This window comes from Chamaea fasciata, unplaced genomic scaffold (assembly GCF_029207755.1).
Source record: "Chamaea fasciata isolate MVZ Bird 193981 ecotype frontalis unplaced genomic scaffold, bChaFas1.0.hap1 SCAF_3, whole genome shotgun sequence".
Taxonomy (NCBI): Eukaryota; Metazoa; Chordata; class Aves; order Passeriformes; family Sylviidae; genus Chamaea; species Chamaea fasciata.
This window is the reverse complement of record NW_027094088.1, coordinates 108264974-108382772: the sequence shown is the minus strand read 5'-3', so window position 1 is coordinate 108382772 and position 117799 is coordinate 108264974. Positions and strand designations below refer to the sequence as shown.

General features: G+C 47.2%; 1 protein-coding gene and 1 long non-coding RNA gene across 5 annotated transcripts; one reads left to right on the top strand and one right to left on the bottom strand.

Annotated features, from left to right (window-relative positions):
* Positions 1-31797: 31797 nt before the first annotated feature.
* Positions 31798-67067, bottom strand: TNFRSF21 (TNF receptor superfamily member 21). The gene is made up of 7 exons (XM_066180025.1): positions 66953-67067; positions 60545-61199; positions 58346-58843; positions 43421-43686; positions 36875-36928; positions 34140-34359; positions 31798-33249 (listed from the first exon to the last, which is right to left on the bottom strand). The coding sequence occupies exons 1-7, from the start codon at positions 67004-67006 to the stop codon at positions 33020-33022; spliced, it is 1977 nt and encodes a 658-aa protein (XP_066036122.1). The 5' UTR covers positions 67007-67067; the 3' UTR covers positions 31798-33019.
* Positions 65937-115629, top strand: LOC136287364 (uncharacterized). 4 transcript variants are annotated; one of them, XR_010720143.1, is made up of 7 exons: positions 65937-66371; positions 102439-102536; positions 104274-104406; positions 109462-109700; positions 109826-109985; positions 112634-114634; positions 115320-115629. It is a non-coding gene; the product is annotated as an uncharacterized lncRNA (long non-coding RNA). The 4 variants fall into 4 exon arrangements; XR_010720145.1 differs by lacking the exon at positions 112634-114634; XR_010720142.1 differs by having other exon boundaries at positions 112634-115629.
* The last annotated feature ends 2170 nt before the right edge of the window (positions 115630-117799 follow it).

Genomic DNA, 117799 nt, shown 5'->3' with positions numbered 1-117799 from the left:
TGAATACTCTGGAGCCTACAGGTGCTCCTCAGATTTTCAACTATGGTGCCTCTCATTCCAAGAAGTGCTGAGATACTCTGCAAAGTGAAAATGGAGAGCCATTCCACGGAGCTTGTGTTCAGCAACACCCCAGCAATGCAGCTGTGGCACAAGGGATCTTTGTCAAGGTGCAGAAGAAATCTGGGCAGGCTTATGCAGAAGGAAGAATATTTTCCTGGAATAGCCCATAAACTGTGCTGTGCGGGTCATTTTGCCTCCAGTTGGGGCTCTCAGAGTGGGATTTTCAAGCATTAGCCAAATGACTGCACCCCTGAAAGGTAGGGAAGGTGCCCCACACTCAGTCCTGGTTATGCTGATAAATGAAGGACACTGTAATGGCTTCCTTAGAATCACAGAATCATAGAAGGGTTTTGGTTGGGCAAGACCTTTAAGATCATGGAGTACAACCATAAATGCTGCACTGCCAAGCCCAGTGCTAAACTGTGTCCCTAAGCACCCCCCACCACTTCCCTGAACAAAGCGTTCCTTGCTGCTATCTCTCCTGGCTTTGCACCATCTCTGATGTTCTTGCAAGGTAACTGCAGTCCCATGGCCCAACATCAACCCATCAGATGGCCTATGGCATCTCTCATCTCTGATGAGAGGTATCAGCTTCTACCTCTTGACTGTTCAAGTAGCTGAGAGCAGTTTGTCCCTCTGTGTTCCGGGGTCTGACTGGGGTGTGTCTCGACCATATTTCTGAGGATGCCTTAAGATGGAAAATTGCATCCAGGACTCTAGATTATACATATAATAGCACCCTTCTTTCTGCACACAGCACAAATTTATTTTAGCAACCTGATATCTCCTCTCTGAATCACTTCTAAGTTACTCTACCTGATCCAAGTCATACTGCTAAAGCAAGAATGGACATTTGGACAATTCACTGCTGCATACACCTCACCCACTTGCTCACTGACATTTGCTTATTCTAGCAACAGCGAAGGAGAGAAAGAGACAGAGAGGGAGCCTGGGGAACACACCCCATCTTTATGTGCTTTTGATTAATGAGTGTGATCCATATTTCCTTCTATTTAACAGCAACCTCTGGATCTGGGGCATGGCACTACCTATATCCAATATAAATCATTAATGCCATGGGTCACTAGAAAGAAGATATAGCAGCTATTTTGCTTTATCATGAGCTTGTTCTGTCATCAAGGAACGTCATGGCTAGCAACGCTCTAATGTGCACGTGGACAATAAAGGGATATTTCAATTGTCTTCCTGATCCTGGCAGATGGCAAAGAATTAACCTTTGCTTATACTGGGGAGAGCAAATCCTGACTCATTTTGCTGTAATGTGCCGAGAAGGAAGGAAGTAATGAAATGTCTCATTATACATCTAACTTGAGGAATATATTTGGAACTGAGTCTAGTGCTGAGGGCTGCATGGTCTCACACCAAAAGGAGCAACATGCCCTGCACTGTCTCCCTGCAGCCAGTGGTCAACAGAAACTATTTATGTTCATGAACAAAGTCTCTGAAGATGACTTTTTTTTTCCTGAAGCACCAGGAATTCATTGCAGTGACAGAACAACCAATCTGGATATTCAGAGTGCTTGAGTTGTACACTGTCATTGCTCAGCCTTCTGGGTTTTTTTTAGGTTGAAGTGATTTGGGTTTATAATGAGGATTTTTTTTAGGGTAGTTACTACACTTGTATGAATTTTATCATAGCAGGGTGATCACTACAATAATGTGTAAATGTACTATCTAGTTGTGAATGGTCAAAAAGATAAATGGATATTTAATCTTCTAAGGGGGAAAAAATCACAAAGAAAATGTGGGGACTGAAGCTGAGAAATTTATTTTAAAAGTGAAGGTCCATATTTTTCATGATCTGAGCAATCAATCAGACATGTAAACCTCTGTGTGATTCACTAATACTTGACATATTTGTATAACAGTTGGCTGCTCTCCTTCATTTTTCTTCATTATTTGGCATAGATAGAGATAAAGCTACCTGCTAACCTTAATAAAGAACCTACTCTCTCAGCCTTTAGAATTACTGAGCTCTTTTATTATTAAATTAGGGCTCTGGCTACCCCAGTGGACTGTGGTTTTAACAACATGTTTTGTCTGAGATTATGTAAAGCTTCATCTGCTAAAAGCAATTATTGACAATAGGCAACCAAGAGCCTTCGTAGTTGATAGGAAATCCCAGTGCAGAGACCCAGGCCAAAGCAGAGACTTCTGGAGAATGATGGAGAACTCGTTGGGCTTCTGTGAAAGCCAGTCAAGGAAGTGGAAAACGCCTGTTACTGGTAGCTTTTGTGCTCATGCGATTGTTGGATTTCCCTAGCAGAATACATGCGGTAATTCCTCCAGGGATTTCTGAGTCCCTTCCCACAAAGCACAACCCACCCATCCCTTTCTGAAACTTCAAGCAGCTTCCTCTGGGTTAGCTGGGCCCTGTTTAAAATGGATGGGTGCAGGCAACGGCCTATTTTCCCATCATTTCATCTGACAATGGACAATGAAGAAAATGTTTTTTTAATGGTGCACTACCAAGCAGAAGTGATCATCACCCTAGAGGCTTGGGAGTGGAAAGCTCTGCAAAGCTGTATCCTACATAACATGGGGCTTCAAGACTCCATACAATGCAATGTGCTGTGGAATTCCCACTTATTATTATAACTATCTACTCATAAATGGAATTAATGGAATTAATAGTAACAACACAGAGAAACCCAGGAGGATACCTTTGTCTTGAAAGTGTACAGACCCAGACCTCCAAGGGAATGGGACAAGTAGTAGCTGAAGACACACAGATGGGTCAGGATGTGTTCACAGGGAATGGTCCTGACATGTCAAAGAGATAATGCTCAGGCTAGACATGATGTGTGCAAGAGCTGACACCAGCAGAAGGAGATGGAACAATGTTATCATCATCCAGAAGGTGCCACCAGTGAGATGGACAGAACCCATGGAGATGGAGAGAAGAGGATATTCCCTGGTGCTGGAGTCGAGCAGAACCTGCAGGACTTAGGCAGGGCAGCCAGGGAATCTCTTGAAGTGTTAAGCTCCAGTAGTGCACAGACTTTGGCATGGGACCACCTCACACACATGAAAAACTCAGCTGGGATTGCTTTCAGGGCCAGGACCTTTCTTTTGAAGTCTGATATATGTGGCACATAGTCCATATGGTGGGGAAGTTCATGTGTTTGACTGTGATTCAAAAAAATGTTGTTCCTCTACTGGGGCAAAGGGTGGGAGGGTGTAAGGATAAAGTTCCAGGAACTCTTCTTCTTCTCATCTTGTCCCCATGACAGGCACCAAAGTGGGGAGATAGATTATGTGTATGCTGCCTTTCCTTATGTTCTCATGTTCTTTCACTCAGTACTCAATTTACCCAGTATTGATTTATTTACAGGAGAGAGGAAGCCTTGCATAGGTAAGTGTTGGGAAAATAAACTTGTCTAAGAAGACGTGCCTTTAAAATCCTTGTTCTGACAGCAAATGTAAGCTATGAGATTAAGGTACAATACCTTGGGCAGGTCCCAAAGTGTTTTCCAAGCTTAGAAGGTGAAGAAGAAGGGATTTGTTGTCTGTGAGAGACTCCAAGGTGAAAGAACATGGGCTGTGCAACCACGTCTGATTCCTATCACATTAACTGAAGTACACATCAGGATGTTGTGTATATATTTAGATTTGCATATCCTTTCCAGCGAAAAGAGACCTTTTGACCCAGTCAGAACATCTTTGTGGACCATGCTGGTAAGGAGCATTCTGGTCATACAGCTGCTTTCCAGTCACTCCTCTGCCCCAAATGTCTGTCACACCAAATGTCCATGGAGGTCAGATCCCTCCATGGGAGCTTTGGAGTCACATGGATGACTAGAGGTAATCAAGCACAAAGAAAGGCAAATTCAGAAAAGATTTAAGGCAAATTCAGAAGATTTATGAATTCCAGCTTGCAGACAGTCCGTATGTATAAATAAATAAATACATATATATATATATATTCCATTGATTCATCAAGTAAATTAGTCTTTTGCATAGAAAATGTGTAGGCAAAGCACACATCTGGCTATACAGATACCTTTGCATTTGGTACAACTCCATATGAAAGGCACTTCTTTTGTATGATTCTAATCTTTTTTCTTCTTTGCAGACATGAATGAGACAATGAGACCATCATATGTTCCTTCTGACCCATAGGTTCAGCTCCCAGACCTATTTTTTTATTAAATCAAATTCTTCTTTGCTGTCTTTCCTTGTGCTGGGACAAGATGTACTCTTTCTGCTCTCAAAAGAAGACAGCAATGCCACAAAGGTCCCTTGGCCACACATCTTTGGCACTCATAAGAGAAAACCCCATGTGTATTGGGAGAAGAAAACTGTTTGCTTTGTATATTGTGACATTTCTTAATTTCTTCTATAACACCTTTTAGACTGATCTCACAGTTTCTCTGAAGGACAGAGTGTGGTGAACGAGTGTTTTAAGGCTGCTTAAAGAATCACCCCCAAAGGTATTGGCAAAAGAAGATTTAATAAAAAAGTGAAAGTGCAACATTCATGTGTTTGCATATTCACACTCACAAATACACAGACCTAAAGGAGGGTGAACAAGGTACATACCTGTGAAAATTTCATGAATTCAGGGAAGAACTGATGCCAGATGCCTTTGCACTTTCTCAACAGATGAAGGGTAGAGTCTCAGAGATTGGGGATCTCAGCTCAGGATCTGTCACTGTTATTCAGCTGTGGCCCCCCAGGTATCTCCAGTCTGGGAGTTGTGTGGCTCAGAGAGACCCCACTCAGAGGGCAGTGCTGGTCTCAGCCTGCTGCAGTCCTGGAGAGCTCAAAGAGGCTCACTTTGTACTGTTTAGAGAGTCACAAAAGAGCTGGTTTTGGTCACAGGAGTTTTCCATCTTGGCCGCAATTCAGGTCCGTAACTTTCAAAGAAAGTTCAAAACCGAAAAAGTTCCACCTGAGTGGTTATTCAGGTATGAAAAATAAGTTCCCAAGGCTGTTAAAACCCAGGGGCTCCTTAGGCAGCACAAGTTCCTGGGAGCAGGCAGTGTTTTGGATAAGCTCAGAGGAGTTCAGCCCAGGGGCTGTTCATCAAGGCCAACTTTTAATGAGCATTTCTGAGACCATGGTGAATCCCAAAGGGAGTGGAGGATGCACCACCACACAGACATTTTGTCATTTCTTGTAATCTCAAAGTTAATAGATATGTACATGTTTCTTCTCAGGGCGGGGCTAAAGAACAAACACCTAAAGGGTAAATATGTTTCATGTGGCTGCTTAGCAGCTGGAAAAGCTGTACAGATAGTCAAACACAGTGAAGACAGTTGTCGGGCCAGCAACCAGACAGAGCCAGGCAGGAGTCATAGGAGTTGAGTGATGGTGTTAGGAAGGGATGGAAAGTACAGAAATGAATTGGGGGCACCATTGGAAGGTAAGGGATAGGTCTGTTGGAAATGCAGGAGAGAACTGGGAACAGAGCCTTAGAGAGGACATAGAAGGACTAGAGCAGAGTCTAGGGAAGGTGAGGGGGCTTGACTGTTCCTACGGTGAGTATTATAGGGAATTTGCTGGGACTCCAAGACCTTGCAGTAGAAAGTGTTGGATAGAAAGCTGGGGAAAAGTTTCTTACTTCTGTGGTTCATAAAACTACTTTTTACAGGTGGGAGATTGCTGAAGAGTCCCAAATATTCCTGCACCCTAAGGACTCTGGGGAGACACACCCAGGCCAGTAACCAGAATATGGGGCACAGCAGGGAGGCTGGAGCCAGAGCAGCAGATAAAGGCACCCTGGCTCCACTGGAGGAGCATTTAAGCAGATTTTTATCTGCATACTGGACGTGAAGAGGCAGTTCACCTGAATTCCCATCTTCTAACAGATTTCCTTGTTTGCTTATAGCTCTGTGAAATGAGGAAACTGCCCTCTAAGAACAATAAGGAAGGGTAAAGTTTATTTTCTTCATAGAGTGGAAGGAATCTGGTATAATTTAGCTGCTTATCAAGAGAATGCTGACAAAAGACACTACCACTCCTCCCAAGAGGGGACCACCTGGTAGAAATTTTGCACTGGCATGTTTGTGTTGCATAAACTTCCACCAAGAGTCTTTGCTTTACACCTGATCTGTGATGTTCATGAGTCCATTTGCTGATTTTTACTCAAGATAGATGAGCCACAAGAAACTGAATTCTATTGTAGATCAGAACCACCAAGAGACATCCCAAATGCTAGACAACATGTTACCCTGCACCTTCAAGTGCTTTTCATTGGCATGGAATCTCCAGCACATCTCCTGGCTGACTTGCAGCACCATGTTCCCAAGGAAGTTTCAACTGACAAATTCCCAGACAAACCAATGAAAAGGCATCTTTTGAGAGACCTAGAACTTGGATTACAGCAGCCTGTGTAGATGCTTAACACACCGGAGAAGGAGAGACCCAGTGCTGGGGAGCAGAAGAAGCCAGCTGCTCTGCATGGCAGGAGCAGTACCCTCACTGATGGGCACAGCCCTGTGGCACCCAGACAAGGAAAGCAGAGCAGCTCTGCTGACCAGGTTAGGCCTCAGTCCCACCAAATGTGCCCATAGCAAAGCTGCAGGTCCAAGGTGAAGCTGGGAGGTCACTTCAGCAAGTCCCTGTCGGGATTAGCAGGGTATAAGGCTGGGCACAAGCAGACATACAACGTGGCTTGGTCAAGGACCGAGGGAAAACATAAACGTGGCTCCAACCGAAGGCAGGGCTCCCAGTGAGGTGTCTCCCAGCTCTTCCCCACACCTTGGCTGTTTTCTCAGCAGTGTGATCCCTGGTTACACAGCTGTACCCTTGCAGAGCTGACCTTGGGCAGAGGGAAGACTCAGAGGAACAGAGAGCTTCCAAAACTAGTGTTATCAGAGTCACGACAATTGTCCTTAGACATCTGAATCTACAGGAACTGACTACTGAGGGTATTTCAGTGCATAGAGATGCAGCTACACGACAAAACTCGAAGTTACCTAAACTAAACATCTCAAGAGGCAGCACCTCATTTCTGAGCATCTGCTCCAACCATAACGCTTTACCCTCAGTTCTGTGTCCCACCTTGCCATCACACAGGACAGGGACTGGCTGCCTTGGGGCTCAGATCCAACTGAAGGAAGAGCAAGGTGCTGTAGACCAGGTATCTGAATACCAAATCACCTACACCCTGCTAGATACAGGATCCTTCTCTCAGCAGCACCACTTAGAGGTTTTTCCCCTGTGGGGGCCTCGATTGCACTAATGACTTTAGTATGCCATGTTTTCTGTGATGAAAAAGAGAAAAAAAGGAAAGTGACTGAAAGGGAAAGACAGATCAGAACAGATAAAAAATTTTGTTTATTAGCAAGGAAAACACTCATCTCAGTGTGAGAGAATGAAGGAGTAAATGCCAAAGGGGCCAAATGCCACACCCAACCCTGATTTGCAACTCAGTTCTCCAGATCTGAGACCAAAGTTTGGCTTTTGTTTGGCCCTTCTCTCATTTGCCAGCACCAAAACCACCTCTGTGGTATGGAGTCACACCAGTCTGATCCCTTAGGCTAAGCTTGGCATCTCTGCCACCCTTGCAGAGGTGATGTAGGGGTTGAAACAGAACCTGAAAGGGTTCGGGCCACATAAGGATGGTGGTATAGACTCATTCACATCTCTTGGGTCTGCTGGGACTGCACTGTGTTGGCGTTTCTGAGGTAAAACAGGTATGGGGGTGAGGTGCTGTGTCCAACAATAGCTTTGGCTGGAATGGGCTTGTGCTTTTCATAAGAAACAATTCCCTGGTCAAAACTAAGTGCCTGTAGGGATGTCAGTACTTAATTGTCACTTCAGGTGCCAAGTTCTGTCTCCCTTATCGATGATGCTGCTCTTGATTACTCTGAAAGTCCTAATCAGCCATTGTCCAAGCCCATAGACACCTCTGCCTCCTCAGTACTTATTTGGATAAATCTGTGTTCAGATTTACAGGTTTTTGAGAGTCCCTTCCTGAGGAGCTCCAACACATCCAGATGTCATCCATGCAGGGAGGCATTTATGTGAATTACAGACTGATCCTGGCCAAGCCAAATGTCCTGGGTTGCATCTTCCAGACTTCTTTTCCCTCAATAGCCTTTCAGAATTCACTTCTAGAAATGACTGGAAAGCCTGTGGGATTGTGGCTCAGAACAGAACAATCTGGACAGAAAACTCTCACTGCATATCCCAAAAAAACCCTCCAAGAGAGAAGGAGGAACACAGGACGGGGCAATGCCAAACAATCAGGTTAATGCAACCCAAAAATGCCATTTATGGATTTAAAATGTCTCTGTGTTTATTAACCAACACACCTGGTCCTTTTCTTAGTATAACACAAAGGTGGTTCTTTCTGAATGGTTAGCACACAAATGGATGAAAAATATCAACAGTGGACTGTGTATATGAAAATAAACCCCAATCTTAGCTTACACAGGGCGTTCAGCAGACTCACCTGACATTGGGAATGGGTTTGACCTTCTTACTAGTCCCAGTTGAACAGAAAGGACAGAAATATTTAGCTTGAATTTTCTCTCACTTCACTTTTGCACCAACATAACTTCATTGGCACGAGAAGAAATCCTTCATTGACAAGGGTGGATGGAGAGGACTATTACACCGGTGGACTGGCAGGTGGAGCTCCTCCTCTGGGCCTCTTCCTCCTCAATCCCACATCCCTGAACATCCTCACAGAACCTCGCAGAAGGGCTGATACCTCACAGGCTCTCTCTCAGCCCAATTTTTGGAGTGTCCAATATTACCAAAGGACTGGGGAATGGAGACAGAAGATAGTTGAGACTAGAGATGGCTGAAAGCTGGATTTTGCCTCCAGCTGAAATTCATTACATACTGTAAAACATATATCCTGCTCTGGGACCTTAAATGAGAATCTCTAACAGGGTCTCTAAGAAAAGGAAATAAAATGAAAATATGTTGAAATAAACCCCCCCTTTAATTATCTGATAAATGATACTGGGATTAAAGCAGAGCCTTATCCAGGGGTGTGGATGATTTATCTCATCTTTTCCAGCTGGTTTCTAGCACGTGTAATGCTGTCAGTGTTCCATCCATAGATTTGTGCAGTCAGGCACATTTCCACAACACTTCATTTGTGACAAATTAACACTTCTCAGCTAAAAAAAACATCCACGAAGAAGACTCACAAGCTCCCAGCACTGGCTTTTCTCCTTGTTCCCATCTGTACACAAGGCTGATCCAGAGCAACTCTTCTACCTTTGTCTGGGTCAGTTGCACATTTCCTGCATTTATTGTTTGCCCACTATCCTTCCTGTTACGAAAGGGAAGCTGGCAAGATAAATTTATTGGGACTGGTCTGCACTTGAAAGCACTGTCCCTGTCCTAACCTCAGCCAGGAATGCAGAGGATACGTTCTGTCCCCTGACACCCCTCGGAAGGGTCTCACAGGGGCGAGGCTGTGCCGGTGGCAGCAGGTGAAGGGGATGTTGATTAGAGGGACATGGTTGGGTGGATGTGGTGCATTCCCTGCTCTCTCTCCCCAGATCCTTTCCACAGCATCCAGCTCAGCACACTCATGCTCAGAGCAGAGTCCCTCGCTGCTGCTGGGCTTTAGTCCTGCCAAGGACCACTCAGCACTACCAGCCAATGATTATTCATCTGGACAGCACCAATCTGTGCACACATGGCCACAATGTCCATTCCCATGGCCAAAAATCAACGTCAGGTGGGACAGACACCGGTCCCCCCTGACCTTGATGGGAAGAGCAGCTTTTGCTTCCTCCTTCTGCTCTGAAGCTTTACAGTTGGTCAGCTGCTCCAGGTGGAGCACAGCCCAGCTTTCACTTCAATTCTCCTTAGAAATCCACATCAATGCAGCTCAAAACATGGCAAATCTGACCAGCCTGAGCTGCATGCTCCTGTTGGTTACAGGTTGCCCGGTTTCAGCTACAAAGGATGCTTGTAGGATATCTCTGAGAGGCTTCAGATGAGCAAAGTCTGTTTGTCTCATCTTGAGTAAACAGGTGACACTCTCTGATAAGCAGACAGGATAGCAGCAGGAAGGAAAACCTGAGGTATGGATGTCCAGCAGCATTGCTGGCTGAGCAAGAAAATAAATCTTGCCCTTTTTTTTATGTGGTGGGGAGAGTCAGGGAAGCCTTTCATCCAGCCTGCTTGTTTTAAAGGGAAATGTTTCCAAGAATGGAATATTTACTTAATACTAAAGTGCAGTCTTTGTCTAGAAAGAGCCTGTCTGACTATTTTTATGTTAGAACTGCTGCTGAAATCCTGAGATTTTTGTAACAGGCTCAAAATTTGCCAGACAACTCCAGCCATCCTTTTTAACTGGGGAATTAAGATATTGGGAGCAGTAAGTTACAAAAAATATTCAAAGTCCTTGGGTGCCACAGCTCTTCCCAACAGCACAATCATTGCTCAGTCCTTCCTGGATCCCAGTCTTAAGCTGATCTTTTAGCTGGCATAAACCCCATCAGGACTGCATGGCATGCTCCAGTCAAGCTGCCCTAGCAGGTCATCACTGCTCCAAGTGAGCTGGGCTGCTCTTGTTCCCTTTGGCCTCCCCCTCCCTCGCACCCAGAGGATGTCCTGCTAAACCCCATGGAGCTGGCAGGCAACCTCGTAGATGTTTTCTGAGCTAGTTTTTGTAGCCACTGTGGCAGGATGAAGCAAAGTGGCAGATGGAGGAACTGGTCAAGATGTCCTGGTCAAAGACAAGAAAGGGACAGGGTTAAGAGTGTGAGGAGATGATCAGCTCCATTCAACTCCCATGCGTCACACAGAAGAGAGGAAATAAAGGCTAGTGAACTCACCCACACGAATTTTCCTGTTTGAGTGGTTTCAGCAGAAAATTTGTATCCTCCCATTTAAATATTATATTTAGAGGGGAATTTTGCCCAGTGCTACCAAGAAGTCCTTGTTTTATTCAGACAAGCAAGATGTTTGCATAGATACTTCTCATGGGACCTCAGGCACAGCTCCAATGACTTTCTTTAGATGTGAAGGGCAAATCCTTTAAATCAGTTCATTCCTCCCTTTGGGAGCTGTGCAATTCCATTTTGTTCCCTGAGCAAATGAGAAAGCGCTCCATGCTGTCAACCCAGGGGACTGCTTTGCGCTGCAAATGAGTTTTCCTTCAAGAAGTACCCTCTAACTCTCCGTGCATATGGGAAGTTTTGAGAGAATTAATGAACATCTCATTTGTGCCAGTCTCTGAGTGATGCTTGCTCCGTGCTTCCCAGGGCTGCCCTATGTGCCCTGTGCTACCTGCAATGAGCAAGCAGCAGCTCTGGATGTGCCTTCAGGTCTCATCCTGCTCCTGGGAAGCTGAATGAAGCTCTTCTATTCCCAATGTGAGCAGGAACTGGAGTTTTCCTGGTGCTGCAAGTCCACGAGCACCTTCGGGCACAGAGGGACCGTGGGGACAGACAAGGTGCCCGTGGGAGTCGCGTGAGCTGATTTGTGTTTATGCAGCACACAGCTGTGCAGGAGCTCTTGTTTTCAGAGAGCAAAGTTCTCATTAATTTTATGAGCACAGCAGTTCTTGGCATGCAAGAGCTAAAATTCCCTATGCACTCACAGGGAGGGCGAGTTGCCCAGGCTTTAGGGCAGACAGTGGTTAATAGGATTTAATAGGTACCCACCAGAGGTGGGCTCAGATGGGGTGGATCACTAGGAAACCACCCATCTTGACTCATCCCAGCCAGAATCTGGGAAAAAGAAACCAAACTGGGCACTGGTGCTCTGGCAAAGGATGAATCGCTTGATTTAACAAACAGTGGGTTTTCATAGGAAGAAAAGGAAAATGTTAGCAGGAAGATAATGAGTTACACAGGATACCTAATCACTTCTGCAGAGCTTGATCTTAACTGGTGACTGTCCTTATCTCAGTGTCCCCAGGGAGGCAACCATGAGATCAAAAGCTCTGGAAGAGGGAAGGTGGGTTTCCAGTGTGATGGGCTGAGCAGGTCTCTGAGGACTCACATGGTGTGCAGGGGCTGGAGGGCACAAGCTGCAGTGGAGGGAAGGACAGACCCAGCACAGCCAAAATCTCCAGAGCCTTCTCCCACAGAGGGGTGTGTGGGGAAGGCAACTCCTGCAAGCAGTCACACATCAGTTCTCTGTCAGCGAGGGGCAGTTCTGCCTCTGCTGCCCACCCTGACTCTGCAGCTGGCAGCCGGGGATAGGCTTGGTCCAGTATGTTTGTTCCAGCCTGCTTAAAGCAATTCTTGGTATTTATGGCTGATGCAGAGCCAAAAATATGTCCAACACCCAGTCAGCTGGCTTTTCTCTGGGCTACACAAATCAAATCAGCCCTTAATTGAATTCCCCTTTGTTGAGGCAAACTGGAGCTCGAGCAGTGGGATTTCCTTGGATTGCTCCCTCCGGTGAAGCTTTCATGATGTTTCACTCCTGTGCCTGGCACCTCCTAACGACCTCACACAGAGCTGTATGCAAATCGGCTTAATGACCTGGGGATGCTCTCAGCAGGCAAGAGGGAGGAGGAGCCTCAAGCCATGAGTGCTCTGTCCAGGTGCCAACACCAGTGTCAAAGGCAGCACTCTGGTCTCCTACTGCCAGCAGCTACGGTGGATGTGAGACTTGGTGGATTAGACTGCTCATTCTATAGTCCCACTGTGCTTGCACTCCTTGCAATTTAATCTAAATTGCCCTGTGAATAAACTGCAGGACAAGGAGCCCCATGAGCCATGGGAAGCTTCTGCTCCTCTGTGAGCTCTGTGTGTTCCATGTGGGTACTGCACTCCTGCACCAGTGCCTGGTGGGGAGCACCCTGGCCCTCATTTCTCCCCTGCCAAAATGGCTGGTGCAGGTTTGGTGCAGGTTTGAAGATAGTGGCCAGGTTCAGTCAAGAGTCCAAGTCCTCAGGCAAGTTGAAGAGATGAGGCAGGTCCAAGGTCAAGCTGCAAAGTCAGTTTGCGGGGAAGAGTCAGGATCAGGGTCAAGGTAATCAGACTTAGAAACTGCCCAGTGGTCACCAGACAAATCCATGGAATCATTGACGTTGAAAAAGACTGCTAAGGTCACTAAGTCCTACCAAGACCACCACTAAACCCTGTCCCTAAGCACCACCTCCTCATGCCTTTTGAACATCTCCAGAGACGCTGATTCCACCACTTCCCTGTGCAGCCTGCTCCAATGCTTGACCACCGTTTCGCTGCAGAACTTTTTCCTGATATCTGATCTGAATCTCCCTTGGCATAACTTGAGGCTGTTTCCTCTTGTGCTAATGGACACCCCTATGGGCGAGGCAGGTCCCAATAATGGGATTAGCTCTTGGCTGTGCCATCTCCAGTCTGACCCCGAGCCCTGGGAGCCAAACCACTGTAGTGGGCAAGCTGAGGGTGCTGCCAATACCTAATTTCGAGGCAGCATCCCACCATCCCCACGACCACACAGTAGGCACCCTTCCCTCAGTCATCTTCCTCCCAAGTTGGAGGTGGTTTTAGGCAAGACCTTTTCACAGTATGTTGTTATTAACCTCATACTCCCCCCCTCCACCCCCCCCCCCCCCCCCCAAGTCACTCCAAGACCCACAGGAACCTTGTGCCCTTTCTCTTTTCTCTGAGAGGTGACAAGAAGGAGCTGAGCTTCTGCGTCACCACCTTTCTGTGGTGACAAAGGACCATTCCTGGCCATTTCAGCTGCCGTGGCTGCTCCCATCTTGGGGCCAGCCTGCCACCTCGTGTTCAAAGGGGGCATTTCCTGAGCGGTTTTGCGCAGGGCATTGAAAATGCCTCAGGCATTACTGACTTGATTTGTATTTAGGACTCCTAAAGCCCGGAAGAGATGAAGAAAACCTTGAGGAACTTCGCTCTGTGGGGGAGCCAGGGTCCAACAGCAACCATCCCAGTGTCCCCAAAGTGTTGGCTTTGGTGGCACAGCTTATTTCATGTAGGTTCTTGCTTGGTGTTTCACTACTCATACAAGACTGAGCACTCCTGGATCACCAGCAGCTGTTTTAGACTGCCCCTGCTACAGTGCTGGATTTGGGTCCATTCTTGTAGTGGCATTCCCTGCAACTGGATGTGATCTTTCTTGCCTTGAGCCTGGCTCATGATTTGCAGTGCCCATAAAAAAAGCTCATGGAAGTTCTGTTGCTTTGTTTTACTGAAGCTCTCAAGGATTATTGAGGTGCTCATGGGCATCAGAGACAGAGATTTGAGCTCCAGGTTCCACTTGTGGAGGCATCAGTAGCCAAGTGGTGGCCAGGGCCCAGGAAGATGCTCAGGATATCTTGCACAACCCTAAATACCTGTGTGAGCCAAGGACTCCAGGTCCTCATACACCTCAGGGGCTTCATGTCAAACTGGAGCCTGCTTGCCTCCCACTTGGCTCTTTTTATTCCCATCACCCTTAACAAGCATTAAGTGTTCATTAGAAAGGATAGATGTTTATAGAGTGTAAGATTATTTCCAGATTATTTTTTCTTTTCCTAAATACCCCTGAGAGTGTGACAAATCCTTCTCATAAATCCTATTAGTGGTTAATGAACCCAGAGGGACGTGTGCCATCATCTTGTTGAGCTCTGCTGTAGCTTTTTGCAGAGATTCTCTTTTATTGCTCCTGTCTTTCATAGCTTCTTTCTTATTTCTCTTTCCTTCACCACCACCCTTTCTACCCTTGGAATGCCATTTTCCTCCTGTCCCTGCTCTTTCTCAAGTAGTGGGATGTGCCATGTGTGCCCCACTCATGGGACAGGGCAAACAGCACATGTGTGATGTACAGAGACTCTGAAGGATGGCAAGTACGGGTAAAATATTCACAAAAAATCGTATTTACCCAATTGTATTGACTTTTGCAGCTCCCAGCCAAGGGGTGATGGCAGCTGGGGTAGCTGTTCCCTGCCCTTGGCGGGGGGGTTGGAACTAGATGATCTTTAAGGTCCCTTCCAACTCAAACCATTCTATAATTCCATGATCCTGGGAAGGCAGGAGTCTTCACTCAGCTTTCACAGTGGACATGTAGGGACAGCTGTAAAATGGTGATAGGTCAGAGACAGCTTAGGAATGGGGAAAAAATTTTTTTTTGTCCTCCTGGTTTGGATTTAATTTCTCACATAGGCCTGATTCCTCTTCTTCCACCACAGGCAAAGAACTTTGCAGCTGAGAACTTTCCACCTGTTTGATTACAGTTATCATTCACCGATACACACATGACTACGCAGTGGTGATGACTTGACCTGGCACTACACAGTGCTCAGCATGACCGTGCCAAAAGTCACTTTCTGGGGCTAAGTGGAGGCACCAGCTGCTTCCTGAAATGTGCTGGACATCACGTGGCATGTCTGTGTCTGGTGTAACCCGCGGATGTCACGCTGAGATGGTGCAATTCTGCCTCGTGAGTCACCATGGGCTGAGCAAGGCAGGGTTGTGCTGCTGTGTCTGAAGTGAGCTTCCCTTTCATTCTCCTGTGACTGGGCCAGCTGTGAATTAGCCTGCAGGATCAGCTGTCTGTGTGTGCTGAGATGAACCAAAGGAGAGCTCGACGGCGATGATTTTTCCCCATTAGCGGCGGGTTGCAGCGTCTGGCAGAGTGGCACCCATTGAATTCTGCCTGGGTACTGAAGAGCCTCTTGGCAGCCTGGCTGGAGGATGACTTATGGGTTTGTTTACTTGCTGGGCCTCCAACTCATGTTCAGTGCAGATCAGGCTGAGGCAAATGTGCACATTTTGCTAATATGGCATGTGCACATCAGGCATGAGGAAACATGCTAGGGCTCCAGAGACCCAGCCATGTGTGTGCACTCCTTAGATTCCTTGCTCCTGCATACCAGTGCTGCTCGAGGCAGGAGGTAAGGCCACAGCAGACCCTGTTGCTGGCTTGAGCCTTGGCTGCTGACCTGCTTATCCAAGTGCAAAGTGCTGTGTAAGATGATTAAATCATCTTCCAAAGCAGGCCTGGAATCCCAGCTTTTCCAGTAAACAACCAGGTAACTGTTTACTGGAACACTGTGAACTCCGGCCAAGAAATTGTGCAGAGCACTGAAAACACTGGAAATGACCCTGTATGTCCTTATAGCAACAAGTCCTTTAATAAGATGAAGAACAAGCACAAGGCAAATTTCCAATTACTTTAACATGCATAAAAAATCAGGTTGTGCCTGGTCATGGCTCTGTGATTTTACAGTGGAATTTCTATTTGGTACTGACTTGCTCTTGCATCTTTATTGCTTATTTAAAATGTGCCACTGCTTGGACTGGAGTTTTGTAATAGCGGCAGTTTAGGCTTCCACGTCTCTTGCCTCAGAAAACATCACATTAAAACTTGCTCAGCTGTACAAATCCCAGCCCTGCAGACAGAATACAAAACATCGCTGGCGCCTTCCTGGGCTCCCTGCAAAGCACTGGCAATGCTGACCCCGAATCTGCAACAGTGATCACACCCCTGTGTCTGTCCCCTCTCACCACACGCTGTGACAGTGCTCTGCTGGCTTCTGCTTCAATGTGGCAACCTCAGCACACACCAGATGTACCCCCGCACTGGAATGCACCTCCACTCCTCCACTAAAGTGTGTTTACCTCTGTTCTAGAGCGCAGTTTTAAATTATTAAGCAATTTCCTGCCTCCAGGGGCTGGGCATGGTGTTTCTGGCATGAGGAGGTGCTGGGCTGCACAGGTAGTGCAACAAACTGATGTTGTCCTGCTCTTGTTGCTGTCTGTGGTACCCAGAACTGCAGGGGGTTTGTGACAAGTGTCTCCTGTCCCAGCTTTGTCCCACTGCTGTGGGGTGACATGTCCTTCTCTTTTGCTAAAATCTAACTTGGTCCATGGACACAATATAACAGCCTTGAAGATAGGGGAAAATCTTCTCTCAGCTCGCTCCCACAACCAGTGCCACACCCAGAGAGCCAACCTGCCAAAATTGCCCTCAAATCCCCTAAGATGGGAATCAGGACAGAACAACCCCAGTAATGCACAGTAGGAAATGGTCTTGCTTTTTTTTTTTTTTTTTTTTTTTTTTTTTTTTCATTGAGACAGAGGGAGCTGCAAGTGATTTTTTTCTTTTGGTTAGCCTTGTAGAATGCTTTATCCCAAGTTCACACCTATCCAAGCATGGTAAGACTCTCTCTTGGACATTGAAGGACATGTCCTCAAGTCCTGTAGGAAGACCCAGAGTGCTGAACTTTTGGCTGTGTGGGTTCAGGTGTTGAGGGACTGAGAAAAATCAAAGCCTTATGAGCCAAGCCCTGCACAGGCTTGCTGGTGTTGGCCTCGGGGGGCCATGGTGGCTGGTGTGGTCCTGGACAGTGATGAGCTCTTGGCTCAGAGCAGCCTGTGGGTGACTGAGTGACCTGTGGACCTTGTACTGGCAGCAGTGCAGAACCTCAAACAGCTCAGAAATGGGAAGTCAAATTAGTCCCATGGAGAAGTTAATTGCCAACCCAAGCCTAGTCTGTAGGACTGGAATGCTGGCACTGGATAAACCTTTGTGACTTCTCTGGATTAAGGATCAATGTGGAAAATCCCATCCAGGTTTTCCTTATGATCGCACTCCCATCTGGACCTTGTTTTCCCACAATCTTTGGTTTTCCCTTTGGAGATGATATCTGCCTTTCCCTTCAGCAACCTTGTGGGATGGAGCTGATCCCATGCAGAAGTGTTGAATGTTGCTGAGGTGGAGGTGGGCACCTTGTCGAGATTGGAAATTAAGATAAGTAGGTTAAAAGGGTCCTGCTCCATGGTGTTGCACCCCTTCTCTCCCAGCCAAGGGTGGTGGTGTAGAACTGTGACATATTGGTGGAATTTGGGAACTTTCTGAGCTCTTGATGTGTACAGATCATGGGTGGGCATTTCCTTCTAACAGGTGAACGGAGAGAGGATGTCAGGAGCAAAGGGCAAAGGCTTCTGAGGCTGTGGAAATCTGATAATCCTTGGTACCCCTCACATCTGTTATGTGCTTTATGTTATAGAACTATAGAATGGTTTAGGTTGGAAGGTTGGAAGGGAGATTTAAAGGTCATTTTGTCCAAATTCTCCAAAAGGAGCAGGGACATCTTCAACTAAATCAGCTTTCCCAGAGCCCTATCTAACCTGGCCTTGAACACCTCCAGAGATGGGGCATCCAGAACTTCTTTGGGCAATCTGTGCCAGTGTTCCATCATTATAATTGTAAAGCCCTTCGATCTGATTTAAATCAATTCTCCTTCAGTTTAAAACCATCACCCTGTGTACTATTCAAACACACACAGCAAAATGTTTGTCCTCCAATAATGCTCTAGACAAAAAGATCCTGCCCAAAAATATGTTTAGCAGCATCTTTCCTATATAGGCTCTTAACATGTGCCAGCCCCATGGGAATTCCTGTCTCTGGTAGGAGCTAGGTGCTAGCTATTGTTCACACATCTGGCTTCCAGCTGTTTTTTGGCAGATGTGCAGGGACCTGGGCTGACTGGAAGAGAGCAAACACAAAATACAGGGTGTCCTGCATGGGAACAAGATTGGGAGGGGATGTTTTGTGTCTCTGTCTCTAGCTCACTGAGTCACATCACCCATGCCTGGACAGCAGCCTCCATCGGGCCTGTTCCTGGCATTGTGCCTCCTGCACAGTCCTCTCTCTGTTCTCCTGGGACTCGTGAGGCTGAGCTGTGTGCAGCTTGACAGAGGATAGAAAGAAGCTGACAAGAAAGCTCCATAGGAACACGAGGAGGCTGTCACAGTCTTCAGGGAACTGGGATGAAGTCATGGCAGAAATACATAGGGAAATAAAGTGAGACAGATAAGTAAATATGGCTCAACCAAGCCTAGTGCAAAACAAGCCTGAGCTTATGTTTTCAGTGTCACCTTTTTTGTCCCTTCCAGTGCCTAAAGAGGGCTTATGGAAAAAAGAGAGAGTGACTTTTTACAAAGGTAGATAGTGATAGGGCAAGGAGAGATGGTTTTAAAATAAAAGAGGAGAAATTTAGATTGATTATTAGAAAGAAATTCTTCCCTGTGAGGGTGGTGAGGCCGTGGCACAGGGTGCCCGGAGAAACTGTGGCTGCCCCATCCCTGGAAGTGTCCAAGGCCAGACTGGATGGGCTTTGGAGCACCCTGGGATAGTGGAAGGTGTGCCTGCTGTAGTGGAAGGTTGGAATGAGCTGACCTTTAAGGTCCCTTCCAACCAAACCATTCTGTGATTCTGTTATTGCCATGAGTCTGTGCCCAGCTTTTCAAATAGAAGCACTTTGGAGCTCACCAGGTCTTTGCACGTTTATTCTCATGGGGGCTGCATTTCTGCAAATCTAAGGTTTGAGCCTTTTTTCTCTTTAAATTTGGCATTTGATTTGCAATCGTCAGCCTCCAGAGGGCGAAAACCCTTCAGAGAGACGCTGGGAATCGCTCCAGCCAAAGGGGAGATGGTCTGCTTGCGAAACCGCAGCAGAAAGACCCGTCATAAAGAATTCCCCCCGCAAAAAAAAAATCGTTCATTTCCCGACTCATTTCCGTGACGACATCCCCGGCTCCCAAGCCTGACCGCTGCTGGGACAGGGCGGTGGATCAGGTGAGGGAAGGGGAACATGAATTTCTGAGTCGGGGTTTCCTGGAAAGCTTTAGGGATGATGAAACCGGCTGGTGCCTTCCGTCATGTGGGGAGTTTTTTGGTGGCTTGTCCCAAAAGGTGCTTCACAAGCCAGAAACCCCGGGCGACGCAGGAAAAGTTCCAATGCTGGTGATGCAGAAGTTATTTACTTCCAAATATCCTTGCACAGTGCTGCGGGGGAAAAGGGGCTCTTGCCACTTGCTGGCTTCGGAGGGGTACAAAATCCTGCCAGATCAGCACATCCTGGTGCTCTAACCTTAACCCAGAGCCCAAAGCCATGGAGAATTATGTCCCAGAACTGGGTGTTCTGGGACATATTAAAAGTTAGCTAAAGCAAGGGCGGGATGCTTTTAAAACAACACACACATCGCTGCTTGTTGAAGACACCCAGTTCCTGGAAGTGCTGAGTACTTGCTCTGAAAAAAACCCAAAAACAACCCAGATCTTTTGTGTATGTCTGCAGAGAAAATTAGGAGCTGGTGGGAATATCATAGTCTTGGGCAGTGATGTTATTGTTGAAAAAAAGTGTTCTAGGAGAGTATGGAGATAAGATGGAATGAGACAGGAGCAGTTTGGGAGTGAGGAGAAGGGAAATGGTGCTGAGGAAGAAGACTGAAGAAATGGCATTGCTGGGGCCCTCAGTGTGAGGAATAATTCAGTGTATATATATGCACACATCAGCTATACCACTAATAAACCCACTCTAAATAGTGTAATTCAATTCTGGAGTATATTTCTGGTGAGATGGGAGGTCACAAGCCACAGGCTTGCCCCAGGCATGCTGCTGGGCTACGGGAGGACGTTGCTGTCAGCAGCAAGGACCCAGCACCACTGCATCCATCCTGGCACCATCACTGAAACAGGCTGAGTAATTAAATCATGTACTGCTACATTTCTGTCAGATCTCATTACACAACACCTGAGTTACTTTTCCAGTTGAGTGATTGCCTGGATCCTACCGTGGTGATGCTAAATATCCCATCCCTGATGAACACCCTGGAAATACCCTCAAAGGGGATATTTGGTCAGGGCTGGCATTTTCTTCTGCATCAATAATGCTGTCAGGATATAATCCTGATGTGGAAATGGCCCTGCTCATCCATCATCACAGCTCACCCTGGGCAGAAGGGGAGAAGTTCAAAGAAGGGATGCAGGAAAGATCAAACATGAGTAGCTCAGGACTTCTTGTCCTCAAAAAGAGGTGGGTGGAAACATGGTGAGGTTTATGGAACTGGGAGAGGACAGGCTGTTCAGTGCTTCAGCCAATGACAAATAAAAATAAATAAATAGATGGATAAGGGCATCAGCTGGGGTTCCAGGCTCAAAACAGACAAATCAGCCTGTATTTGATACAAGGTCTGAGACAGAAGCTTTGGATGGCAAAGGCTTGTTCTGCGTTCTGCAGAGAACCCTGGGTGGTCACTGGAGGGAAGTCCACAGAGGGTCAACCAGCACCCAGAGAACCCAGGAGCTTCAGGCTCTCCCCACGTCACAAACAGTCTGAGACAGAAGGGTTTGCAGAGGAAATGACATCACCTGGGATTATGCATTTCCCAGAAATCTGCTTCTGGAGCCAGGGACAGGACCGCATGGGACTGGGACGTGGTGCAGCCTAGTACATCAGCCCTGTCCCATTCTTATAACCCTCAGGCTGATGTAAAGCAACTGCAGCAGAGACAGCCCTGGCAGAGCCTTTGCAGCTCACCTCAGCTGCACTGTTTCTCACCTTGCTTTTGTGGCATAGGTGTGGGGGGCTTGTGTCAGCACAGATGCTGTCCTGATGCCAGTGCAGTTAGAGAAACACCTGGAAACAGATTCCCCATGTTCATCCATGTGTGATATGCCAAGCTAAGGCGTCATCCCTCTGCCTCAGCTGTCTCGTTTATCCAACAAAACCTGAACCGTTTTTTGCACAGTCCAGTTTTAACAGCACAGATGGAGCAACTATACTGACATATGCATGGCTTTTAGTCAAAAGGAATAAATTAAATTGGACACAGAGGCCTTTTCTATGGCTAGGAGTGGCATAAATATCTCTTACAAAAAAAACCCCAAACAACCCTCCTTCTCCCCTTGTCTGCTTTCCCATGTGAAATAATCATCCTGGTCAAAAGCTTGTGCAGATCTGGCTTGAGGTCACAACAGAGTTTTTAAAACCTTCATCTTTCAGTTTTAAATATGCATTTATCTGACACTGGAGGGGCTAAACATGAGCACAGCAAAGCTCGTGTTTTTTTTTCATTGCCACTTTTCAGAGCATTACTGTGTTTTGAAGTGGTTTCTACTAAAGAAGTGTCAAATACAGGGAGCGAAACAAGGCTGTTGTCAGTGCAAACCCACCTTCACAGCATTTCCCAAACAGTTTGCCTATGTTCTGCATTTTGTGTCAGTGTTCAACATGCTCCTTTCATTTCCTTTTTCTTCTTTATTTTTTCTCAGAAAAAAAAATAAACCAGGCAACGTTTGAAGGCAGGGAACATGCCGAATGCTTTGGACAGCCTTTCTAGCAAAGCTTGTCATGTCCTTCTTCTGGAGCTGCTCGGCTTGACAGCCTGTGAACTCTCACTTCTTTAATCAAAGCCCTGAAAACACGATATTCTGTTTAAACTACCCTAACCCTTTAAACTACTCTAACCCTTTATAGCTGTTTAAGCTGCTTAAGAGTCAGCTATGGTTGGGATCAATTCAGATGTTGCAGTGTGGTGGAGTAGCCGAATGCTATGAACTCTCCTGGCTTTGAAATGATCTCAACATTGAAAATTGTTAAACTGGTAGTATTTAAATATTCATTGCTCTAAATCTAAGAAAATTTGCTTTTAAATAGGATTGAATTATGAGCCTCAAAGAGATTTGCAACACAAAGCCCTGTTTGCAGAGAGCCTGAGTAGCAGTTTTAAAGTTATTAACTTGTGCAGTTAGGAAATTCCCTCCTTAAGTGGCATCTTTAACAAATGCTTCACGAAATTGCCTTCAACGATCAAAAAATGCAGATGCAATTAATTTGTCTTGAGTTTTAAAGCTCACTGGCATCAACAAAATGAGCTGTATTTTATCTCCCTGGCTCCCAAGCTGAGTGCATAACCTGCCAGTGACATAAAATCAGTACAGCTCGATGGTTTTGTGCTCGTTTCCTCAGATTCATTAAACTGGTTGTGGTGGGGATGTGCAATAGCACACATGGACAGGCACAAACCCAAACCTGTCACTGGGGTGAGATGGAGTGAGCCCAATCCCAGGCACGGGGTGAGTTGTTTTGAAGTTCTGAGCACCACGAGGGCCACCCATTGAAACTGCAGCAGCCCGGGCAGTTGTGTGCATCAATAACAGAGCCCATGGTTTGGTGACAGGTTTTGCCCTTTTGTCGTAGGGGTCAGGGGAGGTGACACCAGCCTGGGTGAGGAGCAGATGCCTCCATGTATAACATGATGTATTTGTGGCCAAGTGTTTTTCCAGCTAAAAGAACAGGATGTGATTTTCCTGGCTGAACCGGGGTGAGACCTTGTTGAGTCACCTCTCCAGCCTCTGCCTGACTGCAGAAGGGAGTTAAATATCAAACTCTCCAGTAGAACCCATTAACCAGCTCCATCACTGCCAAGTGCAGTTATGTGGTGATGTGGTGATGTGGTGATGTGGTGATGTGGTGATGTGGTGATGTGGTGATGTGCTGGGCACTGAGCTCTTTTGAAATGTCCAGCAAAACCCTGTGGGGACCCAGGTCTCAAGCTAGAGGATGCTGGGGAGCCTGCTCACTGCAGCAAGAGGGATGGATGTCCTCCGAATGCCACGTGTCCCACATGGGGCCTGATGGGACTCCCCCTGCACCATCACCCCAGCTGACAGTGGGTGCAAGTCCTTGGCATGGAACTTGAGCACCTACATCCCACAAGGAGATCCTGCAAGCCCCACTCAGTCCCTTTAGAGATCATAAAATCAGAGAATGGTTTGAATTGGAAGGGACCTTTAAAGGACATGTAGTCCAACCCCCTGAGCAGGATCTTCAACAAGACCAGGTTGCTCAAAGTCCCACCCAATAAGGCCTTGAATGTTTTCCAGGGATGGGGCATCCACCACCTCTCTGGTCAACATATTCCGGGGTTTAACCACCCTCATCGTAAAAAGAGGGTGATCTAAATCCACCCTCTTTTAGTTTTAAAACATTACCCTTTGTTCTATGACAGCAGGATCTTCTAAAAAGGATCATTTAACCCTCACAGACTCCAGCTGGGAACTGATGCCCAGGCTGGTAGTGTTGGAAGTGTGTTGGGCACGTGGCAGTGTTGGGCATGTGTTGGGACACAGGGACTGTCCCCAGCCTTGAATGAGGAATTTCAGGTGCTTTAGTGTCCCTGGCCATGCAGGTTTTCTAGAGTCTGAGGATGGAGAGTCTGTAGAGCAACTTTAATGTGGTAACATCAGCTTGCCAGATCCTCCAAAAACCAGGAAGTACAGGAAAATAACTGCTTACTCTGGTCAAAATACATATTTCTATTTCCAGGAAAAAAAAAATCTCCTCTGGAAGGAAATGGCTACACATTTGGAGATGGGAGGTGTAGGATGCCAGCATTTCAGTGCTGAAAATAACACCTTCTACTGTTTATCTGTGCCTCAGGAAAAAAAAAGTGAATTAATGACACAGAGGATCGGTGCTGCAAACCTTAATGTCACACTGTCACCCCTTCCCTCCCTCCTGCTGTAGCTGCCACTGGGAAGCATCTGGCCTTCCTCTGAAAACCACCTGCAATTTATTGCTCCAGCATCAAAGGCTGCACTGTGAGCCCAAACATCACCCTTGGAGCAGCAGGGTGTAAATCCATGCACTGACCACGGGACCACCACCGTGGTGGGCAGCTCTTGATGGCATGCTGCTGCCACCTCCAGCCTGGAGGAAGTCTGGGAGAGCCCAGCAGCTCTCATGCTTCACCTAAGAGATGTTAATTGTGCTGTGCTTGCTTGAGCCCCAGCTCTATAATTAAGAGTGCTGCATCAGCAGGTGCTGACGCCGCAGTGATGATCGTGCAGCTCATTTTCCAGGAGCTGCTGGGACTCCAGACGAATGAGGGGTTATTTCAGGTGACTTGCCTGTCATGGAGTGTCCCTGGGTCTGTCCATCCCCTCTGTGTGCAGGTTTGCCATGTAGCAGCAGTGGTGGATTTTTTACGGCAACTAACCAATCAGTCTGATAGGGAAATGCTCCAAGGGTTTGAAACACAGTCCTGTGGGTTTTTTACGGAGATCCCAGGGGGTGACACTTGAGAAGGGAGATGGGACCTGGCCTGGGGACACAACCCCAGGGCAGCACTGAATACAGAATCACAGAATTGTTGGGGTTGGGAGTGACCTCTGGGGGTTGCCCAGTCCAACCCCCCTGCCAAGGCAGGGTCCCCTGAAGCAGGTGACACAGGGATGCATCCAGGTGGATTTGGAATGTCTCCCGAAAGAGAGATGCCACGATCTCCCTGGGCAGCTCCAGGGTAGTGTTAGAGGTGCTTACCCCAAAGGAAGGGTTTGCTGCCTTAGGGAAGATGTTTTTACATCTTCAAAACCCAAAATGCAAACTGGAGGTTTGAGTCCCCTGTGGTTTTGTATGTTGGGGCAAGTGTGCCAGAAGTGGAGAGCTCTTTTAGGATGCACACCAGGTGCTGTATCACTGCCTCTTCCACTGATACACATCTATTCATTTAAAATCTGGCATGCCATTCTAGTTTGGTTCTTTCAGAAGGGTTTGGAATGGGACAGAACACCCATGGGTTGGGGTGTCAGGCTCAGTCCAAGACCCACATGACCATCCATGGCAGCAAAGCACTGCTGGCAACATTCACCCATGGGGATCATGTACAGGAGTGCATCACCTTGGGGGTGGATGCAGGAAAACAGCCCCCTCCAGCCCTTCCCACCCCTCATCCTTCCACTCTGAGGTCTTCAGGGATGCAGCTGTAGGACACAGAGCAGGGGAAAGCAGAGGAAGACAAAGAGAGTGGGAAACATAAATAATGACTTGAGGCTCTTTCAGTATGAGGTACACAAAACTCAGATTACTTTTAATTTTGCCATCAAAACAGCATTTTTAATGCCAGCATGGAATTGTTCAGGTGTCCTAGGGACACTCTAAGCTTCTACCACAGCACATGCCCATGCTCTTGAGTTCAAAGGTTGCATCTGCCAGGGACCTGCAGAATTTGGTTCTTGCCAGACCAGCTTTTATTTCCCTGCCAGATCCAGAAAATCTCACTTATTTGACTCTTTGGCTCTTCTTCTCTCAGGCTCATGGCATGACCGAGTAGTTGCATTTGCTGAGCAAGTGTCACCCCCAATTTGTGTCACCGCAGGAGGGAGAAGAACCAGGGCTATTACGTGTTTATTATATTAATGTCCCTATTCTGGGCTAACAGCAAGACCAAGGGGTATTTTGCAGAAGCCTATGCACTTTATACCAGGCAACAAATCCTGATTCAGCCTGTTACATAAATTATTTATCACAATCACAGAAAGTTAGAGGAGGGGAAGGCTGGATTAGTCCAGACGAGGCAGTTGATGGAGCAGGCAGAGCAAACCCACAGTGAGGAAGGCTCTTGATTTCAAAAGGGCAAAGCTCACAAACTCAGCATCACCAGAGCCTGGCTGCAAATGCCACCAGTGTGAGGACAATCAGGGCCTTCTCAGCCTGGAGAAGGCTCCAGGGAAACCTCGCTGTGACCTTTTGTGTTTGAAGAGGGTTTATAATAAAGAGAGAGAATGACTTTTTACAGGGGCAGATAATGATCGGACAAAGGGGGATGGTTTTAAACTAGAAGAGGAGAAATTTTGATTAGTTATTAAGAAGAAGTTCTTCACTGTGAGGGTGGTGGGGCCCTGGCACAGGTTGTCCAGAGAAGCTGTGGCTGCCCCGTGCCTGGAATTGTTCAAGGCCCGGCTGCATGGGGCTTGGAGCAACCTGGTTTAGGGGAAGGTGTCTCTGCCCATGGCAGGGGCCTTGGGACAAGATGAGCTTTAATGGAGCTCGGGTCCCTTCCAACCCAACCCATTCTGTGATTCTGATTCTTCAAGATCCAAGGTTAGTGCAGAGGTGGATGTTATTTCAGCTTTTATCAGTGACATGTGCTGATGGCATGTGGCTGTCTCCATGCATTGGATGGACCAAGGAGGACCAAGATCCACAGCAGCAAAAATGGGAACTTCTTAAATGCTCAGGCATGACACAAAACCCTGAGAAAACCTGACCTGAGCCCAGAAAAATTAAAAATGAAAGCTAAGGAATGGGATCACATTCTTCAAATACCTCCAGGAAGGAGTCAAGAGGCAGCCAGGGGAGGATAAATATCAGGCAGGGAAAATATTGTTTAGCTAAAGGACCATATTGACACTTGAGCAAAACAGGATTATGAGTCTACAGATACATTTAATTTTAAGAAACTTCTTGTATTCAAGCAGAAGAAAGGAGAGGTAAGAGGAAAAAAAAAAAGGAAAAAGAAGCCATTTTCAAGTTTAAATGGCATTTTTAAAAAGGAAATTTTATAAGATGGCAAAAGCAGGGGTAGGGGAAAGGGTTGATGTCCCATTCTTGCATCTCCTTAGGGGGTGTGACTAATGTGGGCAGGTTAATTCATCTTTACTGTCCAGACTGTTGAATTCTTGGGTGGTTCCCAAGCCTAATTTCAGCTCAGGACAACTCACAGGCTGCCAGCTTTCTTGCAGGACTCATCCAGGAAGCAGAGGGCAGGTAGGTGCCCCCTGCCCACAGAGCAATTTGGAGGTGTCACCTGTTCTGGAAGTCGGCAGAGCATCAGTGCATCCTCTTCCCATCAGTGCCAATCCCTGCTCCACCATCCTCCTGCCACAGAAATGTTGCCAGGTGCAGGAAAAGGTCATTGGGAAAGGAAGAAAAGGAGAAGAAACACAAAAGAAGGAAAAAATTGTTTTTTCACCACTTACGGACAGCTGTGATTTTCAGGTGGGTTCCCTGGCCCCATGCTGTTTTGCTTTACAAAGCCAAATTGCTCCATGCCCAAATTTTGTCTTTCTTTCATCAGTGTTATGGGCATCACTGCCATATTCCTTGCACAGGGCAGAGAGAAGGAGCATCCCTACTCTGGGGAGACAGGACAGGCTGGGGGAAAAAGAAGGAGTGAGTAGTTTTCTCTGGGAGGGATGGGGACTAAGATAGAGGACAGGCCTGTTGTCTCAGCTCTGGAGCTGGACCTTCCTCCCAGCTGCAGTTGCTGAGATGGGGCAAGAGGAAGGCAGATCTAACCAGGAAGCCAGCATGGCCACAGATTTATTCCCAGCTCAAAAATCTCATTTAAAGGGCAAATTAATTAATGGAAAGTATGGTTTGGGAACATTGCCTCCATCCTTCCTCTTTTCTGGGGCTCATTACGCCCCAAATCTCACCCATTCATTCCTCGAGTCAGGCTGGTACGGGACCTGTTGGGGCAAGACTCTTCTCTGAATTTAACCCTGATTTTTTTTCTGATTAGTTTGCTTATGGGGAGTTTGATCTCTGTCCTTCAAATTTCCCCACTTGCAAAATGACAGTAACACTGCGAGCCTCAGTAGAAAGGCACCTGGCACTCTGCTCACCAGAGAGAGGTAAGACAGCTTGTTATTCTAAAAATAAATTATCAGTAAGAGAAGAAGCCACAAAAAGCATTCATCAGCTATTGAAGGACCCTGGAAGATCAATGGTTTGGTTAATATCATTCTTGCCAAGTATTAGCCTGGAAAGATCAGAGCTGCCAGAAACAAAGTCAGGCAGATTAACGTCCTGCCCCAGTCCCAGTTTCCCACTGAGCCGGACAGGTCCTGGCAAAAGCTCCTGTGCCCAGAAATGTATTTTGAGAGCAGCATGCTTATAGATTATTCAAATTAAATCCAGCCAAAGTTAATCTCATCCACAGAAGGCAGAGAGCAGACAGGTGAAGCTGGTGCAGCAGCCAAGGGGTTCCCCTGAAGGGATTGGAGCAGAAAATGGGGAGCAGGAGTTGAGACTCAAATGTGCGTTGGCTGCAAGGGCTTGGGGCATGGTGCAACAACTGTGAGCTGCCAGTAACACCCACAGCTCCCACAACAGGCAGGTTCTCCATTATCCACCCAGCTTCCTCCACTCCAGAAAGTAAGGAAAATTAATTCAGAGTATCCCAAAAGAAACTATAAAGCTCATGGATTCTCACACAGAGAAGCAGCAGCCACATCCTAAATGGTGTGATAAACACCTCAGGGGTTGCCATCAGATGGGTACTTAATGAGTACACAAATTATAGTTCTTATTTCTCCTCCATCGTCCCATTTCCTATCAGTTGCCCTGGAAACTTCTCTCTCGAGGCACTCACAGGGATAAAGTCCAAAAGGAGAAAAAACAGCTGCAAACCCTTAGTGGTGTAAAGCTTGTGGCCAAGCAATGCCAGGGGAGGATTTTGGGGTGAGCTGTGCCTGTACCAACCTGCCTCCCTCCCACGCACTGCACAGCTCGGCCCTGTGGCCCCAGTGATGGGCACAGACCCCCAAATACCCCCCACATCCCACAGTACCCCCACATCCCACTCTGAGCCCACAGGACGGCCCCAGCATCTCCGATCTCCCCACAGGTTGTTCACACAAAGGCTGCACAGACCATCCCTCCTACACAGACACTGCTGCCATCCACAGAGGACTGGCAGCGATACAAGGAGTCAGAGGGCTGAATGACATCCCAGAAGACCCCGGGGTGCTTTTCCAACCGGGATGTAAGCAGCCACACCCAGAGGGTTGCAATTAATCCCCCATTAGGAAAAACTCCAATCTGGCGAAGGTAGGAGGAAAGTGCACAAGATGTCTTGTTCTTCTGCAGAGAGCACCTGCAATTCATGGGGCGGTGGGGGGAAAGAAAAAAAGGAGAATTAAAAAATACAACCCCAATGCTCATTTGCACTGGAGGAATTAGGATCAGCCAGGCCAGCCCATCCAGAGGATGCCAGGCCATGCTGGAGGCATCTCTGGAGGGCTTTGTCCCAGCAAACGCTGTCACCCTAAGGGTAAATGCAATGTCCACACCTCATATCCCAGCCCCAGCAAGCAGGGCTGGGGCAGCAAATGTTTTGTGCCACCCACACCAGAAATTTCGGTCGCTGCTCTGAAGCAAGATGCCCACAGGAGGCAGAGGAGGCTGTGCCCTCACCATGCTTCCTTGTGCCCTTTGATTTCACAGGCTCTACCACTCAGGACTGCCACCCCACTACCCAAATCCCACCCCTCAAAAACCATGATTGAGCAAGGCCAGGCAAGGGGCAAACCCCCCCTCTCATCTACAATGCACTCTTGAGTACATTTTCAATGCATATTTTGTATAAAAAGCACTTTTATGCATATTACATATATTTATAAAGATCTTTATATTTACAACTTTACTTTTTTAGCCGAAGACTTCACCCATTTGAGCTGCACGTCACAGTTTGTGCATTGCCCATGATCCAGGATGCCTCGAGTAAGACGAAGGTGAGAGCAAGGAGTTATGCCTCCAGGTCATGAACCCATTGATCCCACCTGCCTGATTTATTTTCTTAAGGCTTTAGAGAGCTGGCTCAGAGGAAGGGTGGGGGCACAGGGCTTGTGGCTCCTCACACCACCCACGCCTGCCAGGAAATACCCTGCCTGTACATGGGGCTCAGCTGCTCTCAGATATTTTTCCCTACACACCCCCAGAGACAGAAAATATTTATATACTATACACCTCTAAAAATACAGAGTAATAATATAGGAAAATATGTAAATATAGAAATAACACAATATGTCAAAATATTTATGTAGTGTATCTAAATATATAAAGCATAAATAAATATATTGTACACATGTATACATATGCATACAACAAAAAATTGGAAATCTGAAATGACAGAGCCAGGGAAAAGGTCAGTGTCCAGGTGCAGTCAAAGAAAGGAACCATGATGGAAGTGTGCACAGCACAGACAGAGCCAAGGATTGCCCAAGTCTTGGCTGTTCCATGACCTGCCATCAAGATGAATTAAATGCATCCCAACAACTCAGGGACCAAACAGCTTCCTTGTGCCTCCTCAGCAGCTCCAGGCCAAGGCACCTCCACAACATGCCTGCTTTGTGGCGTCTCTTCAGCTGACTAAATCATGTTCCCAGGACTGTTTTTCTTTTGGCTTTACCTTCAAAGCCCATCAGAAAGTGTGAGTGGCTGCCAGGACAGGAAGTGCAGCTGCAGGGTGGGGTTGGTGGTTCCCTGGGAGGGTGGCATGATGGCTGTTGTGCTTACAACCCATGCCTTTCCCTGGGAGAACATGGACCATCAGAAAAGGACAATTTTTAACTTCCCAGATGGACTTGCTCCAAGAACCTGCTAAGGATAATTTAAAGCCAACTATTGATTGAGCCCAGAATTGCATACCTTCCCTCCTTACCAATTCTTGGCCAGGTGGATCAACCACCACTGGTACCCACCACCTCTTGCCAACAGGCTGATACTGGGTTCGACCTCAGAACTGCAGCAAGAGCTGTATGTTTTATTGCTACCGAGGGAAAACTCCACCCCAGAGCTCCCAATAAAGGCTCTTGCTATTTGACGCTGTATTTCATCTGTGCATTGTTGAAAAGTTTTAATTGTGTACCTATGTATAGTCCTGCACCAGCAATTTCTGGTGTCAGCCAGAAGGAAAACACAGCACCCTTGGTAACAGAAATCACTCTGGAACCAAGTAAATAAAATGTCAGTCCTATAAACCAAAAGCATTTGTCCCATTAAGGATTCAATTCGTAGACAGAATAACAAGGGATGAGTTATTTGGAAGTGCAGACTTTAAGGACACGGGTAATGTAACAGCGACAGAAACGCTGTGACTGCAAGACCTTCCCTCAGGAGTGACTCAGCACAGCAGCTGCTTCCTGGAAAATTAATACTTCAGCCTCCCCAAAATGCCACAAAGCCTTTGAGAGCTTGCAAAACCCAACCCTGGAAGCCCCATTAGCCATCTGATCTGTCACTGCTATGGGGATTAGCACAGGTCCCCCACCCCAGCACAGGGTGGGGACCTGCAGGGAGCTCTAGCAGTGACCACAGGGACTCAAGGCAGTGCTGAAAACAGAAAGAAACCACATTTTGTCCTCAAAGCTACCTCCTCATGACCCCAAAACTCCAAAATCCCCCCTCATCACCATCGGCACCCCAAGCAAGCCCCTGCCCCAACCCAGGTGTCCCCGAGCAGAGGCAGCTGTTAAGGAGGTTAACACAGAATCGTGTCAAGTAACAAACACCTAGTATTTATTAATAAATTAGTACACCGGAAGGCAATTTTTCAATTCATTCCCCTCTTCCCCCACTCCCACCCCTTCCCACGGGGCAGCTCATGCCACCCTCATGCCATTATTTCTTCAAATTGAGCGTAGTACAGACTGTTCGTTACGGGAGCATAATAATTGCAAATATATTCAGACAGACTTCTTACGATGCAGCTTTTTGTCCCCCACACCCCCCACCCCCGACCTCGTTTAATAAAAAGTGATGTGTGATTTGAAGAGACTATTGAGACCACATAAGGTCTTCGTAGAACTTATCGGCCACGTCTGTATAAAAAACAAGAGACACGAGTGTAAAAGCATAGCTTGGTTTAAGTCTTACAGCACGAGGAGAGCGGGACCACCGGCAGCCTTCGCCTCCCCACGTCCAGCACCGGCTCCCTTTGGGGCCCCACCATTCCCACACGTGGCAAGGCAGGATAACTCCTTACATTCGACTGGAGGCAAAGGATCTTTCCACTGCCTTGAAGGTTGGTGGGGCTTGACCCTTCTCCTTGTGGTTTAAGCGCTTGTGCTGTAGTGTATTAGGAGCGCGATGCGTTGTCCGGGTGAAAACCATACAATAAATAACCGTGCTAGTAAAATCTCAGCAATGGATATGAGCCAAACAAGAGTACATAAAAAAAAAATAAAAGTCAGCTCGGGTGGGAAGCTTAGCTGCGTTAAGAGACAGTAACCAGCAACAATTGGGGTGGGATTTTTGTGTGGTTTTGCCATTTACTGCCCCGAGGCGAAGGGAGGTGGTGGGAGACAGTCACTCCGAGCAACAGCTTTGACAGAGGAAGGGGGTTACAGAGCAATCCCCAATTTGATGTGTTAGATTACACTAGATTTGTGGTCTTTTAGTTCATTAACTGCGGTTTTTGATTTTTTTGTTTGTTTGCTTTTGTTTTTAAAGTGCATCGGCTGATCTGATTGGAATGAGAATTAGGAGAAGAGAGGCTTGGGGAGCGGGCAGAGGGTGCAAAGACTTGGACTGAGCGATAGAGTTACGGTGGAGGGGTGCAATGCTGGCAAACTGCACCCCCTCCAAAAACCAAGGACACCTCAACGAAAATACTGGCCGTATATTCTACAACAAATCCCGCCTGCGTATTGTTGGTCATCTTAACGAGTGCCAAGCTAGCTCTAGCAGATATTCAGAGAGCGTGCGGTGACCCAGTGCCTACAGTAAATCGGGAAGGTGGCTATAGACAGAGTCCAGGAGGGTCTGGCTGGCTTCCTGGCTCTTGACTCCAGCGATCTCAAATAGCCTGTCCAGCTTGTCTTCGGCCTGTGGGATCTCCTCGATCACGTGGAGCTCCTCGGGGTTGAGGATGTGCAGCATGTCGTCAAAGATGGGCTGCAGGTCGCACGGGTCCAAGCGCACCTGGCGCAGGACGGTGTCCTTCTTTTCTGGAGGAGGAAAGGGGATTGGTCAAGAAACTGCTCAAGAAACCTCTGCTAACCAGGGCTTGTTCTCCTCAGTCCATCCCCTGGTGCCACCTCTGGAGAGGGACACGCCACAAGGAGAACTGTGGGAAAAGGTGGAAGGTGACAAGTGACGGGCAGGAGAGAAGATGGAGAAGGCAGTGCTGCTGAGACACCTCAGCCAGGATCCTGCAAGAGCAAACACAGCATTTGTAAATGCTGAATGGCCAGTTCGGAAAAGTGAGGGCAGGAGAGGAGCCAAAAAAGCTGAATTCTGCTCTTTCAAGTTGTTTTCATTGGGTAAGCTTTATTTTCACACCCAAGTATAAATTTGGTAAATTGACTGAGCTCAGCATTTCACCTTCATCAGAAGTTAAAAGAAGATTAAATGCAGCAAGTTAAATACAGGAAATTAAAGCCCTTAAAATAAAGGGAGGTGACTAATGGTACTTATGTCTGCAGCAAAGAGGACAAAGAGTGAAAAAAAATTTCAAAAAAACCTGAAACAAAAATCAGTCTGGAAATAACATTCTCTGGTTTCATCTCATGCAGAAATGCACAGGCCAGTGCAAGAGCCAAAAGTCAGGAGAAACAGCCCCCAAACACCCAGGGATGCTACAACTTCCCTGGCAGAACTTGAAAGAGTTAAAAGCCTTTAAAGACATTTTTCTGTCTGAAATCTGTATCATCTTTGCTAACAGGATATTCTGGTCGGGAATGAGGATGTGATAAGCATATCCTGGAGAGCCAGTTTTCCCCGTTATTTACTTTAATGATATTGTGTGTTGGGCAGCTCTACCACGTGTGCTGACCACATGGGACAAGCCATGGTGTCCCTTCTGTCCTCCCACTCTGCCCTGGGTTGCTTTATGTACCTTTGGTAATAAAAGAGCCTGTCCGGCTGAGCGCGGAGGAGCCGCTGGAGGTGGAGTCGCAGCGCAGGAGAGGCTCGGCCTCGTCGACAAAGAAGCATTTCTTCTCTGAAGGGGAGGGCTCCACGGTGAGCACGGCCGCCTCGGGGGGCTTGGGGCTGGGCGTGGGCACGGGGCTCACCGGACTAGGGCTCACCGGCAGCGCCAGCTTGTCACCTTCCAGCTGTGGGGGGAGGAAGGAGAGGGAAAATTAACCGGGGGGAAGTTACGCAACGGGTACCATCCAAACCCACCTGCACCCTGGCTTTCAAAACATTCCAGCCCATGCTCAGCAAGGGTGGGTGACCTGTTCTGCTGGCCCAAAATGGGCACAGGAGATGACCCATGGTGGACATCAGCACAGGCATTTGGCACATCCCACAGGAGAGGTAACGCAACCCACACCCTTGGGACACCTGGTAGGAGCAACCACTGCACCACAACGGTACGTGCAACCTCAGCAGAGCATTTTAGCTGCGTTTTCCTTCTCAGACTCAGCTTGGGGGCAAGAAGTGATGATGTCCAAAACCTGCTCCACATCTGTTGTTTGCTAAAAGCAAAGCACAGCCTGGTTCCACAGCTCCAACCAGTGCCAAGGCAGCAGGGCAAGGGCTGTGTGGGATCTCCAGTGCAGCACATGGCTCTGACCAGCTCCTCTGACCAGCTCCACATCAAATTAATGATTTGTTTGCCCCATCTCACCATTGCTCCCGTGATCATCCCATTAAAGCCTGATGGAAAAGTCCATCCTACCAGACTCCAAGTTCAGAGCAAGGAAGGACAGGCAGGAGCTGGCACTGACCACAATGTCACCCAAGTGCCTTTGCTTTTTCCTGTCCTGATGTGAGCCAAGGGCAAACATTCAGCTTCACAGTTCCGAAGACATCAGGAGCAGCAAGCACTGCTGGGATGCACTGCACTGGAAAGCAGCACCATTTGACAAGTGACAGGTGACAAATGACAGGACAAGATGAAATGGTCTCAAGTCATGCCAGGGGAGGTTTAGATTGAGTATTAGAAAAAACTTATTCACCAAAAGAGTGGTCAGGAATTGTAATAGGCTGTCCAGGGAAGTGGTGAAATCACTATCCCTGAAGGCATTAAAAAAAGTATGGATGTGGCAGTTAGGGACATGGTTTAGTGGTGGACTTGGCAGCGTTAAGGATTGGACTCAGTCTCAAGTGTTATTTCCAACCTTAACAATTCAACAACTCTATGAATTTACGTGCTGGTGTGAACCTGCTTCCTAATTTGACTGTACTCTGCATGTTTCTTCTTTGAAACTCCTTCCTACCTCCAGAACAGCAGCCAGCATCATCTACCCTCCTCTGCCTCTCAACATCCCCTCAGGGTGCAAATCTCAAGCAGAACATTTCAAGTTCCCACTCCCTGCAGGGATGAGATGCCTGGCCAGCATCCTCACATCCCCGGCTGGAAGCTTGGGCACTTGTGCAGGTCACCAGATCCCCTAAACAAGTTATTTTAAGGGCCATCCAATATTTAACCTCCTTCCCCAACCTTGTGTCCCTGCTTGACCTGCCAGGGAAAAGAATTGCAAGCCCTGTCCCTATGCAATTCCCTTTCCCAACAGCATTTCACAACCCTGTTTTCTCCTACAGAGGGAAGATCAGGCTATTCCAGCCAACAGGCTTTTGCCTACAACCCAGGGATAAAATGCAAAATTGGGATTAAAGGCTGTGGGAAAGGGCGCTGCTGCGCCACCTCCGCGCCGGCATGGATGTGCCTGAACATTCCTCATCCGTGTCGAGGAATTCGCCACCCACAAATCACATGTCTGCTGGGACGCCCATTAGTTCACATTAAATTAACATTGAAGCCTGTTCCTGGTAGAATAAAGGGGTTTTTTTCTCCCCTCATTGAAAATAAACAGGGGAGGATTTGTTCTAGCTCAGTGCATTACGCAATAGGCATATTAAAAATAAAAGTCAGCTTTAATTTTTAATTAAAAGAATCTGCCTTCTCCTCTGAAACTCCCGTTCCAGTACATCTCATCATGGAGAATCAGCTATGTCCATTAAGGAGGAATATCAAAGGAAGGACCAGGGCAGCAACTGGCCACTTTCCAAATTGTAATATGCTCTGATATCCCCTTTAAAAATAAAACAGCCTTTAGTGGTTAGTTTTTCCTTGTGCAGCTCATCTACCTAATATTCAACCACAAACCCACCTACCAATTCCCAAAAAGGAGCCTGATGACTGAGCAACAATTGGCCAAAGGAGAGCAGGGAGCAGACAGCTGCCCCAGCTCTGTCTTCCCAGAACCAAGTCATTTGGAATTTAATTAAACAGCTGCTAAAACATGCTAGGAAAGACAGAATCACCCGAGGTTATTTGACTATAGCCGTTCAGGGAGCCCAAAGCTTTCCAAATAGCTGAAGGCTGAAAGCTTGAAGCAAAGCAAACAGGATGCTTTAACGTTTAAACCACAGGAAGAAAGCAACTAGGAATGAGGGCTTTGAAAGACCAGGGAATGCAAAAGGCTGCTGCGAGGTGAAGCCTGTGGAATAGGTGTAAAAACACACTATTCATAGCCTGTGACTCACTGCATTGAAACCATCCCGGCCATTCCTATTTTTATGAACGGGCGGTGATTGAGTGAAACCAAGCTCTGGCTGGGAAAAAAACCCACAAAAAAAACCTCCTGTATTTTGCCTTTCCAGAGCTGTGGGATTTCTCACCTTTACGTCCTCATTGCTGGGCTCCTGTGCTTGCCACTGGGGCTGCATCTGCACCTGCAAAAGGAGACACGTGGGACACTGTTAGATGCAGTCCAGCATAGAAACCAAAGACACTGCAGTGGCTTTGTCACATCAGCACCCTCCTACAACCCATCAGAGGTGCTCTGCCAGGTAGTTTTTTTAGTTTTTTTCTTTTTTTGAGCACAGCATAAAGAGATTTTCAATGCCAAAAATATTAATAAACAAAATCCTTAAAGCTTCTGTGTACTTGGAACCCTTTAGACTGCAGTCAAACACCAGCATCCTCTTGGATCCCAGTGCAGCTGGGAGGGTGCTCTAAGCAGTTCAGGGTGTCTGAAGGCCCTTCCTAAAAGGAAGAAAAGGGGACAGAAGGGGATAGGGGCAGGAGAAGACATAGGCTTGGCTTTATTTTCTTTCACAGCTGCTCTCACCAGCTCTGTTTGAACGGGTTTGGTCCCATTTGCTGCCTCTGTTTTACAGTACTGCAATAAAAGCTTAGCTCAGACAAACAGAAACTGCAGCTGCTGTGCTAATATTAGGAAGGAGCAGCAGCAGGCACTAAAAAACACCCTTCCCCTCAGGCGATGCTTCCCAGCAATTCCTCCTGCCGCAACCAGGCGGGAACAAAAGCGGGTGGCAGGCTGGCTGCTGCTGAGGGTGGCTGTGCACCCTCCAGGATGTGGAGGGGGATAAATTTAGCACCGAGGCAGCCGCTTCCCAGATTCCCTGCCAGAAGATGACACCCGACTGACACCAGCTCTTATTCCCAGGTCTGTTATGCCTCTGTAGGGAATGCGGCAGGAAAAACCCCGGCACATGGAGCAGGGTGGGCTGGGCAGCAGCCTGGCACAGGTGATGCTGCAGGCATAGAGTGGTGCTGGTGGGAAATGCTCTTGCTATGGGCACAACAGGGATAGGAAGGATCCCTTGGGATCAGCAGCTTCAGGGTGCACAGAGTACTTAGGGATCCACCCTGGGAGCAGACAGACCCTGGCACGTTAAACACCACTGGCAGAGCCATGAGGTCTCACCGAAGTGTCAGAGAAGGGCAGTGATGCAGAGCAGGAGGCATGTCCTCTGCCAGGATGGGAAGACCATGAGGATGCTGAGGTAGGAAAACCCAAATTTCCTCTCTGTGCCCTTCACCTCACCCATGTGGTTTCAGCAGAATGCTCGACACATCTCTGGTGGAGCATCTTCCCTCAACACAAGGCAGCCCTGGGGAAGAGCTGCTTAAGTCAAACCTCACATGACTCAGGATGGGCAATGCTGGGTCTGGGGAGGGTTTAAATGCCACAACCAAAACTGCAGCCACCCACGGAGGAAACAGCTCTTCCCCATCAGCTCTGCCCTGGCTGTCTGTGAGCCAAGTGCTTCTCAAGCACAGGATGAATCCAGGAGAGCTACTGGTGGCTTCTCCTTTCTATGGATTTGCCCACTCACTTTTTCAACTCAAACCATAATGAAGAGGTGATGAAGCCCTGATGAAGAGATTCCCAACCCAATTACAGGCTGAGTTAGTCGATACTGAGTTTGGTTAGTAAAAGAAACCACCTTCTAGTTTCCTCTTACGCTCCCAAACCCATTACACTGCAAAAACAGAGGCCCCAGGAGATGTGGCCACCACAGCAGGGAAACCTCAATATCACTGCATATATAACGTTTATATTTTTGTGTTCATGCTGTTTCTCTTTGCATTACTTTATGAATTATTACATTTTGTTTATTGCACATTCTCCAGCACAGTTCAAACCCAACCTCAGTTTGCTGAAAACCAAGTCATGGCTTAGAGCAAACCTGGAGCGATGCCTGCTCCAGCAAAACCCAGCCAGCCCTACGCCTTCCCTCAGGGCTCTGACCACTTCACCTTACAGCTTTGTGCCTCAAATAAAACCTGATGCAAGTCCAGAAGGTAATTTTGTTCTTTTCCTGGCTGCCTGGGCACTTCCCAGCCCTCATACCACAGGCCCCTCTGGCTGGGAAATGTATCCAAACAGCTTTACCTTCACTCCACTGCTGGCACGTGAGTGCAGCACAAACTTAATTCCTCATTACTGGGCCCTGCTCAGTCCTGCATGGCCAGAAGAGGAAGTGAAGGGGATGGGTGGGAGCTGACAGGGGCCGAGTTTGAGGAACACAGCTCCAGGCTCTTGACTTCCCCCCTCAGGGTTTTGATCTGTGAAAGGGCAAGAACCCGAGCTCCAGGGTACTGCCACAGCCACGAGCCTGGACACGAGGTTGCTTTCACATCCTCTTCTCCTCTGAAATACCCCAAAACCCCACAACTTAACCTTGCACCAGCCCCGGCCTTGACACATCTGCTGACTCATGGGACTATTTGCAGCATGAAATTAGCCACAAAACTAAACTTTGCTGGGCTTGGGGCTGTAGCCTTCCCCTCTCCACCTCCAACATCTCCCGTATTCATGGTGTGGGTTTGTTTTCCAGCTTTGCTGAGGCTGTGCTGCTGAACGCCCTGAGTGAGGGAGGCTGTTTGCTTCCCCTCCATCCAGCCCCTGAGATATTTCAGCCGAGGCCAGCAGAGCCATAAATAAAATGATAAGAGCTTAAAGCATTGCTCACATCAGGACACCCAGGGAAGCCAATACAGCCTGGCTGTGCCAGCTCCACCCCAGGACAGCCCAGGTGAGCACAGAGTCCCTTGATAGCTGCAAAATGCTGTTATGCACCACAATAAAAAAATCTCATTACCCAGTGGATACTGGTAAAAATCAGTTTTTCTGATTTTAGCCCCAAAAATGGAGAACTGCAGTTTGCTGGGATGGCATGGAGAAACCCCTCCCTTCTTCCCTTGCCCTTTTCCCCTATTTTTGTTGTCAGCACCACTAATTTGGGATGTGCCTGTGCTTGCTAAGCAGTGCCCAGGCCCGCCACTGTCTGGCAAACGTGCCTGCGGGGGGACAGATTTTGCAAACCTTGAGTCCAATAAACGTTCGTGGCCAGGGCCAGGCTTTAACAGGAGCCCTGTGAGTTAAATGCACCCCTAAAATCCTTCCCACAGCTTCTGCACTCGCTGTATTTTCTGGCTCAGCTGCAAAAAACCTCGAGCAAAATGATTCAGAAGGCTAATCTCGGCTTAACCTAAATTCATCCAGCGCCATGCAAAACCAGCATAATCCCCCACAGCTAAAAATGCAGGCAAGTCTGCAGCGGAGCTGTTCCTCACCTGAAGGAAAATGTTCCTGCTCCATGCTGTAACACTCCAGAGACTCCCATTAATTCCCCTATTCCTATCAGGGGTTGTAAATATTTGGATTTCAGAGCACAAAAGGCTGCCGAGGGAACAGGGTGCTACAGGAGAGAGCAGCTTTGCCTCTATAGGTTTTTAAGCTAAAGGCAGACACCAGATAAATGACTTTAGAGAAGGATGCAATAGTGGATGGGATGAAATGCATTTAGGGTACTGTTTGCCATCTGAGGACTACAGTGTTCAATAACAATTTTTATCCATGACTTGGGGGTGTCAGTGCTCTCTTAGGACACAGGGATCATACAGAGAGATGGGAAAACTCCGTTTTGCACCCAGGGATGCTGGGCAGAGCCAAAGACATCCCAGACAGCACAGCCATCCATGCATCCATCCCTTCTGGGCTCATGTAGGACACATCAGCATGTGTTGGAGACTTGCTGCTGCCTCAGGTCACCCTAAGGGCATCATGCTGTTACTTGGACTCACAAAATGGTTTGGGTTGGAAGGGTTCTTAAAGCTCATTTTGTTCCAACACCCTGCCAGGGGCAGGGACACCTTCCTCTAGACCAGGTTGCTCCAAGCCCTGTCCAACCCAGCCTTGAACACTTACAGGATGGGACATCTACAACCTCTCTGGGCAACTTAGCCACAGGGAGGATGCATGCATTTGCATTGCCTATGAGAGTCCTCACTCCCCCTACAGCACCAAAAACTCGTTTTATTCTTTTTTGCTGTTTTGGTTTGGTTTTTTTTTGCAGGACTCCTTCTGCAGGGCTGGTTAGCACAGGATCCACCTTGTCACCAATAGGGTGACACACTCCTCTGAATCAAATCACTTTGGTGCAGAGAAAAACTGCCCCGATTTATCTGTGTTTGGATAGACAAATCACCCAGAGTCAAACCTCAGTTAGCTCTCATTAAAGGCTTTCCAACCAGCAGATTAAAAAAAAGCCCCAAAGATCAACCTCCACGCCTGCTCCTGGCACCAAGCTCTTGGCTTCCTGGGCTGCTGTGATGATGATGAGCAACCAGCACAATTCTCCAGGGATTTGGTCTCCCATGCACAAACTCGTTCCCACATTCCCTGCAGGGCCATTGTATCACCACCCACGTTGACAGCCCAGGAGCCAGCTCAGGGAGAGGAGGCAGACAGGTTCCAGCAGGTAGCACCTCAAAGAAACACAATGTGCTGCCGTGCTGGATCTCTACCCTGGGGTGCTGCCAGGCTGTGACATCCCACACACAGCTCCAGGATCTCCAGGGCAGGGCAGTGGCCAGCTCCTAAAGTTAATTATGAGGGATGCTCATCTGAAGAAGCCCAATCAGATGAACAGGGAAAGAGAATGCGACAGCTTGGGTGAATTTGTTAAAAACAACTCCTTTGTTGAAATATGCCAAATTTCTCATGTGGACTTGAGCCACCTGCTCAAAAGATCAACAACCCAATTTTACTCATTTCTAGAAAAACAAGTGAAACTGATGGGGAACCACCCCAGGGTCCAGGTGTGCTGGACACTGGAAAAGACAGCACGCTGTTTTAAAAAACAAAGAGACAGAGAAGAGCTGTTTGGGAAGTCCAGGAGACTTTCATCCAGTTATTCTTGAGATTTGGGTTTGCTCATTCTCTGGAACATCTGCTTGCTATATTTTCAGAGTTATGGGCACAGCTTGTGGTTACTCCATCACTGGGAGTGCTCCACCCATAAACCCTGCTCCCAGAGCCACCACCTGCATTCTGTAACTGTTTGATAAGCACAGCCTGATGGTCTTGGCCAAAAGAGCCAGGGGCATCAGCACGGCATAGCCCCAGTCTGTTAATTATGTGTCGTGCTGAGGAACAAGCCCCGGGTTTTATCCAACGTCCTTGCCCAGAGCTTTGTCACAGTATTCAAAGTCAAAGCAGTAACTACAAGGACACACATTATTACCTGCTCCAGGAGAGCAAGAGGACAACATGTCCTTCTGGGACACTGCACATGCTGGAAACTTTAATTCATATGTGCAAAATGGCAATTTTCTCTGCCTCTCTTCTCTTCCTAAACATAGCTTTGTCTTGGGTTTTTAAATTTTATTTTTTTCCACCAATGAGAAGGCCACATGCTACTTAGTTACCAGGAGCTGAAAGGAAAAAAACAGCAACTGAGCAGGAGATCAGGCAGCTGGCAAAGCCAACCTATCCAAGATCTGGGCAGGATGTTCAACACACACCTGACTTGGTCTCTCCAAAACACAAGCCCAGGGCTCCTGCCAACACATCCCAACTTCTGATTTCATACAGTGGGAACAAGGTGTTTCATACAATAAACAAAATAATTTATGTGACACAGTGAAGGGATTGAATGAAATAATTTAAGATATGCAACACAGTGAAGGGATCACAATCCCTCAGATAAGGGGAAGTTTGTGATAATCAAAGCAGAATTTGGGAATCCCCTGCCCTGACAAACGCTCTGCTTCAGAAGCTCTATTGAGAGTGAAGGTCCACCTTGTCAAGTGCCCACCAAGAGCCCAGAGTGGTCTGCAAGCACTCACCTGCTCCCCTTTGGGTCTGGGTCACTGCTAAAGCAATGGGAAATGTTTCACCAACCAGTTTAGGGGGAAGAGCCATGCCTCAACCACTTCCATTTCATCTACATGTTGTCCCATTGGCTTCCATGTTCAAAAAAAGCCCCACTCATCACCTTTACAAACACTTCTGGCAGACCATCGAGTTATCAGAGCCTAAAAACTGAAACAAGCAAGGCAGCAGTGGCCAAAACAAATCTGCAAAGGCCATTGAAGCACCTCCTGATGACTTACACCCTAGTGCAGGATTTTCTGCAGCAATTCATTTATTCTCCCAAAATATGGGACTGTTTAAGGCCAACACTGCCAAAGAAGAGCAACAACTCTGGAGGATTGCATGCATGGCCTCCCCCATGCCACCAGTCACCATCTTGGAGGAAGCAACACTTAGTGCTCAAAGGTACTTGGCCCTTCTCACAAATCCATGGCATTTGAGAGCAAGTTTGAAGGGGGATGCTTTTTCCTCCATGTCCCTGGCACGAGGGTTCAGCTACCAGATCCTCCTGGTTATCTTCAAAGATACATGCAAAGCACATGGGACTCTAGAACCCACCAAAACTTTGACTGGGATTTGAGCAAACGCTGGCAAAGCCTTACTCAAAAGCACTGCACAGCTAACACAAGCCCCCAAGCAGCTCCAAGAAGAGAGGGAGACACTTGCCCACGAGCTAAGCTGAAGGCCACAGCCGTGTCCCACCCCACCACATCCCACACGGCGCGGCCAGCACCACGGCCCATCCCAGCATTACCGGCGCCGTGTCCTCCATGAGGCCGCGGATCTTCTCCACGACGTCGTTGCGGCGGTGCTGGCGGAGCGCGCTGATGAGCTGGGCCAGGCTGGCCTCGGGCCCGCGGATGGTCCAGTGCTGCAGGGCGGCGTAGGCGCGCTCGTGGTCGGCCGCGTAGCCGTTGGAGAAAGCCGCCACCTCCCGCTCGCTGGCGTTGCACAGAAACTGGTAGATGTCCTTCCACTGGCTCCCCACCTGGGCTGCCACCAGTTTGAGGATGTCAATGCCTGCGGGGCAAAGGAGGCACAGGTGAGGCAGAGGGGTCTGTGGATATCAGGTCTAGAAAAGCTTCTCTCATCCCCAAATGGCCACGCTTTGCTTTTCTTGGGGAGGTCTTTGAGATTTTGTTGTAATTATTATTATTGTTTTAACACCTTCTATGAGTTCAGGCTGCAGAGAAGCAGCACCCATAACATGCTCAACAGCTGCTACACATGTAAAGGGTGGTAGATGCATCAGTTAATCCAACACACTCTAAAATCAATAATTTCACTGTAAAATCTCCTGCACTCCTCAGCACAGAAGACCCTGGGTACTGAGCCACCTGAGCAGGAACAGGGCAGAAGAGCACGTGCTTACCCACGTGTCTGCACTGCAGCCACTGCCTTGAGAGAGAGCTGGATTAAGAGGTGAGTCACCACAGCACCTCTATAAAGATAAGTATTTTCATAACAAGCACATCCAGCAGCTAGGACTGCATTCAGAGCCATTTCCAGTGCAGACAGGTAGGATGACTCAGTCATGGGGTGGGAGATGCTGTGCCAGGTGAACATTGGGTGAATGGAAGATCTGGTGGGAAACCAGAGAGCAAAAAGGCAGAGTTTCCCCCAGAAAAGCACTTGAGACATCCTGGGTCAAGACAGTGAGGGTTTTCTCTGTGTAGGTCAGGGAGCAATGCAAACAGCACACTTATCCTTGAGTCTACTACAGGTCAGGAGTTAAAGATTCAAATAAAGCCATATCTCCTCCAAAATAACTAATTAACCCTGTTTTATCAAGCTGAGCAACACCTTGTTTCAAACAGCAACATGAAGGGTCAGCATCTGTGAGCTGCAAAGAGAAATTCACTTTTTCCAGAGAGATAACCACACCTCAGGTTTCCTCCTGAGCCAGCGTGCCCCCATGGCTCCAGGGACCACTTCTCTTTCCCTCTGCAGGCACAACAGCAAAAATAGCTGCTTATAGAAGAGTATCATAGCTGGGGTTTTTCCAACTGGCCTAAAATTTAACACCTTCTAATGCAGTTTAGATCAAACCTCCCAACGGCACCTTCAGTTCACAACTCTGATATAGCCAAATATATACATACATACAAAAAAAAAAATCTATAGAAATGATACAAATCAATATAGGTATCCCTTTTCATACAGGTGCATGTGTATACATACATGGATATACGGTACATGTTTTTTATCTCTCTATGTATTACATAGATATTTTATAAAGATGTATGTACATGTATGTATATAACCTGGACACCAGGTGCTCACCAAAGCTGTTCTATACTTGCCCCCTCAGCTGGGCAGGGGACAGAAAATATAACAAGATATAAAAAAAGGCTCGTGGGCTGAGATACAGGCAGGGAGAGATCTCTCACCAGGGACTGTCAATGGCAAACCAGATTCAGCTTGGGGAAATTAGTTTGACTTTTTGTTAATCAAAGCAGAACAGGGTAATGGGAAATAAAAACTAAATCACTTCTCACCCACCTCTCCCCTTATCCCAGGTTTAACTTCATTCCTGAATTCTCTTCCTCCTCGCCTCAGCAGTGCAGGGGGACAGAGAATGGGACCTGTGGTCAATCCATCACACGTCGTCTCTGCTGCTCCTGGCTTCTCAGGGGGATGAATCCTCACACTCCTCCCTTGCTCCAGCATGGAGCTTCCAGCAAACCTCCTCCAGCGTGGCCTCCTCTCTCCCCCTCCTTTTTCACTGACCCTGGTGTCTGCAGAGCTGTCTCTCACATGTTCTCACTCCTCTCTCTACTGGCTGAAGTTACCAGCCTTTTTTTTTTGTCCCTCTTTTTAAATCTGTTGTCCCAGAGGCACCTCCACCATCCCTGATTGGCTCAGCCTTGGACAGTGGTGGGTCCATCCTAGAGCTGACTGGCATTGGCTCCTTTGGACACGGGTGAAGCTTTTGGCAGCTTCTCAAAGGACCCAGCCCTGTAGCCCTCTGCTACTAAAACCTGGCCATCCAAACCCAGTACAATATATACACACATCACACACATCTCTAAAGTTTCTATTCAGCCTCATATATTTTATAGGTATTTGTGTATATCTGTGTATATATTATACATACTTCTGTATATCTCTATATATCACATAGGTATTTTACATATATATGTACATATGCTTACATAAAAAGAAGTATATAAAAAACTATAAAGCTTCGTGAAGATATTTTTGACCAAACCTCTTCTCACTTAAGGAAAGCTTATCAAACCTGCTATATATAGACTTCAGTTTTCACTTCCAAACCAGATAACACAGCCATGAGCCCACAGTTCTTGGAGCATCCACAGACAGTGCTAAACCTGCTCTAAATCAGGAACACCAAAGTGCAAACCACATTTGGTACTTCCCTGCCCTCCTCCCACCACAACCACATGTCCCTCTCCAGCTGTTTACAGACACATGCTTGTACTATCTCACATGGAGTTGTCAGAGCTGGGGCTTCTCCTGCCAGAAAAGCTTGGCCCACCCAGCCCAGCATGGGGGATGCAGCCCACCCAAAAAACCCAAGCCAACCACAGGGCTTGGTTCTAACTATGGAGAAAAGGCTGTGAACCTGCTATTGGGATTTATTCTGGGGTTACTGATGTGACTGAACTCATTAGATACTGGTGCACATCACAATAGAGCAGCAGGAATTAAGTCTGGTTTCGTTAATGCTTCCCATTACTCAGATGAAGACCCAGTGGACCCCAGTTCAAGGGACTGAGCTGTGTGCTTCCAGGCAAACCCCAGATTCCTCTCCCTCCATGACTTTGCATCCAGGCTGGCTGTGCAGAAGCACAGGCAGCCCAGACCACACTGGCAGCTAAGCTCTTGTGCCTTCTGATATCACATACTCAGGCTGGTAAGAAGCCCAAAAGACAACTCAGGTTTGGAGTCAGGTCCTTTAAAGCAGCAAACCTAACTGCTTTTTGCATAAAAGCAGCAAAATGCCTGATTTATGCAGTACTGCTTGATTTTATCACTCAATCCAGGGGATAAAAAAAGTAAAAATCTGTGAATACAAGGACAGAAAAAGCTCTCCAAGGCTTGTGCACCAAGGTAATGACAGCAATGCAAAGAGGGATGAGCCTGTGTGGTACTGCCTATTATATATCCATATATAGATATATTTGGATAAGACTGATGCACTGAGACATATATATATAGTATATATTAAGAGACTATTTAAGTCATTATCTCACTATATAAATCTTTCAGAACTTCTTTACTCTCATATTCAGCAATTATTTTTTGCTAGGTTGATATATATATATATAGCTATATACACACAGAGAGAGAAAGAGAGAGATAATGCTGCCCATTTTTTAATGTACACACACACATCAAGTGAGCAGCATCAGGTCTCCCTGCCCGTGCTGCCCTGCAGTGAGACAATGAGTTATGGCTGGGTGGGAGCTTTGCCCACACCCATGCTCATGCACATCAAACACACAGAATCATTAAAACATAATTTGCCAGTTTATGACCCCCCTGTGGCATATCTAGTCAGCCCAGAAAAGGAAAAACCCACATACTACCTGCTCCCATGTACATATTTAATGCTGACAAATCCCAGTGTTTACAATTGCTGTACTGGTGAGAGAAGTTTTCAGCTGCTCCCAACTTGATTTGCACTGGTTTTATGTGGCAGCACGGCATTTATGTCCAAATGTTCTCACTCAGGATTTATGACAATGTGCTCATGCTTCTACTGACATTTTTAAGTTTAGTATATTTAATCTCACCGTTCAATAAATTGGGCCCATAAACATGTTTATATCCCTTGGCAATAACATCCCTGGGCACAAGAACACAACAGGCAGCAGAGGACTTAATGGCGCATAATAATCTTTGGAGAACAAACGTTCCATTAAAAATGAATTTGGAAATGTCTACCTTAATACTGTAAGAACCTTAAACTCATTTTCTTGCAACTATTAAATGAATTTAAGGCCCATATGTTTGCTACATCCACTACAATATTGTGCAAACAAAACCCAGAGGGAAATGAAGGGACGCAGACAAGAGTGCAGATTTGGCTCTAGTCAGTAAGAAAAACATTGCTCCCTCTCTTCTTAAAAAATAAGATTAAAACCATTACATGACAAGCTGCGGCCGCACGCCGCCAAGCATTACTGCTCACACTAAAATAAAATGGTTATGCTTATAACAAGCTTATCATCCTACTACTTCTATATTTCCAGAAGTCCTAACAAGTAATTCTGCAGAGCACTAAGAGTGCTGGAACATCCTGCTGGGACGGGAAGGTGCATACCACGGTGCGTGCAGCAAAAACCCCAGCTCCACCACAGGTCCTGGATCTTCTCCTTCTTCCTGAACCATGTGGACCTTCTCACTCCATGCCTGGAGATGATGCTCAAAGGCCTCCAGACCACAGCAATCCCAAGTAAAATGGCCAAGCTCAGCAGAGATGGTGCTTTAACCCACACATTTCATGCTTCCCCTGTGAGGCTGGTCACAGCCACATTGGTGCTATGCTAAAGCTGCTCCAAGCTTGCCGCAGCCTGAGTCGTCCTCCTTTTTACCAAAGGCCACAGGAACAGCCAGGGAGAGCTGTCACCATCCTGCAGCTAAAGTGGAAGACAGCTCCACCCCTCTCCATCATGATGTCAGGAACCAGCACCACTGATCTCCCAGCTTTGCTCATGCCTCAGACAATGGAATTATAGAGCAACACCCACAGCTGCATCCGGCTGAGTTGCATTTCCCATAGTCAACCCAGAACAGGCAAGGCCAGATCTGAAGGATCCAGGACATCCATGTGTCTCAGCTACCTGAGCAGGTGGGATTTCAATTGCCATTACCTTAAACACTGCAAGTCTCTAAATGCTGTGCTGGGCTAAACCGTGTATCCCCCCTCATATTTTAAGGTGATGATGACCACCTTCAAGCCAGGACAAGGCCAAGATGTTGTGCACAGGACAGTGAGAAGCCCAAGGGAGCATGTATACACATGGGAAGGCAGGCACAACCAGGCACCATCTACAGCCAGGACAAACTGGGACAAATGGAGACAAGTCTGGAAATGGACAAATGCCTCCAGGGTGGCACAAGCAAACACAAATCCTACCTCTCCAGAAAGGTCCTCTCTTCAGCTCATCTACAAACATGCTGAGCTGAAGGGAGGACTGTCCTGGAGAAGCAGGGCCTCCTGCTCTGCTTCTCTATAGCCTTCTGTTAGGTAGTTGTAGAGAGTGATAAGGTCCTCCCTGAGCCTCCTTTTCTCCAGGCTAAACATCCCCATCTCCTTCAGCTGCTCATCCTCAGACTTGTGCTCCAGATCCTTCACATCTGCTCCACTGCCCTTCTCTAGACACTGCTCACCTCTGTCCTATCTTCCCCATAAACATGATTTCAGTTTGTTCAGTGACTTCCACTTGCTTGTTTTGAATCTGGTTCAAGATTTTTCCCGTCCACTTCCTGCTCCTTCAGATGTGAGCCGCCTCACTGCGGTATAGTTTGATGTTGACAGAACCATCAGCCCTTCCACGTCACCAAGGTGGTCACCAAACACGCACTTGGGACTTGGCTAAGCTTTAGTGCCTTGTTCTGGACAAGCCTCACTGGTCTCCCAGGCCGTGCTATTTGCAGGTTGGACACGGACCCAGCTCTTCAGCACCATCTGGCCTCCAGCAGGGCAAGGAGCCAGTGTGGTGTGTGACCAGCAGTGCAGGCACGCTCACCTACAACACCTGCAAGGCACCATTTCTCTTCTCTTCTCTTCTCTGCCATTATTTTTTCACATCTTCAAGCAAGCTTGAGACCAGAGGAAGAGCTGCCCCGCCAAGGTGACACCCCAGCACCCAGCAGCAGATGCAGGGAAGTCAAACCACAACCACAGAGGCTCCTTCCTCTCCCCACCCTCTCAGAATGTCATTGTTTTCATTCTCAAAGCTCAAGTCAAATGATGTTTTTCACAAAAGCGCTCCTGAAAAAAATGCCACCTTTGAGGGGAAACCTCATGCTCAGAGCCCCTCCAAGCCCTGTGTCCTTTCACTCCACTACTAATGAAGGGACACTGTGCATCGAAAAAGATTAACACAACATCAGTTCAAGTTTTATAGGTGCCTTATACAGCTGGGAAGCAAAGTTTAGGAGATCTCCCAGGACCTATGGCATGACACAGTCTCCTGGAGTGAGGAGCTCAGCAGCCCAGGGTTCCAGAGACAGCTTCATGAAAGGCTGGATTTCAGGAAACTCCATGCTCCAGCCCTTCACCACCAGGGACAAGGGCCCACCAGTTCACCCCTGACACTTGGGGGAAGTGACCTCCACCATCCCAGTACCAATCTGAGCTGGAGCACCTGGAGCTTCTACCAACCTACATACAGAGGTATTCTAGAGACAGGCAATATTAATCTGTGCACCACATGCTGTGACAAATCCTGACTGTGACAGGCAGGCTGGATGAAGCACCACAGACAGAGAACACAGCCCAAGGGCACACACAAGTCAGACAGAAAAACCACACTGATGCAGCCCAACCCTCCCCTACACCCAGATAAAAGCTCCAAATCACTGCAAAGCCAGCTCTACTCCTGAGCTCAACCCACCTCCCTCCTCCAAATATCCTCCTGACTCATGTGAAACACAGCCACAGCAGCCTATTTTTATGTCTGAGCACACACTGAGAGCCTGTACAAGAGGACCAGGATGCAGCACATCCACACACCAGCTGACAAGATACCACAGCTCAACCAGACCAGGACCTAGAAATCCCAAGTGTGCAACAAATACCTTCCAAAACGCAAAAACTCCACCAACTGCTGCCAAAAAGGGGAAGTTATTCATTGGAAACTTAATTCCTCTCCCTGCCACTCAAAATATACTTCAGGTCTCAAATGAGGAAGTTTGAAAATGCGCCAGGTCCTCCACCTGGGCCAGGACAATCACCAATATTGGCGCAGGCTGGAGGATGAAGGGGCTGAGAGCAGCTCCGCCAAGGACTTGGAGGTGCTGGTGTGCTGTGTCCAGCCCTGGGGTCCCCAACATAAGAAGGATGTGGACCTGTAAAATCAGGTCCAGCAAAGGCCACAAAAATGGTCAGGGGGCTGAAGCACCTCTCATAAGAAGATAGTTTGTTCAGTCTAGAGAGAAAAAGGCTCCAGGGTGACCTTACTGTGGCCTGCCAATACCTAAAGGGACTACAAAAGATCTGGAGAGGGACCTTGAACATGGGCATGAAGTGACAGGACAAACGGGAAAGAAGGAATGGCCTAAAACTGAAAGACAGCAGGGTTAGATTGGACACAAAGGAGAAATTCTTCCCTGTGAGGGGGGTGAAGCCCTGGAAGAGGCAGCTCAGGGAAGCTGTGGCTGCGCCATCCCTGAAGTCTTCAAGGCCAGGCTGGACAGGGTGTGAGCAATCTGGTCTAGTGGCTGGCATCCCAGCCCACAGTAGGGGGGTAGAAACTAGATGATCTCTAGTTTTTTTGTCAGACAGTTGAAAAGGACACACTCATGAAGATTTGTTAGTAACAGACTAGTTTTCCCAACCGTGGACGACAGTGTTGCTATCAGACCCTCCCAGGACTCAGTGATTCATATCCTTAGCAAGAGCTGTTTGGACAACAAACCACAAAATGATATGTTTGGAGTTTGTTGGGGTTTTTTTTAAAGACAAAACTGATAATCTTGCAAGGCAGAAAGGGACTTCTAACAATCACTTCCCACAAGTTTTCTGGAAAATAACCAAACCAGACAGTGGAGAGAGGTCTGTGATCAGCCACATGCAGTTAGGAACATGTTTCCAACCCAGGAACTTGAGAATCATCATGAGACAAGACCTCTTTTCCCAATACATTATGTGGAAGTCACCTCTGTAACAGCCACTTGGTCCAACCCTCCTGGGACCCATCTAAACTCCTGCCCACCACCACAGGATGCTACACCAGAGAGCCTCAGAGTGGACTTGCTCTTGCTTTTATTTTGCATGAGAATGGCCAGCATAAGTATTTTATGTAATTATTAAATTTTAAACGGCTTTGGCTGAATTAATCTTCATTATAACCCTCTGGGACAGCTGGTAACCCTGAGCACACACACTGCCACAGCCAGAGCCATATAAATATCCAGACATCCACAGATGCCAATCCGAGGATTAAATTCACGTCCTGTATTTTTTTTTTCTCCCAGTCTTGGAGAGCAAGGAAAAGAAAACAACAAAAAACCCAATCTTGTTATTCGAGGAGTGATGTGTGAGAGCCTCACTGATGTGAGAAATCACAGCCCTCCCGGCGCTGAAACTGGTGGTGTGTTTTTGGCAAAAACATCCTGGGCTCAGAGTGGTTTTCTACTAGGACAATCCCCCTCTCCTGCAGAGGTGCCCTGCCTCCCACACTCAGCCCTACACCTTAATGGGCAGGCACAAATCTCAATCCCTCATTAAATTAATACAGGGGCCACCCAGGAATTTTGACCCTGGGATAATTTGGTTGTTTTGTTTTGGTTTTTTTCTGAAGCAGATTTGGAAGCAAATGGTGCAGCTTTCAAGGGGAGCTCCCCACAGCCCTGTATGTAAGCTGCAGATAGATGGCTCATGTAGCAACACACATTAAAAGTGATCATTAGCACCAGTCTTTGGTGCTAATGCAATAAGCTGAGGAACAGGAGATGATAAAACCTGCACGTGATTAGGTTTCTTCCTCTCTAAGCAGAACAGCAGTCTCCCATGTTTGCACTTTCCAAAGCCCCCTTCCATCATGAAGCCCTGGTCAGCTCTTGCACATGCCCTCTGGAAATCACATTGCTTCCCAAAAGGACAAAATGGTTTTTGGGCAAACCTGAGCAATGTTTTATATTGGGTGGTTTGAGGAAGATCGTGTTATGAACTGGTCAGATGCCAGCCCAACACCCCCATGGCAGAGGTTTGTGCTGCAGATGAAGAGTTGCTGCATCCCACCCAAAGCAGAGCAACTGTGCCCATGTCAGAGCAAACACAGCACGAAATGCAGCAGAACAAGCTCCAGTGAGGGAGCATCCATACTCCTTGTGGTGCCTCTTCCAATTTAACCAGCTCCCCTCCTGTCTGGGTCTCACCCTGCGGAGGTGGATAGGCTGTCAGCAGAGGACCAGCAGTTATCTGCACATCATCAAGAAGCAGATGCCAGGGGAGAGACTGTTTCAGAAAACAGAAACAAATACAACACCTTCCGCCTCTCTGTTTTGGCAGGTGGACAGACATCAATCCCTCATCTCATGCTCTGCCTGCCAGAGCTGTATTAGGGTTTGCACACAAGCCCAGGGCTGCTCCTCTCCAGGCACAGCTGCAATTACCAAATTATGTCAGCAGCAATTGGCACACCTGCCCTCCTGGGATGCTCTGGGCATCTCTGCCCCACCTGTGGCCTGGGCACAAAACCTGAGGCACCACAATTTGAGGCTGGTGAAGTTTTAGTGCTTGAAAAGATTGTTTGTTTGCCCAGCTGTTTCCACAGCAGCTCCTGCCTCCCAGAGTGATCCTCTTTGCCACCAGCTAGGACCTGTTCAGGAGCTCATCACAGGGAAAATTATCTCTACCAAACAAAACCACTACACTAAGTGGCTTTCATCTCATGTACTCACACAAGCACTAAGGAGGGGTCCTAAAGTAGCATTCAGCGTCACCCTGTAGACCTGCGAGTGCCAAGCCTGCAGCAGTTTCCTTATCCAGAGTAGCAGTTAAATAGGCCTGAGGAATAACATCCTCAGCTGGACTGCTTCCATGCACTTGCTTCCCTTCATTAGGTGATGGATCGCTGGAAAAGACTGACTTAAAAAGCCCACACATAACCTTAAATGTGCTGTCTCTTGCAAAGAATCATGTAATTTTACTTTGATAAGCATCTTCCAACTAACCATAAATGAGGACCTGATTCCATTTGAGAACCAGCCTGCAACAACCCTGCCTTCCCCACACCCCCACTGGTTGTAGTCATGTGGGAACCCTTTGGAGCTGCAGCATCAGGCTCTCCAAGGTATAAGATGTGGTCCCCCTTCAACACCCTCAGTGACTTCCTTGGGAGCAGACCAAGCTCAAGCCTAGCCCTGGTCCCTCAGCAACCAGCAAGGCAAGGACTACTCCCTACACATCACCAACCAAGAAGATCCTGGCCCCCAATGTGCTGACAACTGATCAACCAAGACCCCCAAATCCCAACACTCCCCATCTCTCCAGCATCACATCTCAACTCCCCACTTTGATTTTGAGCCATTTTAGGCACATGCTCTTCTACATGCAGTCAAAGCCTCAGCTCCACCCCAGCTGCAAACAGCTTTTGCAGAACAGTTAATTTCTCTGATTATTTAACCAGAGGCTTCCTGGCTTTGCTCTCACCACCCACTGCAATAATGTGCAATTACAAGACTTGAAGAAAAATAAAAGGGAAGTGGGATCTCATGCCAGGCCAGTGCTGCCAAGGTCTGTTCTTCAGTTTTTCAACTCCAAAAAACAATCACCAAACTCTTTTCTTGCCTCCTGGCATATCATTTCAGACAGCTGCTTCTACACACAGGTTTTACCCTAACATTTTGCAGGCTTTGTCTTTCATCCTCTGCTACTAAATGGATGAAAACCAAAGGCAACAGTATCAGCAATTTCTGCAAAAAGAATTCAAGCCCATCTTCATGTTTGGCAAATGGCATGTTTGGCATGATGGGAAAACTGTCATTTCCAAGGCATTTGACAGACAAGCTCCAATTCTCAAGTTTTTACTGAAAGGTTTCTGCAAGACCATTTTCTCACCTCTGGAAACGTCTGAAGAAAGGAAATGGTTATTTACTAAAATAAAGGCATGAGCCCAGTGTTTAGGCTGTTCTTGATCTTCTAAAAGAAAGAAGTCATACAAGGTTAAACCACAGAGCCCTATCAGCCCTGTGCCCACGTCACTCAGGAACCACGTGGATAATTTCTCAGGAAAACTTTGACAAACTGTCAACTGCTGGATTCCTATCTGCAAGGCTGCGGAGTAAGAGCCAGCTGAGGCAGCAATAGGTCCAGCTTCCCCAACCACAGCTACACTGTTCTACCTTCTCAGTCTCCCTCTGGACAGCCCCTGTTGTGAGGATGGACACGAGGACAGATGCGGAGGTAGGCTGGCTGCTAACTCAGGCCATTAATCATTGCAAGCTCTTCCCAGACCTCTGAACCATTTAATCCATTTGCTGCCTTGGCTGGAACATATCCATACTGAGGACACGGGTCTAGTTCTAACACCAGCCTCCCAAGCTACTTCTATTTTTATGTTTGGGCGGTTATTTAAGGCATGTATTATGACCAGAGAGAGGATAGGGCACAGATGACAGCTCATGGGAAGATGAGGACAAGTGAACCTTCTCCTGACAACAACTGCTGATCAGGATCACACACCTATCTCAATTATTTAAACAATTCAGGAATTCAGTCCCTTTAGGAACTGGGTAAGAGTTTGAGCCCCTGTTTCCACCCTAAACCCCTCCTCTTTTGGTAAGGAGCCCAAGCACACTGCCATGTCTTTGCTCTAGCACCGAGCAGTGCTGGTGCCATCCTGACTACACTTCACCCAGCACCCACGGCCTTGGAGAAGTCAAGAATAAAATTCCCCAAACAGGCAAAGCCTTGGATGCCCACCTGGTGCCATAGGAGGCCCAGGGGACTGCCAGTGTGAGGGCAGGAGCCCAAGGACATCTCCTCTGAGGAGACTCCAATGCCTACGTCAGACCTGGACTTTCCTTTCAAAGGTTAAAGCTGTTTACTGAAAGGATTAGGAGGGAGGAGACGGTAAACTAGGAACAAATGGGGGCAGACTGTTTGCAAGGGCTACATAAACAGGCAATAAACACACCCCAGCCCCTGGCTGGGGAGCCAGCCAACCTCTGGATGGAGGTCATATAGATGTGGATGCACAAGCAGGGGCTTCACCCCGAGCCACAAATATAGTTTACACTCTGATTGACTGATTGCTCTCTACATCCCTTGTGCAACCACAAACCAGGCTGGCACCTGAACCTGGGGAGCAGCTGTGGTCCTCACATCTCAGGAGGCTTTGCTCTGGTTGCCTACCATGGAGGGATCCACACAGCAGTGCAGGAGGGGAAAGATTTCCCCTCTGCAACACTCTGAAGTTTGTTCACTCACCCCTGTCTGAAATGCTGCTTCAGGATGAAGCATGATTTGGGAACAAACACTGCTCGAGCAGCAGAAAGCTAAGCAATGACGCAGCAGCTCTGCAGAACATCTCAGCTGTACAGCCAGTTATTAAATAAAAGGTCAATTCCTTTATGGCACTACACCTCTCCTTTCAAGTAAACAGTCCTAAGAGCCAGACATTTCAACAGGAAAGGCAGAGAGGGATTTATGCGCCACCGCAGAGGAGAATAATTTCCATATCTGACACGACAGAGAAGCACCACCAAGTAAGAGCTAATGAGCAAGGCCCTTCCAGCTAATGCAACACGATTTGGTCTGCACTAAAAGCAAGACAAAGCATTAATTGGTTTGTGCCCATTTGCCTGCCTTGATTGCACAAAGTTCATCTGAGGACATTCGGTGGCAGGATGAAGTCACAAAGCCACTCATGCCAAGCAAGAACAAGCATGACTGTTGCAGGAATGACTGGGAGTAACAGAGCCATTCACCTCCAGACTGGAGAGATTCAATCACACCAAGCTGCTTTATCACCTAAGCGTGGTTTTGCAGTTACATCCAGCTTATTTCCCAAGACAAAGGGAAAACTCAGCAAGGATCTTGTGAAATTTATGCAGCTGTTAGTTTGACAGAGACAGCTGGAATAATTCACCCTGGGAAGCACAGGATGACCCGTGAGTGATGCGTCCCCAAAAGGATGACAAGATCTGGGAGGAGAGGTTTTATCTAAATGGGTTAAAACAGGTCATTGCTCTCCACATGAACCTTCTCTTACCTGCATGGTTTCTTTAACCTGAATCATGATTAGTGACCCAACACACAGCAGTGCCCACAAAGGGAGCTCCAAGGTGGCTTCCAGAAGGATCAGCTGCAGCACGGGCACTTCAGCATGGTCTGGAACACCAGGATAGACTCCAGAGCTGCACCCACTCAAAGCAGCATGGTCTGGTCCCTGCACCTGAGCACTCCCTGTCCAGTACAAGCTGCCCTACTCAGAGGTGCTTCAAGAAACAGGAAACATCAGAAATTCAGCCAACTGGTAATTAAGGTCTCGGGGAAAAGGGTTACTGCAAGTAAGCAACAACCATTCGTTTTTGACCTATGAATCATGGCCATGTATGAAACCCATGTATTCCTGGTAGTGCCCACAAACAAGGATGTCTAATAAAGTTCTGCAACTCCACTATGGATCACTCATAACAGCCTCATGGACCATGCTTTGGGTGCCACAGATTTTAGGGACAATGGAGTGCAAGGGTTATGGGAAAAAGTTATCAAAACCAGAAAAAGTTTAAGAAACTGCAACCCACAAACAGAAAAAAGTTAAAAGGAAACTGATAGGCAACACAAACACAAGAGAAGGCAGAAAACCAATCCCAACAAGATCTTACTGGTTGTATAAATGAATAAATGAAGGCAAACAAAGTGCAGGCCTATTAATCAGCAGGAAGGTGAAAAGAGTCCACAACAGAAGACGCCCTATTCAAAGCCTTCTTTGCTTTGTACTTGAGCACTCAAGGATGACTTTCATCAAGGACTGATCTCTCTTAAACCTTCCAATCTTTGTTCAACCCATTCTTTGTTTGCTGCCCCCCCTCCTTGTTAAGTGTGCTTTTCTAAAGGTTAACTGTGAACGGATGTTTAAGGTTGAGCAACGTCAACCCAAAGTAAGTAAGGACTTGTCAGTCTGCACAGGATAAGGGAAGGTCAGAATTGCCACGGGAGCTTTGCAGATGAAGGACTGTGCATCCCCCTACGGAGATCATGGCTGCTTGGTACTCACAGTCATGCCACCACTGGTTTATCACTGATTTTCACAAATTTCAACCTGAAGATCACAACACGTCATCTTTAAAGTCTCATCAGAAAGCTGACAGCAAATCATCCACTAAATGAACAGAAAACACTACCAAAAAGAGAGTCCAGGCAGACCTGCTGATGCTCGTGGAGCTGTACACATCCACGACTCAGCCTTTAAGGATAACCTTTCTGGCTCCACTGTGGGCAAAGGGCTTGGGACACAAGCCAGCACTTGGGATTTAGGGCTAAGAACTGAAATTGAGGCAGTGCCAAGAGGTGGGGGGTGACTCAGCCTTTCAGAAACAGATGGGGATGAGGGGATAAAGGACGACACGAAAGACAACGAGATCCATGCCGGAGGCACTGAGAAAATAAGGACCATGTGAAACAGAAGAAAAGCGGGAAGGGAAGGAAACACGAGGGAAAACAAGGTGCCTTCATCCAAAATCTTATACCAATGGAAGAAGGGTAGAAGTTGGAGAAGCTGAGTGAGAAGAAGAGAAGCTGGAGCGAGCAAGTGACACTCCCCCCATTAACCCTTCTTTCAGGAGCAGGGACACACCATGGAAACTGGGAGGAGGAGAAGCCAAGGATGAAGAACATCTGAGGAACCATGATGGGCTTTGTTCTCACTACAAAACCCACCAAATGAGGAAAGCCATAGGTCACTGACTGTGGGGGTGGCCCCTCCACAGCCCTGGGTTGGAGTGGGGAGGACACCACACGGTCCCTACTGCTCACCATGCCCATTGCAGTAATAGATCCACTTCTCCCTGTTCTGCGTGGGGGTGGTGGACTTTTTCATGATAGCTTTTTCCACAATGGCACTGGGATCTTGCCGGGGTCCCTTCTTCAGAGTCCTTGAGCTCTTTCGGACGCTGCAGACCACAATCACCACCAGGACCAGCAGCAGGAACAGGACGATCATCCACGGCAAGTGCTCGTTGATGTCGAAGTGCTGGTGGACGTTCTGCGAGCCTCGCCGCGGGGGCCTGTAGGGGCCGCTGGGCTTCTCGCCCCCCATCATCTCCAGGGACGGCTGCTTCTCCAGAGCTTGGCTGCTCTGCTTGTGCCGGTAGCTCTGGGCCTGGCTGGTGGTGCCCGAGCCCACCAGGGTCCCGCCGACGCCGCCCGTCTCGTTGGCCGAGGTGTCGTTGTAGAACCGTGCCCGCTCCGCCATGCTGCCGGAGGCGTGTGGCACTGGAGAGGGGACAAAATCGGGAACTGAAGAGTTCAGACCTGCGGGAGAAGAGGAGAGTTGAGTGTCACGGCCCCGGAGATGCGATATGGCATCACATCACGGGCTAAGACCTGCCTGAGCATTGGCTTGGCCAGCAGACAGAAACCCAACGCCAGGCAGCAAGAAAGAGTAGAGGTGAAGTTGAGGTTTGCCTCTGGGAACAGATGGGTACGGTTACAGAGGGAGCTTCAAGGTAAAACTGACCCTTGCTGGTTAAGGCTAGAGGCAGCTTATTACAAAAAATGAGTTACTAAAGGCATGTTGTCAGTCTGTTTGTCCCACATTCAGCATTTCTCAGAAAACTAACAACTTTGAGTTGGTTTTTCTTTTTAGGTTTATGAACATTAATTTTAAGTCATTTGTGGAATTTCCTATCTGGACTAAAATACAAAAATACATGACAATTTGTAGGCTTAGTGTCTCTCCACTGGGCTTGCTAAGGAAGCAAAATCTGTTTTTTATCAGCCCTGCAAGCAGCTGCAGTTGAATCAACTACAAAATAGGTCTCTGAAGCAACCAAACTTCCCCCTAAAGGGCTACCTTCCATCTTTATTGAGTCTCCTTATCAACCAACAGCTCTCAGGTCCCAGCCAAATGCGAAATGTGAGCCAAAGTCTGGCAAGAAGAGGAAAAAGGGCTGCTGTGGCAAAAGCTACAGATTATTTTGGGAAGTCATCTTTTGCAGATTGTGTCTCACAATCTGCAAGATGGGACAGAGAGTGGGTGTATTCATCTGTACCTGTTTTTTTACCCCAGCTTGCTTACCCAAAACACCCTAATCAGGACACTGAAACAGGGAAAATGCTTCAACTTTTACGTAATTGTCTACAGTTGATTTCAAAGTTCAGGAAACACCCTCCTGTACACTCCCAATGATACATCAACGTCAGGACAGGCTTTGAGACCTAACAAAGGTGAAGCACTGGAAGCCTACCACTGTCAACACTTCCCTGCTATTATATTTACTAACTCAGCTGTTGAGGTCATCAAAAGTTGCATTTTTTAATTAAAATGCCTCATCTGAGACACTGTAGGGAAGGTGCTTTCCAGGGAGTGCAGAATACCACCTTAAGTGGAGTCCTATAGCACCCCTGAAACCAGCCACAGCTAAAACATCACCATAAAGGCTGTGAGGATGAGCCACTTCCAATTAAGCTAGAGAAAGAGAAATTCCACATAGCAATCTTAAGAGATTTTAGGAAAAAAAAAGTTGCAGGACAGCCCAGGCTCCTGCAGGGCTGTTCCAACAATGGTTCCCATTCAACCAATACTGTGACACAGTACAGAGTGAAATGCAGCAAGGAAAGCACAGGCACAAAAGCAGTGAATCCATCAGAGGAGGAATCTCCCTGCTGCAGAGAGACTGCAGGGGTTTTCCCGCTACATCCCAACCCAAGGATGGTTCATGACGACTGCAAAAAGACTTGTGCCACCACATCACAGAGACACGAAAAGAGACTGGGGAAAGTCATGTCCTTTCAGCCCAAGCACCAGGACAGCCAGAAGTCCGATCAAAACTGCAGTCTCAGTGAAAATGTTATTACATGTGGTTTAATACAAGTGAGGGCAACCCATGAAGCAGAAGCACCACCCAGGCTCTAGATCAGGTCGTTTCCTAACAGCCTAACACCAACTGTGACCAAGGCAGGAAGACAGTCCCTCAGTCAAAACCACACCTGTGTTTCAGGGGTGGGCATTACCTTTGGGAAGATCAGTGGTTGGTGGAACCTCATAGGGCTGCTCACTCACTTCGGTGCTCGATGAAATCAAAGCTGTGTTTGGAAGGGACGCCGGAGAACCACAGACGTTGTCACTCTCCTTCGTCCCTGGCTTGATGACCACCATGTTTTTCCCAAAGCAGTCAGTGTAGGGTTTGCACTTCATCACACTAGAAGGCACATCAGAAAAGGTACCACGAGGGCACGGCTTGCACCTGACGTCTTCGGTCTCGGTTCCTTTCTTGCGGACGCCCCAGCCGACCGGGCACACCGTGTAAGGGACGCAGGTATCGTTTGTCTGAAACGTACCAGACAGGCAAGTGCACTCACGGTCAGTCAAGGCAGTACAATGAGTTTTCTCAATCATTGGCAGTTCACAGGGTTTCCTACAAAGGTGGCACCGCTCTATGCCGTTCTCATGCTTGGTAAAGGTCCCGTCTGGGCAAGGGCTGCACTCTCTTAAGGTACTCTTTGTACAGTGCTTAGACACGTAGGTTCCTGCAGGACATTTGTCACAGGTCAGCTCTTCGTTGGTGGCACGGTCGAGGTGGCGGTACTTGCCAGGGGAGAGGCTGATGGCATTCTGCTCAGAGGTCAGCTTCGACTGACCATCAGCGGTGCCAAGGAGCATGAGCAGCTGGAAAACAAACAGGAGGTATTAGCCAACAACAGCGTGCAAATGGAGCCCTCTCTGTCAGCGACCCCCTGTAGGATCACAAGGGATGTCCCGGAGCTGTGGGACCATGGACAAGTTACTATGCCCACGGGAGGGACCTCAGTGAGGTCGGAGTGGAATGGAACCGGTGCAGGTGGCAGCATGCTCTCCAGACACATCCCCAGCTACGATTATAATTGCTTAAATTTGACACCACACTTCTCGGTGAAACTAAGCATCATTTACACTGCAACCCTGCCAGGGTGGTAAATACTGCTAATTGTGTTTCAGCAGTACCTGCTACCTGGCCACCCCAGGAGAATTCAGACCAGCTTTGCATTTCAAGGCTGAAAGGCTCCAGGCACGAGGCAAGCACTCACTGACAAGACAAAAAACACATGCAGATGGCAGCTCTGACCTGTAAAACTTTCCTTCTCTATTTGTTAATCCGCACTTGTTCAAATAGTTACCTTTCTGAGTAACACAAACCAGGATGAAATCCAGGCTAGCAGCTGTTTCTGGGCTATTTCTCAGCTCCTCTGCCTTTCCACAATTTTTTTAATGACCCGGTGCAAGCATTGGGTTTGGCAAGACTGCAAGGGATGTTCTGCTCTGAGCCTCCAACCACATCTGAACACACTCTAAACCAGCTGCATTAGCAACAGGAGAAAAAACCTGGTGCTATTTTTACACTCTTCAAGGAACTCTGCTGTAACTCAGCTCCTCATTGCATCAGACACAGGTAAAAGGACACTAGTTTTTAGACACTGAAATGGAAACAACTGGGTTCTGCTATAAATCCGTCTATCTCTACTGACTTCTAATCCCAAAGCTTTATTCTCTTAATTCCTTTGCAATGATGCTTCTCCATTCCCAAGAGAAGCTCTATCTACCAAGAAGTATTTCTGCTTCCTTCAGAAGACCTCTGGTCCATGGATTTAATGTCAGTTACGGAAGCAGTGATAAGTCACCAAGAACAAAAGGGATATCAAAAGAAAGGTGGATACAACCTCACACAGCATGCAAAGCAATAGGAAACACATTTCCAAACAGCCACAGGCTAAGTTCGGAGGGAGAGAGGGAACAAGTCAGTGTTACCTTGAATTTTCAAACATTTTCCACACTGAAGGTAAAAAGACCAGAGACTCTAACGCTGCTCAGCTGCAGAGCCAAGCACATAAATCACTTGGCTGTGTTATACAATCCCTCGCCTCTTGCTCTGCTACCTATTCTGGGCTATCAGCCAACAAGAATATATTCAGAAGGAAAAAAAAAAAAGAAAAAAAAAAAAAAGGGCTCCCAACAACATGACTCTGCAGAAGGCACATCACGGCAGAGCCGCAAGCTGCGCCGCATCGTTTTTGGTGCAGTCTCTCGCTTCTTGGAAACACACAGCACATTTCTGTTTCACCTGCTAAATAATTTACTGCTTGGGATTTGTACAAAACACTTCACATTTTTATTTATTTTTTTTATTTAGTTAGTTTTCTCCCCCTGAAGCAGCAATTACAGAGCAGGCAGAAGCAGGCAAGCCCGCAGGAGCCAACGAGGATCCTGCAGCGGCTAGACTAATTACGGCACGTCAAATTAAAAAGCGGGGCTGCCCTGGCAGGCAGCAAAGGCTTACAGGATGCATTTTACTTTTTCCCTCCCCTAGGACATGATTTAACAAAGAGCTTAGCTGGCTCTAAGGAAACCTGCCACCCTCCCCTGTAATCTCCATGACGCATCCCTGAATTAGCAAACTGGCCTCTTAAGGTGGCAGGAGGGGTCACCTGTGTTACTCACCCTGCTCCCGTGCCAGCGCTGAGCAGGACAGGGTGATGGGAGACGCAGGACAGGCAGTGGCTCTCCTGCCTCACCAGGAGTGAGCTGTGTGCTGCTGTCTCAGATGCTGATTTCTCGCTCTGCATCAAGCCAGACCTTGGGAAACCCATGGACAGGCCCGCTACAAGCATGTGCCATGGGTTCCCTCCTGCTCTCCCTGTTCCTCCCATTCCAGCATCTTCCCATCCCTCACCCGGGTAACCAAAGCCTGTAATAGCAGTAGGTTTGAGTTGGCTTTTCTGAGGGTTTTTTTTTAAACCCTATCTCAAGAAAAGCAGTGCTGGTATTTTTGAACATCTCAAGATCTTCAGCTGCACATGCACTTCCAAGGGAGAACAGCAAGTTCCAGTGGGGGATGGCTAAGCAGCACTGAGCATCTGCTATTTATTCAGATTGGCATTTCTGCTCCCTAAAATAATCCAACTGCTCAGGTTTTGCAGCATTTAGATCTCTGAAAGGGAAGGCCAGGAGCAGGAGGACATCTTCAGCAAAAAGGAGTGTCTGCTGGTTTGGTCTCTCAGCCCTCTCTTCAGGGCTGCCAAGCAGCACACAGACCTGGACCTTTCTGGCTGACACTCCCAGTTCCAGTGGAAAAAGCAACCAAGTAATGAAGTGAGCTCTGCTGGGCCACTGCATTTCATTACTCTGGTACCAAACAAAGTGTACAGAGTAACAAACAAACACAGAAGAAAACAGAACGGGTGCAAGACAACACTAAAGAGCAAACTTCATTTCAGCAGTTTCAGTGATGCTCTCCATGCTCAATGCAGGAACAAAGAGGGGTTTTTAATGGGATGGATCCTTTCCCAAAAGGGTCAAGCAGGACACGGTGGCCACAAGCCCAAAGAGCAACCTTAACTCAGCACCAACACCCAGCACCACACGGGCAAAGGCACCTCCCAGCCACCTTCACCTATTTCAGCACACGAAGGCTTCATGGCGGGAGGAAATCAGATCAGTCTGGGGGACACCATCATTCTGATCTCCCCACACCAGGAAACACTCAGACAAGGGGACCTTTACATTCAGCCGCAAACAAACCCTCAAGGCAGCAGCACCCCCCAGCTGGTGTGGGCACGACCCACCTCAGCACCACCCAGCCCGATGACTCCATCTCAGAGTGCTTCTGTGCTGGGCTCTCATCACCCTTTTTCAGTAACTGTGCTGCAGGGACACCCGACGGGCAATCTGCACAGGAAACAGCTCTTAAGGGGCCACAAGCTGCCTTGGCATGTGCACAGAGAATACAGCTACAAACACCTGAGAAACCTGGTCCAGTGGCTGGCATGCCTGCCCATGGCAGGGGTGTTGGAACTAGATGATCTTTTAGGTCCCTTCCAACCCAAAGCCATACTATGATACTATGAATACAGAGTCTCATTAAGGGACTCAAACCTGCACAGTGAGTCAAAACACCAGCAAGAAAGTTGGTGAATCAATTTTCTGTCCTGAAATTTGTGTCCTAAAATGGTGCAACACCGAGACTGCCATAATCTCAGGTTGTGTACAGTGCTGCCCCGCTGCCAGACTCGTGGGGACACAGAAATAAACCTAAAACTAAATGTAAAAATTTTTAAAATAAAAAAACCCCAAAACATGAATGGCAGCTAAACACAGGGCACTTGATCTTGATAGAGAGAAGCAGAGACCTGCAAGTGAGCAGGGACCAACAGTGCTATAACTGATACTCCGGAAATGGTTTCCAAGCAAAACCAGCAGAATTTGGTAGAAATGGCAGCTAGCTCTGTGGCAATGCCTTGGCATAGACTGGGGATGAGCTGCACTGCCTGCCGCCCTTCCCAGAGGTCAGCTGCACCCTTCACCAGTACTGGGAAAGTGCTTGCAACATTAAAGTAAAAGAAATAAACACATAAAAACACCAGGAAGACAAATAAACTGGTCTGGAAGTTTTACGGTAACTTGGCACACAGGAGGAGCAAACGTCCTGCCCCGATCACTGTAAAAAGGATCAAATTACTCAGTCCGAAAAAAGTTGCCTGTGAGGAGAGTACTGAAGAACAAGGCAAGTTTCTGCTTCTTGCAACACGACCAGCTATTTCAGCTGGTTTGGGGTTTGTGAAATGAGAGTCCGGGGCTCACTGCTCAGCAGTTCCTTTACTCCATCTCAAGAGAAAAACACAGTGAGTGGAGAGAGCCAGAACAGCAGCACCACAACATCTGGTCCCCATGAAGGAAAACCCAGCAGCCAACCCTGCAGGCAGCGCGGACCAGAGCTCGGGAGCATCCCCGCCAACCACGGTTTTGCTCCAAAGAGATAAAATCCCCCAGCTTTCCAAAAGCCCAAAGCTAAAGTAAGGTGACGTCGTGCTCGTTCCAGGCAAGGGCAGGGGGGGAGATGGTGGAAACTACCTTGCAGCAGTCAGTGGGGTCCCGAAAAATCCACCAAACAAAAGAAATCACAGCCAACACCAGCCCCATAGAACTCCTGCCAAGCTGCTACCGCTCCAAAACACAGCAGCCAGGCAGATTTGGGTTTGCTGTACTAGGAAAAGACCCACCAGCTATCAATTTGAACATACTCCCCTTGAACATACTTCCTTGGGCTGGAAAGACATGAAGTCCTTGTGTGACCAAAGGGAGATGCCCAAAATGTTAAAGGTATAGGATGAAAACCCAGAGAGGATCCTGCCAGCTCACAAGCAAACGGGAATTTTGCCTTGCTTGCTTGTATGATCACACATAGAGGTGTGAGAACACACATGCACAAGTACCACACGTGTATTTGCTCAAAGTCTTGCTTCATGCCCCAAAACTACTGTTGTATTTCCCCACACCTTCAAATCACTCTTTTTTTCCACTTCTTCCCTCTATACCCACCATTCCCAACTGACCTCCAGGATCCCAGCTGGAGCTGCATATCTCAAACTCCCCATCAGCATCTCATCTTCCAGACATGCAGCAGCACTGGCTTCTCCCGGCTCGCTTCTCCCAGCGGGAATCCAGCACTCGGGAGCGCCCAGCCAGCACGGAGCACGGACCCCGTCTGCTCCGCCACTGCGCCAAGTTCCCCTTCTCCTCCAGAGCAACGAGCTGTTTCCCGGCTAAAGCCCTTCCAGCTTTAGATTATTTGTTGTTTACTCGGATTCCTGTCGAGCCAGCGCCAGCTTGCTCAGATCCACCTTGAGTTCAAGAGCAAGTGCTCTCCTCGGTTACACAACCCAGCCGCAGCAGCTGCGGCGTCTGCCTGACACACTGAATTACTGTCTCTCCCCAAACAGACGGGATGTAGCTCCAAAGCGCTGATTGGGAAGTGCCCTACCTGGGATGGTAAATGGGAAGATAAAGCTGCCGGAAAACATTTCCGCGGTAAGTCCGGGCAGCTTCCTGCCATCGGCATTGGCAGCGGGGAGTTTTACTGCTCGTCCAAAGGGTGGCAAGAAAGGCAGCTGCGGGGGAAATGGATGGATGGATGGATGGATGGATGGATGGATGGATGGATGGATGGATGGATGGATGGGTCCCTGTCCAGTGCCGAGCACCCGGAGAGGCGCAGAGAGCAGAGCAAATATCCGCTGAGCTCTGGCTGTGCGACACAGCCCTGGCTGGGGGATGCCGCCGCGTGCACTAACATAGGGATGGGAAGGATGGATATCGCAGGGAATATCGCACCAGCCGGCGTCCCCTACCGGGACCCGCGGCTGGGGCGGGCAGCATCTCCCGGGGAGGGCGCACCGGAGACCCGCACAGCCCCCGACACGCGGAGCGGGGTCAGCAGGACACCCGAACACCGTCCCCGCCTGCCGAGCCGCCCCAGGCGGGGCAGGAGGCGCGGGCGGGCGCCCCGCACTGCAGCACATCCCCACCCACGCCGCGGACACGCGGATGCCGCGCGGGCGGCGCGGGCACGGACCGACCCCCTCGCTCCGCACACACGCGCGCGCACTCACCGCGAGGATGCCGGCGAACGCGGCGGAGCTCCGGCTCGCCGCGGCGGCCCCCATGGTGGCGGGGCCGGGGCTGCGGGCGAGGCGCTGCCCGTGCGGCCGCGCTGCCTCAGGCGGCGGGGCGCGGGGCCGGCGGCGGCCGGGCGCCCATGGCGGGGGCCGGGCCGGGCCGGGCCGGGCCGGGCCGAGCCGGGGCCGGGGCCGGGCCGGGCGGGGCGGGGGCCCTGCCGCGCTCCCACCTGCCCTGCCCTGCCCCGCTGCGGGGCCGCGCGCGCTCTGCCGCGGGGGCGGAGCGCGCGTGGGGGCGGCGCGCGGGGCCGGGGCGGGGCCCGCCCGTGGCGTCACCCGCCCGCGCGCCAGGGCGCCCCCCCGCGGCGCGGGACCCGCGTGGGGACGCGGCCGGGATATCGCCGGGACGTCGCCGGGATATCGCCGGGACGTCGCCGGGATATCGCCGGGACGTCGCCGGGACGCGTGTCCCCCACCGCCCGCCCCGCCCGTGCGGCAGCGGCGGCTCCGGTTCCCCTCGTGGTTTGGGTTCGGTGCGGCTCAGGCGCCCCGGGGTAGCTCAGGTCCGCGGAGAAATCGCAGCGGGGTGGATGTTCGGCACCGTGAAATCCTCGAGTGGGGAGATTTTTGTTTGTTTCATCTTTCGTCAGACATGTCAGACTTACAGGGAAGAATATTTTCATGAAGTGGTGAGCCGCTGGCACAGGTTATCCAGAGAAGCAGCTCCATTCCTGCCTCATCCCAAGGGCTTTGACAGGTCTCTGAGCAGCCTGGTCTCGTGGATGGCATCCCTGCTGTTGGAACTAGACAGCTTCTAAATGTCCATTCTAACCCGAACCATTCTATGACTCTATGAACACGTAGCACAGTCCCTGCATTGGAAGAACTCATCAGGGAGCAGACACATCCCTCCATGGAGGAGGATTAGCTGGATGCTGAGGGTGGCCACAGCATAGACAGCCCTCACTGCCCTTCTTGCACCATCTGAGCAGGGTGGGCGGAGCAGCGTGATGGTCACAGTGTCCATCAATAGCTGTGGCAAGTGATGGAAACAGGTCCAGGTTTGTCCAGGGAGTCAGGGGAAACAAGAGATGGGGCCAGTCAGGACTGGAAAGCATGCAACATGTGTCCCAGGTCCTTACAGGAAATGGGAACTGAGGTGGGACTTCAGCATTGTTCCAAGTCTGACCAGAAGACCAGGGCATCCCCAGATATGGCTGATCAAGGCCTCCAAGGTTTATGAGTGCAGCAAATCAAGGCTGTTTATGACTCTACATTGCTGGTTGTCTATTGAGAAAAACACTAAAACACCTGATTTCCAGAGCCTGCAGGAATCCTGGTGACCAGCAGTCACCTTCTGGAGATGCCCTGAAGTCAGATGAATCAAGAGAGAGTTTCAGTGCCACACCAAAGGAAACAGCACAGAACTTATAAAATCCCATTTAAAAAAGAGGAGGGGTGGGGGGAAATGTGGTGCTCTTGCTCTAAAGAACTGTGGATTTAATCCAAGCCCTTATGAGGCTCACAAGAAGCTTTATTCTGATTCCAGGGAGTTTTGAGTCCAGCTAGAAGGCTCCTCTCCCAGACAGAGTGGAGTTTTTCTCCCCACACTTTCTCCATCTCTAATGCTGGAAGGGAGCTGGAGAGGAGTAATGACCCTTGGGAGCCTGGGAAGGAGTCTAGAGAGCTTCCCTCCCAGAGCTGGGATGGCAGTGGTAGGACTGCTGTTCCCAGGGGGGAGTAAGGCCGAATGTGTCACATGTGCAGGGAGAATATGTTCCTCCACAGCTGGCTGTGCTCCTGTGCCAGTGCTGCAGAGCCCTGTTTTGGGCTTTGCCATCCCTTGGGACCCCCAAACCCAAGAAAAACGTGCTCTTCCCAGGAGGTCAATGAAGGGGAGCCTCATCCCAAAGAGAGATCAAAATGCAAACCAAGACACTGTAAGGTTGTTTAATAGAAATGGGATGCCTATCACTGCTTTTAATTCAAAATAAATTGGGCAAATAATAGGCAATAACACAACTGGGTTAACACTAGGCTCATGGATGGTGGAGTGAATTTTAAGTTTAAAAATGTGTAGCTCTCTTATGAAATACAGGGCAGATCTTGGTGCAGAACTAAGTGGCCTGGTTGTGTCTGGGCTGGAAGAGGGTTTGAAATGCCCCAACAGCACCAACGCATGCTGGGTACATCAGCACTGTGAAGGGCAGCATTCAGATTGTATTAGGAAAAAGCAGAAAAATAATCATCTGGAGGACGGAGTGACTCAAGGGATTGGCAATAAGATGGATCATGTTACTGCTTTGCAATGGATTTCAATTAGTTACATCCGCTTTTAATTATTATTATTTATACAGAACTTAAGGCAGTCCACAGATTATCCAAAAATGTGCGGGCTGATCTGTAAATCCCCCGTCCCTCCCCTCCTCACAGCCCTTGCAATGACAAACCCCAGTCACACTGCCTGGACTGCTTCATACTGGCTGAGACATAAATTGCTTATTAGTGACCAACTTGCTGCTTCTCCACTTCTGTCACTCTTTGAAAGGAAAATAGGGAATGGGCGACTGAGATCGGAGTTTCGTGTTAAGTGGTTTTGTTGGAAGCAGCAGCAGCCCAAGAAGTTCCTCTTCGCCTCCCTGCATTCGGTTCCTTTTTCCCCCCTGTGCCACCCCATGAGTCATGCAAATACACCCAGGTCAGTGAACTGGTAACTTTGAAAAACAAGGAGGGTGGTTTTTTTTTTAATCAGGGTAGGTGAAAACTCACTGCTCATGTTGACCAAAGACTGCTGGGTATTTGCTAAGCTGGTGGTAGGAGTCTGAGTAGGCATCCACTGACCTCATTTGCCACCAGAAATTATCATCTCTCCATTGTCTTGTGAGGAAAGCCAGTGCTCCTGCTTACTCACCTGAGGCCTATTCGAGCCTATTCATGAAACTGGAGGAATTGTTTCACCACAAGAAGCTATTTGGGAAAATTTGAAGAATACGCTACAGAACCATGGAATCACAGAATGGTTTGTGTTGGAAAGGACCTTAAAAATCATCTTGTTTCAACCCCCTGCCATGGGCAGGAACAGCTTCCACTAGACCAGATTGCTCAGGACCCTATCTAGCCAGGCCTGGAACACTTCCAGGGATGGGGCACCATCACTTGTTTCACCCTGTAGAAACCAGAAACATTCCAGGATGTGATTTTTCATCCCTGACTTGCCCTAAAAGACGCCAGGCTAATGTGGCAGACATCATTTCCTTTCAGACACGCTCATTCTCTGTACATGGACCATTGCTTCCACGTCTCCCATAGAAACAGAGCATTTCTGTTTTGGTGTTGTTGTTATGGGAAAGTAGCTGCTGCATGGGAAAAATTGTGACTCCAGTTCATATAGAAACCACAATTACAACTTGCATTGACATGAATTGGGAAGTTAAATCAACAAAGACCATAGACTGCCCTGGATGAAGGAGAGTTTGGGTGGGCGTTCTCACCCTTCTGACCCTCCCTATGATCTCCAGGAAGCTGGGAAGGGAAATGTCTACCAAGAACAGATGTTCCCAGCAGGAATATATAGATATATACACACACACACATAGACATAAACACAGTCATTTCAAGCCAGGTGTGTTAGCACTGATGGATTTCCCGCCTCAAGAACCCCATGGGATTTCAGGGCCAGGAGCCAGGGAGCCAGGGGTGGTGGATGGGAAGTGAAGTGTGGCACTGTTGGATGGAGGTTTAGTTGCCATCCCACCTGAGCTGATCTCTCTTTGGGAATGGTGGATGCACAGCTGGAGAGCCTGTTTTCCCAGAGGACTTTAAGAAAGGAGAAGGAGCATCTGATGGCCAGGCTAAGTGCTGTGCCCAGGGCTGTGAGATAACCAGCAGGTGGGATGGGGAGTTGAGGCTGCAGGTGAAGCACAGGTAGCCCTGCATCTTCTCCCCTGGTGAGATCAGGGCGTGAGGCCCATGAGGCTGGCATCTCACATCCTTCCCAGGTCAGTGACTAGCTGTGAAGAACTTTCCTTCCTGTCCCCCGAGTCATGCAAGTGCTGTCAAGTAGGACAACTTTTATCTGACTGAAAGCCACAGCTGCCTGCATGCCTGGTTTGGTACATGTGGAACAAACCCAGCAGTCACATCTGCACCTCTCCATGTTGAAATAATGGATGCATTTAAAGCTTCTTGTTTTGGGGTTTTATCCCTTTGGAGTCTTGTTTTGCAGGACGTCCTTTGGCTCAGCTGCAGAGTGAAGTCTGGATACAAAAGCCTGAATGCTCATCTTAACAAAGAGCAAAATGACGAAGAGCATTTTTATGGATGTACCTGAAAGCCTTGCAATGTCCCTGGGTTTACACTGGAGCAAGTGAGACAGCGGATTAAGTGGTGTAGCCATGAGCAGAGCGTTAGAAGCAGAGCTCAGAGCTTCATGCTAAGCAGAGGATCACGTGTTGTCTTGCTCCTCTGTGGCCAGCATGACTTAAGTGGGACAGGGAGGTGACAAGGTGACAGGATGGTTTGCAGAGCTTTTGGAGCACTGCAAAGCTCAGTATGAGTTTCCCAAAGCCAGTTGCTTTTCAGGAAGGACTGTGCACTCTTGTAGGTTCAACATCAAATGCAGATACAAAACAACCCCCGCTGCAAATCTGTTATTCATGTCAGCTCTGGATGCAAGATCCCTTCTGTGTCAGATTACCCAGCACACGTGATCCTGCCAGCTTTGTGCCTTGTGTCACCTGCAGGACCATTGGAGTGGCACGGGCATCCACTGCCTAATCCAGCCTACATCCTCCTGGTACAGAGGGGAACCAGTAAATAGCTCTCACCACCTCTAACCCGACAGGCTTCATTCCACTCAGCATAGCATACTGCTTTCTTTGCTCCAGTGGGAGCTCAAGGCCAGCTCTGCAGCCTTGGGGTTTCATTTGGAGCCCCAGGAGAATGTCACTTCCCAAGTGACCATGCTCAGAATGCCCCAGCTGCACCCAGCAGGGCAGATCTCATTGCTGAGTGGTCACAGAAAATCTTAGTCACAGTTTAAGGTCTTTTCCTACTCCCCTGATGTTAGGGGGATCCCACAACTCCGTTGCCCCGGGGCTAAGGACACACAGGGCTGTGCCAAAGGGGTCACATCAGGTAGTGGTGTTCATGGGGGAAGGACGGTCAGGGTGAGAAGTAGCTCACATGGGGCCCTACTGTCCCTGCACATCATATTTGGTGTATACTGGATACAGAGTTATTCAGGGCAGTTAAGGGTGACAGCAAAGAGATGCAAAGAGCCTAAAATAGTGCCTGACCAGGCGATAAAAGCACACATAAAACTCAAGTGTCCTTGAAAAGGGGCAAGGGCTGCCTTCGTGTGGGTTAGTGCCTCCCAAAACGGAGACCCAGAGCCTTTCAGAGGCTCTCACGGGTATCCGGTGACAGCACAGGGGAGAGGAGGATGGCAAAGGTTCCCCTGCATCCGTGAGGATGATGAGGGGGATGGAGGAGACCCCGGATGGGGATAGCTCAGGAGGCAAGTAGCAGGGAGAAATATGAGGCTGAAGTCCCCCAGATGGCACAGAGAAAACCATCGGGGAAATTAGAAAGGTATCCGCCTCAGCGTAGGTAGGTGACGGAGCCTGGGGACGTGCCGGCTCTCTGAATCACCGGGATTTGTGCAACCTCAGTCCTGGCAGCGCCGGGTGTTCCCCGCCACGTCGGCGGAGTGTGGGCGGGCAGCGGTGGAAAATGCGCATGGAGCAGCCTGGTGTGACTGTAGGCAGCTGCCGGGGGTGTCCTCAGCTCCGCGGGGAGCAGGGCAAAGTGACTTGGAGGTGGCGAGGTGTTCTCATCTCCCCTGGGCTCCTGCACTCCAGGACAACTCTTTAAAATAAGCCTCGCCCAAGCTTGGCTGATTTAAATCACTTCAGGCTATGTAATCATCACATGAGCAGACCGAGCTTAAGGACTAATTCATATGCTTTAGACTGGTTAGAGTAACCCAGTGGGTTGTATAAGGAGCTGGCTATGCCATAATAAACTTTCAGTGGAGATGAAGACCCAGGGAGTAAGACTTAGCGCAGGAGAGCTCCATCATTGCATTACACACCAGTTTAGGAGGCAGGAGGAATCTGTAGGAAGCTCCCTGCAGTCTGGCACCCTCCTGCCTTCACGCATTTTAACTGCCTGCAAATCCTCCTCCAGGAAACTGAGAATTAGCCCCGGTGCTAAATGACTTTGGAAGGGAGGATCCTTAGTGGGAATTCTTGCTGGAAAGAATAACACTGCTGGATGTGTAAAGCGGTGAAGAGGTCACAGGCCAGCTCCTGGGAAGGACACGTCTCTCCCACCTCACCAGCCTCCAGATCATTCCTATAAACTGGGCAGTTTTTCAGTTCCCTTGGCAGTTTTTCAGACCCTCTCTCTGGTTGTTTCTGCCCTGTTTGCCACCAGTTATACTGCAGCTGGATGTGAGGGAGAAGGAAGGATAAGTCCCACACCATGAGCTCAAACCACTTTCAGCCATAATTTGAACACATCAGCTTGAAGCAGCCTAAGAGCTTTCCAATGCAGAGGTCTCATTCCTGTCCTGTCTCCTACAGCTCCAGGCTACCAGCCCTTCCTCCCCTTCCCTCCAGCTCTTGTGCTGGGTAACTCGGCCCTGAATTAGCAGAAACCTGTTCGCATTTTTTTCACTCAGTTATTTTTGTGCCAGATTAGTAGTTTGGGTGTGTGGAGGCTGCGCAACACCGAAGCTGATGCAAGGGGGAGCGATAGGGTGGGGGTGAGGGATGGTTCCAGGCAGCCCGTGGGTGAAAGATACTCAATATGGATACAAAAGCTGCGGCAGAGCTGATTACAGGGTCACATGGGGTCAGAAGAGAAGCAGAGATGTCATTTGGGGTTACAGTGACAGCTGGGTTAAAGGGAACTGAGACTGAGGGAACTGGGCAAGGCTGCTGAGAGGCTCCTGGGACAACCCCAATGGCAGTTTGGGAATGACTACTGGGACATGGTGATGGCTGGGAAGTGCCTTGGGAGCACTGTGGTTGCACCAGGCCTTTCTTGCAGCTCATTTCACCCTGAGTCCTGCCCCATCACTGCAGGGCACTTGCTGGCTGAGTGGCAGTGGGATGGTGGGATCCCAGTGCCATCCCATCCCAGTGCCATGGATATGGGATAAGCCTGGTTAGAGGCAGCAGAGGGCTGGACACGTTGCTGCCACATTCCTGCTCTAGGCACAGTCTTTCCACTTCACCTCTGGAAACCTTTTCTTCAAGTCCTGAAGTGTCTATGGAGCAAATTGTCCTTGAAAATGAGCCAGGGCACATCCCTTAAAGTTCTGGATGCTGCAACGCAGGTAATTCTGCAATAAATGTAACCTTTCTCGCAGCACAAGGGAGCAATTAGGGAACCCTTAATTTTTAAGGGTGCTCAAAAACACGTTGCTAATTTCTAGTCAGAAACATAGGAAAATTTAGTCAAACTAGCCTGGATACTCAAGGGACTCTCCTGCCCTACAAGTCTTGCATGTCTGCTTCTGTCCACCACGCCTCAGCCATCCTTCCCCTGCTTCCCTCCCCAGCTACCCTTCCCCACTTGTGAACAAAGAAACTTAACAAAACAGTGGTCCACTGGAGAGAAGGGAGGCAAGGGAAACAGGAAAGCAGATAATATAACAACAAATAACAACCCCATCCTAAGTGCACAGAGGCGTGCTCATCTTTCCCTTTCTCTTTGCTTTTCCATGGCCCCTAGGAAAACTGGCTACTGCCTCCATCCTGCAGCCTCCCACTGTGCCAGTTCACTGGTCTCAAGCTGCAGACTATGCATTTCTCCCAGGCATCAGCTATTTTTCCGTCCATCCATCCATCCATCCATCCATCCATCCATCCATCCATCCATCCATTCCCACTAGCCACTACCCATTAGTGATGCCCTTAGCAGGAACCCCATATTGTCCTTTTTCAGAATCAGACTCACTAATTGGAGTCAAACCCCAAGGGCAGCCATTTTTCATGCACAATTTCTGACACTGGTTGTGCTGAGCCCAGGTCTCAAGGTCACAGAGTGAGAGGAGTTTGACCCAGGAACTTGTAGACCTTCGGTTTCCGTCACCAGGCCCACCTTGTGCTCAAGCAGGAGTGGAAGGGGAGTGACTCAGACTCACAGAATCACTTGAGTTGGAAAAGACCTCTGAGATCATCAAGTCCAACCCACGACCAATCACCACGTTGTCACCCAGACCATGGCACTCAGTGCCATGTCCTGTCTTTCCTTAAACTCCTTCAGGGACAGTGACTCCACCACCTCCCTGGGCAATCCTTTCCATGAAGAATTTCCTTCTGATGTCCAACCTGAACCTCCCCTGGTGCAGCTTGAGGCTAATCCTCTTGTTAATTACCTGGGAGAAGAGGCTGATCCCACCTTGCTGCCACCTTTGCAGGTAGCTGCAGAGAGCAGGGATGAGGATCAGGAGCATGGGGACATTCTCTCTGGCTGCATGGCCTGGTGAGTGACGTGGTGCCAGGCGAGGACAAGCTGTTCCCTGGCTCGTTATTGTTACCAGATGAGTGGGGAACTTTTACAATCACTGGGTCTGGATAATCAAATTCTGATTGGGACAGAGGAAGGAGCTGCCCTCCTCTTCCCTCCTGCACCCCACGCCAGGCACTCAGCCCCCTGCCCTCCCACAAGGCTTTGTTCCTGGGGGTGACGAGCAGCAGCCCGGACGTGACTGTGGATCCCACACCCCCACGACGCCCTGCTCTGTCTGGGGTTATTGTGTGATGCCCAGAACAATGTGCTGTGGTTAAGGATGCCTGGGAGAGCGCCGGGAGGCTCCCTGCTCCCCCTCTCCCTGCTGGTGCTGGGGGAGGCAGCTTTTGGCCATCTGGTAGCTGTGGGTTTGGTGGAGGTCCCCCAGCAGGGGAGGAGATGCAGTCATCAGTGCTGTTCCTAGAGAGGAAAGCCAGTGTTTGGCACTGCTGAGCCACAGATGCACTGTGTGTCTTGGGCATGGGATGCCCTTGGGCACTGTAGGATGACAGGATAGCTCATGTGGGAAGGGACTGCAGGAGGTCTCCGGTCCAACCTCTTCATCCTGGAAGTTCTGAGGTCCGACCGGGTTGCTCGGGGCTGTAGTGAGTTGGGTCTTGGAAACCTCCTAGGCTGGAGGCAGCACAGCCCTTCCGGGCATCCTGTGTCAGTGCTGAACTGCCCTCCTCATAGTGGGAACATTTTTTTCTCATATCCAGTCTGAACCTCCCTGGCTTCAGCTTATGTCCAGTGTCTGCACCTCTGTTGTACAGCTTGACTTCATCATCTCCATGTCCTCCTTGAAGGTACACCAGAGCTTCTCTTCTGCCCTGCATGCTCAGACTCCCAGCCCAGGCTGTGTGATCCCACAGGGCTGTGTGAGCTCTGTCTGTCGTAATGCCCTTCCCCCAGATTCTTTCCCATGTGTCTTCATCTCTCTTGTATTGGAGGCTGTTGCAATATCCAGTCCTGGTGTCAGCAGGGCTGAGCAGAGGGGAGGAATTACCTTCCTGGACCTGCTGGCAATGCTCTGCCTAATGCAGCCCGAGGGCCTGTTTGCCTTCTTTGCTGTGATGATGCATTGCTGACTCAAAGGCCTTCCTGCACAGCTGCTCCTCCACCAGTCACCCCTAGCCTCTGTGGTAGCCTGGGGGTTATTCCTTCCCAGACACTGGACTTGGCATTTGCCCTGGATGAAGTCCATAAATATCCTTGCAGTATCAAATCGAGGAGAGTGAGGAGTCAGCAAGTGTCTTGTGGACTTGCCCTAATCACAGGGACTTCCACTTTGTAATGGTTTGGAAAATCCCTTCTAGGGGTCCATACCCACTCCTTAGTGGAGAGAATCTGCTTATTTGGGATGCTGTGATGGTTGGAAGCTCAGGCAGGAATATGGGTCAGTGATATAACCAGGAACAGCAGAACTGCTCTCACAAGAAAATGTCCTGCACCACCCAGTGCCAAGGCAACACTTGGGCAACACTGGGGGACATAGGGCTTTTCACACCAGAATGTCATTGCAAAACCCTCAGGAGCTGGGGGCTTCTGTGTCCTCCAGTGGCTGTGGTACTGTCAGGAGGGAAGGGAAATGTGTCCTTTCTGGCTTTGGGAGTCCCTTTGGCTGCCTGGGTGAGATGTCCCTCAACACACATTCTGTTTACACAGCTGTTCTGAGTCGGGGCATTTGTGCATTGCAGGCAGCTGAGCTTTGCATCATTTGGACTTCTTGCTGGTTCTTTCCCCTTGTGCCCAGATCCCCCTGGAGCCAACTCTCAGAGACAATTTGGTGTGGGGCATGTTTGGTCTGGGATCTGTTCACCACCTTCCTTTGCTGGGTGTGTCCTTTGGCCAACAAGTGTGTCAGGAGATGGGCATTGCCTTTGGTGGAGACAAGGCAGAATAATCTTCCCTGGTGAATATCCAGAGAGAACAGGATCCTTACAGGCCCTCGTGAGACCCCATCTGGAGTGCTCTGTCCAGATCTGGGGTCCCCAAAACAAGGAAGATATGGACTTGTTGGAGCAGGTCCAGAGGAGACTACAAAGAAGCTCAATGGGTTGGAGCCCCTCTCTTCTGCAGACAGACTGAGAGAGTTGGGGTGGATGAGCCCAGAGAAGGCTCTGGAAAGACCTTAGAGAGCCTCACAGTTATTAAAGAGAGGTTATAAAAAAGAGGGAGAGCAACTTCTTACACGAGTAGATACTGATAGGACAAGGGGGAATGTTTTTAAACTAAGAAACAAGAATTTTAGTCTAGATGTTAGGAAGAAATAGTTTACTCAGAGAGTGGTGAGGTACTGGCACAGATTGTCCAGAGAAACTGTGCATCCCTGGAAGTGTCCAAGGCCAGGCTGGATAGGGCTTGGAGCAACCTGGTCCAATGGGTGGCATCCCTGCCCATGGCAGAGGGGGGGGAACAAGGTGATCTTTAGAGTTTCTTCCAACCCAAACCATTCCATGATTCATGTGAAGTGAGACATGTAGGAACATGTCATTTCTGGGGATGAAGACAAAGACCCCCTTGGCTCCCATTCTTCTCCGGCTTACCACAGCAGCAGTGCAGGGTCTCACCCTCACCATAGAAAGGTCCCTTCCCCAGACCAGGGTATTTATTCCCAGGACTTCCCCGCCCCAGGGCTGCTTATTCATTTCTCACAGACAGAATGGAGCCTGTCACAAGAGCAGATGCAGAGCAGGCAGAGCTCCCCATGAGACCCTTCACCACCAGAGATGATAAACAGATGGGGAAATCTGCTGGGAAATGCATTGACGTAAGGAGGTGAGAGGCTGGAGCAGTGTCCCCAAGGAGGTGGAAACAGGCTGAGAACGCTGGATGCAGAGTCCGGTGCACAATGGCTCTTTGATTCCCCTAGACGCTGCTAATGGGCTGTTTCCTCTCCCAGCCCTCCCTGTGGATGTCTTGCCCTCCCACTATCTGTCTCCCTGACTTCTCTCTGGGATTTCCTCTGATCAGGCTGCTGGGTCATCCCAGGCTAGTGTCCCTCGTAGGATCCCTCTGCCCCCAGAGCTGCTGTGGCCAGAAGCATTTCTCTTCAGAGGATAACTGCAGCATATGTGTAGGGAGCCCGGAGAAGCCTCAGCCTTCCCGTCCGGAGGAAGAATTGGGCTCAGGTACTTCTGGACCTCAGTCTGACCCAACAGCCATCTTTGGGGGGTGGTTTTACACCAGGACTGCGCCCGGCTGCATCAATCCTTCTTGGAAGGATGGAGCCATCCATGCAATTGCCATCCGTGCAATTCAATTATTTGTATAATCTGTGTGATATATGTTTCCCTTTCCCTCCAAAAATTAAATGTGGGTGCCCCTGGCAGCCCACTCTCCCAGCCAGGCATCCAGCTACCAGGAGAACAATGCTGGGACCACCGCACTGGGCACAGGAGGGACAGGCACATGCCTGAGAAACTCATCCCTACACCTTTAAGGTGCTGAGCAGGTCTTTATTATCAAATTTTAATTACCGTGGCTGAATTTTAATAGAGAAACAGTGCAATTCCACTTTACATCCTATTCCCCAGGCCAGGTTGCTTGAGTCACACTCCCTGATGCTGCGGCTATGAGCTTTTTGGCTAATGCAGCAAAAATTCTTATTGGATTTGGAAATACAAGAAATTAGTTGCCCTGGGGGAAGGGGAGGCAGCGGCTGCCTGGCATGCAGAGCTGCCAGGAGGCTCTGACAGCCAGACATATATTGCTGTTTATAATACTTAATAGCGAGCAGCTCTACAAAGTCCTTTCTTTATTCATTTCTCTCCCTAGCACTTCACAGCATGCAATAACTTGAATTTATAAATTAAACATGTTCCTTGTTTTAATACATCATCTACTCCTTATTCCGTGGTCCCATAATGGGATTTTTAATTGCCTGTCATGGAATCGTGCATCCTCCTGGCAGCCTGGGAGTGTGAGTGCAGCCATGAGTTCATTGGCCCATGTTGGTATTAAATGGTGCATTTAAATCTTCACATTAACAAAAGCGAGGAACACGAGCGGGAATGTGGAACAGTCATCATTAAGAAGAATTGTTTTCTGTGGCAGAAAATGAGGAAAACCAGGCCAAAAATACAAACAGATTTCCCTCCCCACCCCCCCCGCCTCCATCCCCAAAGGGAAAAGCGTTGCACAGTGTTTTAATTATTGCTGGGTTTATTTTCATCTGATGCATGTCCAACAGCTTGAGACCAGATTAGAGTCCAAAGGACTGAGGCAGGGGCTGGAAGACCCACTCCAAGGGTGGCCACACACACACATTATCTGGTGCCTAAATCGGTCATTCCAGTTCCAGACCCCTGTCCTGCTGCATTTGCTGCAGAGCCATGACTGATTTTTCCCTACTCCTGTGCTCAGCAATGCTCAGATCTTGGCTGGGTGAGGCAGTCCAGCCAAGATGTCCCTGCCAGAGCCCAGGAACGCTGGGCAGGAGGGGACACAGGGGAGGGAGATGGAGAATGGGGCACCAGGTACCTCCGGCTGCTGTGTTCAGCCTCACTGCAACCAGTGAGCCCCGAGCTCAGGTCCCTGCACCCAAAGAGGGCGTGCTGGGGCACAAGGCACAGAAAAAGGCAGATAAAAGGTTAACAGGGATGAAGCTCCTGCCTTGATGCAATTTAATGTGATTTCCTCTTGCAACACTTGAATATCTGTTCTTTGTAAGAGCTGGCTGTATCCAAGAGCTTTTTATCACAGCTTCCCCTTCCTGGCAAAACAAAGTTAAATCCTCCAACCTTTCTCCTTTTTCATATCTTAATCTTTTTTAATTAATTAACATCTTTGCCAAAGTGTGCCCTAAATAGGAGACTTGGTCCAGCTGAGACCTTATCAGCATGGAGGCAAGCTGCTGAGCAATTACCTCCTCTGGCTTACACACAGCAGTCCAGTATTGCATCCAGGAAGGAGGTTTGCTTCTGCTGGTGTTTTCCCAACTGCAGATTTCTCATCCCCATCCCTTGTGAATTGCCATTCCCCTTCCATTTCTGCTGTACTGTTACTGGGTAAGAGCTCCCTGGTGGGGACTGTGCTTTTGACATGCTCCTGCCAGAGCCACAGTTTGTGTTGTTATTCACTGGAATTCAATTTATTCAAGCCATGATTTTTCTCCAATTTTCCAGATAATTTTGAATTCTCATCCCGTTCTCCCAGGTGCTTGACATCCAGCACAACCTGCATATTTTAGAAAAACATTTCCTGAGCCATTGCTTGAGTCAGTAAATGAAAATGCTGAATAGGATCACCTTTATGCCTGATCCAGGAAGACCCTGCTCAAAATCTCCTCCTTGTGTAACTGAAAACTATCTGCAGTGACTCCAGCCATATTTTATTAAATTGTTCCTAAATTCACTTTCTCATATTTCCTTAATTTAAGAGAATTGGTAAAATGTCAGATGGGACTATTTCAAATGTTTGGACTAAATCATGGCACATTTCAGCTGCCCAAGAGGGAACCTGAGTTGAACATTACTCTGGTTAGGGCAATTTATTTTTGACAAATTCACCTTCTCATTCCTATGTTCTCCTCTGGCTTTGTATCAACTGCTTGTCTAACAATTTGTTCCGGGACTTTTCCAAGACTCTAAGTTAGGCTCCTGGTGTACAAAACCTGCTTTTTAAAGGGAGATATTGTGCCTGCTGGTCTCTGCTCCATAGTGTATTTCCTAGTCCAGGGTGTCTGAGAGTAACATCCCAACTCCTTCCTCTGCTGACCTCCCACAGGATCGTCCTCTGCTTGTGCTGACTCCAACTCCTCTGTCCCACCTAAACCATCTCTGGAAGGTTTTTTGTGCTCCACCACTTGCTTTGATTAACTGCTAATTACAGTCAGTCAGCTGATGACTAGGAAGCTTTTGTGTGCAGCATTGGCTTTTCCCAAGTCATCCTTTGGTTCCTCTCTTTCCTCTTTCTTCTCCTGATGTATTTACAGATCCCACCCTTGTTCACTGAAACTCGTTCTGGCCTTCCAGCGTGGTTTCACAATGGAGCCGTTTTTGATGTAAATACTTAATGAGCTCCTACTTAATGAGTTCCCGCCTCCGTCTGCCCTGGGTGTGCAGCGGGGCCGGGGCCGCTGGTGTTGGGCTCAGTGTTCATGTTTTCTGCCTCCCTCCTGGCAGGATAAACCACCCAGTGTCTTTAGGGCTTTTCCCTGCTGTGGTGGCTCTCTTTCTCCCTCAGGAGGTATCCACAGCTTCCCCATGTGTGCCAAAATCACCTGGTTTGGGTCCAGCGTCCCTCTGCCCCTGCTCTTGTGTTTCCCTGTTTGTGAGAAAGATTAATTCTGCCACTTTGTGATTGCTGTCCCCATAATCACTGTCCTTTCAGTTCCCGGCTGGCTCCTCATGGTCAGAGCCTGGTGAAAGTACTGTTTGTCCATCTGAGCTGAAATGTTGTCCCCAGCATCCTAGTGATTCCCTGGACTGGGATTCTGTCTCATTTCCAGTTGTGGGTAATTAAAATAACGTCCCTCACTTTTACTGTTGTTGGTAACTGGAGAAACCTCTCCTACCTCCTCCTCCTCAGCTCTCCTGCCATGGCCACATCCCAGGCCCTGCTGTGTGCCCTTCTGGGACTACCTTCCTTTCCTCTGCTCTTCCAGATTTTCTCCTTAAGGACAGAAATAGGTTTCTGTGCTGTGCATTCTCTGTGCATTATGTCATCACTGTGACTGTGTCTTAAGAATTCACGGTGTATTTATTTATCTCCTAGACTCCTGGGGGAGGTTGATAATCACTGCATTGCCCTTTTCCCTTTGTTGGGTCACCCTTAGACCAGGACTGTAATTTCTCCAGGAAAACTGGAACCTTCCCCATCTCCTGTAATTATGCATCTCTGCCCAGGTGGGGGGTTCTCAGCTGTGAAAATTCAGCCACCAAAATCTTCATTCCCAGCCAGAACTGTCTGCCTTTTCTCTCATTGCTCATCCCAGTGACCACACAGTTTGAAGAAAAAGGTGTTTGGGGATAAGGATCATGCACCTCCCAGCTTTGGTGTCCCACAGGCATCCAAGCCTAAGCACTGAACCCTTTTCCATTGCCACCCAGGGAGCCCCAAACCCCGCAGGCACCGGGGGCTAGGGCTCACGGGTCTCCACCCAAATGAGCAGGTTAAACCAACCTGCATAGCAAACAGGAGACCCAGCATGTAGTAGAGGGGTATTTAAAATGAAAATTGGATTCTGAGATTGGCCTCAGACTGTTTAGGGAAGTATTACAATTAACACTGAGATGTCTCTGCAAACACTGCTGGCAGCAGCAAGACCTTTGAGCATCCTTTCTCTGGTCTTATTCTGCAATGCCAGAGTTTATTTACTGTACATTTCAAAATAGAGCCCTTCCCCCCTCCTCATTTTGTGTGGAACAAACAATGCTATGTCTCTCCTGCCACTGCAGTATTAGAAAAAAAACTGGGTCATGCATATAATTCTGCAGAGGGAAACAAAAGGCCATTCTGCCCCTCTTGGATCTTGTATTTATGGATGCTGTGGCACATTATGGTAATTCTCACTTGAATCCAGCATATAATTAATAGCTAATAATTAGGCTGTGCTGTTTTTACATGCAGATACAGGCAGAGATTCATGATACAGTGGACAAGACAGTAAAATATGACTGACATATAAAACTGCTTGCAGACTTTCCAAGGCACCAGATTCCCATCTCTGCTTTGCCTTCTGGCTTTTCACACGCTCATGTGTGAAAAAAAAAAAAAAAACCACTCTCATTTTTTAGTTGTTGATAACAAATTCTTTCCTCTGTTTGTATTCTGCCCAATTTAAACAACATCAACAACAACAAAAAATACACCATGTCTGCATGCAAGGCTGGAAGGTTGGTGGATTTATTAGCAGTATGAAGTTGACATTTGTTCTGGACTCACAGGGGTAATTCCAGGAAGGCAGTAAATTGTGGGGACACAAGAATATGCTCATATACATTTGCTTGTTGGCTGTACATGTTGATTTTATAAATGCTCAGGCACAAAGTGAAAAAAACAGCTTTGGCTTGATGAACAGCTTGAAATCACCAGAAGTGAAATCTAGTGTAAATATATTGATTTCTGGTACATTTTAGTGTTTCTTTGTGCTCCTCTGTGCATTTAGCCAAGTATTGTCTCTTATATATGCACCCAGTGACTTGTTGCAGTAAGAGCAACCTCAGGCTGAAGAGACAAAAATATAATAAATACCCCCCCCCCCCCCCCCCGAAAACTGTTTCCATGGCTGTGAGTGGGAACAGAAGTGTTCCTGCTTTGCTGAGATCAGGATGTGACATAACCACTCCCCTGCCAGCAAGGCTGAAGCAAAGAAGGTGATGAAGCAAAAATCACTCCCATTATCACTGTGGGATTATCAAACATAATCCTGCAGGGTGAGATGAGGTCTCAGGGAATAAACATCGTCCTCTAAGTGTGTCCATCTCTGCACACTGCTGCTCCTCCCTGGCAAATCTGGGGTAACATATGGTCCAGGAAATAAAAGCTACAGACCCCCCTCTAACTTCCCCAGGCACACACACAGCTCTGCATCATTACACATCACCTAAACATTAAATATCTGCTGCACCTTTTTGTTTGTGGGTTTAATTTTCAAGTAATGGCCAGCTAAGGTTGTGGGTGTAGTGGGTTGATGCTGGCTGCATGCCAGGCACTCATCAAAGCCTCTCTATCTTTCCCCTCTGCAGCTGGACCGTGGAGAGAAAATGTAACAAAGGGTTCATGGGTGGAGATAAGGACTGGGAGAGATCACTCACCACATACCATCACGGGCAAAACAGACTTGAATTAGAGATATTAACTGAATTTATTAATAACAAAATCAGAGCAGGATAATGAGAAGTAAAATCAGACCTTAAAAATACCTTCCCCCCACCTCTCCCAGCTCTACCCCCTCCATCAGCATCTCAGGGAGACAGGGAATGGGGGTTATGGTCAGTTCATCACCCCTTCTCCCACTGCTCAAGGACAGGAGTCCCTCCCCTGCTGCACCCTGGGGTCCCTCCCATGGGAGACAGTTCTCCAGAAACTTCTTCAGCATGACTCCATCCTGTGGGCAAGCGCTCTCCACAAACTGCTGCACTGTGTGTCACTCTACTATGGGGTGCAGTCCTTCAGGAACAGGCTGCTCCAGCGTGGGACCCCACAGGGTCACAAGTCCTACCAGGAAATGTGCTCCAGCAGCATCTCTCTCCACAGGTCCCTGCCAGGACCCTGCTCCAGCACAGGCTTCCCACAGGATCATAGCCTCCTCTCAGGCATCCACCTGCTTCAGTGTGAGCTCCTCCATGGGCTGCAGGTGGATCTCTGCTCCCTCATGGATCTACAGGAGCACAGCTGCAGGAGCACAGCTGCTTCTCCATGGTCCTTGCTACTGGCTGCAGGGGAATCCCAGCTCTGGTGCCTGGAGCAGCTCCTGCTCCTCCTTCTCTACTCATCTTGGTGTTTTCAGGGCTGTTCCTCTCACATATTCTCACTCTGCTCTTCTCTGGCTGCAATTACACCAGCCCAATAACTTTTTTTTTCTTCTTAAATACGGTATCACAGAAGTGTTACCACAATTTCTTATTGTCCTGGCCTTGGTCAGCAGCAGGTCAGTCCTGGAGCTGCCAGGGATTGGCTCTGCTGGACATGGGGGAAGCTTCTGGCAGCTTCCTGTTGCTCTCCCACGACCAAAACCTTGCCATGCCAACCCAATACATAGATCTGCATGACCCCGTTACAGCATCTCCTGGTACTGCAGTGCCTATATATGCCTCACCCAGGAAAGCCCAATGCGTGTTATTCATATAATCACAGAATGGGTTAGGTTGGACGGGACCATAAAGAACATCCAGTTCCAACCCCTTGCCATGGGCAGGGGTGCCTCCCACTATCCCAGGTTGCTCCAAGCCCCATCCAGCCTGGCCTTGAACATTTCCAGGGGTGGGACATCCACAACTTCTTTGGGCAATCTGTGCCGGTGTCTCTTGGCAACCTGTGCCTGTGAACATTTCCCCTCACTGACATTCCAAAGAAGTGGTGTGACTCAAGGCACTGGAAGGACTTGTGGGATAATTAAAACCACCAGTATTAGAGCTTATATTGCTCTACAGCATCCCATTCAGAAGGATTTTAAGCAGCCCAAACCTTGGCACACAATCCTTTGTGGGTTTGCTCCTACTGACCTGGAAAGCAGTGGGACAGCACTGGGAGTAATGGCTACAGCATTCCTGGTCCTGGATAACCATGACAAACACATCCAACATGCCTGCTACCCCTTGTTACACAAGGAGCTGGGGGATGCAATTCCTTGGGATACCAGGGAGAGCAGGAGGTGTGTGGGGTTGGGGTGAGAAGCTGCAGGAATGGCCAGCCCCTGCACACCTGCCCTGGAGGGGAGAGAACAGCTTGAGTCTGCTGCTCTGATTAAACACACCTTATATCAGGGTCATGCTGGCAGACACAATTTACCACTTCAACCCATGGACCTTCTGGTCTTAGGGAAATTACTTGACATGCCCCATTCCTTACCTGCTGTCTGAAGGAAACCCAGTTCCTTCCTGCTGGTTTTGATCCTACTGTAGCTGCTCCACTCCAGATAAAAAGAAGGAAAAATGTGAGTGGAAAAGAGGGAGGCTGAGGCATACACAGATTTCATTTTTATGGGCCTTTCACTGTATTTCATCTGTCTTTCATTTAACACACTGGTGACATTTATGTATTTCCCAAAATGCCACCTAGGAAAGAAAACACATTAAGAACAGCTTGTCATAAAGAGTGAGGTATCCTTCAATGGGCTTGGCTGGAAATGTGCAGGGCAGCCTGCAGGCAGAGGCACCCCTCTGTGCTCAGACATCCTTGGAACCTCAACCATCCTTGAGTTGCAGTGGTGAGATGCTCTAGCTCCATGCAGCAGATCAATGCAGCTCCTGCTCCTTGGTTTTGTCTTATGTGATCCAGCTGCCACTTGGAAGCAAAGCTTCTGTCCTGGAAGACAGGAATAATTTTTGCATAGAAATGCTCTCCCAATTCCTCCAGCTGTGTTTGCACTGTGTGCTGTTCCACCGATGCTTTAATCTCCTGCCCCTTCTAGGAAACTGCAGGCAGGCACAGAGGAGACCATCACAATAATAATAATAGTAATAATTATGATGATGAAGGCAGTTAGTGCTGGGATGCAGATAGCTCCTGGTTCTGGGATGCTCCCTGGGCCAGGCACACCAAGGCAACAGCAAGAGGCTGGTGAATTATTTTGCCTTTCAGACACAGGAACTTTGGAGCTAATAACACCCATCCTTTATCAAGGAACTGCTGCTCAGAGCATTAATTTGGGTGATGGATGGTCTCTGCCAGGGACAAAACACCTCTGCAGTTGTAGCTGACAAGTTTGATACAGACAGGCAGGACCACACTTCTTATCCTCTATATTGTATACCACAGAACCACAGAGTGTTTTGGGTTGGAAAGGACCTGACAGATGACCTAATTCCAAACCCCTGCCATGGGCAGGGAGACCTCCCACTAGACCAGGTTGCTCCAAGTCCCATCCAACCTCCAGGCTGAGCACTTCCAGGGTTGGGGCATCTGCAACCGCCCTGAAACCTGTTCCAGTGTCTCACCACCCTCATAGTAAAAAATTTCTTACTTATATCTAACCTAAGTTTCCCCTCTTTCAGTTTGTAACCGAATATGGATTTACACCTGCTATGGCAGTTCGGGTGTGCAGCTTAGCCCATACAGACCATCATTCCTTTGTCCCCTAACCCTGGGTCAAGACCTTATCCACCACTTGTGTGTGTCCTTCCCAGGGGAAACGGTGGGATACTCCACACGTACCTGTCTGGCCTGAGCACAGCCCTGGGGCTCTCCAGTTCCAAGCTCAGGACCAGCTCTGGAGATGACCTGTTTCATGCTCTTGCGAAAATCCCTGGTATTTCCCTGGATCATCATGCCTAATGTCAGTCCCTGAGGGGAGCACAGAGACTTCATTAGCTGATGTGTAGGGAAGGCTTTGGGCAGGAAAAGTGTATTCAGTGTTAAAAATGAATGAGCATCAGTAATGACAAAAATGTGTGTGATAGAGGGAGAGAAAGTATCAGAGGACAGAATGCTCACGGAGCTGGCCCAGACAGAGCCACAGAATTCCTAGTGCCCAGGCAGAATTCATGGCTGCAGCCCTGGCTGGGGCACAGTGTCCTTCAGGGACCAGTGGCTCAAGTGGCTTGCCCCACCTTGTCCTGGCACATGGAGCAATGGAATACTCAGCACTCTCCTGGGGACTAGCAAGCAGGAGATTCTTTCCATCATCCCTTCATCCTAGTCCTCAGACTTGTTGGACTGAAGACCATGCAACCTCTCTTCCTTGAGAAATAGGTGGTCCAACAAACTTCTCTCACGCTTTCCTCCCCACCACTGCCCAGTTTTACAGCTCCAAGGCCACACTGAGAAATGGCAGTCACACAACAGCACTGGACACCTTGCAATGGGAATACAAGCCTCTGCCTATCCTGTTTATTGAGCAGATCTGCTTATACAGGGTCTGTAACAAAACTACCGAGCATTCAGCAGGTCTCTTACAGGGAACAGCCCTGGGGAACCAGACTCACTCCTCCTCCCTCTCCTCCTAGGACTGAATGTCACCCTTGGTCCAAATCAGGAGGCTGCAATTTCCTTGATTACAGGACCAGGTCAGCATGGAGACCTCACCAAAGGGAGATGAGCCACAGGTCTCTGGGCTTTCCTTGCTTTTGTGGTGGCATTGGCCCAGGCTTAGTGCTGAAGAGCTGAAGGTGAGAAGGCATGGAAAGGAGGAGCCGAGAGCATGAACACACAATGACTGAGAAGGTGAATTTGCTGACGCACGTGGTTTCCCTGCTGCTCTCCAGGGTCCATCTCACACTGCAAGGAACCTGCTAGCATCCCTGTCCATGGCTTTGCTCCCTAGAGCAGCTCCTGTCCCTCCCAGGCGGCTCAGTTCTTGGACAGCAGGAACAGAGGCTCGCTGCAACTCCTGCGGAGTTCCCAAAGGCTTTGATGGGAAAGGACCTTATAACCCTTCTCTTCCCAGCCCTCTGGCAGAAAAACATCTTTGATCTCTTGTGTATTGCTACAATATCTCCCTTGTGATGTGGTTCTGTAAGAGGGAAGGAAATGTCCCTTGGTCCTATCCCCAGGTGAAGGTACAGCTCTCATGCACACATGCTGGAAGTACACTGTGCCTCGTGCTCGCGGGGAAATGAGGACACTTCCTCCTCCCTCCCCGAGGAGCACAGCTGAACTGCTTGCAGGGAAAGTGCTGCCAAGCTTCACAGATGAACCACATGTCACTTCCCACGTCCCTGGCGTAGCAGCTCTGACATTGAGTTAACAAGTGCTGCCAGCATGCCAGGAGCATTCCCCCTTCTGGGTGTTTTTCCAAACCAGATCCAACTCTGAACCCATTTCACTGGTGACCCACTGTTGCTGCAGGGCAGTGAGGCAGAGCAAATTATATGAGAACCAGAACAATTATAGCAGGGGCCAGGAGAACCTTTGGAGCGAGACTGATGTTCCACATTGCAGTGGGTGCCCACAGCAGTGGGATCGGCAGAAAGTTTGTGCTGTAGGATCCAAGCAGGACTGAGCACAAAGTGCAGCAGGACAAGGTTGTGCTGTAATCAGAATTTCTGCTCAAAAGCAGCTTTCCCAGTACCAGTGCTGGCTGCAGCCTTTCACAACCACAGCTTTCCCAGCCAGCCCACTCCAATCTAAAGGGGGAAAGAAAGGAACAGCAATGAAAACTGTTTGATATTTCTCATTCAAGAGAAAGAAAGATTCAGAAGATATATGTTGGCCACAGGGCTTCACAGATGTCTTCAAATTTCTTTTTTATGATAAATATCACATGTGACCCTTGGCAAATCAAAAACTTACACTCCATTGGATCATCTCATTTGCTTTCTTGTTTGACACAGAATTATAAGATGTAACCAGCTCCTCCTGTTGAGTCCAACAGCTTGTGTTTGACTAAGGCACAGATTTCCCATCTGTTCTTCAGTCTCAGTCCTTTTTGCTGCAACATCACACTGAGAGCTGGTACGGATGATCCCCCTAAATCCTTCAGATCCTCTTCTAGACACAATGAGTCCCCACTCTATACGCACTGCCTGTGTTTCTTGTTGTCCTGTACATCCCACTGCATGGAGCAATATTCATCCTACATTGTTGGAAGAGAGACAGGCCATGGTACAACTGCTCTGTCACTGATTACTGATTATCCCACCAGTCTTTCTGCAATCCCCAGCTCTTAACAGCAATTATATTAATTTTTTTTTCACCTCAGACTAGTGGCAGAGTTATCAGCTCTGGAATTAGCAGCTCTCTCTCTACTTTCTAGTTAAGCAAACAGAGAATTTTATTTAGCCTGGAGCCATCTGCACCATTTCAGACCAACTGGGTGTTGCACTGGTTATTCCTTTCAGTAGGTCTGGATCATCCTACACCCTGTAAGACTCTGACACATGGGCTACTGCCCTACAGCAGCCCCTCCACGGGAAGATCTCAAGAAGAGCCCATCTTTAACAGAAGAAGGGGAGGAAGCTGCTGGAAGTGATGACATAGAAGGATATGGAAAGTCCTGGACTTTGGCTTAGTTTAAGACTTTGTCCTCTTGCTCTTGTTTCTCCTCACTTTTCTCCTTTGTCTTCTTGCTCTTGTCCTCCTCTTTGTTTCTTGCTCTTGTGGAAAACTGGCACAGTGTTCCCTAAAACCAGCACAGTGGAGCCTCCAAGTCTCAGCTTTTGGAGGCACAACAAAGAGAAGGTAAGAGAGGGCTGACAATGCCACAGCTGACTGGGAAGCCCCATTTCCTTGAAATTAAGCTGGGATTTGCAGAGTTATTTTCATGTGGTATTAGAAGGGAGCCTCAAACAACATTAAAGAAACCAAAGTCCTGCAGTTTTGTTTTGGAAACACAGAATTTTTTTAAAAGCAAATCTGGCTTCCAAATACCTGGCAGCTTTTGGATCAAAATAACAGAATTCCCAGGGGTCTCAGGGCCGCTCAGGGGATGGGCAGCTACCAGGAGAGACCATGGCAGATGCCTCTGTTCAGTACAACAGGTACATGGAGACTTTTTATTGATTGTTGTGTTTGTTATTTTATTATAGAGATCCTCAGAATCTGACATGAGATTTTGAAGAAGGCCAGTGGTGGAGGTTTTGGGAGGGGAAGGAGGACTAGTAGGAAAGGGAAATATCCAACTTCATACCATTCAGTGTATTTAGCCAGGCCCACCTGAAGTTAACCAGATGCCAGCAGAGCACATAGGTGCAGACAAGGGAATGAGATTGGTATGGATGGACAAACATTTCGTCCCAATATGTCTCTTCCCTTTCATTTCTGCACTCCTGGGCAGCCAGCCTGCACCACAGAAATACTCTCACTTCTCTCCCCTTGCTGCTGAGGGTTCCTGAGACATGTCAGGTTCCAATCATCCAACACAACAGGAGCTGCTCTGAGCACAACCCCAAAATCTGCTGCCCCTCCTTCTGCTCCTCCAGCCCATGGGCCCTCGTTGTGCACAAGCCCAGGCTATCCCAGTGCTAATTTGATGCCGAGGGTTCTGCCAGGAGTAGATGCGACTGGTTAAGCAGGCACAGGAGTTCTACTGCTGAGAGAACAGCTCCATATCAGCTTCTCCAAATCAGAACTTAAAATCACAGCCATGCACAGCTGTGCTGGTGCTGCTCAGCAATGAAGGAGCTGATGCATTCCCTGCTGCGGATGGGAAGATTATACTCAAGGAGGGAAATGTTTTAAGGAAAGTGGAGGCTCAGCAGAGCTTTTGATTACAGATTCCAGTCCTTGAGTGATAACACAGTGAGGGTCCTGAGACAAATTGACACATGGAGGTTTTTAGACAGAGGCTATTATCCTTCAGGGCTGATTTAAAGCAAATCTCAGGGGCTAATTCTAAAATAGTGAACACATTGCACATCAGGGCACAGCAGGCATTAACACGTTAAAGCCTAGTCATCAAACACACCTTTCACTCATAAGCACCTGAGAACTTTGCCATTTAGCAGTCAGCCCAGCCCAGGATGCTTTTGAGATGCCTTTGTATGCCAGCCCAGGGCCCAGTACAGAGACCAAAGCCTCTTTTCATTGCTGTGACTCATGAAAGCATCCTTAGGCAATAGATCCTCCAAAGATTTTAGTGCTCTTTAGGCTGGCCCTTTACAAGGTATCAAGCATCTTCCTTGTGCAATCTTCCCTGTCCTATCCTGCCCAATGTGGATGAGTAATGATAAAGCCCAGCAGGAGGCCAGCCCCTGTTTGCTTGGATTTTCAACTAGACTGAGCCTGGGGAGTAGGGCCCCAGCACAGGTTCTGACCACAGCCGGCGTCAATTTGGAGCCTGCCAAGTCAAAGGCAGAGCAGTGGTTTGCAGCTCAGCTCAGTGGGAAGGAGAAGGGCACCAGAAAAAGGGGAAAAGAGTGGCTGGAGGGCACATGGAGATGGAAGGGGAGAGGGGCACTTCATTTCTAAGGCTACTGGCCACTGAAGCACTGCCCTCACACTATGCAGGGCTGTCCTGGTATGGGGTTGCTGAGCCTTTATTCCTCCTACACAGCCTGATCCCATCGCAGGAGGATGTCTCCTTCCCTGTGCTCAGTGGTGAAGAAGTGCGGCATGGAAAGGCTGAGGATCCCAGGGAGCAACAACCCAGGCAACCCCAGCAGCACAGATTGCTCATGGCTTGGGCAGCCCTTTTAGAACCACAGGGCTGCTCCAGAGATCTTGGGGCCTTTTGCAAATTTCATGGCAAGAGCAAAAATGTGAACAGTCACTGAAGTCCCCTGGGGATGGCTGCCGTGGGTGGCTTACCCAAATGACAACTGCATTCAGGGGATGGAATTCCTGGGATGCATCCTGGAGTCTGGGCTCTTGTGACACACCGGCTTCCCAATCCAGCCGTGGTGCCTGGCACTGTTCCTGTCCCGCTCTGTTGTGACCATCTGCCAAAGCAGAGCAGGTGGGACACGAGGGAAGGCACCTGGTACCTTTCTTGCTGTAGTTCACAGCTCCACATTTCCACCAAACGGGTCCCTGAAGTGGTCTGCACTAAGATGCCTGAACCACAGTCCTGCCCAGCCACGGTGCAGACACAGGTTCTGCACAGTCAGATCTGTTGGGGAGCTGTAGCTCCAGAGAGGATATGGGACTGAGTTGAAAAGTAGGGCAGTGACTCTGTAGATGTATGTAGCTATTTTTATAGCGCATGTGAGCTGAAGTCCTTTCCATTTCCCTTCCAAATGGTGCCCTGTAGTGCCCAGGGGACATCCCCTGGAGAAGCTGACCATGCTGAATGCAGGGCTCTGGTGGGCAGGTGGGAATAGGCCAAGCATGGTTTGTTCCGTGTGCTAGGCAGGCTGTGCCAGCTTCCCTGAAGGAATGGCTTTCAGCCACTGTCTGTCCAAATGAGCATGCTCTTGCCTTGATTTGTCTGGAATTTGTCAAGGGAGCCAAAGCTCAGCATTGCTGAGAGAGAACATTTTTATTTCCATTTTGAAACATCATCATTTTCAGTTTTGTCTTACAAAACTCTTCTTTGCCTTTCCCCTGACCTTGAGGTTGTATGGTATGATAAGGCTGCATCCATACTGTTACACTTTTACCTTTTAAAGGAATGTGTGGATCCAGTTTGCTGCTGGGGATGGTTCCTGTGTTGGCTTAAGTCCTGAATCCACCCCAGGAATTGCTTGGGCAGAGCTGTGGCCAAATTTGTGTCTAGGGCTGTCCCACAAAGATGAGCGTGCAGACAACTGGGCACCAGTGCCTGTACATTGCATTCACACAGATGGGGCCTTTGTGTCCCTCTTTGGGACCAGGCACACTGCCACCATGCAAGGATCTTCTCTGGCAGCTCAGGGTCAAGGATTTGCCTTTGTAGAAATTCAAGTGGGAAATTTTCTCACTTTCACTTCTCCATAGCTTTTATCTTTATAAATGAAAACACTCAGACATAGAGGAAATAAATAGAAAAGTGGAGGTAGTGGGAGGAAAGGCAGCAGGGTTTAAAAAGAAACAACAAAACATTGATAACAGGGTTGTAGTACCAGTTTAAAGTGAGGTTCCAGCTGAGAAATGCTCTGCAGAGGCAGAACAATGTGTGTCCCTTGGGGATGGAAGGGCTTTGAAGAGGCTCAGTGTGGATAAAGGGGGGTCTTTTCAGCCTAGATCCAATGACATGACCAAGCCCCCCATTCACAGGCAACCTCCTTAAAGTCAGCTTCATTCCCCTGAGGAAAATTTTTCTGTGCCTCTTCAGTGCAGAAGTGGTGCCATCCCCTGCCTAAGCAACTTTAGAGACCTTTTTTAATCATACCCTGTGGGGTGGGGGAGAGAATAAAAAGCACTGTTACAGTGTAGTACCAGGTTCCTGAAGGGAAAAGGGGACGGCAAGGCTGGTCATTCTTCAGGGAGGAAATCCTAAAAGTGCAGTAGCATGCTGTCCCCATGTGATGGAAGATGGGCTGGTGGAGAAGACTAGCCTGGCTGAAAAGATAGCTTTGGCTGGAACTCAGGGGACAAAAAAAAAAAAAAAAAAGAATTTACCAGCCTTGGAAGAAGGGGTAGGCAACTCAGGAGGACTACAAGGATGTTGTGAGGTTATGCAGGAAGAAAATTACAAGGGCCAAAGCCCACTTAGAAATTAATCTGGCTACTGCTGTAATAGACAATACAAAATGTTTCTATAAATATATTCACAACAAAAAAGAGTAAGGAGAATCTCTGTCCTTTATTGGATGCAGGGGACATGTAGTGACAAAGGCTGAGGTACTTAATGCCTTCTTTACTTCAGTCTTTAAGTCTTTGAAGACCAGTTGTTCTCCAGACAGTCAGGCCCCTGAGCTGGAAAACAGAGATGAGGAGCACAATGAAGCCCCCAAATCCAAGGGGAAATGGTCAGTGATCTGCTACACCACTTAGACAAACAGGAGTCTATGGGGCTGGATGGGATCACTACCCCGGGAGGTATTTTAAAGATGTGTAGATGTGGAACTTAGAGACATGGTTTAGTGCTGGGCTTGGCAGTGCTGAATTAAAGGCTGGACTTTATGACCTTAAGGTTTTTTTCCAACCTAAATGATTCTATGATTCAATTTTTAGAGAACAAGCTCAAGAACAAACCTGGTTTTTTTAGACAACAGGTAAAGCTGCAGCCCCTTTTGCCAGCCTGGATACAACTGTGTAGGTAAAAATCTGTTTACATGATTAAAACTACCCAGGCATTTGCCAGCCTTGACAAATCTTTCTGATACCTCCATAGCAATCTGCTCTATCTGGAAAGGATGCACTTTTCCCTGACTGTTCCAAGCCTGTGCTGTTCCATAAGAGTGCTTTTGGCTTGCATCCCCAACCTAAATGTGTTCTCTATGAAACGCAATTTTTGACTCTGCACGGTCACAGGAGACAAACGCCAGTAAATTGAGTTGCCAGATAGGAAAAAAAAGTCAAGCAGACTGGACCTTTAGAGGCTTCCAGCATTAGGCATGGGAAAAGATGATACAAGCCTCTGTTCTGAGCTGTATTTTCTGCAGTGTGGCGGGTGGCAGCTGCTGGCTTAACCTGCTCAGTGTCGGAGTGCACGATGGGCAGCTGCGGTGTCTCCAGCGCTGGCGGGGATGCGATGCCGCGTGCGGAAATGCAGCTGAGGTGCCCGGGATGCTGCAGGCAGGAACTGCTGTGCTGCGGTACCCACCCCACGAGAGCCATCAGCGCTCGGCTAAGGACGTGGGAGCAAAGCGGAGACGGGCAGTGGCGGAATGAGACTGTCATCCTGGGCTGGACCCCCGGAGCCAGCAGGACGGGACGGGCATCAGTTATAAAAGAATAAGGTCGGGTTGGGAAAGATGCCAGAGAGAACGGTGGTTAGACAAAACCCGTGGGTTTTTGCAGGTTTTGGGACACCTCAAAATTTCCCCAGGCGGAAGCAGGAACTGCAGCAGCGCCCGCAGCCTCCCCCCCATGCTGAGCCGCAGCTAACCACAGCTCAGTGGTTAGCCCGGCAGCACCAGGGCTTGCAGAGCCATCTACTGACAGAGGGATGGAGCACAAGGAGGGATTGTATTTTTTTTTTCTCTCTCTCCTGTAGGCTTTTTTTCAACGTTGTCCGTGCAGCTGAGGGTTTTTTTGCAATACAGCCCCTGGGCAGTACAGACGGTGTGGTCTGGCTCTTGCACACAACTCAGGAATAGTTTTACTCTGCCAGCCTGATACCTGCTCTTCTCTGTAAGAAATGTTCCAACATTGCCCCATCTTTAGCTATGGATCTGTCGTGCAAGACAAAGAAGGGAGAAATCAAACATTTTTTGAAGTATCCTTGGAAGCCAGCAAACAGATCCTTCCCTCCTCAAACAGGAGCTCTGCTTGGAATCACTGCACTGTGAAATAATACATAACGTGGACACAGGCCTAGAAGTTGCTCGAGGACACGGCAGCATCTGGAGCAAGAGGGATAGGCTGAACAGTGCTGTGCTGAGGCCACAGGGCAGCAGTCCCTGAGTTACCAGTGAGGCAGGGGCACATCTGCTCTAACAAAGTTTCTTTCCATGCCTTTTCTCGGGGCAGTTTTTTATCTGCTGTGAATGTACACAAGCCTCAGCACTTTTATTTTGCACCAGATCATACGGATCGCTGCCTCCTCTCCCATAGCAGCAGAAACAAACCTCTTCTGCCTGACCTGGGTCTGCAAAACAGATTGTATGTTTATTCCACGACAGTGCCCACTTTATTTGTGTGCAAACAGCAGGCTTCAGAAGGAGCATGATTCTCCTTTGCAAAGTTCTCTGTGCCTTTGGCATAGAAATGCACCTTTCCTTTGAAGCTATAAACGGATGCTGTGATCCTTGGGTTTGCAGGGTAGATGCTTCACAGAAAGCAGAGCTTACAGCAGGCTAGAAAGAGCTGCTTTTGCAGCAAAATGTGGACATTAGGATGGAGTTTGAGAGGACCATAGAATTGTTTGGGTTGGAAGGAATCTTTAAAAATCACTTTATTCCAACCTCCCTGCCATGAAATTTTTCACTAGATCAGATTGCTCAAAGTCCCATCCAAGCTGACCTTAGGGTGACTGTCACTCTCATGACTGCTGTAGTTGGTGCTCATCTTGTCCCAGATGAGCACCTATGAGTGGCTCATCTGCTCTCTGCTCCCACCCTGGCTCACACTGTTGGTTCCAGCTGTCTGTGATACCAATCCACTGCATCTATCTGCATCAAAGAGCCTCTTTTCCAGCAGGAGCTGGGCTTGCTTTTGCAGTTTGGAGGACACCTGGTGATTCAGTTTGTGATACTTTGGCAGAGGTGAAATGAAATCAGAAATAAAGATTAAAAAAAAAAAAAGTAACCAGGCTCAGAAAGTCATGATAGCCATTCCCCTAAAAAACAGGGAGGGAAGAAGAAAGCTTTTAAAAGGAAGGTGAGAGAGCTGAGCCTTTGTGCTATTTTTGGCTTCCCCAGAGTGGTACAGGGTAGAAGACTGCTGCTAGCTTATTAGAATATGCAGAAAAGGTGAAACTGGATCATGATACTCCTGACACAAAGACTCTCCCCATGGCGTGTCTGGTCTCTTTTCCCTGAGCCTGGCTTTCATGCTGGCACATCTACACTTCTGTGGACAGGGGCTGATATGCACTAAACAAATATTGCAGTTCTGTGTCTGCACAGAATACTGATAGGAATGGGCAGGTGCTACGTATTGCATAAATAATAAACATGTTCATTCTCTCCAAAAAAACCAGCCATGTGTGAAATAGCACATTACATACTTCAAAAAAGAGCCTTAACTTTGCCCATTATATTGAAATGCACCTTTATTGTGTGTGTCATCAGTGCATTTCAAGACCAAAGTGTGAAAAATGTTCTTTATGTATTTGTTACTTACTTATAACATTTTATTTGTTTGATTTTAAGGCTTTTTTTATGACCCCATAGTCAGCCTGGGCTGAAACATGGTATTTCTGGAGTATTTTTTATTAAGGCAGCTGTCGCTGAAGTGCTTTATTTACCTGACTGATGTGACATATCTGTCTTTTGCACCACATTTCCTGTAAGGTTTTATTGTCTTATTTGGTGTTACATTAAAGAACAAGTCAGAGACATTCTTCAGTGCCACCTAATAATAATGTGACAGTGCTGTTCTCAGCCTGCTGCTAGTGTGAGACCCTCACGGGACATGGTGCTGCAGCTGGACAGGTGCCCTTCTTTGCTGGATGATGAGAACAGTCCTTCATTCCCTTTTGGGAAGGTCTGTATGGCTCAGGAGAAGATGGTGCTGGTAACAAACTAGGAGCAGAAAAGTATTGGAGCAAATCAGACTGCAGATCATAGAATCATTTAGGCTGGAAAGGACCCTTGAGATCTAATCCAACCACTGACACACCAAGCCCACGACTGAATCATGTCCCTGAGTGCCATGTTCTACACATCCTTTAAATACCTCCAGGAATGGAGGCTCCACCACTTCCCTCTCTGAGCTGGGCCAGTCATCTTCATCTACTTTGCACCAGCTTGGTCTGAATTGTGAATACAGACTTGTTTTCTGTTTTCACTTGACGTCTTTCCCAGAACTGCTGTATGTCAAAGACATCAGGTGAAAAACACTTGGCAGGGACACCTGCTTCCCTCCAGCCCTGGACTCCCAGGAAAACATCTCAGGAACACATCTCTGAAAAATTCCCAGGGAGCATTGGAGGCTGGCTTACCATAGGCTGCTGTGACATTTGCAGCCTCCTGGCTCTCCTTTGTCCCTGGCAGAATGAAGAGGAGAGCACCAAGATCACGTGAAGGTGATTGGTCAGTGTGGGAAGCACAGGACATCTCTTCAAACAACCTCCTACACATTTGTTTGCAGCCAGCCCTGCTCAGCTTTCATCTTAGATCCATCTGGACAGGAAGCTCTCAGTTTTCCTGGTGAATTTCACTCAGTTTGCCTTGATTAAGCCGCAACACTTCCAGGCAACAATCAACAAGATCAGATTCCTTTTGGCCTGACCCACTGCCCCACACAAATCAACTGGCAGCAGCCTACACAGAGCTGTGCTTGTGGGCCTTAACCAAACTGCACAGCTCTGCATGGTGGGAAAACTCAGGTTTGCAGTGCCAGCTTGAGGATTTTGATAACACACAGGTACATCATATGTGTAAAATCATCAAAACAGTTAGGTTGGAACAGATCTTTAACACCATTAAGCCCAACCTTTAATCCAGGGGTTGAGGGATGAACCTGCTGCCTGTGGCTTCAGCAGGAGCACCATGGGGTGGTAAAGATAGTCTCTCCTTATCTCTGAGGGTATCTTGCAGAGTGTTTGTGGGCAGGCCACAATGCTTACCCAGCCAAAAGGGCTCAGCACCTGGCTGTGGGACCAGCAGTGTGCAGAGCTCAGGCAGAAATCAGCTGTGGGGATGCTCTCCAGCTTGGTTCATGGTATTGACAGGCTGAGGGAGGAATGAAAAAGGTGAAGGCTTCTTGTGACTACCTCTCCTCCATGCTCAGCAGCTACAGTGAAACTTAGTGTAATAAATACAACTCCTTTGATCTCTCAAATAACTTTTTTTCAGGCACCTTCTCCGTCTAAAATCCTTTTTGAATGAGTGACATGACCAAGACACCAGGGAAAAACACTGAGTTTTATTTTGCCAAATGCTCCCCTCCTCAGGGGGCTTCTTGTGAGATCTTAAGTTTGGCCTGGTTTTGGATGGGTTTTTTGAAGTAATGTGACATCGTCTTAAACAATGAGCAGACTGAACTTCATGGTCCAACCCTCCTGCTGGATGTGCAAAAATGGCCAAGTGCCCTCTTAAATGGGGTTGTGATCACATGGAAAGAATTTTTGGCATAAGGCTAACTCTGTGCCTCTAGTTTTGCTTGGAGAGCTTTCCCCATATTTACACCTAGGAAAGGATGCACAGAGAGAAACATGGCCCTCTAGAGAGCAATGCTGGAAGGCAAATTATTCATGTGTTTACTTAACACAGGATCTTTCCTACATTAGAGTAACTTTATTATTCCAGCAAGAAATTTCCAATTAAAAACATCAGGTTCTGTAAAAACTCTGTGGTAAATTAAGGGTTGCATATGCCAGCATTAATTATACTCTGTTAGACTATAGTTTAAAAGGGTTTAATTTCAAAAATTATATAATTAGTGCAATTTAATCTTTGGCATGACTTTATTAAATCATTGTGAATAGAAAAAAGTATTTTAAAATTAAAGAATAATATTTTCAATGTTCTTTTGAGGTTCATTGGCTTCCAGTTTTACTTGACTCTGTTATACCAGAACATATAATGTTAGAAAGAAGATTTCAAAATTCCATAAACTTGTAAAAATGAATTTCTATGTATGACGCAAACTTTACCACCAGCTGTCAATGTAGCTCAGGTCCTTCTGCACCACTGGCGTATACAGATGGTATGAATAATAGCTGGGGTTTTTTTAATATCATCTAATCACTAAACCAAGAATTTTATCAGTGTGTTATTCTATATGACAGGACTATCCAATAAATGGCAGAAGAACAACCTATGCAGACTTTTTGCAAAATATGGCAGATATTTGATAAAAACAGATATTTGGTAAAAAATTCATATGCGGAATGAATCTTGTGAAATTTCATTTTGATCACTGAGGAAAAACTAAGACAAGGTTTTATAAATTTTTTAAAAAATTACTTTCTTGAAATAATTGTCTCTCCTTTTGCATTATACAACAAACTCATGATTTCAAGTGTGCTGCTGAAATTAACATAAACACACACTGGCCAACAGCTCCTGCTGGAACATAGGGGGCTGAAGTGCTGCTTTAATGTGAACACTGACTAGTTTTTTTTCCTGTGGTCACACAGAGTCAATTCATCTTTTATTAGTTCTGCTTTCTTCAGGATGTCATGCAGGAGTTGTATAATTCCCCATGAACTTTTCTCCAGTTTATGAGAGAGAACTGAAGAAAAGTTCTCCAGTGATTGGCTTTCCAGAAATATAGGTCTAGCATGGCTCTTCACACCTCCAAACCTCACCTTTCTGTATCTGCCTAAATTAGATCAGCTTTATTCTGCCCCTCTAGCAGCTTTCCCATACAGGCTATTTCCTTTGTTTGCTGACAACTCAGTTTATTCTGAAAGAGACATGTCCATTCATGGCCTGTCCCTGAATTAATACAGAACATATAAAACTTCAGTGTATTTCAGAGCCAGCTGGTACGAAGACAAAGCCCAAGATCTGCTGAAAAGACTGCTCTGTACTTCATGAACATCTTATGCAGACATGGGGCATGCAGAGAAAGAGAGCACAGACACCTTGTATTAAATAGAGAACACCTGCTTTACACAAGTGGTGATTGAATGATTCAGAATTCAAAGACTGCTCAGAGCAGAGCCCTTGCTAAAGCTGAAGCTCAGCAATCCTGTAAACTCTGAACGTTGCACACCCTGGATGAGCATCATGTAGGACTGTGGCTTCTGCCAGCAAGGAGGGACAGTCCCAGAGACACTTTGGCTTTGTGCTCCTGACTCACCCTGAGTGGCTGCAGCTGGAGAGCACAGCTCAGCTACTCTCATCAGACACCTCAGAGCACGAGGGGAGAAGAAGCTGGGGAATGGAGTTTGGGCATGGGGAGCCCAAGGTTCTGCTCCTTCTGCATCATTTCCCTGGCTCAGGAGGCTCTCAGTGTCAGCATGAGGAAACACTCCTTCTTCCCTGGGGTGAATTCGAGGAGGGGCTGCATGGTGGGAATGGATCAAACTTTGCCTGTGATTAACAGAACTTCAGGCTTGGAAAATGCTAAAATTTTTATGTTCTGGGTCATGTTTGATTCTGAAAAGCACAGGGATTCATTTCTTCCAGGTGATGAAAAACTGGCAGTTAAAGGGTTAGCATGGACACCTCTAAAATGTTTCATGACAGAGCTGCCAAGCAGGTGGGAAATGACCCCGGGTTAGCAGTGAATCCTGCAAGCAGAGATGAGGAATCACTTTTCTTGGCTCAGCCCACGCAGAGGTGCTACAGACCCAGGAACAGAGCAGTTCACCCCCAAGCAGAGACAGACCATATGCAGAGACCAAGCACCACAAGTTATTAGATATTTTTAACAGGTTTTTTTGCTGGTTTTAGGTTGGTTTTTTTTTTTGTTTGTTTGTTTGGTTGGGGTTTTTTGTGAAACATTAGAATACTTACACTTTATCTTTTCCCATATTTATTTAGTAATGATGCATCCAAAAAGGAAAGGAAGTATCAGCTGGTGTTCTTTAGCTCAAACAATATATTGCTTATAAAACTTCACAAGCAATTCATATCTGATTAAAGTTGGGCAAAGCACTTTTTCCCCCCTAACTTCAGACCTGCCTTTCTATTATGCTTCTCATGAAGGAAAATGTTTGTTGTGAACAATAAAAGGAAAGTCCCACTTTCCTGTGAATAGCTGTAACATCAAACCTCAGGCTTTTATATAATGGGTTCCTATTCTCTCCCTGGACTGAAGGGCAGCCTAAGTGAAACATTCCCAAGAAGAAATGTGGAAAAAAATCCCCTAGAAACAATAAAAAAATTTTCCAAACAACCAAACATTCATACTTTGTCTGGTGCCAAATCTCTGTGCTTTGCTTTTTACCTGATTGTCTGCCAACAAACGCACATATTAGCCCAGAGCAAGACACAGTATCCTTTTGCCTGCAGCACAGCTTTCAGAGGGAAAGTAGAGACCAAGCAGATGGAAAAATAAAAAAAGTAGAATTTCTTTGTAAAAAAGCAAGAGGAAAAATATGTGCAATATAGATGTGAAAGAGATGGATGACTCATTGACTAAAAAGGAAGATGCAGCCATTTTTTACCATCATGTAAAGATTAATTAAATCATGTTTCCAATGGGGGCACTGATGGGGACTCCCTCTGTGCCTCTTCAACTCACTGTATCATTTTGTCTCTTTCTGCCAGGGAGGAAGAAAGAATTTTACCTGCATTGTCGAGCTGTGAGAGATCAGTTAATGACTGAAAAGGATTTTAAAGATGGGAAGTGTGCAGCAATAAAACTGGTAAATACCAGGTGGCTCAAGCTTTGCCCTCAGCTCACAAAGGCAGTCAAGCATCTGGACTTCTACATTTTCATTCCATTTGGAACAGGCTCAGTTTGTGCTTTGAATCATGCTTAGGGAAATGTTGCAAAAAACTACTGTCAAAACTCTCAATTCTGTTTAAGTAAAAAAAAAATTAAACAGTAGAAATAAGAAATACCAGAGAAAAACAATATTATGGAAACACTTCAGAACTGTCAAAATACTGTCTCCTGGCTAGTGTGGGAAATATTCAGAAAATACTCAGAAAATATTTGAGTTTGGGTTTATCCAACCTTTGCAAGAGCAGCTGTTTAATCATACAGTTAGGCTTCAGGTATTCAAACAGAATAAGATGTGCTTTCAGTGGTCAAATGGTTCCTCTCTTGCATGCCTATTTATAAAAATGAAGAGATATCATTGCAAAATAATCTGTGATATTTTAGTTAAATGTATTTGCTTACTGTATTCTGTCAGAGAAAAGCAAAACTACTGCCCTGTGTGACAGAAGTCCTGAATCAAATGGGTTTAGGCATGAGGAATTCCTATGACTTCTAAAACCGTAGGGACAAAAATGAAAAGCGGAATAAGATACAACAAGGAAATGGAATGAAAAATAACATGAGAATATTCTCCAAAGATATGAAAGATTAGTGAGTCCAACATGTGATGGGAAAAGAGAAATAATAATGGGTGACAGGATTAAGGCCTTTTTTCCTTCAGTAGTCACTTGAAAAAAGGAAGTTTGTTTAAAATGGTTAAGTAGCTGTTGTAAGGAGGATGAGATGTTAATGATCCTCCCTGAGAAGGTGGTGAGGAGAGATGAGGTTCCAGGGCACTGGAGAAGAACAATCAGTGTGACTGTTTTCAAAAAAGAAGGAAGGGAGGTGCATCAGAATTATCACTAATCAATCTGATTGCATTTTCTGAAAAAATAACAGAACAGTGTCTGTAAGATGCAGGAAACATTTAATCAAGAAAAGTCAAGGCAGGTTTGTAGACATGGTTCCACCAGTAAGATGCTGAAATATCCTTGCCAGTCTTGACAAGGCTGCAGATGGAATACATGTCCTTCGTTTGGGAAAAACACTTCAGAAAAGATATAGCTAACTAATCCATTTGTAGAAACTTCTAGACATTTCTAGAAAAGAGAGCAGCTGGAAAAGATTTTAACAACCTTTAAACACAAAAAGACCCCTGAAAAGAGGAAAAGAATTGTCTTCTTGTACACTCTGAAGGGAGACAGAATAATAAAATTACAGAAATTACACTTGCACTGATGTTTTGAGGTCCCAAGTGACTGAAGTGTTCCAGCTTGCATTTGCTGCAGTAAATTCTGTCCTCTCTTGCACTGCAAACCAGTCCTGCTCCACAGTAAGTGATTTGTTTACACTAAATGCTCTCCTTTGTGGGAAGTCGATCTGGCAAAAATCATTGTTATACCTCAAACAGTGAGTCACTGAGCTTCCTCTGTAGCAGGACAAATCAAATACCTTTCACAATCAACCAAATAATCCCCGTGGATTCTTCTGTACAGAGGCTCCTTCTGAATAATAAAGAGTGCAAGAGAACCAGGGTAACCGTATGGGGCTGCTCCTGGTCAAAGAATATCTTCCTATGATCTTTTTTCTTTGAACCCATGCACAAGAGGGTGGAAGATGGCAGAAACAGGGGCAGTAGTCTGGAAATCTGAAGATCTTTGCTTCCTTTCCACTGCAGGTTCCTGCATGGCAGATGGTAGCAACAGACAGTTCAGGAGCAGAATTCACAAAGCCCAAATTCTCTGTGGGCTGAATGGGGAAGTTTCCAGACCAGTATTGGGATGGTGTCCATAAGCAGGATGCTCACAAAGGTAGGAGCTTCCTGAAGGTCTCTCTTTGGTTTTTGCCAAATTTTGGCTTTACAGATTCACATAAAAAAATCCAGCAATTCCCTAAGGGGCTCCAGCCCCAAATAAACACTCTCCCAGTCAGAAAAAGGGCTGTATGCCATGGATATTTATGGGCCCATAGGGGCCTTCCCTTAACAGAGATGGAGGTGGAGTCTTTGCTGAGGCAATCTTGTTAATTAGAATGCAGTACAGTGGGGATTCAAAGCATTTCAGGAAAAACTGCAGCTGCAATATGAAGTCTTCTTCCTGGGCAAGAGATCTGAGCAGCAGGGTTCCTACAAAAGGTAGGCATTGCCCCTGGCCGTGTATGTGGGATCACAACATTGCTGTGTATGTTACACAACTGGAGTGAATCAGGCCTGCTGAGGGTTGCCCAGTTTCTAAATTCTAAGTAGCCTTTTGCCAAATCTAAGTCCGGAGAGGTTTAATCCAGACCAGTGTTTACTGTAAAACGTGTGAGTAACCCTGGGATTTACATGTACCACGTTCTCACTCCGAATGCTAGGAGTTCCAAAGCAGGCTGTGTGCTTCAATGTCCTCAGTGCCTGTGAGGCTCTTCAATTTTTAAGCATCAGAATTTTAACTGAGCTTGCTATGGTATGGAGCCCCTGAGAGTTAATTTTAGGTTGTGCTCCTGTGTACAGAAATGTGCCATTCTGATGCAGCATGTGTGCAGTGTAGATACGGGACAATTATTGCAGTGGCCTGCTGCCATATCACCATATTATTATCCCTTGAGAGGGAAACAATGTAGATTCACGTTTTGCTTGAGTTCTTTGTTTTGGTTATTTTTTCCTGCCTGGTTATTTTTAGTGCAAAATTGTTCCAAATTATGTCAAGGACAGGAGAAGTCGAACTAAACCCATGATCGGAAGCGCTGCTGTCTGTGAGGGATGTTTCTGTGAACAACAAAGGCCAGCAATATGTTCTATTGCATAACCCTAAAGAAATCTCTAGAAAGCAAAGTGCTGCCTCTGTTATCTCCTGACAGTCCCCAGTCCAACCCCTCCTGGTACAAAGAAGCTGGCTGTCAATTTTGGCAGCTGCAGGATCAGAGGCTCTGATATGAAACAGCACTTGCAAGAAAAAACACATCTCTGTGTAAGGACATGAACTAGCCGGCACGGTCCCTCCCCTTCCACTGCTTTTGAAGAATACTCAATATTCAAACACCAACATCACTTGCAGGTTTATATCCTCTGCTCAAGACATTTTACATCTCCCTGGGCTATTTGCTTTCAAAGACAGACCCATGGTGTTTCCCAGAAATTAATTAACAAATTCACAACCTCTTTTGCTGGCTTGGGAAACAGCAGCATGGATGAATGCTCCACTGATAAGGTTTTAATGTTGAGTTGTCAGAGGTACAGGTACCTGACAGCTCTTGAAGATTAATTATGGAGCACAGCTTTCTCTGTTCCTGTCTGCCTGCTCCAAAGAGACAACTGTGTTTCCTACTCTTTAATGAATGTGTGCTGTAATAACAGCTTGCAAATATTTTACCTCTGGAAGCAATTACTGAGTTTGTTTTAAAAGCTGAGCTAACACTGAAGACATGTTTACTCTCCAAGTAGACACCCTGTATTTGAGCTATTACATTTCTTGTTCCTATTTTTAAACCGGTGTTGTGCAGTTGTGAATGCAAGTTGCTTCATCTGCTACAGCAAACACCCTAATTTGTTAATAAATTAGCAAAAGGGGAATTGAGGGAGAGGCTTCAAGAGCAAAACAATGTGTTGGGAAATCACCTCAATTCCAAATTCAATTAGAAGCGTGTTATACTGCCAGACGTTGTGGAAGTCATAATGAGCTGTGTAATGCTCGAAGCCCCCCTGCTCCCCTCCCTCTGAGTGCTTCTCATTCCCTGGTGCCTGCACCTCCTGCTCAAGACATTTTACACTTCCCTGGGCTCCTTGTTGGGGTCCATTGCTTCCTGTCTCCTCTGAGAAAAGGATGGCAGTAGCCAGGAGCAAGGCTGGGGCATTTTGGCCTCCATTGGCACTTTCTAAATCCTTTCTACAGCACCATAAACCTTAATCTAAAACAATCTGTACAGATTAGGACCAATCTCCATTAGTCTGCTCTTGAGAGTAGCCTCAGACATTTTTTCACCTCACTTACTAATTGCCATGTCAGGGATTACTCCTTTAGTGGAGACCACCTTTGGAAGTGACCATTGGCAGGAGTTTGAGTCACAGACAGAGTCAAATTCAAGGGAAGTTGTTCTTTTCTGAATATAAGGGAGCTGAGGAAGATGCAAGCTGGACAAGTTAAGTTATTTCTAATTTTTTCTGTGTTATTTTTCTTTCCTTTCCTGGGGGGAAGCTTGCTGTCAAAATCCTTCTCTAGCAATTAGGAAATGTAGGCAGTGTATCTCACATCTTGTGTTCACAGCTCTCTGCTTAAGAACTGTTAACACACCTTTGAGAGGAAGGAGGCAGTATTATATCTGCAATAGGTGACATTGAATTTTGGGAAGTGGTATCCCATTTCCCCTCAAAAATAATGAGCTACAACACCAGTACAGTGTGGGAAGCATCAGAGCCACCTCCTCTCTGCCACCCCCATGACACATTCAAGGTCAGGCTGAATGGGGCTTTCAGGGACCTGGTGTAGTTCAGGATGTCCCTGCTCATTGAGGGGATCAAGGACTTCAAAGCTCCCTTACAAGCTAAACCTCTCTAAGATGTTATGGTGCTATTTCAACTCAGTACAGCCCTCTACCCCCATCCTTCCTTTGCTGCTTCCCCTTGTACCCCCACTGATCCTTTCTGTTCCATCGCTTGTCTCCTTTTGGCATATTGGTGAAGAGAGGAAAAAGAACAACAGATGAAAAACAGAGGTGCAACTCCTGTCCCTGGGAGCATAAAGCCAATGCAACACAGCCCTGATTCTGTTTCCTTCCTACACGGGGGAGTTTAGGATTCCATCACACAGTGGAAGTACAAAACTGCTTCATTGTCCCAAAAAGCCTTGTAAGAATCGAAAGTCATTTTTTTGCACAATCAAAGTTGATGAGAGATCTTCCCATCAAATTCACAAGCAGCAGGACCAAGTCTGTACAATTAAAATGGGAGCTCCAACATCAAAGGCAGGCAAAGAAAAGGCACAGCATGAGCTCATGGGATTGTTTACTATGCAACTGTGCTCTCCACATTTTTAAACCTTTTGCTTGGATCTCATTTTACTTTGAACTCCATGTTTAGGCCCACTAAAATACATGATGTTTTCTAACAAACTACAATGCAGATTAGATCAATTCTTTAATCTCATGTTTTCCTCTTGAACACTGCAATCAACCATTTTATGCTCAGTTGGATATAGAATTAACCCAGGCACTTTAGGTTTATTTCAGAATGTTCTGTATTCCAAACGGTCTAATTTTGCTGGGAATATGCCAGGGTCTTCTCACCCATAAAGGTGAACATAGCCCAGATCTAAACAGAAGGTGCATAGCTACTTGACTGTGAAAATACTGAGTGAGCTGGAAGCACACAATATTTTGACGGATATTAAAGAGAGGCTACAATCACAGACATTTTTGTCCAGGGAAAATGAGCAATATAAAGTATGCTGGTGAATCTGAATAAATAAGCTTCTTTTTCAGAAAAAAAAGCAGCTCAAGAAAACATTCTAAAGATCTGAAAACCCCAACAATAAAACCACCACTGACAATTGAACCATTTGCAGTTACTACTCCAGCTACTCTCTGCCTGTGACTGTCTCCTAGGGCGTTTTCCTTGAGCACATGGATAGTGTATGGTAACAGACAGAGAGCTCTTCTATTCTGTAAAAAAAAGGTCTCAAAAGTATTGGGAAGCTTGTGAACAGGTCCTTGTGATACTGGAAGGGAGACAGACTGTTATGTAATTTACAGGAAGTGCTTTTAGCAACTTTATGACTACAATTTCTATAAATATCTGCTGTAGAAAAAAAACAAGGTCACAAAGAAGCTTTCTCAGAAAAACAATAAACTATCATAGGCTGACTATGCTTTGCAAAAACTGTACTCAGAAGCTTTGGTTTATATTTTGAAGAAGTAACCTGCAGCCTTCAGATCCTATTGGGCTAAACTCTGTTTTTCTAAAATCTGCCTGTTGCTGGATTCCTCTTCTTCCATTAAGTCCTTCTGATTCTCTGCCTGGGCTGGATTAGCACTGTTTTCTTGGACTTCTTGGAATAAAGTTTTATCCTGGGCAGAACTGTGGCCGGTGTAATTTCCCAAATTTTGGACTTTCGGGAGCAGGTTTTTTGGGGACAGGTGTTTCACAGTGCTTAATGCAGCTGCAGCCTTTCTCCAACAGCCAAGTAAACCATAAAAGTGCTCTCAGCTTTTCTATAATATTTCTGGAGGGCCCTGGATGGCAGCCATAAGGGCTGGCTTTGATTATCTGTGAAGGACTGTTGTGAAGATTGGTTTGAGCCCCAGCCCAGACACCTGAGAAAATTTCTTTTCCCATCACACTAATGAATCACGGTGTTTAAAATGTCAGCAACTTGTTAAAGGTGGAGAAGATAAAAAAAATAGTAGGTAATGACCAGGAGCACATCCCCCAAAGTTAAGCAATGAATAAAACGATTTGAAGTCTCCTTCTGTAATTTCAGGGTTTGTGTCTCCAGTACTAACACCCCACTGGGCAGACTCTGAGCCCTGTCTCTCCTCCCAGAATAAAAAAACCGCTGATGACTCAATTCTGAACAACCCTTCAGCCAACCCGAGCTCCTTCTCTCTTCTGGCTCCTCTAGTAAGCAGTCCCTTTTTGACCATTATTCCTCCTCTTCAATCATTTCTACCCCAAGACCCAATTTCCCCCTAAGACCCTCCTTACTATGATTCCTTCTCTCTCTTTAATATTTACTTTCATGACCTAAAGCTACAAGCTGTGAAAGATCAGACCAGTCACTCCAGGCTTGTTTTGGCTTGGTGAATTGGCTCAGGTTTTTCTTGTGTTATACTAATTGTGCAATTTCCTCCCCTTTCTCATGTCTTTTAACTTTCTTTACTTTTTTTAACAGAAATTCTCCAAATATGAAGAACTTAAATGAAAATCCAACATCTTCCAGATGGCATCCTCAAACACAAATGAATCCATTTCCCTAGGTGCCTTCCCTGCTTCCAGACTCCAGCTGTTTGCTCCCTCTTTCCAGGTTGCCATCCTTTTAGAGCTTTCTGAGTGGAGTTCCCTTCTTTAGACCTCAGGCTTTTGTCTCCAAGGTTCAGCTCAGATCTAGCTGATACAAAGCCTTTATGTGAGGTAAGTTTCCTCTCCAACACTTGTGCTCATTTCCTGGAGAAGGCCTTTGTTTCCCAGGTCTGTGTTTGCTGTGTGAGCTACAACTCCTTAACAGCCTTTTCCTCCCTCTGACCCTGTCTTTTCAGCTTCTCTGGTTTGCATCTGTGCCTGGAGCTCCTTTGCCTTCTCAGACCACGGACTTTCTACTCTTCTGCTCTGGCATTGCCCCACTGCAGCTTGGATGAAGCTGTGGTCCCACGTGCAGACTGTCTGAAAACTGTGTAGAGGTTACTTTATGAAAACCAGGTAACTTATAAAATTAGACAGTCAAAAATACAGGCAGTTATAACACATTTGCGACTGTTATAACCTCTTTGGGGAATGACTTGAGAGGGTTTTTAAGGCAACAGGTGAATAGCTGCCGCTTCAAAGACAAGTATCATCCTGAAGCTTATTAGAAAAATTATCAGCATTTCCTACAAATGGCAAGATACACAGAAGAGATCTCTGGATTAGATAACGACTCTTTTGTAAACGGTTTTACAGAAAGAAATAAAAATGCATACAGAATTTAAACAAAAATTAATAGTGTATGTGGAGGTGAGGAGGACAAGGAAAAAAATGGTATGGGCATAGCGAGATTAAGCTGTTGAAGACCCCCCAAATACACATGTAAGGTGACACAGCAGAAAAATAGGAGACTGCGGACTGTACAGGGCAGTGCTGTTGTACTGACAAAAATAAGTAAGTAGAAGGAATAAGGATCTTCTCATTTTCCAAGAAAAGAAGTCACCATGTAAAAATGACATAATGGCTCCTGTTTTTTTCTCCCTCCCTGCAAATGCAGCCCATGGAGAATGTGATTACTACATCACATGCATCTCATTTTCCAATGGAAGTTACAATGCTGTTACCAGATACTGCCATGACATTCATCCCATTATGACTTTCTTCAAGGACCTTGTAGAGCAAAACTCCAGAATGTAGTAAAATAAGACATATTTTGTGTCTCTTTCCTGTCTTTGGTAGGAGTGAAATTCAACCCTGTGCATATTTTATGTGTCTCCTAATAACACCCACTCACTCATTGCAGAAGAGGCATTCTATTTTCCTCCTGCAACACTTCCTTGGGATTGCACCTGGAAGATGTGTCACTGGGACTTCCCTTTGTTCCCTTGCTCCGAACTAGACACTTGTGGCAGGTGCTGGATTGGTAGCCTCACAGAAACAGATACTCTAGGCCACAGCCTGCACAAGTGGAGACAATTTAAGTGTCTGGCTTGTGTATGGCACCTATCACTGCTGCTCAAGCATAGGGGTTAATCAGCAGCTGTCAATCAGCCCTGTTCCAGCACACCTGGGCTGGGGTGGTAACTCAAAATTGTGAGACAACAGCTAAAGCTGAGAGAAGATTTCAGTTCTTGATTTAAGCCTTCTTTTTTTCTTTTTTCTTTTTTCTTTTTTCTTTTTTCTTTTTTCTTTTTTCTTTTTTCTTTTTTCTTTTTTTTTCTTTTAGAGCGGGAGTGAGTTGTAGTCATTACTGCACGTCTGTGCCTCTACCTGCCCCTTTAAGGATGCCCTTCTGGCAATCTAAAGACTGCCCTTCCTGGGAAAAAGAAACAGAGGGAAAGTGGGATGGTGACAACCCACTAATAAGCCCAGTCTGATGAGGAGCAGCTGAGGAAGCTTGGGGTGTTCAGCCTGAAAAGAAGGAGGCTCAGGGGGGACCTTCTCACTTTCTACATCTCCCTGACAGGAGGTTGTAGCTAGGTGACGTGTGCTTTGTCCTCTCAAGTAAAAAGTGACAGGACAAAAGGAAATAGCCTCATGCTGCACTGGGGAGGTTTAGATTGGATATTATGAAAAAAATTCTTCCCAGAAAGGTTGTCAAGCATTGGAACAGGCTGCCCAGGGGAGGGGTTGTGTCACCATCCCTGGGGATATTTAAAGATGAGTGAGTGCGGCCCTTGCAGACATGATTTAGTGGTTGTGTGAACTTGGCAGTGCTGGGTGAAGGGTTGGACTTGATGATTTCAGTGGTCTTTTCCAACCTAAACAATTCCATCCTTCCATGCTATGACCTCAGACTGCAGGCTGCCCAGCTCACTGAGATCTTTACCATGACTGCTGTCACCAGGACTCAGTTTTGGCACTGCTAAACTTGCTCTGGCACCTGTGGGCTGTATTGGAGTTACTCCTGGATGTTTGGATGTCAAAGGGAAAATGGGAATAGTGAAAACCATGAAAAACCTTGTGTCAGCCTATAAATATACACAGATGCCTGTGCCTTTTGTTTTCCATGGATTGGTAAAAACTTGACCCTTGAGCCCAAGACTTCTAAAAGATGAATAAATAGCTGTATACATACAGCACATGCACACATACAAACATACGTTCTATATGTGTGTATGTTAATACATGAACTTAGGGAATAATGGAACCAAGTCCTTTTTCCTGCTACTAAAGCAAATCACTGAATAATAATCCATTACATAAAAGGAACAACCTTCATCCTGAGAACAATTAATGTCACTTCTCTCCAAACTCCTGTACAAATGTTCTTCCAGAATATCATGGCAGTGCTCTGCCATAATATCTCTTTTCCAGTTTCCAGTCTAAGCACATCCACCACCATTTTGTGTCTATTGATTCTGAGCAGTGCTGCTTGTAAGCTTTAGTCATGAACTAAATCTAATTCTGGATTGTCCAAACTGCACTGTTGATTTTGTTTGCAAGGAAAACAGAGGTTTAGCAGAACTTAAAGGCAAAACTAACACAGAGATGCTGCAAAAGGAATTTGTATTATGGCATTTGCTTTATCAAATTTTAGTCATCAAAGCCTAAGGTGGTTGTGTGTTTTCCCTGGCACCTCTCCAGGGTTTTTATCACTCAGGCACTTCTTTCATGATCTGATGAACTGTTTCCCATCAGTGTCTGCTTCTTCCTTTCCACAGATTGTGAAGTGAATCTGCATCATCAGAGTAGCTGAAACATTCACCTAAAAGCAGATGAAATGAGCCTCTCCTCACTGTTTATCTTAAAATCCAAAAGAATATTCCAGTCAATGACACTTGGATTTTTTGCTCATTGAGAAGAAAAGGCATCAAAGAGAAGTCACCTGGGATGTCAGAGAACTGTTTTAAAAGAACTAAACTCCATAAATCTGGTCTTTATCAACATGTCATGAGACAAAAAACATGGAATGTTTAAACCATTTTTCTTTCCCCAGAAGCAAGTGGCTTTTAGAATATTCATGGCACAAATTGCTCAAATTACAAATTGGAACAAGAATAAGTTTTGGAATTCTGATTTCATATGGTAGAGCTCTGATTCTATAGTGGAAAAAATGGCTGAAACAGGAAATTTCCTCCCTTCAATCCTGTGTTGCTCTCTGCCCTTATATCAGACCAATATCTTCTAGGAGCTCACTCTGAAAATATATGATCTTTTAGCAGACCAGTGTGTTTAAAGAAAACTATTGTTCTCCCTCTCCTTTGTGACAAAAGGTAATCAATGGAGACTGGTAGTTCCTGAGTACAGCAGGAGCTCTGGAAAAATTATTAGTATGAATTTCTGAAAAAGAAAGAATTTGATGTGAAGGGCCAAGGCATAAGGACAAATTAGACAGAAGAAGAGATTCTGATTTTCCAGACTGGGCTGGAAATAACACAGATGGAGAAGTGAAAAAGAATAGTAAACATCGTGTCTGCAAACTGTTCTCTGAGTGGGTGTTTTTGGGAGAGTGCCAGTTAAAGAATTCAACTTTTGGTAGGATAAGTATGTGTTACCCATGCCCAAATTTGTGAGCAACCAACTCAAAAATCAGCTGATGAGTTAGTTAAGTGTTGCTTTCTTAGAAAAAACCACTCAGGTTTGCAAATACCTTTGATGATACACTTTTGGCAACTCAGGGACATGCTGGAGCACATTCCCCTTCTCTGTCACAAATCCCCCTCTGCACTTTCCCCTGGGCAAATGCAAGTCCAAAAATGCAACAAACTATTCCGTATTAATTTCTTTGTGGTGTTTTCCTCTACACACAAAACCCCCTTGCAGTTCTTTGCACATTTATCAGGAGAAGCAGTAATAATCTCAGTTCACCATCCCACTCAGAATGGGAATTCAGAAACATTTTACTTGTCAGGCCGTAAATCCAATCTTCTGTTTGCATCTCTAACTTCATTGGCTCTGAAAGCAGAACAGGACCTGCTTTTCCTCCTTCAGGCTGAGATTTTGATAACAGTTAAAGTGGGAATACAGAGTCAAAATTTACAGTTGGAGCCAATGAGTTGAAACAGAAAGTTCATATTCTGCTGCTTTTGTGGAAAAATTAATAATCCCCAATATTTTAACTTCTTAGGAGGGAAAATATAAGGCAATCAGGTGCTTCTGAAGTGCTCAGTCTGTTGTTTGGCTCAGTTTGCTGCCTCTCTAGAAAACCTGATGTGTACTCTTGGCAGCAGGCATCAGTGCCCCGAGGGAGAGGATATACAAGCCTGCAGGAATGTAGATAAACATCGAAGTTCTTACTCTGCACAACAACAACAAAAAATAATCAGTGAAAGCCTTCGAAGTGCTGCCAAGGGGCCCTTCTACACAGTCGCAAGTACCTTACTAAGAGGAGAGTTTACACTTCTAATTGAAAATATTTTATATTTAATAGATCCAATCATAATCCTGACGTTTTTTGACAACAGAAACAAAATCTAAAGGATTTTATTTTTCTGAGGCCAAGCAGGAAGAAATGTGTGTCCTTTCTATCACTGGGCAATGTTTTTTACTTGTAGTAATGCCTAATGGTTTTGTCAGTTGCTATTTACATAATAAGTTTCTGAACCAAAAATGCAGGAAACATTATTTTGTAAAATTTAATAGCTTGCTGGAAATAATTATACACCTCACTGAACCATCTACTGACTCTAGAAGCTCATGGAGTTCAGCTGGTATAACTGAAGGTGAGTGTGTGTTATTGTCAGGGGAAATAGTGTTTTATTATAGAATTTTCTAACAGTGGGTATTTGGTCAACTCTGGCAATTCCACAGACGAACAGAATGACTGCCCTTTGGGAATGCTATTTATAAACTCAAAAGCGGCTGAACAGCACTCACAAAAAAGCTGCCAGTTTCAAGAAAATTAATGACAATCTGATATTGTTGGAGGATGAAGAGAGAAGAGGCTTTGTGCTGAGCTTAAGGCATGAAGTGTGTTTGCACTGCTTTGTCTTTGCTCCTCTGTGGAAGCCTGGGGTATTGATGGGAGCACCCTGCTCAAGGCATTGTCAGCTTAGGCAAATCAATACAGAAAAATGTAAACTTACATTAACTTCACATCCCTTTCTCCTAAATGCTCCGGAGAGAAAACTGTGTCTTTGTGTCCTGGAGCCTCCAGGGTGTGTCTTTGCTGTACTTCCATTAAAAAACAATCCACAACAAAACCACAAAACGCACCCCCAAGACAATCACACCCAAAATAGTTCCCTGACTGCAAGTAGCTTGTGCAGAAGTTCTGCACCTAATCCAGCCTTTTGGTGATAGATTGGTTTTACTTGGAATTTTAAAAATTCCAGTCAGACATAGTTCAACTACAAGTCCACACTGCTCTAAAGACTAACAGTTCCCTGCTTTAAATTTTCCTGCCAGGTGTCAAAACTGAACTGACTGAGCACAACCATCAGATGAGCAAGAGTGAGAGAGCCAGAAGGAGAAGATGAGTGTCAACGAGTGACACATTCCAGGTGCTGTGTTTCAGTTCCTCAGCTGCTGTTGGCAATCACAGTTCCAGCACAAAGGGGCTGTACAGGTATCAGTGAGTGTCTTTGAATGAAAAAGCACTTTCAGCTGATACCATCATCCTGCCTGTGGCACAAAAATGCAGGCACATACATAACATGTGTGCATTTACTGTGATACCAGTATTTATGTATCAAATGTTTTAATAAAACTCACTGACTTTTGAGCAAACTTTGTATCTTCTGATCACTTCAAGTTGGGCTACATTGCTATTACTGATGGAGTGAGTGCTAATGCTGTATGTTTTGTGTGAAGTCATCTCTGCAGAAAAAAGGCTTTGTATCCTGCTCGCAGAGCATCTGTGAGAACTGTTACAACAACAAGCAGCTTCCCCTTACTTTTATTTTGGAAAGACAAAATGGCTGAAGGCCACGGCTGCTGATTTATTCAGATGCCGAAGGAAACCATTAGCCCATTGGACCCTGAAGATGAGATTCCTTTGTGCTAAATGTTAATATAAGGAAATCCCAAACAGAGGCTGCCAAAAGGGACATAATACAAATGCAAAATGCCAAATGTACCTAGAAAGGAAGGAGGTAGATGGTTATTTATTAGAGAAGATAAAAAAAAAAAAAGCCAAAGAAAAGCACAGTTTGCTTTTTTCCTCCTTTTCCTTAAGTACAGTGTGATGTACAAATGGTGAGATGAAAACTCTCCTCCATTCAAACCAAACAGAATATTTTTGAAACACACAGCTACACATATGGTTGTACCGTTAACGACTGCATGTCCACGGGAACTGTTTTTTATCAGCATAATGTGGATAGAGCTGTTCCACACACTCCCTGCTGTTTGCAGCTTTGTTTTAATTAGTTGTAATAGCCCAGTATAAATGAATTGCATCCTCAGAAGAGAGGTCAAAGAAAAAACATAATAGCTGTCATCAGAGTAGGCAACTCCTTTTTCAGATTGCTGCTGTAATGGCCTCATGGCAGAAACATGATTAATCATAGCCTGTACTTAGCCTGAATTTCACAAACATCTCCAGCTCTTTTCTTTCAAAATTCAACAGTTAGAAGTACTTTATTTCATACCTGTGCAGGAGTGACATTTCTAATACTTCATTCAGGACTTAAAAAAAACTTAATTCAAACTTGTCCTGGCTCCCTGTCTTTGTCTTAGCCCAGCAAAATGGAGCTTTTGGCATGTGGCAAAGAAATGACATGAGGAAAAGGAACAGTACTCAGTAGTCAAGGTTGAACTGATTATAGCAAAAAGAATGTGATTGACTGAGGAGGTTGATAATAATGGAGGAAACAGACAAAGAGTGGTTGAAACGAAGGACAGAGGAATTTGTTTCCGCTGGCTGATGTTCCTCCACTTTTCCAACTAAGATTTTAACCAATAAAAAACAAACCATGTTTGTGGTGTTGCCACAACAGTTTCCAGTTAAAGACAAATCAAATCAGGATAAACTTCCAGCTTCCATACAATTTCCCTAATTTCAGCTGGTGGCTTGCTTAATGAGTGAGAATGCAAAATATGGTTGGTTTACAAAGTCATTTGCAGTTATTTGCAGACAAGTTCTTAAAGAGTTCTTATAGATCAGCATTGACCCACATTCCATGGTTTGAAAAATATGGCACTAGGACATGATTCCTTCAACAGCCTGAAAAACAGCCTCACAAATTCCTTAGTGTCACTGGCTGTATTCTGGTGATCCTTGCTGTGTCCAGCTGGTTACAGTTTTTCACCCTCCTTTAGCAATCATCTGCAAGACAGACTCTGCTCTAGGACTGGCTGGAGGGAGCTGTGCTGTACCCAAAGGGTCCAACCTGTGACTCTGTGTAGCTGCTAAGATGTCCCTAAGATGTCTGCTGTCTGCAGTGGGTAGGAAGAACAGGGAAAAACAAAGTTTGCTTTGCTTCTTTGAATAATGATAGAATCTGAGAACCATTAAAGTTGGTAAAGACTCCCAAGATCATTGAGTCCAACCTTTGACTGGACACCACCACGTCAACTAAACTAAAGCACTGAGTGCCACATCCAGTCTTCCTTGAAGACTGCCAGGGATGGTGACTCCACAACCACCCTGGCAGCCCATTCCAGTGCCAGACAACCCTTTCACTGATGAAATTCTTCCTGAACATCCCCTGGCTCCGCTTGAGGCCATTTCCTCTTGTTTTGCCCACCCCCCACTTGGCTGCACCTTCCTGTCAGGGGGTTGTGCAGAGCCAGAAGGTCCTCCCTGAGCCTCCTTTCCCCCAGGCTGAGCCCCCCCAGCTCCCTCAGCTGCTCCTCTTCAGACCTGTGCTCCAGATCTTTCCCCAGCTCCGTTCCCTTCTCTGGATATGCTCCATGCAACCACCTCCACAACAGGTAAAAAAAAA

Coding starts and splice junctions, on each gene's coding strand:
- TNFRSF21 (XM_066180025.1), bottom strand. CDS start 67,006: ATGGGGGCCGCCGCGGCGAGCCGGAGCTCCGCCGCGTTCGCCGGCATC. Junction 36,929..43,420: donor TCATGGAGGACACGGCGCCG/GTAATGCTGGGA, acceptor CTCCTTTTGCAG/GTGCAGATGCAGCCCCAGTG. Junction 34,360..36,874: donor CCAGCAATGAGGACGTAAAG/GTGAGAAATCCC, acceptor CTCCCCCCACAG/CTGGAAGGTGACAAGCTGGC.